This window comes from Muntiacus reevesi, chromosome 4, assembly GCF_963930625.1.
Source record: "Muntiacus reevesi chromosome 4, mMunRee1.1, whole genome shotgun sequence".
Taxonomy (NCBI): Eukaryota; Metazoa; Chordata; class Mammalia; order Artiodactyla; family Cervidae; genus Muntiacus; species Muntiacus reevesi.
Window position 1 is genome coordinate 163,244,586 of NC_089252.1, and position 144,179 is coordinate 163,388,764.

General features: G+C 40.3%; 1 protein-coding gene and 1 non-coding gene across 3 annotated transcripts; both read left to right on the forward strand.

Moving 5' to 3' along the window:
- The first annotated feature begins 14,840 nt into the window (after positions 1-14,840).
- WIF1 (WNT inhibitory factor 1) lies at positions 14,841-96,910 on the forward strand. Of its 2 annotated transcripts, XM_065934701.1 has the most exons (10): positions 14,841-15,294; positions 15,843-15,982; positions 67,245-67,353; positions 76,470-76,610; positions 77,496-77,591; positions 81,713-81,808; positions 86,322-86,417; positions 92,129-92,224; positions 92,741-92,836; positions 96,145-96,910. In XM_065934701.1, exons 1-10 carry the CDS (start codon positions 15,150-15,152, stop codon positions 96,264-96,266), a joined length of 1,137 nt encoding a protein of 378 aa, XP_065790773.1. In that variant the 5' UTR covers positions 14,841-15,149; the 3' UTR covers positions 96,267-96,910. The 2 variants fall into 2 exon arrangements, with proteins under 2 accessions (XP_065790773.1, XP_065790774.1); XM_065934702.1 differs by lacking the exon at positions 81,713-81,808.
- On the forward strand, positions 84,779-84,883 carry LOC136168050 (U6 spliceosomal RNA). Its single transcript, XR_010663213.1, has one exon. It is a non-coding gene; the product is annotated as a U6 spliceosomal RNA (small nuclear RNA).
- Positions 96,911-144,179: the final 47,269 nt, after the last annotated feature.

A 144,179-nucleotide genomic window follows, 5' to 3' on the forward strand; every position in this document is an offset into this window, starting at 1 on the left:
ACAGTCATCATTTGCAGAGGCACATGACATTTTGATTCAATCTGTTTGCTTGGGGCAAAAAAACCCATTAAATATTTTTCAAACCAGTGAAATAGTTTTACTGCTTTTTCTTCTTAACACCTTTATTGTAAAAGCCTTAGACAATAAAACTAAACAAGATAAAGAAGAAAGTGAAAATCTGTGATAAAATAATCATTTAATCACTGTTAACATAAGTAGTGTCCAGATATACACAAATATGTTAACGTGCGTAGACATATTTTAAACCATTCTGTAATTATACTGTTGAGAATACCATGATCACCCATGCTTTTTTCATTTAAAATAATAAGTACTTCTTTTTATGTCAACAAATTCCATTAGACCCCCCTTTTTTTCGGCCACACCACCCACGGCATGCAGATCTTTGTTCTCCTACCAGGGATGGAACCCATGCAGTGAAAGCATGGAGCCTTAACCACTGGACCTTCAGTGAAATCCCAGACCCCATTTTAACTAGCACCAAAGGATTTTACTGTGTGGTCATTTGTTCAGTTTTGATGAAAATTGCTTCTAGTCCTTTAATATAGTAAAGCTGGTCAAGAACATTCTTGTTCATGTATGTCTCATTCATATCTAATTATTTCATCAATTCTCAGAAGTAAAAATTTTTGTTAAAAGAATACGCCCATCTAAAATGTTAATGTGATCATCACATGCAGAGTCTAAAAAGACATATATGTGAAATCTTTTTAAAAAGACAATACAAAGGAACTTATTTACAAATCAGAGCAGACTCACAGACTTAGAAAACAAACGCATGGTTGTCAGGGCAGGGGAAGAATGGGGGGAAGAGATAGTGGAGTTTGGGAGGGACGTATACACTCTGCTATATTTAAATCGGGTAACCAACAAAAACCCATTGTACAGCACATGGAGCTCTGCTCAGTGTTATGTGCCAGCCTGGATGGGAAGGGGGTTTGGGGAGAATGGATACATGGAGAATGGATACATGGGGAGAATGGATACATGGATATATGGCTGTCCCTTCACTGCTCACCTGAAACTACCACAACATTGTTTTTTTCGCTGGAGGCTAATTACAATTTTGTCACCACAATCTGCCGTACATTGACGTGAATCAGCCACAGGTTTTTTGGCTATACCCTAGTACAAAATGTCTTTGGTGTTAAAAAAATAAAAATTAAAAAGTAAAGAAAAAAAGTTGATGTGATCATTATATGTGGAATCTAGAAAGACATATATTAAATCTAAAAAGACATGATGCAAATGAACTTATCTGCAAAAGAGAAACAGAGTCGCCGACTTAAGAGAAGAAACTTATGGCTGCCAAGGTAGGGTGGGGGAGGATGGGGGAGGGGGTAGTTAGGGAGCTTGGGATGGACATGTACACACTGCTGTATTTTAAATGCATGGCCAACAACAACTCACTGTATAGCACAGAGAACTCTGCTCAATGTTATGTGACAGCCTGGATGGTAGGGAGTTTGAGGGAGAATGGATCCATGCATGTGTATGGCCGAGTCCCTTTGCTATTCACGTGAAACTATCACAACGTTGTTAACTGACCTTCAGTTCAGTTCAGTTGCTCAGTTGCTCAGTCACTCAGTCGTGTCCGACTCTTTGCGACCCCATGAATCGCAGCACGCCAGGCCTCCCTGCCCATCACCAACTCCCAGAGTTTACTCAAACTCAAGTCCATCGAGTCGGCGATGCCATCCAGCCATCTCATCCTCTGTCGTCCCCTTCTCCTCCTGCCCCCAATCATACTCAAATACAAAATTAAAAGTTTAAATAAGTAAATAAACGTTAATATGAGATACCATATAACTCTCTGGAAGGACTGCACCAATTCCTAACCCTCACAACAGAGAATGCTATCAGTCATTTTCATCTTTCCTCTAATGAAAGGTTAAAGGGAATAGCTCATTGTTTTTATTTGCATTTCTGCAATTACCAGCAAAGTTGGATATCTTAAAATGCTAAACTACTATAGTTTAAAAAAAAATGTTATTGAAGTTTAGTTGACTTACAATGTTGTGTTAGTTTCTTTTGTACAACAAAGTGATTCATTACACATGTATATATTCTTTTTCATATTCTTTTCCATTGTGGATTATCACAGCATGTTGAATATAGTTCCCTGTGCTATACACTGGGACCTCATTGTTTATCCATTCTATATATAATAATTTGCATCAGCAAGTCCCAAATTCCCAATCCATCCCCCTCACCTCCCCTCCCCCCTGGCAACCATAAGACTATTCTCTATGTCTATGAGTCTGTTTCTGTTTTGTAGATATGTTCATTTGTGTCATATTTTAGAGTCCATATAGAAGTGATATCATATGATATTTGTCTTTCTCTGTCTTACTTACTTTGCTTACTGTGACAATCTCTAGGTCCATTCATGTTGCAAATAGCATTCTTTCTTTCTTTTTATGGCTGAGTAATACTCCATTGTGTGTGAATATTTCAGTTGGTTCCATGTCTTTAAATGGCCACAGTTTTTAATTTATTTGTATGTGTATGTCAGTTCTCTGGGGTTTTGCCCATATTTGGTATTATTCTATTGGAAAGTCATCTCTTTTTTAAAATTTTGGCAAGAATTGTCTTTTTTAAGGATTTATGTATATGAGAGTTGAACCATAAAGAAAGCTGAGTGCCAGAATTTGATACTTTTGAACTCTGGTGTTGGAGAAGACTCTTGAGAGTCCCTTGGACTGCAAGGAGATCCAACCAGTCCATCCTAAAGGAGATAAGTCCTGGGTGTTCATTGAAGGACTGATGCTGAAGCTGAAACTCCAATATTTTGGTCACCTGATGCAAAGAAATGACTCATTGGAAACGACCCTGATGCTGGGAAAGATTGAAGGCAGGAGAAGGGGATGACAGAGGATGAGATGGTTGGATGGCATCACCAACTCAATGGACATGAGTTTTAGCAAGCTCCAGGAGTTGGTGCTGGACAGGGAAGCCTGGCGTGCTACAGTCTATGGGGTCGCAAAGAGTCGGATATGAGTGAGTGACTGAACTGAACTGAAGAATTTTAACCAGAAATTCCCTCAGGATATCATTTACCTTTTAATATTATTTCTTATATCCCTGAGATGTAGATATAGATATGGTTATATGTATATATATATATATCTATATAGGTTAAGATACATATGTATATCTTATATATGTATCTTTCATACATATTTGTGATATCCATGCATATCTTTGGAGTGTTAGTTTAGAAAGATTGCTAAATGCTCATCTATATTTTTTCTAGAATGTTTACAAACTCTCAGACACAAGATTTTCTTTTCCCAAGTGGTGTGCAAACTAGATGTCTTCACCCAACCTGTAAGTTCTTTGCCATCCCCCAACCTTACTAAACAGAAAGACTCCAGGAAGGAAGGAGTGAGGATTATCTTGTGTTGGTAAATGTACCATTCTTAGTGGTGCCAAAACAACCCTCTCAAAAGGATGAGTCAAAGCGATGTGTCTGCTTCTGCTCCAGGCCAAATGTCTTCATCAAAGTTCTATGTCAAAAATTGCCCTGCTGCTTTTTCTTTTTTTTTCTTTTTTTTTTTTGAGGCTCCTTCTGAAAAGAGCTCCTTCATATAGTATTTGTTACCCATGGACTTTTCTGTTGCTTCAGGAGTCTGTTTTCTAGGATGCCTGTGTCTGTGATGACTTTCAGATGAGATTAGAATTTAATAAGATTAGCAAATAAACTGGAAAGAAGAATCAAGGGAGGAAGGTTCATAGTGCTCTGGAGACTTCAGAGATCAGTGATCACAAGAAAATCCTCCCACTCCTCTGTCCTGAGAACAGCCTCAGACGTACAGGTGAGGGCAGGCGTGCATCTTAGTTATTCAGGCCACTGCTGCTCATAAAATACTAGCTATGAGTGGGGCTTTGCAGATTATGAAGTGCTTTGACATGAACTATATAGTTATTGTTGAAACAACGTATTTGTGTTCTGTTGTCCTTTTCAGCTCTTCTGTCTCTTGCCTGAGAAAATTACATTCCTGGATGGGTCCGACCTCTCTGTCCATCTCAAACTCAACTCCCAGCTCCGACTTCATACCTCAGCGCCGTCCTTCCTGTCACGATTTCTCATACAGGATATGTCTTTACAGACTGGGTGGAGTTTCAATTAGGAGTTTCACTGGGACCTGATTCTTTAATAATTTAAAAGGCCATAGTCATGAGCTCTATGTGACAGGAACACAGACTCGGGAATTAAACTTTCCTGAGGTTGTTCGGCTCTGCGGAGTTTTTACTGCTTGACCATATGCAGGTTACCTAACCTCACTGAGCCTCTTCTATAAACATCCATAGTGGCTCCCTATGTGAGGAGTAAATTAATAAAACAAATGCTTCATACATAGAAGTGACTAATGTGACAGTGTCCTCCATTTCTTTCCCAAGAATCCATAGCTACTGTTTCAGCAATAATTTGCAATATTTAAGTAACTTTTTTTGCTATAGAAATGTTAGAACATAACAGTAAGCAAATAAAATTAAAACAAGCAAAAAGAAGAAAGGAAACATAAGTGGAGAAATTAAAAACTTGAGAGAGCTACTATCAACATTTTAAGATTACATTAGATATATTCACATTGAAAGTCAAAGTTGCTTAGTCGTATCTGACTCTTTGTGACTCCATGAACTGTCCATGGAATTCTCCAGGCCAGAATACTGGAGTGGGTAGCTGTTGCCTTCACCAGAGGATCTTCCCAACCCAGGGATTGAACCCAGGTCTCCTGCACTGCAAGCAGATTCTTTACCAGCTGAGCCATGAGGGAAACCCAAGAATACTGGAGCGGGTAGCCTATCCCTTCTCCAATGGATCTTCCCGACCCAGGAATCGAACCAGGGTCTCCTGCATTGCAGGTGGATTCTTTACCAGCTGAGCTACCATATTCACGTTATGAGCAATTATTATCACTATCCACCTCCAGAACTTTTTCATCATCCCAGACTGAAACTTTGTACCCGTTAAACTGGAATATACCCTGGAAAAGGGAATGGCAAGCCACTCCGGTATTCGTGCCTGGAAAATTCCATGGATAGAGGAGCCTGGTGGGTTGCAGTCCATAGGTTACAGTCACAAAGAGTCAGACACGACTGAAGGGACTTAGCACCCTGTATGTATTCTGCTAGACATTTTATAATTTTGTTTTTATATGATAATTTTTAGTAAATGCTTTATTGAAATATACACATAGAAAAGTGCACAAATCATAAGGATTCAATTTAACAAATTTTTACAAAATAAACGTTCCCATGTAGCTAACATCCAGATCAAGAAACAAAACATTAGCAACACCCTGAAGCACCATTTGTAGCCACTTCCAATCAATACCCCCTTCCAAAGTTAATCCCTTCACTATTTTGACTTCTAATATCATGGATAGTGTTTCCTATTTTGAGATTTTTAGTAAATGGAACCATGCAGTATGTACCCTTTGGGCTTATTTAGCTCAACCTGAGGTCTGCAGGAGTCATCTGTGTTGCATGTAATTGTTGTTCAGTTGCTCAATCGTGTCCAACTCTTTGCAACCCCAAGGACTGCAGCACGCCAGGCTTCCCTGTCATTCACTATCTCCTGGAGTTTGCTCAAACTCATGTCCATTGAATCAGTGATGCCATCCAACCATCTCATTCTCTGTCGTCCCCTTCTCCTGCCTTCAATCTTTCCCAGCATCAGCCCTTTTCCTACGAGTTGGTTCTTCGCATCAGATGGTCAAAGGATTGGAGCTTCGGCTTTAGCATCAGTCCTTCCAATGAATTCAGGACTGAAATCCTTTAGGATTGATTGGTTTGATCTCCTTGCAGACCAAGGGACTCTCAAGAGTCTTCTCCAACACCAGTTTGAAAGCATGAATTCTTCGGTGCTCAGCCTTCCTTATGGTCCACATCTCATATGATGTACATGTGAGATGTACATCACATCTCACATCTATACATGAGCTCTCATATCCATACACAATTACTGGAAAAACCATAGCTTTGACTATATGGACCTTTGTCAACAAAGTAATGTCTCTGCTTTTTATACGCTGTTTAGGTTTGTCATAGCTTTTTTCCCAAGGAGCAAGTGTCTTAATTTCATGACTGCAGACAGTCTGCAGTGATTTTGGAACCCAAGAAAATAAAATCTGTCATGGTTTCCATTTTTTATCCATCTATTTGCCATGAAGTGATGGGACCAGATGCCATGATCTTAGTTTGCATATTCTCATTGCTGTCTAAGTGGTCCATTGTACCAATAATAATAGCTTATTAATTCATTCCACTGTTGATATTTGAGTTGTTTTCACTTGGGGACCAAGATAAATAGAGCCTGTCTTTTTTTACTATTATTATTTGTTTATTTGGCCATACCGCACCTTGTGGCATGTAGGAGCTTGATCAGGGATGGAACCCATGCCCCTGTATTGGAAGCTCAGAGTCTTAACCACTGGGCCACCAGGGAAGCCCAGAATAGTGCATGTCTTTGGATGAATAGGTGCACTTTTTTTTGTTGGGCTTCTCCATAGAAGTGCAATCACTGAGCCTTACTGGTATTTCCAAACAGTTTTCCAAAATGATTGTACTAATTTATACTTTCACCAGCAATGTTTCACTTCTTCACCAGCTTCACGTAGCCTTTTTTTTTGTTCATCTTAACCATTCTGATGACATGAACTGGTTTCACTGTAGTTTTAATTCTGTGATTGCTGATGAAGTCCAGCAGTTTCTCTTGTGTTAATTGGCCATTTAGGTACGCCCTTTTATGAAGGGCTTATTCGAGCCTTCTGACCATTTTTCTGCTGGATTGTTTGACCTTTTTCTTACTAATTTATAGAACTTGTTTACATATTCTGAATAAGAGTCATATATGCCCAAGTACCTTCTCTCACTTTATAGCTTGTCTTTTCACTCCCAGTGCTACCCTTTGATTAAAAAATACTTCTTAACTTTAATATCACCCAATTTACCAATTTTTTTCTTTTATGATTAGTGTTCATGTCCTGATGAAACATCAATATTTTTTATTTCTTAAAAATGTTTAAACTTATTTAATTTAATGCAGTTGCCATATAATAAACTGCACATATTTAAAGCGTATATGATTTGTTCAACTTCTGGGAGTGATGGTTAATGGATATTATCTTGACTGATGATAATTCATGGTTGAATTCACAGGTCAGAACTTTTTAACAGTTCAGTAATAATTCATCTTGCTAATTCATCTTACTCAAATTTGTTTTCCATTTCTCTACTACTGGATAATGCAATTGTTTTCCTTTTATTCTCTATCATAAAAAATAGCACTTAGTACCATTTTTCTATATATAGAATCTAGAAAAATGGTACTGATGAACCTAGTAGAGAACAGACTTGTGAACACAGTGGGGAAAGGTAAGGGTGGGACGAATTGAGAAAGTAGCATCGAAGTATATCCACTATCATGTGTAAAACAGGGAGCTAGCGGGAAGCTGCTGCGTAACCCAGGGAGCCCCGCCTGGTGCTCTGCGATGACCTGGGGGGGGATGCGAGGAGGGGAGGGGGGCCCAGAGGGGGAGGATACGTGTGTGTGTGGATATATATGTGTGTGTGTGTGTGGATATATGTGTGTGTGTGTGGATACGTATGTGTGTGGATATGTGTGTGTGTGGATATATGTGTGTGTGTGTGTGGATATGTGTGTGTGTGTGGATATATATATAAGTGTGGATATATGTGTGTATACATATATGTGTGTGTGGATATGAGTGTGTGTATGGATATATATATGTGTGTGTAGATATCTATGTATGTATGTGTGTGGATAGATATATGTGTGTGTGTGAATATATATATATGTAATTATGACTGATTTGTGTTGCTGTATGGCAGAAACCAACACAACATTGTGAAGCAATTTCCCACCAACTAAAACATTTTTAAAAAGTAAAAAAAAAAAAACAATGTTAAATGTCATAGGGATGAGACAGCATGGATGAAGAGAAAATAATGGGTATGGTTCGTGGAAGACAAGATATGCTAGGTTGCTTGGCGTGCCATCATGGGAGGGCAGAAGAGCAAGAGTGTTTCATGCGATGGTGGGGAATCCTCAGGCTGTGCTGTGCTTCAGGAATGAGCTGTCCTGTGTTGTGATGTCCAGTTCTGAAGTGATAAAGTGTGCAAGCAATGTCGTAAGAGCTGCTGGCTCAGGGTGGTGACAGCTGCCTATTTCGAGAGAAACTGACTGAAGCAGGAGAGAAACAACCTTTCTTCTTCAATATTGCTTTTTAATTACAACAGCATCTGCCCATTTTTAAAACAAATCAGAAGATATGCATCAAATGAAAATCATTCCCTAGTCCAAGTCTCACTCCTCATAGGTAACCCCTGGAAATATTTTGGTATGTAATCTTTTAGATATTTTCTATGTTTGATTTTATATGCACATTAACTTGATAGATAGATACTGTGTTTGGTTTTTAAAACAAGACTGCATTAAAATAATGCTTGGTGCAACATGGATGGACTTGGAGATTGCCATATCGAGTGAAGTAAGACCAGGAGAATTATCATATGCTATCATATGTGGAATCTAAAAAAAGGGTGTGAACAGTCATGGCCGGTTGGCTAGCTGGTTAGAGCATGGTGTTAATTTAAAGAGACTGGGATTGGCATATACACCCCGCTGCTGCTGCTAAGTCACTTCAGTTGTGTCCGACTCTGTGCGACCCCATAGATGGCAGCCCATCAGGCTCCCCCGTCCCTGGGGTTCTCCAGGCAAGAATACTGGAGTGGGTTGCCATTTCCTTCTCCAATGCATGAAAGTGAAAGGTGAAAGTGAAGTCACTCAGCTGTGTCCGACTCTTCACGACCCCATGGACTGCAGCCCACCAGGCTCCTCCATTCATGGGATTTTCCAGACAAGAGTACTGGAGTGGGGTGCCATTGCCTTCTCTGATATACACACTACTATATATAAAACAGATAACTAATAAAGACCTACTGAATAGCACAAAGAACTCAATGCTTTATAATGGCCTGTATGGGAAAAGAATTTAGAAAACAGTGGCTGTATATGTATGTCCAGTGATTCACTTTGCTCTACACCTACAACTAACATACCATTGTAAACCAACTATATGTCAATAAACATTTTTTTGAGAATAATGCTTGGCAACTTGCTCTCTCCACTCACAATCTTCTGGCTCCCTTTCCAGACCAATGCACTGCAGGGGCGCCTGCTCCCCATTCTCCAAACGCAGCTCACGGTGCAGCTGACACGCCCTGTTCTCAGTCCTAATCCCTGTGGTCACCAAAACAGCTCTGGCTGAGACCACGAGGCAGAGTGGCCAGCAGGAGAGTCGTGTCCGACTCTTTGTGGCCCCACGGACTGTAGCCCACCATGCCCCTCTGTCCGTGGGATTCCCAGGGAAGAATACTTAAGTGGGCTGCCATGCCCTCCTCCAGGGGATCTTCCCGACACAGGGATCAAATCGGTGTCTCTAAGTCTCCTGCATTGGCGCGGAGATTCTTTACTGCTGAGCCATCGGGGAAGCCCTTGAGGACAGTGTGTCTCCATAAATTATTGAGAATTCTTCTCAGCACAGTTTCCATAACCAACTCCTATTTACCCTTTTGGCTTCATCTATCCCTCTCTCCCCAACTCCAGGCTCATCACACCACAGATCAGTACCTGCAGGGCCTGGATTGTACCATTCTTTCTCTCATCTCTTGGTTCTTGCTACTGCTGGACATCATTCATCCCAGTCTGCATTCAGTTCAGTCGCTCAGTCATGTCCGACTCTTTGCAACCCCATGAATCGCAGTGCGCCAGGCCTCCCTGTCCATCACCAACTCCCGGAGTTGACTCAAACTCATGCCCATCGAGTCGGTGATGCCATCCAGCCATCTCACCCTCTGTCATCCCCTTCTCCTCCTGCCCCCAATCCCTCCCAGCATCAGGGTCTTTTCCAATGAGTCAACTCTTCGCATCAGGTGGCCAAAGTATTGGAGTTTCAGCTTCAGCATCAGTCCTTCCAATGAACACCCAGGACTTATCTCCTTCAGGATGGACTGGTTGGATCTCCTTGAAGTCCAAGGGACTCTCAAGAGTCTTCTCCAACACTACAGTTCAAAAGCATCAATTTTTCAGCGCTCAGCTTTCTTCACAGTCCAACTCTCACATCCATACATGACCACTGGAAAAACCATAGCCTTGACCAGACGGACCTCTGTTGGCAAAGTAATGTCTCTGCTTTTTAATATGCTATCTAGGTTGGTCATAACTTTCCTTCCAAGGAGTAAGCATCTTTTAATTTCATGGATGCAATCACCATCTGCAGTGATTTTGGAGCCCCCCAAAATAAAGTCTGACACTGTTTCCACTGTCTCCCCATCTGTTTCCCGTGAGGTGATGGGACCAGATGCCATGATCTTAGTTTTCTGAATGTTGAGCTTTAAGCCAACTTTTTCACTCTCCTCTTTCACTTTCATCAAGAGGCTTTTTAGTTCCTCTTCACTTTCTGCCATAAGGGTGGTGTCATCTGCATATCTGATGTTATTGATATTTCTCCCGGCAATCTTGATTCCAGCTTGTGCTTCCTCCAGCCCAGCGTTTCTCATGATGTGTTCTGCATAGAAGTTAAATAAGCAGGGTGACCATATACAGCCTTGACGTAGTCCTTTTCCTATTTGGAACCAGTCTGTTGTTCCAGTCTGCATTAGGGAACCTTTATTGAAGTCCCAGACTACCCTGTGCACAAACCCATCACAGTGCTCATTCTTCCCTATTGTTCATTAACAACCTCCCCTATTAGACTGAGATCAAAAGCTGGGGCTCTTTTAACTTGCCTTTCTATCCTCTGTACCTGTACAGTGCATATGTCACACACAGTGTTTTCTGAATGAATGAACCAAAAATCTTTCAGAATCCCAGATATGAGATTTCTCTTTTGAATTTCTGATCCTGTCTCATCAATAATCACTATATTCTGCCTTGAATTATGGTTACTGGGTCCTTATCTTACTCGTTTTAATAGCCCCAATGATCTTTGAGGCCTGGGATTGTGTTTACTACATAAGAGTATGTAGTTTCATGATATTTTTTATTGCCTCTGTCTTTCCTGTTGCTTCTAAGACAATTTCTTACACAAAATAGATGTTAATAAATATATGTTGAATGCGTAAATGAGTGAACAAATATATGAAGCTCCCCACAAATGCAATTGATGACAGTGAGTTACACAAGGAAAGCAAGGATAATGGACTGGAAAATAAATGGTAGAGTTTTCAAACTCTTGTAATACCTCCTAGCACATCATTTCCAGAATTTTATCCTGTGCCAATAAATATTGTTACATTACATTTTTATTTGAGCAGAGAAATCTTAAAATATGACTTTTTTTCTGAGTGAAAAAGCCTCTGTGCTCTTTAACATCAGAAGAGAGTCCAGCCTGATTCAATCTTAGATGGACCTTCTTCCTCAAAAATACACCCCCTTACTCTTGAAAATAGCTGACTGGCATATAACATCTGTTCCTTCCTTCGCTTCAAAAACCAAATGAAAGCAAATCCAATATCTTTAAATAACACTTTGCTCTGTCATAAAATGTAATTTCTCTAAGTGTCCTCTGCTGGGGAGAAGTAAACAGAGAAAAAAATTCCTTACAGCTCGATTTATTACCAGTATCACCAGTACCAGATTCAACTGTTGCAGAAGAACCTCCCTCAGAAGAAGTTGAGGTAGGAGGGAATTCAGTGCCTCTTTTTCTCTACCAAAAAGTAAATATTATGAAGGATATTTCTCAATTACTATTTGATTAGAACAGCCTGTAGAGGGCGTCCTTACATCAAGAGCTGTAGGGGTGAGACCACTATTGAAGAAAAAAAATATTTTCAACTAAAACTGCACCTTTCTGGAGTAAAGAGAACGTCCACTGTGTTGTGAAATTATTATCTTTGACTGGGGGACAATTAAAAATTGGCATTACAATGCTAAACTGCTTTAAGTATTGCTAAATATATATGACTGCATTACATAAATGAATATTCACTGAAATAAAAAATAGTGAAATCTTTGAATAGATGTGAATTTTATTGTAAAGGTAGAATGGCTGTGAAGCTTTGGTTGCAAACAGACTTAATCATGATTTACTTGTCAGTGTGAGGTATAGTGGTTAAGAGAATAGGCTTTGAAATCAGAGTGACTGGGATTTGAACCCTGACTCTGCCACTGACCAGGTAAGTAACCATAGTTACCATTGGGTAACCACAATCAGCTAACACACTGGACCTTTTTGAACCTTGTTTCTCCATCAGTAATGTGGGAATAATAATAGCACCTACCTATTTAAAAGTGTTGTGAGAATTAAGTAAGCTCTTAAAGTACTTTTACAATTAAGAAGTTCAAATCCATTGGAGATTGCTTGTTGTTAGGGAAATTAAAATGGAGGAAGTCTTGTTCTGGCTTCAGAAGCAGGAGAGCAGGTTCTGACCTGCTTCTGACTGGCCTGGACACTGCCTGGATTCTGTGCCTGCCTGCAAACACAGGTCAGGCGGCACTACATAAAAAAAGGAGGTGGGCTGGAGTTCTTGAGCTCCCGAGGGTCTGGCCAGCATCCCCACATCCCAACCCCAGATCTAACAAAATCCTATGACTCACAAGATAAAACAAACAGCACTGTAGAAGTTTAAAAAAGAACCAGGGCTGCACTTTTGTGTGCAAATTGATGATGTGTTTGTAGCCCAGGATTATAAATGGGAGCCCTGGAAACTGTAATTTGAAGTCTCACCCATGGGGTGGGTGCATTGCCTGGGACCTTTTCCCAAATGGGACTCCAGAATGCTATTAATGAGGGACTTCCTAGGGCTGTTCAAGCCTGGATGTTGGTTGGCACAATTTGGTGATGTATGTGCTTTTACTTTTCTTTATTGTTTATTTTCTTTTCAGTTCAGTTGCTTAGTCATGTCCAAATCTTTGCTACCCTATGGACTGCAGCACACCAGGCTTCCCTGTCCAGAACCAACTCCTAGAGCTTGCTCAAACTCATGTCCATTGAGTCGGTGATACCATCCAACCATCTTATCCTCTGTCTCCCTTCTCCTGCCTTCAATTTTTCCCAGCATCAGGGTCTTTTCCAAAGAATCAGTTCTTTGCATCAGGTGGCCAAAGTATTGGAGTTTCAACTTCAGCATCAGTCCTTTCAGTGAATATTCAGGACTGATTTCCTTTAGGGTTGACTAGTTTGATCTCCTTGCAGTCCAAGGGACTCTCAAGAGTCTTCTCCAGCACCACAGTTCAAAAGTATCAATTCTTCAGCGCTCAGCTTTCTTTATGGTCCAACTCTCACATCCATACATGACTACTGGGGAAACCATAGCTTTGACTAGAAGGACCTTTGTCTTTTCTTTTAACGACTTTATAATTGAAATGAAGTCAATCCTCGATTAAATATTGAAATTGTTTATTGTGTGTGACCAGTGGTTTCTTCTGTTAACAAATCCTTCAAACCTAAAATCAAAGTAAAACTTTCAGTTCGTTGATGTTCTTTTCGAAGACCAACAGTCGTACAACTGAAAATATTTCATAATTAGAAATGCATATTCTTTAGGAACTCATGACCCAATACTTAATGCATGCACCTGTTCCACTTCAGGTTTGTTCTCCCACATTGTACGTGTGTGCTCAGTACTGTCCGACTCTTTGTGACCCCCTGGACTGTTGACCGCTAGGCTCCTCTGTCCATGGGATTTCTCAGGCAAGAATACTGGAGTGGGTTGCCATTTCCTTCTCCAGAGGGTCTTCCTGACCCAGGAATGGAACCCACCTCTCTTGCCTCTCCTGCATTGACAGGCGGATTCTTTACCATTGAGCCCTCCCCACAAGCGATTGAGTTAAACAACACGCCAAACCCCACAGGCTCAATCCTCGGGACTTCTGTCGCAGTATTTGCATGCCAAAAAACAGAAGTAAACAACCTTTTTCTTAGTCTGAAATCTAAGTTAAAACAAGAAACCCCCTTTTGCGTCTGTTTTCATCACATCCAAGGGATTTGGCAGGGGGCAAATCAAATCTCTCCTGGGGTTTAGTGGGTGCGGCTGGCCAGAGCCCGTTGCCAGCCAACTACTCTTCCCCTATGCAAGGCCAGAGCCTTGGCTTGCTCTAAAGCGCCTGCGATTTCAGTACCAGCGCGGCGCGCCTCCAAAGTTCTCGATATACCAACTATGAAGATGGTCATAACTTTTGGAAGCCCGACCCCAGCAGGTCAGAGCTCAGGTGCCGGTGAGCAGGGAGAAGAGCCTCCACAGCTGTAAGAAGCATTCCCCGCGGTGTCAGACCCGCGAGGAGTGAAAGCCCCATGCCCCGGCCAGCTCCAGCGCCAGCAACCAGGGCGCCTCTAGACAGTTGGACTCTCGGGTTTTAAATGGATGGGCATGCGCCAAGTGTTTGCAGATGTGAAGAATGACAGTGCGGAATATGGGAGAAGTGGGACAGTGGGAAAAGTGGAGGAATCTGAGCCTTTATTTAACACCGGGGTACCAATGGAACTTATCATCATCATCATCATCATCGTCTGGGTTCAGTCAAGCCGTAATAAGTCAGCTCACCGCATTTCCCTCCGTTTACGCCTCGTCTGGCCAGAGGCAGAGGCAAGGGACGTGCCTGGGGTCCCCTGGAGCGCCCTTTTCCGCGTCTGCTCCCACGCGGCGCACGGCCGGCGGACCCGGCCTCCGGGCTGCGCGCCGCCCCACCCCCGCGCGCCCCCCAGCGCCCCCCAGTGGCGGCCGGCTGCGCACCGTCACGCTTAGCTCGCACCTCGCTTGCGCCTGCCCTTCGCGCTCTAACTCTCCCGCTATATTTAACCCCCTGACCGCTGTGTCTCCTTCGGCGGGCTGGCATCTCCTGCTTTGCCAGCCTTGCGCCTCCGCTCCCTCCTCTCCCAGCTACGCCCCCTTCCCTTGCCCGGCTCTCGCCAGCTCTCCCTCCTGCTACTCCTCCGCCGGCTCGCCCAGGCTCACGCGTCCCAGAGCCAAGAGGCTCCGCGCCCAGCCGTCTACGCGGGGAGCTGCCCGGGCTGGGAGACAACTTGAGGGCGGCAGGTTGGGTAGGTACGGGAGGAGTGTCAGCTGCGAGAACCACGGTCCCGGAGGTCCGCAGGAGCATGGCCCGGAAAAGCGCCTTCCCTGCCGGCGCGCTCCGGCTCTGGAGCATCCTCCCGTGCCTGCTGCTTCTGCGAGCGGAGGTCGGGCAGCGGCCGGAGAGCCTCTACCTGTGGATCGACGCTCACCAGGCGAGAGTGCTCATAGGTATGGTTTCGCGGGAGCTTCTGCTTGTTCCCAGAGGCCTGGGTCTTCACTCCCTCCAGCGCTTCTCTTAAAGGAGAGATGCATGCATTTAGAATGTTTTTAAAACTTAATTTCCAAGGAAGATGGTCCCCTTTTTAGTTAGCTGCGTGCTTGCTAAGCCTCTCCGGTCGTGTCGGACTCTTTGCCATCCTGTGGACTATCGCTTTTCCATCTAAGAGTTTAAACTCTTTCCATAAATTTAAGCTGTTCGAATGTTCTGATCATGCTGCTGTTGCTTTCTACAATCCAGCGTTTTTCAGTGGGCCGAGCATTTGTTGGCATCGGTTTACTCCACAGTTCACTCCGTCTCACTGAAAGCACACGTCCTTGCCATCATTCTTAGCATCCACAGGAATATTAATTGGTATCTGAGGACAGGTGCTTTGTGAAAAGAAACGACCCATTACTAATTCTCCGGTGTTCTTTTGGCACGCAAGTTCTGATTTGGATTCTTCTAAGTTCAGCTAGTTTGATAGCTTTATTTTGTGTGTGTGTGTGTTTCAAACCAGGACTTGAAGAAGATATCTTGATTGTTTCAGAGGGGAAAATGGCCCCCTTTACACATGATTTCAGAAGAGCACAGCAGAGAATGCCAGCTATTCCTGTCAATATCCATTCCATGAATTTCACCTGGCAAGCTGCAGGGCAGGTGAGTCCCGTTAACTAGAAGGGCTGGAGAAAATCAGCCTTTAATATTTCCAGCACCGGATGGCAGGTAGAAATAAGGCGATATAGTGTGTACTCGGCTACATTTTTCTTTTTTACAATTTTCAAGAGTGATTTCTCATCTGATCTCCAAAGCATATAAAGAGTTAACTCCCACTTATTTAAATATGTCACATAAATTGAAGATTCCCAAAAGAAAAAGCTAGGCAAAGTGCCTCAGATCATTATTTTAATAAGTCTCAGTGTCTTCAGACTGCTGGAAATATAATGACCTCAAATAGCAGCATTACTTTTTTCTGTGCTCATTGACATTAAAATTTAACATAATACTCAAAAGACTCTTTTCCGCATAGTATTGATGTATAGCAACCACCTGTGACATTGTTTATACTTTAAAACAATTTTTAAGGTCTGTAAGTACTTTTGACATTGTGCCTTTGAAAAAAATGGCATATTGAGTGTTATTCACTAATGATAACACTATATTTTTCTGGTACAAGTTCACAGACTCAAAGTGTCATAAAAGAATGTTTGTAAAATATTGGAAGCTCTTGGTTTTTAAATACCTTCACATGGAAAAAGAAAACTACACTGTGTTTTTATGAAGAAGCAGTCCTTTTATTTCTTAGCATATTAGCATCTTTTTTTATGTTTCAGTATTACATAAATGACCTGTAATTTGGAAAAGAAAGGGAGGATAAAATGTCAGCTTAGTTTCTTTTCTTCAGTTGGAGAATTTACTCTAGAGGACAAATGGTAAGTTAATAAATTCTTCTGCTTGTTAGTGGGTAAAATGTGTCTACTTGTGAAAATCATTGTAATTAAAATCATATTTTAGGTCTTTTTATTCTAAAGCTGCTTAAATGGCTATTTTCATAAAGAATGTGATCCAGAAAGCACTTTATTAAAAAGTAGTTACTTTGAATTGAGACACCACTTCGGTTCTCTCTAATTCTCTGCTGGAGTATAGGCATGATTATTTAAGCTGCCTTTTCCACAGGTCTGTTCTCTCGTTTTTCCTTTCAACTCTAGATCCTTCAACACTTCCATTGTCATAAAGGAATAGAGGTTTTGGGTCCACCAGAGTTCCTAACAGGAGGGTCATCTATTCTAATACCCCCATTTTGCAGATAAGCTCACTGAGGCTCCTACTGCTCTCTGGGGAGGGTATTCCTTTCCTCCCCCGCTAGAGTTTTCTTTTCATAGATACTTTATGGACAGCTAATCTTGAATTATTGTGAAACCCAGTAATAAATCAGTGAATGGCCTTTAATTGTCACCTTTTATTTTTCACCTGAATCTATTGGGTTTGACCACTTGTCAGCTGGGATCAGTATTGATTCTGTGATTTTTAAAAAAAACATTTTCTTTACTTATACTTCTATAGATTTGTAAGAACCATTAGGGACTTCCCTGATGTCTCAGTGATAAGAAACCTACCTGTCAACGTGGGATACAAGGGTTCTATCCGTGGGCTGGGAAGATCCCCTGGAGGAGAAAATGGTAACCCATTCAAGTATTCTTGCCTAGGAAATCCCATGAACAGAGGAGCCTGGCAGGCTACAGTCTATGGAGGTCAAAAAAAGAGTCACAACTTAGTGATCAAACAACAACAAAGAACCATTAGTTAGTTTGACTTGCACCCCTCCCTAGCTGAAAGTGCTCAGTAACTTCAGGCAAAGTAGAAAATGTTAATAGCTCTGGTTAATTGATTTGATTGGTTTATCAGTCTATTTATTTTTCCTATAAGTTTGTCTTCTGAGGAATGGAACTTGAAGCAAAGGCTTAAATTCCATGCTCTCTCCCCTTTGCAAACATTGGCATGTTGTTGAGTACAAAATGAATTGCATATCAAACAATCTGAGGAATATTTTTTGTAGAGGATTAGAGAGGGTGGTGGAACTGGTATGTCGATGAAGCTTCGAGAGTCTTTTTCTCTCTGGTTTAGGTGTTGATTCCTCTTGTGGATTATGCTGGCCAGTGTTAGCACCTCAGTTCAGTTTGCTCCAGATAGTTACCATATGTAACCGTGTGAAATCTGTTATGTTTCTCTTTTGGGGGAGTCGGGGATACTGAGAAAGGGGAAAGGATCTACATGATGCCAAACAGCAATATGTTTTAAAATATTGTTTAGATGTGACTAATGCCAATATAAAGTTCTGTGCTTCCAGCACCATAATTTTTGAAATGCATGGAAATTTTGAATATGGAAAAAATATGACTTCAATACCAAAAAAATACTTTTAAGATTTTTGAAAGGCAATTTTGACTAAATCCAAACCACATCAAAACCTCTACATGGAAAAATAAAGAGTTCCTTCCATTATCTAGTTATTTCATTCAAAAACGCAAACCTTTAGGGATTTCAGCACAAGCAAGACACATAGCTGATTAATGAAAATTTAAAACTTAAATATTAAATGTTTTGATAACCCATGGAAAATTAAGAATTTTAGGATTGAAGATTCAGTAGGTGTTATCTACTTCCAGTAAAGTATTTGTTCACTAACCCAAGATATTCTTGGGGCCATCTAAAATGACTTTCATGTTCTACTCCAAACAAATGCAAATAAAAATTACAGTGAGATTCATTTCCTCATACTACGTTGGTCAAGTTTTTAGAAGTAGTTTTAGTTTGTGGAGAATTATCCATACTGATTTGTTTCTGATGCATGTTAGCCTTTCTGCAGGGCGATTTGACTCTGATGGCAAAAGAATTGACATAGATCATTTGACTAGGATATTTTACTCCCGGAGATTCATCCTAAGAAAATAATCATGGCTATGAATAAAGTTTTTGGTGCCAGCCTATTCGTTGTCATGCTATTAATAAAAGAAAAAAAAAATGGGCAGAACCTAGAAGTCTGTGATAATGGCAGGAAGCATTAATAAGAATATCTAGACATCTGCTCAATGCCATGGAAAGATGTTCATGATAAATTATGCAATAGCCTATAATAGTATATTCTGTTTAGTTTTATTACAAAATATGTAGACAGTTGTAGGAAAACATGTCTGATAAATGTCAAATCCTCCAAGCTGTTAACATTAGTTATATCTACCTTTATTATGTTTTGGTTTTTCCACAGTGAATGTGTGTTGATTTGTAATTTTAAAAATTGTTTTACATTAAATATGTGTAAAAAGTTATACTTCAGAATCTAAAACTGGATAATGTTCTGTATTATAAATAATTTACTTATATTTTTATCCAGTTTCATTTTTGAACTTCAGATCCCTCAACAAAATGGTGAAAGAGTTTGTTTCCATGGCTGATCTTAATCTGTGGAGCCCAAAGAATTTGCTTATGTGTATCTGATCCTCACTGACTAGTTTTTTGTGAAATCTTCAAAAGTCTGCTTTGCTAAACTTTCCTGCCTGAAATCAGATTCCTTGACCTCTTCCTCTCTCTTAAATTCATATTATCCGTGAAAAATCCTGTCTCTACTTGATTGCCCATTTAAAATAGTCATTCATTTTCTGACATGCACCTTCTCAAGGCTTTTAGATGAGAGAATTTCTACTAAAGAGGCTTAAGCCTAAAAGATTTGGGGTAATTAAAGGGAAAATAGTCTTTATTACTGTATATAACTTTTAATAGTTGATATTTTTTAATGAGGCATTCTTTATTCTAATTTTTCCCTAAATTTGAGTCAAGTAGAGGCCAAGAGCAACTACTTTGGTTTTCTACACTACACACTAATTAAACATTTTATTTGGAAAATAACCCTTTCTAAACCTAAAGGCTTTCAAATAAAACTTTAATGAGAAGTTTTGCTAGACAAATCTGAATTCTAATACTGAGACGCCACTGTTGATTTCCATATGAAGAAATTTGGTGTTAGGCAAAATATTTTATTTCTAGAAATCATATAAATCTTTGTTTATAAAGATTATATAGACTTGATCTTAATCACTTTACTATATTCTATCACCTGCATAAAGATGCTAAGGTACTATGACTCTGGTCCCTAGTTAATAGGGCATCCCTTTTTCTGTTGGCTTCTTTTAGCAGTGGTGATAAATTTATGCTGAGCCATCTATACTAGTTTTCCTATCTTCTTACAATCAAATGCCTCTACTTCATGATGTTTGGCAAGGGTTAGAATGAAATTGGTATCTATGGAAGAGAAATCACCTGGATGAAGATAATGGGCCAATATTAACGTAAAATCCACCACCTGGATTATTAAGCAAGTTCTGATGATGTGTAGAAACAGGTTCAGATCTTAGAGTAAGCTTTTTATCATGTATTGTTGTTGTTTAGTTGCTGAGTCGTGTCTGACTCTTAAAACCCCATGGGCTGTCCATGGGATTCCCAGGCAAGAACACAGGAGTTGGTTGCCATTTCCTTCTCCAGGGGATCTTCCCAATCCAGGAATTGAACCCAAGGTTCCTGCCGCATCTACTATATTGCAAGCAGGGTCTTTACTCCTGAGTCACCAGGGAAGCCCTGTATAGTAGTCATGAATAGAGGGCATAATTCTTGCAACCTCTAGAAGTCACTAATATATACATATATAAATATTCGTTTTTCTCAGTTTTAGGATGCTTAAAAATAGAAGTTTAGAATATTGCTGTGGGTACAGGAAAGGAAGAACATTTTACCTGCTGCCCTGGGGAAGTGGGTGGACATGTGTATGGTGTGGAAAATTTACTTTATTGGATTAAACTGCAGGAACATGCTTCTTTGTTCAATGTGTGATCACTGAAAATAGAAAATATTAGATATGCTGAAGATATAGTGTATAAAGTGAAATATCTTCCCAAATGTAAGGTTAAATATATAAATGTATCCATAACTTTTACTAGCTCTCTACAATTATCTTGAATTATTGAAAACTGCCAGAAGAAATAACAATAATACAAAGCCAAATATAAGGAAAGCCTGAGAACTTTGCCTAGATTGTTATGTCTTTGTAAATGATTCCAGTTAGCACCCAAATTTAGCCTTTTTGGGTTTTCAACTGAAGCGTTGTTGTTTTATTATAGAATGTTGTGCTATTTTATATGGACAGCAAGGTGGTTCAGTTATACGTACCTATATTATTTTTCAGATGGTTCAGTTATACATGTATATATATTTTTTGCAGATTCTTTTCTGTTATAGTTTACAAAATATTGAATATAGTTCCCTGTGCTATACAGTAGGTCCTTGTTTCTTATTTTATATATAATAGTGTGTAACGTAATGTGCATGCATGTATAATGTGTGTCTTTGTGATCACATGGACTATAGCCCACCAGGCTCCTCTGTCCATGGGATTTTCCAGGCAAGAATTCTGGAGTGGGTTGCCATTTCCTTCTCCAGGAGATCTTCCCGACCCAGGGATCAAACCTGTGCCTCCTTAGTTGGCAAGCAGATTCTTTACCACTGTGCCACCTGGAAAGCCTGTATATGTGTATTTATATCCAAATTCAGCTTTAAAATGAAGAAAGTACCATTGAGGGGAAAAAAAGTCAGAAACAGACCATTTTCCTGAGAACTGACTCACATTTTTGCTAGTTTTTTTCTTTTTTTTTTTTAATAGGATCACTCTACTGACAGGTATCTATAAGATCGACTGGATCATCCCCTAGAGAACTTGTTTTGCAATGTGGTATTTTTGATATGATGTAACACTGGGCCCCTTAAATTGGCTACAATTCCAAGTCTCAAATTTCCCCTTGGACTGGTTAAGAAGACCTGTATTAAAATGGTATTTTCCTTCCTTTCTCCCCTTGACAAAAATCAAAGAAAAACAATAGAGAGTGAATTTTCATTCAAATACTTCCTCTCCCTCTTCAAAGCAACTGCCAAATGCCCTTAAACACCTCCTCCCAACTCTGAAGTTATGGTAGTACTTATTGTTATTAGTTAAATCCCTTCATGTGTACCGTCCAAGCTTTTTGCCTGATGGAATTATGATTGTGTTGGTAGTTACAACCCAAGCAGTGGCATCCCTTTGCGCTCTTGGAGTTTGCTGGCATACCTTTGCAGTGGTTTTATGTCACCAGATGAAGGAAATGCCTTGTTTTTTGACCCCTGTTCCATGGTTTCCAAGTGAGAATGTGGAAATGTTTACATATTGTGGGCATGATTTTTTTTTTTTTAAAAGAAGATACTCGTATCAAAAGCACAACTTTAAACCTTTAGTGTTTAGATTCTGCTACACTGTGGTATTTTGCATTGTGGTGTTGTGGACATGCCACCAGGGATCAAAGAGTAATTCTGCAGAGGGCCCATTTCATTTAGCAAGCAGGCATGTGCCAGCCATCTGTTGTATCCGCTGATAGAAAACAGCAGTAAGTTTCTCAAACTTTTGCCAGGAAAAAAAAAAAAAGACTTTATATTTTAGAGGAGATGAGTTGCAAGGTACCTTGTAAGCCTCATCTGGTTCTAGAGCAATTTCCATGGCATAAAGGTAAACCCTGCTGTGTCTTCCTCACATGGTGGTGTCAAGGCACATAAACAAACCCTTTGCTGTTATCCTCCATGTTTATTCCTGACTTTTAAATGTTTGCACCAATAGAAATCTTTTAAATCGTTGTGGTTGGGTGGAAAGGAATGATGTTCGATAAAGCATTTTGTTTTGGATTAAACTCATTTAACTTAAATGTCCCTGATGAGTAGGATGAGTGTTGAAAGAATGGAGGATTGAGAGTGTTTCAGGAAGGCGGACACCTTCCATAGCCCGAGAGTGGACTTTCGTCTGACACTCTGAAATGAACTGTCCAAGGAGACACATGCTGTCAAAGCCACAGCTACTGGGAAGGGGCGCCCGGGTGGAGAGCAGTAGGATAGGGAACCCAGGAGGACTGCTCTGCCAGTGGCTTGCTGTCTTGGGTTTTATGGTGATGGGGCTAGTTTCTGGGTTGTCTCTAGCCAGTCATTCTGACTGAGGGTTCTTTCTCGTGGCACATGCATTGCTCAGCCAGGAGGGATTCCAGCGAGGAGGGCTCTGGGAGGTTGGTAGGACATGTGGCGTCTCCTTTTGACCTTTCCCAAATTCTTCCGGTTGGTGGTGGCTTGTTAGTTCCATGTTCCTTACCAGGACCTCCTGTTGTAAGATGATTCACGCAGATAATTACTACGGTGCCTAGCCAGGGTGGAATACAGTTTCAGTTAGCGTTTCCCCTTCATCCTTCAGCCAGATCTCTGGAAGAGGTATTATCAGATCAGGGCTTCTTTTGCTGCAGTTTTTTTAGCCAGCTTTCTCCATTTGCCAGCCTGGGATGAACTTGGTTACATTCCCCCGAACACTTCGTGGATGAGGAGTTATGTTCCCATGTAGTGTTTCTCTCTGCCTCTGGCACTCAGTCAACAGATACACTCAGTTAAGTCACTAGAGCACATGAAGAGGCATAAACACATCCCTGTCCTCAGGGAGCTCATAGTCTAGGACACAAATATCCATCACACCCGGGCAGATGAGGTTAGAAAGTTCAGGACTGGCTTAGAGCGCAAAGAAGGCCACACCTTTCTCTGTCTGGAGGAGGAAGGGAGCCAAGAGCTGAGCAGGTGACTTCCGAATTAATTCCTGCAGGATAAGTAAGCTTTCATCAGACCAGCAAGAGAGGAAAGTGCTTTTCAAGTGAACAGCTCAGGCTGTTCAAGGGCATGGAGGTCTTAAAGGGGAAGGCATCTTCTAGGTGATCATGGTGGACCTTGTATCTCATCTGAGAGGTCATGGAAATTCAGTCAAGGGGATGGCAAGGTCAAACAATGGACAAGGGTTTTGGGGGAGAAGAAGGTGGAAACAGTTTAAGGAGGTTTCTCTCTTTTCTGCCATGAAGAGAATGGACTAAACATTTTGCATCCCTTACATCCCAGGGATGTATTAAGTAAATCTGGTTTCTCTGTTAAGTAGACAGTGGCTTTCGTTTTTTAAAATTTGAGTATAGTTGATTTACAGCGTTGTGTTAATTTCTGCTGTACAGCGAAGTGACTCAGATATACAAATACCAGATACAGACACATTCACTTTCATTTTCTTTTCCATTATGGTTTATCACAGGATATTGAAATATAGTTCCCTGTGCTATGTAGTAGGACCTTTTTGTTTATCGATTCTATATGTAATAGTTTGCATTTGCTAATCCCAAGCTCCTAAAACATCCCTTCCCCAAACCCTCTCCCTCTTGGCAACCACAAGCCTGCTCTCTGTGTCTGCATGTTTCATAGATAAATCCATTTGTGTCATATTTTAGATGACATGACAGTGGCTTTTCTACAACTATAATTTAACTCTTGTTTTTCTTACTAAACTTTTGAAAGTTTGTGATGATTAGTCGCAGCTCCAGGTTAAATTTTTTTAGGTGATTAGAGCATAGAACTATTAAAGAAAATCACTTTATTTTAAAAAATCACTTTATGTAAGTGCATAGGAAAACAATTTTCTAATGGAATCTAGAACTTTGAACTTCCTGTAAAGGATGCTTGAGTAAAGAAAATAATGTTCAAAGAGGAATTGACTTAGCATTCTCAACTCCCATATTACATTTCTAATTATCAAGAAAAACCTTCCAAGTACCAAGAAAAAGTATGATAAAGGTAATAGAAATTATACTTGGCAGGTGATCTTGCAGTTGAAATAATGAGAAGTTGAACACTGTAAATGGATGAATGCAAACTATGCCTGCTTCTTCAAGTATTCAATTTTCTTTCAAAACCTATGAGTTAAAACTCTAGGATCAAGGAACAAATGTCTCTGCCTCTGAGAGATATATTTTATCTTCTTTTTAGATTTTATGGATGAATCTGATGAAAGACACTTGGAAAATATCAGGCATTTTTGAAACCTATTCACCTGAACAGACCTCCCAGGCAGCAGTGTGTTGTGGGCCAGGGACAAAGAGACATATTTAGGGAGTAAATTCTTAGCGGACAGTGGGATAAAGGACGTGAACCCAGTCCCTGCTTAGCTGCTCTTGGCCATAACTCAGATCATGCCTTGGGTACAAAATGTAATTAAGAACCCAGTCCCATAAGGCCAGTTCATGTTGATGTATTGCAGAAACCAACACAGTACTGTAAAGCAGTAATCCTTCAATTAAAAATAAATGTTTTTAAAAATAGAAAACCAAAAAAAACCCAACCAGAACGAAACAACAAAGACAAAAAGACAAAAGAACCCAGTCCCTGCCCTTGAGAAAATTAAAGCCAACTGGAGAGGCAGCTATCTAGAAACAGATCGTTTTAAGAATTCCTGGTGAGTGGTGTTGTAGAAGTACTGAAGCATTCCCAGGTTAGAATGAGATCACTTAGGGGAAAGAACTCTGGCCCTGAGTCTAAACTGGACAAGCACAAATGTGGACGCGGGGATGATTTTCAGGGAAGGGAGACAACATAAAGCAAGGCATAGAGACCAGACATGCATTCTCTGGGGAACTAGCCCTTTGGTGTGGCTGGAGTGTATGTGCCAGGCCGGCAGTGGAGAGGAAGGCAGGGGCTAGGTCTCCATGACTTCATCCTTCATGTCAAGGCACCTGAAACTTACTCTACAGGTAATGCTGAGTCAGTCCACGAAAAGGTATGAAAGAGTACAATAGAATCTGCCTGCAGTGCAGGAGACACCGGTTTGGTTCCTGGGTGGGGAAGATCCCCTGGAGAAGGAAATGTATTCTTGCCTGGAGAATCCCATGTACAGAGGAGCCTGGCAGGCGACAGTCCGTGGGGTCGCAAGAGTCAGCTACGACTTAGCGACTAACCCAGCGGAGTTCGACAGAGGCAGAGTTAGAGTTTAGATCATCCTGTGAGCAGAATGGAGGGTGCCTCTGAGCTGGGTCTTTCCATATAGTGTTATGGAAAACCCAAACAAACTTTTTGGTCAAACCACTGTTCATTTTTAATTATTTGACTCTCCCCATAAATGTTCGTGACGGCAAGGACTTTGACCTATTTGCCATACAATTCTAGGTCCTGGAACAGCTCCTGACACACAACAGGCAATCAATAACGAACTGTTGAATGAATGGATACATTATGGTTCCCATTTGAGAGATAAAACAACTGAGAAGAGTGACAGAGCTGCGATTTAAACCTAGACAGGTGGGATCCAGAGTCCTTGCACTCCAGTGTGTAGCCGTTCAGTCGTGTCTGACTCTCTTCAATCCCATGGACTGTAGCCCACCAGGCTCCTCTCTGTCCATGGGGTTCTCTGCGCAAGAATACTGGAGTGGGTTGCCATTTCTTTCTCTAGGGGATCTTCCCAACCCAGGGATCAAACCAGTGTCTCTTCCATCTGCTGCATTGGCAGATGAGTTCTTTACCCCTGAGTCACCTGGGAAGTTCTGGCCTTACTCTGATTCGTGCTAAATAGGTGTATGAACACACAGCGAGCTCTGGGAACACAGAGGAGGAAGCAGCTAGCTTTGGTTGAGGAAGTAGGCGAAGGCTTCCCTAGAGAAGATCTAACAATCAAAGTGGGACTTGAAGAATGTGCATGAGGGGTTAGATCCTCTGAGATGGGAGCAAGGCACAGGAAGGCAGGTATCACAGGCAGAGGCAAAAAAAGTTGTGGAAATGCCTTCTGGGCAAGGCTAATGGTACCTGAGACCGAGGCTAGATGAGTGGAAGGGAGAATACTGGGCGTTCTGGAAGAGGGGAGATGAAGAAGTGATGCTGGACACTTGGTAAGGGTCAGATGGAGAAACACTAGAACCCACAGAAAGGTCACTTGACCAGTTCTTATATCTATAAGAAAAGCTGTTTGGATTACCTCCAAACTCCTTCCAAATTCTGAACTATTAGTATTCTATACCTTAATATTAAAATATCATTAATCATTTAACTTTAATGGTAATATCTTTATATAAACTGCAATGTCTCTGTATTTTTTCAATCAAAGCAGAGAAATTCTTCCTCCAGAATTGTCTCATTGTCAATGTTAAAAAGATTCATCTCAGAATGTTTTCTTTTTTATCCTATGGTATACATAGTATATTATTATTAAGTAACAGTCAGTACTTAATAAATCATACTCTGGACTGGGTGCTTTTCTGAGCACTTTACGGATATTATCTCATCAGATCCTCACAACAATCCTAGGGTAGGTACTATTTTTATCTCCACTACGTAGATGAGGAAACCAGGGCATAAGAAAGTCAAATTCCTTGCCCAAGACTATAACTGAGAACACTTATGTACACATTTATATACTTAAGACAGCTTTGATAATTTTTGGAATATTTCCTCATGCCAAAAAATAGCAATTCAAAGAATACTTATCAATGTTTACATGGCCTAGGTTCTGAGAATACAAATTTTGATTGATCTATACCTGCCTTCTAGGAATTCATCAGCTGGTGGTCAAGACTGGCATCAGAAAGGTCATTATGTATTGGGGTAATCCAAGTGCTGGGTGCTAAAGAATTTCCACACATAGAGCATGTTAGAAGAAAGTGAGTTTATTAAGGACAAAAAGCAGAGATAAAGTGGTATTATGAGCACAGTGGGTGACCTCCTCACAGGCTAGGGAGAGTCAACAGTTTTCATGGATTAATAACCAATTTTTATAGCCTCAAGACAAAATTCCTGCTGGAAGGTTAGTGTTAGGTGATTGGATAGAGTGTTATAACGTGTTTACTGGAGTGGGCATCTTTGCCTAATTTGGAGTTGGGAAGCTTACTAGTGATGATCAGGGACTTTTGGCCATGGTTACAAAGGGGCTCGATTAGATTAAAAAATGTTTTTGGTTCTGGGCTGCATTTCTGTGACATTGGTACAAAACCTCTCACCTGATGCCTGGGGGGCAGGACTCAACATTCTGGGACTGCCCTGGGGTCCAGTGGCTAAGACTCCACGCTCCCAAGGAAGGGTGCTTGAGTTTGAGCCCTGGTCAGGGAACTAGATCCCCACGTGCCACAACTAACAGTTTTCATCCCACAACTAAAAGATCCCACATGCTGTAGCTAAGACCTGGTGCAGCCAAATAAATAAATATTTAAAAAAAAAAAAAAAAAAAAACCCAAAATGAAAAGGCAATCGGAATTGTTGTGGTAAGTTCTTGGGCTTCCACGTTCAGTTGGACAGGGTCTTTCACTGCTTGAGGGAATCTGACCAAAGCGGCAAGTTCAACCTGACTAAGCTGAAATCCAGCCCATGCTTCACTTGTCAAGTCTTACAGCCTGACACAGAGCTGCCTCTGCCCAGAGGGGACACTTCTACCTAATTTGCACAGAGCCTTCCTATGGGCTAGCTGTTGCCCCCATTAAATGCACTAAGGAAAGTGCTCGGGGGATATAAAACCAGAGGATCTTGCCGTTGATCAGGTAAATTTGCAATTGCTTGTCTTCTGGAGTTAACAGCACAGTGGAGGTAACATCTAAACTGGGTCACCAACTGTTCAGTAGGCAGACAGTGACCAAGGCAGGTGGGGTTAGGATGGGCATTCTAGGTCTGTTGAATGACCTGTGGGAAGGCACACAGTCTTGAGAATCATCGGAGGGGCTGGAGAAAGACAATTTGTTCAGAATTGTTAGGGTTTATGGAACAGAATATCTCAAAAAGTAAGTTTGAGAAGATTATGATGACTCCTGTATGCCACTGTAGACTTGTCTTATAAAAAGTGGCAAGCCATTGAGTTTAAAAGTAGATAATGATGTATCTGTATGGAGGGTAACTTTGGTGGCAGACGAAGGGTAGATGTGGCAGCTGGCTGAGGACAGGAGCAAATTAGGAAGTTATTTAAGATGACACAAGAGGTAGCAAGGATGTGAACCATGTCAGGTAATTGGGAGAAAGAGGGGGGAAGTAGGAAGATACCACTGATAGGTCTCTTTCAGTGTAATTGGCAGAACTTATTGAATGTGGGTATTCTGGAGATGGGGGGATAGAGGGTGACTTACATGGTTGGGAAGATAGTTACTGGTAAACTAATTACGGAACAGTTTGAGGCACAATGATAGTAGGGTTCATTTGGAAATTGCTGAAGATGAAATTTCTGCTAAACATCTCAGATGGCAGAGTCTGGCATGCATTTGAAAACTAGAGTCTAGAGCTAAGGCATGAGGTATAGAAGAGAAATACTGATTTTGAACACTTTGGATCCTTCTTGTCTTCTTCTCTTTCTTCCTTCTTTTGACCTCAACTCAATCAATATTTATTGAGGGACTATCTAATGACAAAGCATGTGTTGAATGCTAAAAAAATAAAATGTAAATTGTATATGATGCTTGCCTTCAAGGAGACTACAATTTAGTACAGGAGCAGATATGAACCAAAATAACAATAATACAGTAACAACCGTGTTTTAAATGCAGAATGAACAAGATGCTATGAAAGTACTGAAGAGGGCGCATTACGTCTGTTGGGAGAGGAGTGAATTATCAGCATAGGGGCCCTGTGTTCTTCAAGGCCTAGCCTATGACCTGTGAGACTAAGATATGTGCATTTGGAACAGCTTCTCTGCTTGACCTCATGACTTTTATGTGCCTGAGATAATTGGCCCTAATGTATTCTGCCTTCCACTTGCCATATATATTTATTTATTTATTATTTTTTAATGAATATAACAAATGTCACTATACTACTAGGGGATAGAGTAAGTCAGCTCTCCCAAAGGAAACTATCTTTGGGAGCTGAAGATTAGCCTGAATAAACTGCCAATGTAGGACTTGTCAGGATGCCTTGTTTCCAAGGGCTGTTTCAGTGCTGGTCATGGATGTGGCACTGGGAGAATTCACAAGTCAAATAGGGCATCTAATTAAGGCAATAACCAGGTGGGTCTCCAACAGACTTATAAAAGTGTTCTAGTATTTGTTTGGCATTTGTGTACTTAGTGAAGCCATTCCTATCATTTGTAAGTTCAAACAGTATTCTTATTTCCAGTTGGATATGATTAGGATATTTAAGATCATATTATATTGCACTTAGAGCAATAGCCAGCAGATGGCAATGTAAAGGTTACTTCTTGGTGGAGTTTTCCACCCCAGCATTTTTAAAGGCTGTAGGGGTGCTCTCTATCTCACAGAGACCTGTTTGTGGGTACTGTGATCTTTATGTCACTCATTTCATTAGACCATTCATATATTCAGCAAGTTAGAAAACAACTTTCCCATATTCAGTGTCCCTGTAAACATTAAAACTCATCAGATGTTTGAGAACTCATCCTAAGTAACTAAAAATGTGAATGATTTCATAATACACTGATTACCCGTTTCTTCCTTTTAAACAACTGCTCAGTTTCAGACAGGCGTCAAACCTTGAGTTATCTCTCCATGTTCATCCAGTTTTTTTTCCTTTGGTTTCTATTTAAAGGTCATAGACTAGCAGAGTTGAAAGAGATCTCAGAGCTCATCTACCCCATGAATCCCAACCTTTCTTTGAAGCATCCCTGATCATGGTCACACAACCTCTAGCTGAACATGCTCATGGCAGTGAACTTATTATGGCAGATTTTATTTAGTGATCTTGATCGTGTTAATCATAGACAGTTGCTCTTCTTAATGGTCCCAAACGTGTCTTCCTGTTTGTAACTTTAATATTCCAAGACGCCACCAGCCTGTCACTCACATTTGGTGAGCCCTACTTTGCATTTGTACCCTTAAATTTACTGACTTGTCCCCTGCATTGCTGATGGAGGGCCTCTGGTTCATTTCCTCCTACTTCTTCTCTAGCAGAGACCAACTATTTCTGTGAGTTCTTAGAAAGGCCGTACCTATACCGTCCTGGAGGGGACGGTCTTGACCTCTGCTGCTGCAGTGAGGCGCCGAGAGAAGCCGCCTCCTCAGGGCCAGGTTCAGCCTCTCCTTGCTTCCTAAGCTATACAAACTCAAGAGGCCAAGATGAGCTATATTCTTCACAAGCTTTACAGCCTCAAAGCAGCTTGGTGGTCTGTGCAAAAATAAGTCTGCCCCTGTCCAAAGTTTAGCACTGAACTCTGTCACTTGATACCTAATGCAGCACAGCTTAAGACCCTAACCCCAACTGAAGACATCAATATTGAGTTTCTGCAACCCATGTCATTTAGAGTCTTACTTTACAAGGCAAATAACAAATCGTCTAAGTCAAGACCTATTTCAAATGCCAAATAGAACTTGACTCCAGACTGACTGTCTTTGGTTCCCCAAGTTTGATTATTAAACTAATCTGATTTCTTGGATACCCACAGGCTTGAGTTTGGAGAATTATTATTGCATGTCCTATGGTGTCTAGAGTTCGAGGAAACATTTGCTTGTTAACGGAAGGATAGTGTATAAATTAGTACAGCTTTCGCGCTAGTGATAAAGAATCTGCCTGCCAATGCAGGAGACATAAGAGATGTGGGTTCAGTCCCTGGGTCAGAAAGATCCCCTGGAGAAGAAAATGGCAACCCACTCCAGTATTCTTGCCTGGGAAATCCCATGGTAGGCTACAGACTGTAGGGTCACAAAAAATCGGACACAACTGAAGTGATTTACCACGCACACGCTCCTAAATTGAGGTAAGAGATTGTTCTATCATCCCATTAATAGCAGTGATGCCTTTCTTTATTGCACTTAATAGTTTAAAACATATTTTCATTTATATGATCTCATTAGGTTCATTCAGTCCCTCCAATAACTGTGAAAAAAATCATGCATTAATATAATTGCAGATAACTAAATATGAGGGATAACGATAATTTACAGGGAGTGGCCTTAGCCAAAAGTAAAATAATTCAAGCATAATCTTGAATAGCTATGCACTTTTCTATAATGCACAGATTTGTGTGTTTGTGATTTTGTAGAAAGGCTTTAGGATCTGTGCAGCAGAATACTGTTTAAATTATAGGGAAATATTTTCCGTGGAAAATATAAGTGGGTTATCATTCCATTCCATAGTAAGCATAGAAATAATTATCTTTCATCTCTTTTCCTTTTTAAGATATTAATTTATTTGGCTGTGCTGGGCCTTAGTTGTGGCATGCAGGAACTTTAGTGGCAGATGTGGGTTTCGTCACCAAGAATCGAACCTGGGCCTCCTGCATTGGAAGCATGGAGTCTCAACCACTGGACAACCAGGGAATTCCCCCAGATCTGTTTTCTTTTGGTATTCCAGATATTTTTTGCTTTCAATTCCTTAAGAAATTCTGCCTACCCAAGACTTTTCTAGGATGGTGTTTACATGATTCTGGAAAGTTGTTTCATAATATAAAACACTTCAGTTTAAGAAAGGTAATTGAATCTGCCCTTTTGAGTGGAGCATAGAGCCAGGACTAGGGTGGGACAGGCAAGGCTTCCAGGTGCTTGTTGAACCTGGGAGTGAGCGCCTCTGTAAATCTGTGATCTGGGTGCCTTGCTTACCTCTCCCTAGTCCAGGTCCTCAACATACTGAAGAATACAGTGTATACTGGTTAATTTTATGTGTCAGCTTGACCAGGTCACAGGGTACCCAGACAGTTGATCAAACTTTATTCTTGCTTTATCTGTGAAGTCGTTTTGGATGAGATTGACATTTGAATTGGTAGACTAAGGACTAACGCGGGTGGGCCTCATCCAATCAGTTGAAGATCTGAATAGAATAAAAAGGTTGACCCACTTAGGAGTGAGAGGGGAGAACTCCTCCTACCGGCTGCCTTCATACAGAAGGAATGGCTCTTCTTGGGCCTTGAGCCTGCCTTCTTTCAGACTGGAATGTAGACCACTGATGCTCCTCATTCTCAGGCCTTTGGATTCTGATTAGAATAACACCACTATCTCTCCTCCATCTCCACCTTGCTAACTGTCAGCCTCCATGATTATAGGAACCAACTCCCTATAGCAAGTCAATCTATTTATCCTCTTGGTTTCTTTTCTCCGGAGAACTCTTAACACATCTAGGTTTCCATGTCAGCTGCCTAACAGTGGGAGAAGTTACCATCAAAAAGAGACAAATGACAACCTCGGCCAAATCCTGATTGACCTAAACCCTTGGGGCCTTGGTTTCTTCAAGTGCTAAAAGAAAAGAATTAATTTACTTTGTACCGTGGCAGCAAAATGCAGTTGCGTAATGTGTACAAAGTACTTGACACGTAGTGGACACTGAAAAAATAAGGCCTTTTCTTCCCTTTGTATTAATGAGCTGTTGGTGCTAAATGGGAGCCACGAAGCCAAAGGGAGGTAGTCGGCCAGATCCCGGGCAGGGAGCGTGCTGGCGGCGTGCCCAGATCCCACGCCAAGCCATGGCAGCTCCCTCTCTGAACTCAGAGCTGAGTTCAGCTGAACTCTGAACACTGAGCCGGCCTCCGGACACCTGGCTTCCGGCCTGGCCCCCACACGATTTATCTGGTTCCTCAGACAAGTATTTCATTTTCTTTCTCATCTGTAAAATAAGAGTTCCTTTCAGTTCTAAAATGTCTGTGATTTATTATTCATCATTACCATTTCCGCATTGTTCTTAGCTTTATGTCTGAATTCAAATCATAGGAAGAAAAAAGAGTTTGGACTGTTCAGTTAATTGTAACAACAACAACAAAAAAATAAATTTTGAGCAGCATTAACTTTTCAAAATCCTGTTTACCTTCAGAATGCGGATCGAATCTCCTAAAATCTATTTTAGACAACTTTTCTCTGGTTTTCTTATTAGCTTGGTTTTAGTCCATTCAGTTTGACTAATAAACTGACTTTGAGAGCTAAACTCAGAGGCAGGTAAGACAGGGCAGCTATCGTATTACTATTGATTATCCTTTAAGAGCTTCTCCAAATCATAACATTTATTCCTGGCTTGGCTCTTTACAAAGAATAGAGAATCAACTCAGATCTTGTCTCACTGTTACAAATTGAGATTTTTTTTTCCATTGCAAACTGTCTTTATAATAATTATAACTTGCAAAACCCAATACTCAGGAACATAAGCTAGACTTCATTAGAGTTTGTAGTACTTTATTTCCCGGGTGTAACTATTTCTTTTTACGAATGCTTATAGTTTTATTTTAACTTCGTTACTTTTTTCCATCATAAACTAGTACACTCTAAATTTTTTTGGAAAATATAGAAAAAGAGAAAGAAGAATAGGGAAGTCATGTATGGTTAACTTGTGTTAAGAAATGTTAATATTTTGGTGTTTTTTATAGAACAAAGTTGTGGATACTAAGTGGCGAAGGAGTGGGATGAATAGGGAGATTGGGAGTGATGTATATACACTGCTGTATATAAAATCGATAACTAATGAGAACCTGCTCTACGGCACAGGGAACTCTACTCTGCTCTCTGCTGACCTAAATGGGAAGGAAATCCAGGAAAGAGGGAATATATGTTCACGTTCAGCTGATTCACTTTGCTATACAGCAGAAACTAACGCACCATCGTAAAGCAACGATACACCAATAAAAACAAATAAAAACATTTTGGTTTTTTTCATCTAGTTGTTTGCACTGAAGTAACAATTTATGTCCTTTTTTGTTTGTTGTTGGGCTTCCCTAGTGGCTCAGCTGGTAAAGAATCCACCCACAGTGTGGGAGACCTGGGTTCTATGATCCCTGGGTTGGGAGGATCCCCTGGAGAAGGGAAAGGCTACCCACTCCAGTATTCTGGTCTGGAGAATTCCACGGACTGTAGAGGCCATGGGGTTGCAAAGAGTCAGGCAGGAGTGAGCGACTTTCACTTGTTTGTTGTCTGCTTACGGATAAGGGGGAGCAGTGTCGCATGTTATTACGTTTATTCTCTGGTTTATTTAAATATTCTCCTATTTTGATTATGTCTCTAGGCAGTTTTTCACTACAAAAATTACTCTGTGAAGGGCACCTTGATGTATAAAAGTTTTTCCATATTAGGATTAATAGCATGAATAGAATTGTCCCTTAGGACTGAGTTCCACGAGTAGAATTCTGTGTCAAAGCGCCTGGGGTGTCCTTGGACAGGCTCTTGGCACATATACCGTGGCTGTGGATGGAAGACAGAGCTTGTCATAGCTACACATTTCAAACACAATCAGGCAAGGGTGTCCTTTTCAGTATCCTTTGGTGGCTTATTTCGAAACCTCCAAATGAAGTTTTCTAAATGGTACTGATAGAGGTTGAATTTAGCCTGCATTTTGCTGAGTTGTAACCAGTTCTCAGTGGGAATTTCCTGCTGTAGGGGGCAGTGGGGGAGAAGTAAGCAACTCTCCTTTCCACACAGGGATGTGAAGCCCTCCAAGGTAAACACTGCTATTAACTGTGGAAATAGCTCTTCAGATAGATAGTAATTAAAATTATACTTCTAATCTAAAAATACAAAGCTAGTAGGTAATTTCTAAAGAATAAACGGTAATTCCTTTAACATAGCAACAGAACACATTTTCTATGAATTTTCAGTGACTATGAATAAATATTTATGACTTTCTCTGCCTGTTTCATATACATATTTAGACATATTTATCCAAAAATATTTTTAAATAGTGACTGGAACATTTATTTTTGCATGTATATTCATTAAACTCTTTCCTAAAAAGATATTAAGTAGTTTTTTCTCCCAACACTCTGCAGTAAAATTTTGTCACTCTTGATTGGGACAAGGCAGAGAGGAATTAGCAAATAGATCAGCTTCAAAGCTTAGAGAGTTACTGTCATTAGTAGCTAGAAGATAACATTTTCTAAGAGGAAGAATGTCATAGTTTGCTACATTTATCAAAATAAGGGAACCCCGGTTTGATTCCTGGGTTGGGAATATCCACTGGAGAAGGGATAGGTTACCCACTCCAGTATTCTTGGGCTTCCCTTGTGGCTCAGCTGGTAAAGAATCCACCTGCAATGTGGGAGACCTGGGTTCAACCCCTGGGTTGGGAAGATCCCCTGGAAAAGGGAAAGGCTATCCACCCCATTATTCTGGTCTGGAGAATTCCATGGACTATATCCATGGGCTCGCAAAGAGTTGGACACAACTGAGAGATTTTCACTTCACTTCACTATGGGTGTTTGGTAACAGAAAAGACAAATTAATTTGCTAATCAGAGCTGAACATCCAAGTGGGTAGAAGGGGAAAGAATAGAAGGGGGAATATTTAAGAGAAAGTGCTCAGGCAGCTAAAGAACTGGTTTCACTTGACTCAGCAGTCTTGATATCTGAGTAAATACTCTGCATGTTAGCCTTTGAAGCGTCTGTTAACTTCTGCTGAATGTGCTGTCTGTGGAATACAGTGTTCAGGGGGGGACTAAAACCTGGTGGGTAGATTCAAACGATTGTTTATAAACTGCTGGCCTCTCTGCTGTGAGCATCTTCTGCAGCCACTTGAAAGGCAGGAGCCCTTCCCATGTTCCTCTGAGATCTCCTGTGTGAACTTGTGATGAACAGAAGAGAAGTGGGCAGGTCCAAGGGAGCGTAGGCATTGTCCCGTTGGCTCCCTCGCTCTAAGTCATCTATTTGCTTGCTTATCAAAATGTATCTCTGCACTTTGAAGAACTCAGACATTGATAAAGACAAAAATGTGCAAACAAGGATGTCTGTGTGTCAAATATCCATGTTTCCATATGGTCTGCAAGGATGACTATAATCAATCATGAGTCTCCAATCACTAAGAGCACAGAGTTAATATGCCATGGCTTTAACATTGAGAACTTTTTTTTTTTAAACATATATATATATATATCATATTTTTTAACTTTCTATCATATATTGGAGCACAGCCAGTTAACAATGTTGTGATAGTTTCAGGTGGACAGCAACGGGAATCAGCCATACATAAACGTGTATCCACTCTCCCCCCAAACTCCCCTCCCATCCAGGCTGCCTATAACACTGAGCAACATTCCCTGTGCTACACAGTAGGACCTTGTTGGTTTATATTTTAAGCACAGCAGTGTGTACATGTTCATCACAATTTCCATAACTATCCCTTCCCCCCCATCCTTCCCCTGGTAACTGTAAGTTCAAGAGCTAACTCTTCACTGAGCCCAGTTCTCCATCTAGTCATCTATGCAGGATGAGCTACATTCTTCCCAAGTGTTCAGACTCTAGGTTAAACCTTGGAAGAATTTGTCAAGGGCTGCCTCCACCTAGAATGACAAACTCTTAAAGGAAAAGGAATCTTAAAGATCCCTCAGACACCTTATTTTTCTGATGAGAAAATTCAAGACCAGAGGTGAGGACTGATTTTCTGAGGATCACAGAGCAAGCTAGCCACAGCGCTGGCCAAAGAGCACACTTCTGCAGACACCCAGAGCAGAGCTTTCCACTTTGCTTTGGTCTGAATCTTCAAGCTGTGAAAAGGTCTAGCATCACCACATCACGGCTCAGTGGTGCCATAAAATGTGGAAGGAAAGAGTTCCCTACAATTTTTCTTCCGGGATGGAGTCAAGGAAGTCTGTTGATCTCTTCTTGTGTTATCCAGTCCAATAAACACACACACATACACACACGCACTTTAAAGTTCAATTTGGGGGCAGCAGTTGGATGGAATCCTTACAGACGCTGTAAGGATTGGTATGGTAAGGTAAGGCCATGGTATGTTTCAGGCACAGTGCCTAGGACACGGTGGATATTTAATGATAGCAGTCCCCCAAATCCCAGGCGAGTACCAGTGTGGGTTTTCCCATTTCATTTCAATGTTAGCATCATGGAAATGGCTGTTAGGGAGGCAGTGTGATATCATGGAAAGCATGCTGGTCCAGTTCTGCCAGTGCTGACCTTGGAAATATAACCTAACCTCTATGACCTTCAATTTCCCCACATGATCTCCTAGAATTCTTCCAGCCCAAAGCTACCATGTTTTACCATTTTACCTTAGAGGGGCTTTGTGAAGACTGACCTGTTTACAGAGCTCTCTGAGATCCTGAATTGTGGAGATTCCAACAACATCAAAAGAAACTATAGATAATAGGTTTTTCAATGAGAGCTGAAAAGTTTTTAATAGTCAGATAGTATATATCTTTAGACATAGCACTGTTTTTACTTGCCTTTGAAAAGCTGACCTAGGTTCTTAGATTGGCTTTGTCTTTTGTCCACTGCCTAAGAAGGAAGAAAGTCATTATGTCCGCACAACGTGTAGTGACCTTTATGTTCTGTTGTCCTTCTCTCATTTCATTTTAGAATGTTGGCTTTTCTTGGGGCTAAATTCTTTCCCCTAGAATCCACCAATCTTAGAATTACAGCTTCTCTCCTTTTCCTTCCTTCTTCCATTTAATAAACATGATTTTCCCCCATGGCACTAGAACTTCTGTTACTTTCATTTCCTCTAATAGTATGAAAAGTGATACAGCACAATCAAAGCAAATTGAGGGAAAACACTCAAGACAGAAATATAAGGGATAATGCCAAAATGACTCTAAAAAAAGCTGATGGAAAGAGTTCTGTGGGAGAGAGATAACTTAGAACTAAATGTATGGAAGGATTTTTTTTTTTTTTTCCAGAATAAAGCAGTTTTGGGGGGCTCAGGAAGAGTAGCATGAACAAATGACAAAGTTTGGGAGTGGAAAAAAGTCGAAACAAGAAGGAGCCAGTGCACCAGTCCAGACAGGAGTGGGGAGGAAATGTTGACAGAGAGGCTGCTTGTGAACAAAGACACTTTCAAGGTCAACCATAGGTTAGCAGAGCTGGAAGGGAGCTCAGCCTCTCACAGAAAGCATTGCAGGGTGGATCTTCAAGTGCGTTCTGTAAGAACTCCCCCATCATTTTGGCTATCCAGACTTTCCTCATGTTTATGGCCCACACTCCCTATCCATCCAGAATTTCACTTGCTACAATGAAATCTCACTTTTTTTTGTTGTACCCTTAAGGACTTGAGAACAGCCATTTAGCAAAAAGTCACTGACATCAGAGACTAGTTTCCCATACTGCTAGGTTAAAAAAAAAGAAAGAAAAAAAACCCACTAAGAATTAAAGACAAAAATCAAAATTAGAAAAGTAATACTTAATTGTCAAAAGCAACTTTCATAAACCATTTTAAATAGCTTTAATACGCTTTTTGTATGTTTCTTTGAAATTTTGGATTCATATCATTTAAATAAATAGTAGTAGTATATTTAATGCATGGCACGAAAGGATTTTTGCACACAGTAGGTTTCAGAATCAAGTTGACTTTTTGCATAGCATGAAATTGCTTACTCAAATTCAGGTTGTGATAAGCTATGATTTTCTAGATTGATTTGCCTAGTTTCAGTTGCCTCATTATGCTTTAGTGGTTGGCATATTTTATTCCAGTTTTAACAGTGTTTTATTTAATTTAACCAATAAAATAGGTTAAGATGTGGACACTTCTGTCCTGCAGTGTATTAAAATCTACTTGGTTTAAGAAAGTCTACAGCTGTTGTGAGCAACTTCACATTTTGTTTCTAAAAGCCACTAGTAAGAATATCTAAGTGGTTGGCTTTCCAAGATCAGTCTGAATGAAACACCAGTGTGCAGACCAGCCTTCCGTGGGTTTATGCTTTGGACATACCTCTTGGCTTGATTGTGTCACCATTCCATAGCATGGTAGAAAGGCTAGATGTCTCAGTTGTGGGAAGGACTCCATAGTGATTTTGAAATAGGGGTAGACTCTCTCCACTGTTTCCTATTCTCTCTCTTAAGGAAAACCATCAGTTAGGTCAGGCACTGTTTGTGTCTTGTAACTCTACATTGATGTCTAGGTTATCCCTTTAGCTATTAAAAGAGAGATATTGGTGCTGATGTGTTTGTGATTTCCAGAGCCATCCTTTTTTTCCTCTCCTGAAAGGGTCTTAGCTACAGCATGTGGGATCTTTTAGTTGTGGGGTGAAAACTGTTAGTTGTGGCACGTGGGGATCTAGCTCCCTGACTAGGGCTCAAACCCAAGCCCGCTGCCTTGGGAGCGTGGACTCTTAGCCACTGGACCCCAGGGCAGCCCCAGAATGTTGAGTCCTGCCCCCAGGCGACAGGTGAGAGGCCTTGTACCGATGCCACAGAAGTGGAGCCCAGAACCAAGGGCGTTTTTGAAGCTAATCGAGCCCCTCCTGAATATAGGAGACCCATTTTTTCAGTATTTTTGAATTTCCACACATTCACACAAATCCTGATTCAGATTGTATAAGCTCTGCTGATTTGCATACATACAGTTTTCCCATTGGTCTGTTTCTTTTCCTCTTTATGTGACCTGTTATCCTCTGTCACACCTGGGGACTGATTTCAGCAAGGCAGCAATGAGAGGGGGCGTGATGCGAGATCTTAATTCCCTGCCCAGGAATTGAACCTGGACCAAAATCAGCTCACTGATATTTTCTTAAAAAAAAAAAAAAAAAAAAAATCAAACTGAAGACGTTAAAAGCCTGATCCTTCTTCCATTTGATGTATGGTCTTCTTTGATCATCCCTTTGTGTGTGTGTGTGTGCGTGCATGCACAAGATATTTGAATTTACTTTTATAAAATGACATTAAACCATTTAAAAGAGATTGCTAAAAATTATGGTCTCAGCCTTTAGAAATGATAATCAAATAGAGGAGATATGAAGCCAGATATCACGTTTCTTTGTAGATCGGTACAGTGAATGCATTGTGAGTTCGTAATTCAAATTTTAATTTGAAAGCTAGTAACATATTTGCAAGTGGAGACATTCTATACAATAGCAGTAGAGTTACAAAGATTTAGCAGTGCTGTTTTGAACTAAAGCATCTAAAGGTATATATACATTTGCTAGGAAATAGATTTGGCAGCTTTAAAATATATTCCAAAAGGAAAACAATTGTGGTTACAGGTAAGGAAACTGAATCGGCGACCCTGGGCGGGGGTAGTAATAGTTTTGAGGGTGGGGCCAACGTGCAAAAATTACTCCTATGACATGTCCTTTCTTTACTATTGCTTTGACTTTATATTTTCATTTCTCTTTAAAGATCCGATGTTTAATCCAAAAACGTAGGACTGATCTTTGGATATTTTTTAATTTTGTCATTAAGTGTTCCTTCAATTTAGACTTCTTCTTTGTCCCCTTACATAGATCAGAAAACCCTGGATTTGTTTTGTTTTGTTTGTATTTAAATCCCATGGCTCTGGATTAGGTACTTTCCTTTCCAAATCTTCTCTCATTTGCTACTGCCCTTCCGCCCAAAATGAAGCTAGTGAATTTACACTGAACACCCACATTTTAAAATTTAGTAATAATGTAATTTAACGTAACGAGAGAGACAGCTAGAAGTAAATATAAATCTTAGATGCTATAGATAATGACATAATGGCTTCCTTGCCAGGTCCAGGTCATTTGAGAACTTCACATGAGAGCATGCCTTTTGCTGAATGACTATAGTTTCCATTTATGTTTTAACAGTAATTTGTTGGCGAAGTCTTTTATTCCCCTGATAATATTTTTTCAAAGCACACAAGCCATGCAATTAAGTAAAAAGTTACTGGCTTTGATTTAATTGCTTTACACAAATGAGTGTCTGTTGGATTTGGAGGAAGTAGCCTTTTAAGCTTTCCCCAAATTCCTACCCGTTAGGTACCCACACCCTTGTTTAAGGGCCCAGAGAGTTCAAGGCTGAACTCTTTTCGGTAGCTGTGAAAAGTTTCATAGTCTTTTAAAAAAGTTCAGCGGCTATGTTTGGGGAAGAGCTACATGTATTATGCAAGACTGCTAGCTGATGCCGAGATTGTAACATATGGAATTCATAAAGGTCCAATTACAGGATCGTCACTGTTTGCCATGGTTTTAACTTATGTAAGTTATTGATTAGACTTTCATGAGATCATAATCAAAAGGTTATTCTTTGGTAATGGTGTGTTAGAAGAGCTTTATCCTGGACTTCAAAGCCATCCTCTGAGCCCCAAGAACAAAGGCTTAGAAGTTTGAACCAGGGCCAGAATCAGTCTGTACGAGTTAACGATGTCCCAGACCATCAGGGAGCCCGATGGACTCATCCACGTGTGTGAACTTTCTCTCATCACATCAGATCAGCAGTCATCATGGAAAGATGACAGTTGATTCAGCTTTAATGTGCCTTTTTTTTTTTTTAATGAATCAGCTTGACTAACTGTGGTGTCTGCTTGCATCTGCCTCATAACTGTTTATTTTACCTGTAAAGCACGGTCACTCACTGTGCTTGGGAAGACAATGCTTATCCTTAACTGGGTTTACCTCTAAGAAGAGGAAATGCAGTCAGCCGTGGTGCCTTTCAAGTTCCAGCTAATGGCAGGGAGGAGTTTTAAGTATGAATACATGTTTAATACTACATAGAAGTGGGTATTTTGATTACTGAAATGAGAACAGTCTTAGCACTAATCAGAGGACATTTTATTATACTGTAGATTACTAAATAATCTACAGGAAATAACTTTCAGAACTGAAAAAGCAACTGTATAACATAACAATTAGATAGTAATAAAGGAGAGTTCAGAATGGTGCTAATCTTCTGACATGTTTTAAGTGGGCAAAATGAGAGGCTGTGAGGTTGGCTTACACTCAGACGGAGTCTTTGGCTCTTAAAAATCCTCCTGTAAGGATCTAAGGACTTAAAACTATTACAGAAAATAAGCAAAACGCCATAGAGCAGTCTTTCACAACAGCACCTCCAAATCTACTATATGGGCTTCTTTCTCCTAGACCTTTGGACAAATCCTCATGCAGATCCTGGAATTTCGCTTGTCAGCCAGAAATAATAAAATGTCTTCTGATTAGTGCTAAAACTATTCTCCTTTCAGTAATCAAAATATCCATTTCTGTGTAGTAGTAAAAATGTGCTCATAGTTGAAACTCCTCCCCGCCCTTCGCTGGGACCTGAAAGGCACCATGGCTGACTGTTCTCACTAGACCTCCCCCGGGGCTGGATGCCCAGCGTGCAGGTGGGAGGGCCACTAAAGTGCGAGGCGAGATGCGAGGCAGGGTGTTGGGGTCACCCACAGTCAAGCACGATTAACCCCCAGAGGACGGTCAGAGCTGGCCTTGTTATTAAGGGCAGCCTTCCCGAGACCCTCCACTGGGAGGATCTGGCACCTTCGCCTGTGCCAGGGCAATGCTTCCCCTCCCCGCTGGGCGCTCATAATCACAGCGCCCAGCCTGCTCTGCTCTTGCCACATCGTCTTCCACGCTGTTTCCTGACTGCCCCGGGTCCCATCCCGCCTGAGGGACTTGGCACTAACCGTTCCTTGTGCTGGCGTGCTCTTCTCCAGATACTTGTTCAATTATTTACAAGATTTCTCATCCTCATAGTCATCTACTTGTATTGATACAGACACTTTTCTGACAAAAACAACAGATATATATAGATAGTTATAGATAGATAGATAGATATAGACATAGATAGATATAGATATCTATCTATCTATGTATATATATATATAAAGTACTGGTTTAAGTCAGTAGTATTTATTGCCTATATTGTCTATATAACAGTGTTAGACAAGTTAAGAACGACGGAAGTCGTCTTTGCCTCTGTCTTCAAGAAACTACTACTTGACTGAATTTACCTAAGAGGTCTAAGTATCCACAGGGTGTCGGTTACATGTGCGAAGTCACTTCGGTCATGTCTGACTCTTTGTGACCCCATGGACTACTACCCACAAGGCTCCCCTGTCCATGGGATTTTCCAGGCAGGAATCCTAGAGTGGGTTGCCATGCCCTTCTCCAGGGGATCTTCCTGACCCAGGGATTGAACCCACATCTCTTGTGTCTCCTGCACTGGAAGGTGGGTTCTTTACCACTAGCTCCACTTGGGGAGTATCCAGGAGCCCCCATGAACCCCCAAATCTGATGATGTTCTGCCCCTTAGTATATATGATGGCACAGTGCAATGAACACAGTTGGTCTTCTATATCTGCAGCTTTATCCATTTTCCATCAGTGGTTGGTTGAATCCATGGATGCAAAACCAATGGATGCAGAGGGTCGATTGTCTCGCTTCTGCTTAAACTAAATGTAATGTTTTCTCCCATACGTCCAATTTCCTATATTTCCATTTGAACAGAAAGAAGTCACACAATAGGTAAAAATGACACTGTGGTTAACTTATACTGTGTGTATATTTCCAAAAGCATGTTTGATTTTCCTAGATCTTGCCTTATATCTTACAGCTCCATTTCAGCCAACAGCTCTGATGATGGCAAAGGTTTTAAAGTAAATTAATTCTGATTAATTAATAACAAAATCTTTTCCAAATTGAAACATAAACAGAAGAATAGGTCATTGTATGTAGCTGATCTTTATTCATTCCGTCTCTCCTTCATCCTATAAGTTGACTGAGCACTTGCAATGCGGCAGGCACTGCTCGAGGTGCTAGGGATGCAGCAGAGAAGACAGGTAAAGTGCTAGCCCTCGTGGGGCTGACTGTCCATGTGGTGAATAGGACATATAATTATAAAAAGGGTAAGTGGACATAGGTCAAGTAATGATAAGTGTCATGTGGGAAATTAAAGCAGAAGATAAGAATATGCATGGTGGGAGTTGTTATTTCAGAGAGGAGTTATGAGCAAGGTTGCTTGGATGAGATGGCATTTTACTTGAAGCCAGAATAAAATTCAGGGTGTAACTGTGTGCATATCTGGGGGGCGAGCACCCTAGCAGAAGGAATAGTTAGTGCCAAGCTCCCCAGGCGGGAAGGTACCTGGCATGTTAAGGCAACAGCAAGGAAGCTGGTGTGTCTGGACGAGAGTGGGTGGGGACCTTGGTTATGAACATCCAGCCAGAGGGTCAGCCCTGCTGTAGCACTTGGGGATGAAGTTTCATTTTGTGTGTGTATGTGTGTGTGTGTGTTGCCGCTCCATGTGTGGGATCTTATTTCCCCAACCAGGGATCGAACCTGTGCCCCTTGTATTGGAAGCACTGGACTGCCAGGGAAACTCTGCCGTGTCACTTGGGATGTGTTATTCTCTGTGAATTGAAGCTTATTCATTCCACACAGATGTCAATATGAGATGTTTTCTTTTTTAAAAAGCTTTTTATTATGGGAAATTTTAAACATATACAAATGTAGACAGAATAGTAAAATGAACACCTATGTATCCACCATCCAAATTCAAGAATTATTAACTTTGGCTGGTCTTATTTTATCTATACTCTGTACCTACTTCCCCTCCCCATAGTATTTTGAAACAATTTCAGGTGGTATATCATTTCATCCACAAATATTTTAGTATGTAGCTATAAAGATAACTATAACTCCCCTACAAAACTAGTAAAAATAATTCTCTAATATAGACAAACATCTGATTAGTGTTTACATTTCCTACTATCTCTCAGAAATATCATACATTTTTAAAGATTTGTTTATTTGAATAAGGATCCAGAATAAGGTCCACACATTGTGACTGGTTAATTTTTTCAGTTCAGTTCAGTTCAGTCCCTCAGTCATGTCCGACTCTTTGCGACCTCATGAATCGCAGCACGCCAGGCCTCCCTGTCCATCACCAACTCCCGGAGTTTACTCAAACTCATGTCCATTGAGTTGGTCATGCCATCCAGCCATCTCATCCTCTGTCATCCCCTTCTCCTCCTGCCCCCAATCCCTCCCAGGATCAGGGTCTTTTCCAATGAGTCAACTCTTCGCATGAGGTGGCCAAAGTACTGGAGTTTCAGCTTCAGCATCAGTCCTTCCAATGAACACCCAGGACTGATCTCCTTTAGGATGGACTGGTTGGATCTCCTTGCAGTCCAAGGGACTCTCAAGAGTCTTCTCCAACACCATAGTTCAAAAGCATCAAGTCTTCAGCGCTCAGCTTTCTTTATAGTCCAACTCTCAGAGCATATTAAAAAGCAGAGACATTACTTTGTCAACAAAGGTCTGTCTAGTCAAGGCTATGGTTTTTCCAGTGGTCATGTATGGATGTGAGAGTTGGACTAGGTCTTAGGTCTCTTGTAATCTGTGTTTGCCCTTTGTTGCTCTCCTTTTTAAAATTGCTTCAAATCTTTGTTGCGGAGGCTAGGTTTTTGGCCTATAGAGGTTCCCATAACCTAGATTTTGTAGATTACGTCTTTGTGGTGTAGTTTCACTTGCTCTTCTGTCTTCTAAATTAATATTTTTTTGTAGCCATACCTCAGTGTGTTTAATAGAAACATAATATTCCATTTTACAGATATAGTATAATTTGTAGGAAAAAAGTTTAAAAAATTTTTATTGTGGTAAACATCACATAAAATATAAATCATCCTATTTTAACCATCTCTACATTAATACTTTGATAAGGTATTTCTAACTTGTTTTTAAGCTAAAGAAATAAGGTAATTGCAATTTTGCCATGTATGATAACATGGACTATAAATACATGTCTGCAATAAGCGGAAAAAGGAAAAGTTTTTGAGACTATTTTCTCAGCTACCGGTTCCCTTTTGAACTCTTCTGTCACCTCAGCTCACGGCTGATGTCCTTCAGGATGGTTTGATTTCATTCCTCCAGCCCCAAACGTCCAGAAACCTCCAGACTGCTTCTTTCTACCTGTGGGTTCTCTCACTGTCTAGAAACTTTTGCTGCCACACCCCATCAATAAGAGACTTGCATAGATCTAATATTTGTTGAGTGCTTACTATGTGCCAACATTGGCTGCCTCCTTTACACGTGTTATTTATTTTAATCCTTGCAACAGTGCTGTGAAGTGGGGACTGGCCTCCCTCCAGTTCCTCATGCTTGCCAAGGTTCTGTTAGGGCTTCCTCACCTGACCTTTCCGCTGCCACGAGCGCCGTTCCCTCTGTCATCTGTTTAACTTCCCCTCACTCAGCAGAAGTCAGGCAAGCCTGTCCTGACCCACTGTCTGTCCATGCTGTCCTCAGTTGTGTCCCACCCTGTGAGACCCTCCGGGCTGTAGCCTGCCAGGCTCTTCTTCCATGCGATTCTCCAGGCAAGAATACTAGAGCGGGTTGCATGCCTTCTTTACCACTCATGTCACCTGGGAAGCCCCGCAAAGTCAGATTACATATTCTCAAAGCACTACGCACTTCTCCTCTGAAGTACTTTATCACAGTCTTAATTATGTGATCAACTCCCTTCTAGCCTGCAAACTCCAGAAGGACAAATACTGGTTTTGTTCTGACTTACCCTCGGCACTGTAGGCATACACAGTGCCCAGTGCCTGGCACACTCAGGAACATGGGTTGAAAGAATAAGAGGCTAAGACTTTGCCCAAGGCCAGCTAGTAAGCAGCGGGATGAGGATTCAAGCCAAGTTGGTCTGACTGTAGCCCCAGTGCACGCCCGCCTCTGGATGATGATATTTGAACTGCTAGCTATCTCCATGGAGGGCAGGCTCAGGACCAGCAGAGTTCCCTTGTGTGTGGCCTCACTGTCGCCCATTTCCTGCTAAGTTGTGGTTGGAATTCCAGTCTACCTCTCTATGAAAGCTTCACACGTATCCTGGGGCTTCTGTTTCCTTTAAAATCAGAAATGTCATGACTCGGACTAGACATGGTAAGACATGATTTACCTATTTTCTTTTTTAAGGATATAACTAATTGGACCTGAAGTTTTTTAGCCACAAAAATATATTAGTCACTGGAGATTCAAATAAGAATAGTTTTTGAGCCACAAACATATATATTGGGTTTGCCAAAAGGTTCATTTGGGTTTTTCTGTAAGATGTTCTGAAAAACTCCAAATGAACTTTTCGGCCAACCTAATATTAGTCACTGGGGATTCAAATAAAAATAGACAATAGACAAAGTTCTCTCCACAGAGGAGAGTGGGAAGACAAGTAAATGGATTGTTAGTATACATACAATAGTAAAGATAAGGGAAAGTACAGGAAAGATTCATCTGGAATGGAGAAGTTTGACTAAAGAGGTGACGTTTTACCTGAGTCTGGAAGGTTGAGTCAAAGTTTGCTGGTAGACAAAAGTGTGCATGCTCAGTCACTCAATCATGTCTACAAGGGCATGTGGTAAACATTTCAAACATAGAGAAGGGAGCAGGGTTTGTGTGAAAGCATGCAGCTTAATGGACTCAACACTTGCTGTCACTGGATCAAAGCCTTGTGAGGGAAGACATGAGAAATGAGGTTGTGGGCAGAGCCTGATGTAAAGCTGTAGCTGAACTCCTCCTTGTGATCAGAAATCGTTAAGAGTTTTAAGTGGGAATAGTGATGTGGTCCAGCTGGCATGAAAGAGGAAAAATTGGACGATAATGTGGATTGGAGGGGATAAATCTGGAAGTCATTAATTAATAGAGAGATAGGTCAGGAACAATTAAAGCAGCATGGGTGAGAAGTGTCTGAATTTTGGTAGTAACAGTGGGAAGGAAAAGAAATGGATAGATCTGAAAAATCAGTGAGGATTTGTGCAGGTGATTGGTGAAAGAATAGTCTATAAAGACTAACACATTTATAGGTTGGACAATCAGTTATGGACTGCTTGCTATCTTAAGAAATAAAAGTGAAGAGGTTCATTGGGAAGATAATGAGTTTGGATCAAACATGCTAAGTCCAAGGGGAACTGTCTTGTAGATAGTTGTTGATATGAATCTAGAACTCAGGAGAAGGGTAGAAACTGGAGATAAAAATTTGGAGATCACGGAAACATAGGTGTAAGTTGAAGACAGAGAAACAGATAAGATACCCCAAGAAGAAAGCCAAAGCAAGAAGAGGAGCCCAGAAGTTGTATCCTGGAAACACTAACCTTGAAGGCAGTGCTTCTTAACCCTTTTTTTGAGTTAGGGACTCCTTTAAGAATGTGATAAAAGCTAGGGTCTACTCTCCCCAAAGAAACAGTCATATTTATGGAAACACAAAAGCTATGGATTGTCTAATGGTGTCTGGGCCCATATCTGAACTCTTTGTAAGGTGCAGTTATAAAAGGAGAAGCACGTAAAAGAGAAAGACATCAGAGAAGACATAAAAAGAGAAAGACATCAGAGAAGGAGAGAGAGAAGAGAAATTGTTGCAATGTATAGGTCCAAAAAAAAAAAAAGAGAGAGAGAGAGAAAGAGAAATTGATTGTAATAAAAAACATTTAAGAGAATACTTTTGTTTGTTCAGTCACTAATTATTGTCGGACTCTTTGTGACCCCATAGACTGCAGCACGCCAGGCTTCCCTATTGTTCACTATCTCCCAGAGTTTGCTCAAACTTCTATCATTGATTTGGATGCCATCCAACCATGTTATCCTCCGTCACCCCCTTCTCCACTCAGTCTTTCCCAGCATCAGGTTCTTTTCTAGTAAGTCTGCTCTTCACATCAAGTAGCCAAAGTATTGAAGCTTCAGCATCAGTCCTTCCAGTGAATATTCAGGGTTGATTTCCTTTAGGTTTGACTGGTTGGATCTCCTTGCTATTCAAGGGACTGTCAAGAGCCTTCTCAGGACCACAGTTCAAATGTGTTGATTCTTCAGTGCTCGGCCTTCTTTATGGTCCAACTCTCACATCTTTACATGACTACTAGAAAAACCATAGCTCTGACTATACAGACCTTTATCAGCAAAGTGATGTCTCTGCTTTTTAATATGCTGCCTAGGTTTGTCATAGCTTTTCTTCCAAGGAGCAAGGTCCAGCTCTCAGTGGATTTAACAACTTGGAAGTCATCAGTGACCTTTCAGGAAAGCATGCTATGAGTAATGAGGGCAAAAGTCCTACTGTAGTGAGCAGAGAACTGATGGGCAAGAAAACCAAGCCCATGAGTATAGCCTCCTCTGGCAGCGTCATAATGACAGGAAGGAAGAAAGATAGCCTGGTAGAGACAGGGTTGGTTTTTTAACCTTTTCATTACGTTAATATAAATGAGAGAAGATGGCATTATCGATGCTGCCAGACTCAGAGGATGTGGGAAGGAAGCAAGATGGAAAGTGGATGTGCCTGTTTGTAGATGGATGGAGGAAAGTGGACAGTATTCCTGTCTAACAGTGTTGTGGATAAGAGATTGTCATCAGTTGAGTGAAGACAGTAGGAATGGGCAGAGGACTTCAAGGAGTCTATGAAATTGTTGTGTGTAGGAGAAGAGATGTTTAAAAGAATTGCTCAGGGGTTCTTGGAGACTACTGGAGTTGGCCACATAGGTTTAGCCAGTCCTCAGACTATGGATTTTCAGCACCAGTATTCTCCAGGAAATTCCTTTGGTTCTGTTTCTTAAAGAGGGATGATTGGTGTATGTATGAGTAACAATTTAAAATAGCAAATATCCAGAGGAGCCTAAAAAATTAAAAAGGCTAATTGTGTTACATGTTATAGGCAATGGTTTTTCCTGAAGTATAAAGAACATTTATAGCGGTGACTCTTACTCGACTGTATAGAGCTTCTCCATCTTTGCCTGAGAAGAATATAATCAATCTGATTTTGGTATTGACCATCTGGTGATGTCCATGTGTAGCGTGTTCTCTTGTGTTGTTGGAAGAGGGAGTTTGCTATGACCAGTGAACTCTCTTGGCAAAACTCTGTTAGCCTTTGCCCTGCTTCATTTTGTACTCCAAGGTCAAACTTGCCTGTTACTCCAGGTATTTCTTGACTTCCTACTTTTGCATTCCAGTCCCCATAATGAAAAGGACATCTTTTGGGGGTGTTAGTCCTAGAAGGTCTTGTAGGTCTTCATAGAACAGTTCAACTTCAGCATCTTCAGCATTACTGGTCAGAGCATCGACTTGGATTACTGTGACGTTGAATGGTTTGCCTTGGAGACGAACAGAGACCATTCTGTCATTTTTGAGAGTGTATCCAAGTACTGCATTTTGGATTCTCTTGAAGGCTACTCCATTTCTTCTAAGGGATTCTTGCCCACAGCAGTAGATATAATGGTCATCTGAGTTAAATTCACCCATTCCAGTCACCGATTCCTAAAATGTCTATGTTCACTCTTGCCATCTCCTGTTTGGTCACTTCCGGTTTATCTTGATTCATGGACCTAACATTCCAGGTTCCTATGCAATATTGCTCTTTACAGCATCAGGTTTTACTTCCATCACCAGTCACATCCGCAACTGGGTGTTGTTTTTGCTTTGGCTCCATCTCATCATTCTTTCTGGTGTTATTTCTCCACTCTTCTCCAGTAGCATATTTGGCACCTACCGACCTGGGGAGTTCATCTTTCATTGTCTTATCTTTCAGCAAAAATAAGACTGGGAGCTGACTCAGATCATGTGGCTCAGATCATGAACTCTGTATTGCCAAATTCAAACTTAAACTGAAGAAAGTAGGGAAAACCACTGGCCATTCAAGTATGACCTAAATCAAATGCCTTATGATTATACAGTGGAAGTGACAAACAGATTCAAGGGGTTAGATCTGATAGACAGAGTGCCTGAAGAACTATGGATGGAGGTTCATGACATTGTACAGGAGGCAGTGATCAAGACCATCCCCAAGAAAAAGAAATGCAAAAAAGCAAAATGATTGAGGAGGCCTTACAAATAGCTGAGAAAAGAAGAGAGGCAAAAGGCAAAGGCGAAAAGGAAAGATATACCCATCTGAATGCAGAGTTCCAAAGGATGGCAAAGAGAGATAAGAAAGCTTTCTTAAGTGAACAATGCAAATAAATGGAGGAAAACAAAAGAATGGGGAAGGCTAGAGATCTCTTCAAGAAAATTAGAGATACGAAGGGAACATTTCATGCAAAGATGGGCACAGTAAAGGACAGAAACAGTATGGACCTAATAGAAGCAGAGGATATTAAGAGGTGGCAATAATACACAAAAAACTATACAAAAAAGATCTTAATGACACAGATGACTATGATGGTGTGATCACTCACCTAGAGTCAGACATACTGGAATGTGAAGTCAAGTGGGCCTTAGGAAGCATCACTATGAACAAAGCTAGAGGGGGTGATGGAATTCCAGTTGAGCTATTTCAAATCCTAAAAGATGATGCTGTGAAAGTGCAAATTTGGAAAACTCAGCAGTGGCCACAGGACTTGAAAAGGTCCGTTTTCATTTCAATCCCAAAGAAAGGCAATGCCAAAAAATGTTCAAACTACCACACAATTGCACTCATCTCACACATAGCAAAGTAATGCTCAAAATTCTCCAAGCCAGGATTCAATAGTACATGAACCGTGAACTTCCAGATGTTCAAGCTGGATTTATAAAAGGCAGAGGAACCAAAGATCAAATTGCCAACATCCATTGGATCATCGAAAAAGCAAGAGAGTTCCAGAAAAACATCTACTTTTGCTTTATTGACTATGCCAAAGCCTTTGACTGTGTGGATCACAATAAACTGTGGAAAATTCTGAAAGAGATGGGAATACCAGACCACCTGACCTGCCTCTTGAGAAACCTGTATGCAGGTCAGGAAGCAACAGTTAGAACTGGACGTGGAGCAACAGACAGGTTCCAAATAGGAAAAGAAGTACGTCAAGGCTGTATATTGTCACCCTGCTGATTTAACTTATATGCAGAGTACATCATGAGAAATGCTGAACTGGATGAAGCACAAGCTGGAATCAAGATTGCCAGGAGAAATATCAATAACCTCAGATATGCAGATGACACCACCCTTATGGCAGAAAGCAAAGAACTAAAGAACCTCTTGATGAAAGTGAAAGAGGAGAGTGAAAAAGTTGGCTTAAAACTCAACATTGAGAAAACTAAAATCATGGCATCTGGTCCCATCATTTCATGGCAAATAGATGGGGAAACAATGGAAACAGTGACAAACTTTATTTTTTTGGGCTCCAAAATCACTGGAGATGGTGATTGCAGCCATGAAATTAAAAGATGCTTACTCCTTGGAAGAAAAGTTATGACCAGTCTAGACAGCATATTAAAAAGCAGAGACATTACTTTGCCAACAAAGGTCTGTATGGTCAAAGCTATGGTTTTTCCAGTAGTCATGTATAGATGAAAGTTGGACTATAAAGAAAGCTGAGTGTGGAAGAATTGATACTTTTGAACTGTGGTGTTGGAGAAGACTCCTGAGAGTCCCTTGGACTGCAAGGAGATCCAACCAGTCCATCCTAAAGGCAATCAGTCCTGAATATTCATTGGAAGGATTGATGCTGATGCTGAAACTCCAATACTTTGGTCACCTGATGTGAAGAACTAACTTATTGGAAAAGACCCTCATACTGGGAAAGATTGAAGGCAGGAGAAGAAGGGCATGACAGAGGATAAGATGGTTGGATGGCATCACCAACTTGATGAACCTGAGTTTAAGCAAGCTCCGGGATTTGGTGATGGACAGGGTGGCCTGGCATGCTGCAGTCCATGGGGTAACAAAAAGTCAGACACCACTGAGTGACTAAACTGAACTGAACTGATTACTCGACTAGTTCTTTAAATTTTGGCCTCTGAAAATCTAGTTATGAGATTACAGATTTTCTTTTTTTTTCTGTTTGACTCTTAGGTAGGAACCATTGGAGGATATCTTATCACACAGTATTCTAGGATATGAAATTGAAATTATGTGAACAAAGAAGTGAAATTAAGGCATATCTCACAGCCATCACCAAGGTAGTTTAATGCATCATTTTTTAAAACATAAAGTTAAGGGGGAATGTCTGATTTTTATGATTTTTATCAAAGAAGTTAATACTGTCCATGTGGATTCAAGAAAAATATATGAAATAATTGAAGAAAATTACCTGAAGTTGAAACTACAACCTAAAATTAAATATGGTACAAGCCATAATTGAAAATATCTCCCAATATTTCTAAGCCCATTAAAAATGTTAGCACTTTTTATCAATAGAATGAAATATGCATACCTCTAGAGATAACTGTATATTATAAAGAAGTCTGAAAGAAATGCAATATTAACTTTGCTATGTATATGTACTACCCAAATTTATTGGTACATTTTCTAAGTGTCATTATGTCCCCCCAAAATGTGATGTGCTGAAATCCACTACCATGTGAATTGTGTGACGGAGAGAACAAGGAGATGAGATGCTGATGAAGAATAAATGAGGTAAAAGGGTGATTGCTCAGTTTTTAAATAATTATTGAAGAAATAACTCTTAGTACATTCTCCCCCGACCCTATCCAAAGCGTGAATACCCAATGATGCTTCTGAAGCTTTAAGAAAAATATATTGAACTATAAATCCTGAGATGTGAAGGAAAAAAGAGAAAAAGTATTCCTTTTTCTTTGTTAGAACTGAACCCTCCCTCTCCCATCTCCTCTAGGACGCCTGCATTCAGACTGCCTTCTTAGCCCTTCCATGGTCTCCAATAACTTTTCTGTCTTAGTACTTGGGAGAAATTGTAGCTGTGCTCCTGAGTTCCTCCACACTGTTTCCCCCCATAGTTACAGACGGTCCCAAGCCTCCAAAGTGCCATCTGCACCTCTTGGAATGATGTTTTCTTTCCTCAATCCCTTACCCTACCCCACTCAATATTGCCCAAAACAGTCCTCCTTCCTAGGGCCCAATTTTTAGCTTGGCAGTGACCCATAACTTTGCAAATGTTTGAATCAGGGCAAGATTATTCTAAGAAGGAGGTACTTGTCCCAGAAGCCTCAAGGTCAGAGGCCCCACTGCCGCCTGTGATCTCAGAAAGACAGCAGTGAACAGTCCTAAAGTGGGATCTTAGTTCCCTGCCCAGGAGTTGAACTGGGTAACCTAGATAAAAACCAGGAATCCTAGCTGCTAGACCACCAGGGGCTAGAGGCAAAGTTTCCCTGGCTCTTACCTCCTTTGAAAGCCAGAATGTTTCATAGAGGCAAAAACTGCAAAAACAGGCCCAAAGTTTGTCATCAGAAACAGCGTAACATGTGAGAGCACAGAGGCAGTTTGTTTAAGACAGAAGCAAGGCAGAAATACACACCCAGAGAGGAGTGTGGGCATCCTGAAGGAGAAGCACAGTTAGGTCAGAAGCTAGGCAGAGAGGCACACCCAGAGAGAAAGAATATGGGCCTCCTCTCTAAGAAGGGGCACGGTAAAGAAGAGATTCAAATCACTTACATAGGATAGTACTTCTGGGCCTTTGTTTCCTTCTGGCCAATTATTTTTTTTCTCACACCTGACTGATTCATAGACCCTGCCCAATACACGTGTGCAACCTTTTGCTAAGATGGGTCCCACTGCAGAGGCCTGTTGGAATATGCCCACACTTATTATGGGGTGGTGACCCCTCCTTTTTTAACCCCCAAGGAGCCTTCCTGTACATGTGCTAGACAGAGAAGTTTCCCTTGACCTCAGGAGAGGTCATCTTATCTCTTTAGCAGAGCTCAGCTTTCTGCCATTAGCTTTGTCCTTCGAGTGTCTGAATGAGAACAAATCTTCAATTTTATTCTACTTGACAAAGACCAGCTGTCCAGCCTGGGGACCCATCTATTTCTTACTTCAACTCCATTGCTCTTTCCAAGGAAAATGTTGGGAGTCTGATGAACGTGTGCTGAACGGGATTTTGTTTAGCGCCTACACGGTCTTTATGGTGGTAGTGGTGGAAGTTTAATCACTAAGTTGTGTCTGACTCTTGCAACACCATGGACCATAGCCTGGGAGGCTCCTCTGTCCATGGGATTTCCCAGGCAAGAATTCTGAAGTGGGTTGCTATTTTCTTCTCCAGGGAATATTCCTGACCCAAGGATCGAACCCAGGTCTCTTACATTGCAGGCATATTCTTTCTACTGATTGAGCCACCAGGGAAGCAGACATGGTCTTTACACTGATACCCATTTTTTCAGTCTTCAAAAGCACTTAAGAAGACCTTTTTCATTGTCTAATGCTTTGCTTTTCTACCTCCTTGTTAACACTCCCACAAAAAATAAATAAAAAAATAAACAATCCTAATTTTTGGTTTTATCTAATAAAAAATAGCAATTTAAGTCTCTATTGCATTGCTTTCCTATCTTTAGGACTCTTACAAGAGAGTGACTAGCCAGGGATTTGTTGGATAACCAGGTCTGTTTTTGGTTTGCATGAGCAAGGATAGTTCCAAACCCTAGGAGGAAAAAATGGAAAATGTCTTAGATATTTCAGATTCATGTGAAGCCAAACCGTGTGATCTCCTGCCAGTTTTAGTTTACAAAACTCTTGTGGTGCCGGGTGTGTTTACTTGGACTTTTAAGTTTTAGCATTACCATTATATTCCAATAACTTCACTCCCTCAACCGGTCCACTGACTGTGGTCTAGTCTAGGGTGTATAAAAAGTGATTACTAGAATAGAAAAACTAGGCAGATTGAAATTCTCTCTTTAAGCCTTGTTAATCTCAGTGTCAATTTAATCCAAGTCAGCGACAAGATGAAATAACTACCCTGCATGAGAAGGTGCTTTTTCTTTTTGTTTTTGAAGCAAATTCCTCTTAGGGCCAGTTTCAAAAGAAAGCAGGAAAAAAGTCATTGTTGATATTTTAGTGACATTGCTATTGCATATTGTAATTTACAGAACACAAAGTTTATGTAAATTTATACAACTTTACAAATTTGGTAGCTCAGTTGTTAAAGAATCCACCTGCAATGGAGGAGACCCTGGTTCAATTCCTGGGTGAGGAAGATTCGCTGGCGAAGGGATAGGCTACCCACTCCAGGATTCTGGCCTGGAGAACTCCATGGCCTGTATAGTCCTTGGGGTCACAAAGAGTTGGACACAACTGAGTGCCTTTCACAAATTTAATTAACTTTTAAAATTATACAAATTACTTGTCTTTATAATTATACATACGTCACTTATAGGAGAGACGCAAGTGGAAAATATGAACCAGAAGAGCACTGAGCAAAGTCATGTTTTAGAACTGGACCTTGTTTACATTATTTGCTTGTATTCTTTCTAGGAGTCTGATTGCCAAGGTTTTGTCCCTAAACAAGCATGAAACAGTTACAAACTATGCCCAGATTGGCTGGATATCAAATGTCAATGTTTGTTTGATCTTTTCTTCCAAAACTTTCTCTATTCTCTATGTATGCTGGGGTGACTGGCCAGACAGCAAAATAAAAGAGACTCTTTCAACCCGTAAAAGTAATTTACCAATTGCCAAAGCAGAGAAGCTGCTGCATGTGAGTAGAATCAGAGGCTAATGCCACTTCACCACAACAGAGTGTTCTGGATGCACTGGGCTTACAAATCTGAATGCTTTCTGGTAGGTCATTCATTCATTCAGCAAATATTTATTCAACCCCTTGTGCTGTGTACAAAGCTGAGTGAATCTCCAGTAGGGTGCTGGAAAAAAAATATAATCCCATTCTTAACACAAAGAATCCAAGATGTACGTGAGAATACATGATATACCCATGTGAAAAGTTTCTTAATAATACATGGTGATACATGTTTAAAGGCCAAATTGGTTTAAGTCCTATCACAAGTCAGAATGGGCTTCCCAGTAGCTCAGCAGTAAAGAATCCGCCTGCAATGCAGGAGCTGCAGGAAACGCAGGTTTGATCCCTGGGTCAGGAAGATCCTCTGGAGAAGAGCAGGGCAACCCACTCCAGTATTCTTGCCTGGGATGTCCTACAGTCAGAAGAGCCTGGTGGGCTGCAGTCCATGGGGTCGCGAAAGGTCGGACACAACTGAGCGACCTCACTTTCACTTTTCACTTCCATGCATTGGAGAAGGAAATGGCAACCCACTCCAGTGTTCTTGCCTGGAGAATCCCAGGGATGGGGGAGCCTGGTGGGCTGCTGTCTATGGGGTCGCACAGGGTCAGACACGACTGAAGCGACTTAGCAGCAGCAGCAGCAGCATGTCCGTTGACTCGGTGATGCCATCCCACCATCTCGCCCTCTGTCACCCCCTTCTCCTCCTGCCCTCAATCTTTCCCACCATCAAGGTCCTTTCCAGTGAATCTGCTTTTCTCATAAGGAGGCCAAAGTACTAGAACTTTAGCTTTAGCATCAGTCCTTCCAATGAATGTTCAGGATTGATTTCCTTTAGTATTGACTGGTTTGATCTCCTTGCTGTCCAAGGGGCTCTCAAGAGTCTTCTCCAGCACCACGGTTTGAAAGCATCACTTTTTTAGTGCTCAGCCTTCCTTATGGTCCAACCCTCACATCTGTATAAGACTACTGGTAAAACTGTAGCTTTGACTATACAGACCGTTGTTGGCAAAATGATGTCTCTGCTTTTTAATATACTGTCTAGGTTTGTCATAGCTTTTCTTCCAAGGAGGAAGCATCTTTTAATTTCCTGGCTGCAGTCTCCATCTGCAGTGATTTTGGAGCCCAAGAAAATAAAGTCTGTCACTGTTTCCATTTTCCCCCATCTATTTACCGTGAAGTATGGGACCAGATTCCATAATCTTCATTTTTTGAATGCTGAGTTTCAAGCCAGGTTTTCACTTTCCTGTTTCACCTTCAACAAGAGGCTCTTTAGTTCCTTTTCACTTTCTGCCATTAGAGTGGTATCATCTGCATATCTGAGGTTGTTGATATTTCTTCTGGCAATTTTGATGCTAACTTGTGATTTATCCAGCCTGGCATTTCACATGATGTACTCTGTATAGCAGTTAAATAAGCAGGATGACACTATACAGCCTTGATGTACTCCTTTCCCACTTTTGAACCAGTTCACTGTTCCATGTCCAGTTCTAACTGTTGCTTCTTGACTTGGATCAGGTTTCACAGGAGACAGGTAAGGTGGTCTGGTATTCCCATCTCTTAAAGAATATTCCACAGTTTGTTGTGATTCACACAGTCAAAGGCTTTAGTGTAGTCAACGAAGCAGAAGTTGATGTTTTTCTGGAATTCCCTTGCTTTTTCTAAGATCCAACAGATATTGGCAACTTGATCTCTGGTTCCTCTGCCTCTTCTAAATCCAGGACTTCTTTGGTGGCTCAGATGGTAAAAGAATTTGCCTGCAATGCAGGAGACCCAGGTTTGATCCCTGGGTTGAGAAGATTCCCTGAAGAAGGGAATGGCTAACCCACTTCAGTATTCTTGCCTAGAGAATTCCATAGACAGAGGAGCCTGGCAGGCTACAGTTCATGGGGGTCACAGAGTCAGACACAACTGAGCAACTAACACAATGGAATATTACTCCACCATAAAAAAGAAAGAAATACTGCCATCTGCAGCAACATGGATGGATCTAGAGACTATTACGTTTAGTGAAGTGAGAAGAAAAGAAAAATGCTGTATGATACCACTTATATCTGGAATCTGAAAAAATAATACAAACAAGTGCTGTTAGTCACTCAGTCATATCTAACTCTTTGTGACCCCACGGACTGTAGCCCTCAAGACTCCTCTGTCCATGGAATTCTCCAGGCAAGAATACTGGAGTGGGTTGCCATTCCCTTCTCCAGGGGATCTTCCCAACCTAGGGATCAAACTCGGGTTTACTGCATTGTAGGCAGATTCTTTACTGTCTGAGCCATTAGGGAAAATTTATATTCAAAACCGAAACAGACTCACAGATAGAGAAAACAAACTTGTGATTATTAAAAGGCAGAGGGAATTAGGGAAAGGCAGATTAGGAGTTATCAGTTCAGTTCAGTTGCTCAGTCGTATCCGACTCCCTGCGACCCCGTGAACCACAACACGTCAGGCCTCCCTGTCCATCACCAACTCCCGGAGTTTACTCAAACTCATGTCCACTGAGTTGGTGATGCCATCCAACCATCTCATCCTCTCTTGTCCCCTTCTCTTCCTGCCTTCAATCTTTCCCAGTATCAGGGTCTTTTCCAATGAGTCAGTTCTTCACATCAGGTGGCCAAAATATTGGAGTTTCAGCTTCAGCATTAGTCCTTCCAATGAATACCCAGGACTGATTTCCTTTAGGATGGACTGGTTGGATCTCCTTGCAGTCCAAGGGACTCTCAAGAGTCTTTTCCAACACAACAGTCCAAAAGCATCAATTCTTTGATGCTCAGCTTTCTTTATAGTCCAACTCTCACATCCATACATGACTACTGGAAAAACCGTAGCCTTGACTAGACAGACCTTTATTGGCAAAGTAATGTCTCTGCTTTTTAATATGCTGTCTAGACTGGTCATAACTTTCCTTCCAAGGAGAAAGTGTCTTTTAATTTCATGGCTGCAATCACCATCTCCAGTGATTTTGGAGCCCCCCCCCCCAAATAAAGTCAGCCACTCTCTCCACTGTTTCCCCATCTATTTGCCATGAAGTAATGGGACCAGATGCCAAGATCTTAGTTTTCTGAATGTTGAGCTTTAAGCCAACCTTTTCACTCTCCTCTTTCACTTTCATCAAGAGGCTCTTTAGTTCTTTGCTTTCTGCCATAAGGGTGGTGTCGTCTGCATATCTGAGGTTATTGATATTTCTCCTGGCAATCTTGATTCCAGCTTGTGCTTCATCCAGCCCAGCGTTTCTCATGATGAACTCTGCATATAAGTTAAATAAGCAGGGTGACAATATACAGCCCTGACGTACACCTTTCCCTATTTCAAACCAGTCTGTTGTTCCGTGTCCAGTTCTAACTGTTGCTTCCTGATCTGCATACAGATTTCTCAAGAGGCAGGTCAGATGGTCTGGTATTCCCAACTCTTTCAGAATTTTCCACAGTTTATTGTGATCCACACAGTCAAAGGCCTTGGTATAGTCAGATCATGAACTCCTTATTGCCAAATTCAGACTTAAATTGAAGAAAGTGGGGAAAACCACTAGACCATTCAGGTATGACCGAAATCAAATCCCTTATGATTATACAGTGGAAGTAAGAAATAGATTTAAGGGACTAGGTCTGATAGACAGAGTGCCTGATGAACCATGGACGGAGGTTCATGACATTGTACAGGAGACAGGGATCAAGACCATCCCCAAGAAAAAATTAGGAGTATAGGATTAAGAAATATAAATTACTATATATAAAATAGATGCACAACAAAGATATACTGGATAGCACTGATAATTATACCCACTATCTTGTAATAATCTGTTATGGAATATAATCTGCAAAAATACTGAATCACTGTATGGTACACCTGAAAACAACACAATATTGTAAATTATACTTCAGTAAAAAAGTGATGTTTAAAAAAGTGATGTTTCAGTTAGATATATTAGCTTATGTTATGGCATTAAAGAGGCAGGGAGGAAGGATATTTCAGAAATTTTACAGTAATGCCACCTTGAGAAAATAAAGTCTGAGTTAAGATGGAAGCAATGGGAATGGAAGAGACAGACTCAGAAGATATTATGGAGAGACAAAGGATAAGATTTTGGTGTCTGGCTATCGGGAGAGGCAAGAAATGACAACTTTGAAGTTCAGTGCCTTTGTCATGAAAAAATGATAATACTGACAACAGAAACTAAGAAGTCAGGTGGGGAAGCTGTTTGGGGAAGGTGATGAATGAGGCCCTGTGTGCACAAGCAGAGCCATGACGTGGTGTGAGCTATTCACACCGAGCATCTCGTTGCTCAGGGGAAAAAGTTCCGTCTGTGAAAGTGCAGGAGTTTTATGACAGACTCTAAAGACTGAAGAGCTGAGGCTTGGGTCCTAGTGGTTTTTCTGAGATTGTGAGCTGATCGGAGCCTTAATAAGGAAATGCAGGAAAAGCAAGATGTCGGAGAAGAATCAGCAGACTGTCACAGAATCCAAGGATAACAAGTTGCAAATTTGAAGGATGAAATTTTGCAGAGAGGTGACAAGAAGAATGCTGAGAAAGAATGTGAGATCTGGCAATTTTGGGTCTAGACATTCAGGCGTCAGATTATTTTAAACATCAGGCATGCTTATTCGTTTTGTTTGGAACTTCAACATTGAACTATTTTCCTTTCTTATTTTAGTAGATTTCTTCTTGCCTTTCACATACTGTATAGGAGCTATTTTATATTCCTTTAGTAATTCTCACACTCAGGGCCTAATCGGAACATACTTGTATGCTATAATAGTAGTAGGTTGTTGTGAGAATTAAATGAACGGTGACTGGAGTACAGTAAACACTTAGCAAAAATTATTTGTAAAATTTCAAACTTTACAGCACTATATTCTGTGTTTTTTAATTACTTGAAATTTTAGGGGAGACAGATATGATGCCTTTACTGTTTTAGTGTTTTCCCATGAATGCTTAGGCCAACATCACAATACGTGAAGTTGAAAGGGGTTTGAGAGCCATGGTTTTATAAAGAACCTTTGATTCTTAAGTCAGAGGTTCCTGCAATTATTGTACTTATTAGATTAAATGTACACAATAAACTCAGAACTTCAAAAGTGAAAAAGAAATACTGGATTCTCTCCATTCCCTCCAATGGTTAATGCAATTCTCTGCTTCCTTTCTCGATGTCTACCCAAAAAAGAGTGCCAGAGTGAAGGCCTTCTGAGTTGTCCCATTTGTTGTTTAAGTGATGTCTTCATCTCTTCTGGAAGGAACAACTTGAATATTCAGCCAAGTTGCTTGGAAGCAAGTTAAGTGGGCTCCAGCACTCCTTTCTTGATAATATTTGGGTGTCTTTTATACTTCTCTATGAAAAGAAAATTTACTGCCTGGCAAACCAGGCCAGCAAGATTTCTCAGCAACTTAATTTAGAAGTGAATTATTCTTCTGAATAGACCCATTCTTTGTTTGAGTACAAGGCAATCTTTTCATGTGTTTCCCAAATAAGCACCCTCGTTACTTCTACCTGAGTTTCCACTAGTGTCACTTAGTATAACAAAATGTACTTTTTCCTAATAGAGGTTTTATGCTCTCCAGCATGCCCCCTCCCTATTACAGTTCGTACTCTGGGCTCCTTTTATCTTAGTAATAAATGTGAAGTTTGTAAGACCTGTTCCCAAACTTTAAAGCTAGCTGTCTATTCCCTTTGGCATAGAACTTAGGTTTTATTTGCCCCCAGATAAGTTTTTCCAGGAGAGAGTTTGGGACTAAGAATATTTATTTTATTATAAATAAAGTAAAAGCAGAACGTCCTATCTGGGAGTTATAACATTAATAAATATATCACTTATTTCATCAACCATTTTCTATGACTTTGAGGGAAGTATTTAAGCTCTTAATTTAAATGAGGAATATATTTCATCTCGACCTCATGGTGATGATAATTTATTTGTAAAAACCTCTATATGGTATTGGTGGTTTGGGTAGATTGCTTTATAATGACAGTGAAACTTTGAAAGAAGTCTGTTCCACTATCAGACAAAGAATTGGTCAATTTCTAAGTGATTTTCAACTTAGAGTTTTTAAGAAGGCAGTGGACATAAACAAACTTCTTTTAGAAACAAATATACCATGTATGAAGAAAATTGTTTATTTTAGAGATTAGAGCATCAATATCTCTAAAAAGAAAGCCAAACAAATAAAAATGGTTTTCTCTGGGAACTGTCTTTTGCTGATAAAATCCAAAGAAGAAACTGTTAACTGTTTTGACCAGTTCCTGCTTTGTGATACAGTCTTAGAATTGTAGCAGAAAAGACATGTTTACTGATTCTCAAAGAAATCAAAGGGCCACCCTACTGTGAAATTTGTGATTGATCAGATCAGAGTATTGGTGGGCCAGATGAGTTCATTAAACCCAGCTACATCCTGCAGTGAGGTCATGCCAGCGCTAATTATAAACTCGCTGGGACTGAACATAGCGCATTTATGCTTCCCAGCCCACCTTACGTGATCACACTGAAAAACACCAACAGGAGGGGCTTCCCTGGTGGCCCAGGGGTTAACAGTCTGCCTTGCAATGCAGGGGGCTCGGGTTCAATCCCCGGTCAGGGATCTAAAATCCCGCATGCCACAGGGCAGCTCAGCCTGCGTGCCCCAACTACAGAGCCTGTGTGTTCTAGATCCCACGAGCTGCAACTGCTGAGCCTGCCTGTCACAAGAGAGGCCGCACGCCGCAAGGAAAGATCCTGCAGCATGCAACGAAGACCCCACATGCCAGGACTAAGACTTGAAGCATGCCAGGTGATAACTAAAAAAGAATTAAAGGGAACTGGCAAAGGCCGTGTGTGTTTGTTATGAAACGATAATAACAGAACACCTAAAGGTTCTGTGAAGTTACGTTTTTGGAGTGGGTGAAATTCTTTCTGTCCTATGTTGGGTGAACATCATCGAAAGCTTCTGAAAGAGACATTTAGAAGCTGCTTAAATACTGAGTATTGTTCTCTTGAAGCACACTTTCAGGAAGAAGAACAAGAGATTTGAATACACTGTTACCTGAGCGCAGCCATGCTAAATAAAAGCCTAAGAAGACTATTCCCTCTATGATCAGAGATTTATACAAGCAGAGCTGGTGATTATCATCAGTCACACAGAACTGAAAGCAGGGTATATGATTTATGTCTGTTGTTAAATAAGTGTATTTATTTCACTATGAAAGGCGTGGAACCACATGCAGGAAATTTGGGAGAGAGAGAAAAGGCAAAAAATCAGTTACCATCAATCCTATGCAGTCATTGTTTTAATCTTCATCTCTTGTCTTTCATCCTTTTTCTTATTAACCCAAAAAATCATTTTTAAAACTTCCTGAAATTATATTTGTTTTTATATTTGTTTTATATTTGTTTTAAAACAAAAGACCTGTACATAGAAAACTATAAAACACTGATGAAAGAAATCAAAGAGGACACAAACAGATGGAGAAACATACCGTGTTCATGGATTGGAAGAATCAATATTGTCAAAATGGCTATTCTACCCAAAGCAATCTATAGATTCAATGCAATCCCTATCAAGCTACCAACGGTATTTTTCACAGAACTAGAACAAATAATTTCACAATTTGTATGGAAATACAGAAAACCACGAATAGCCAAAGTAATCTTGAGAAAGAAGAATGGAACTGGAGGAATCACCCTCCCTGACTTCAGACTCTACTACAAAGCCACAGTCATCAAGACAGTATGGTACTGGCACAAAGACAGAAATATAGATCAATGGAACAGAATAGAAAGCCCAGAGATAAATCCACGAACCTATGGACACCTTATCTTTGACAAAGGAGGCAAGGATATACAATGGAAAAAAGACAACCTCTTTAACAAGTGGCGCTGGGAAAACTGGTCAACCACTTGTAAAAGAATGAAACTAGAACACTTTCTAACACCATACACAAAAATAAACTCAAAATGGATTAAAGATCTAAATGTAAGACCAGAAACTATAAAACTCCTAGAGGAGAACATAGGCAAAACACTCTCTGACATAAATCTCAGCAGGATCCTCTATGACCCACCTCCCAGAATATTGGAAATAAAAGCAAAACTAAACAAATGGGACCGAATGAAACTTAAAAGCTTTTGCACTACAAAGGAAACTATAAGTAAGGTGAAAAGACAGCCCTCAGATTGGGAGAAAATAATAGCAAATGAAGAAACAGACAAAGGATTAATCTCAAAAATATACAAGCAACTCCTGAAGCTCAATTCCAGAAAAATAAATGACCCAATCAAAAAATGGGCCAAAGAACTAAACAGACATTTCTCCAAAGAAGACATACAGATGGCTAACAAACACATGAAAAGATGCTCAACATCACTCATTATTAGAGAAATGCAAATCAAAACCACAATGAGATACCATTACACGCCAGTCAGGATGGCTGCTATCCAAAAGTCTACAAGCAATAAATGCTGGAGAGGGTGTGGAGAAAAGGGAACCCTCTTACACTGTTGGTGGGAATGCAAACTAGTACAGCCACTATGGAAAACAGTGTGGAGATTTCTTAAAGAACTGGAAATAAAACTGCCATATAAATGCAATTTTAAAACATTTAAAACTTAAATCCACATATGTGGATTTAAAATCCACATAAACATAGATTTAATGTATAATGTGATAAAGCTCAAAGGTATAATTACAGAGCAGCAAATGATAACATGTAGTATTTGAAGCAATATAGCTTCAAACTGTTTTATTTTCAATAAAACTGAATTGTTTTATTTTCAACATATTTGCACTCTGTTCACCCAGCCCTTTTCCAATGTTAAATGTACTACAAATGCAAATATTTCGAGTAAGTCTTGGCTTGTGGTATGCAGTTCATGAGTGATTGTTGTCTTATTGTTGCTAGTTATTATTACTGTACTTGGTAATATAAATAACCAAAAGTTATTAATTATAAAGGCATACAGCACCAAATCCTTTATAATGCCAACCAAGATATGTTTTAGAACAAAATGTGAAATGATAGATATTATCTAATCAAGTGTAGAGGGAAGTACAGCTGGTAGAAGTCATTTAAAATACTTGAATTCATGAAATGCCATCTAAGAAGTAGCCCATTTTTAATAATCATTGATTTTCTTGAAGGGACATAATTAATGTTCTTGGTTTCAATGGAATTCATTCAATTGAATGACCTTTCCTGATGATACTCCTTTCATCAGACTTCTTGCAATCTTCTGCCTTCCCTTAAACAAGGTAGGAATTAACTCTTTGATGACCCTTTATCCTCAAGGCCCTCCTAATGAATGAATTTAGTAAAATTAATTTACACAACATTTTTACCCACCCAGGGAACCCTTCACAGTGGTCTGCTGGAACCACTGACCCAAGTCAAAGAAACAGTTGCAGTGGAATTTTGGTTAATGAAGGTGCTCCTTTTGACCTGGTAAAACCTTGAAGTGCTTTTCAACTTGATGCAGGTGTAGACAGTATCCCTACAGATTACCTTCTAAGGTTAACCTTTTACCTTATCTTACTCCTGAAGTTCTTAATGCCTAATTCATTGATACTGTGACTTACGGCAGGAAGCTGTGCCAGTGTCTGCCATGTATCTCTCCTATCTTCCATGTTGGAAAATAAATTTCATAATGCATGTAAATTTTTTATACTGCATGTAAGAAAGGCTGTATTTTTTTTAAAACCTCTTCCTAGCCCATGTTTATGTAATCAGCTTAATTAACCGATCAAAATTCTGGATATCTCTGCAGATAACTGCAGAACCACTTAGTCTGCCTAACTCTCATTTTGATATCTGTATGATTTATTGATTGTTCTTTATTCCTAAGCAAGAGCATATTGTTTCCATTAGAAGTCCTTTTAATAACCCAGATGAGAATCAGTTAAGCATCAAAGCTCTACAGTGAGATTATACATTACTACTTTCAGTAGTTTGTGGCCATTCAAGTAACAAGCATCATCTTCTCAACTAGACTCAGTGGGAAAGTGAAAAATGTTTACAATGTAAAGTTTTATGGCTCATTGTCATTTTGCAGAGGTGGTTTTTACATTTTTAGACTTTTCTCTCCATAATTAAATTGAGATGTTACATAAACCTTCCAAAGGGAATGATACTGAAAAATAAATGTTAACACCAAGATCATTAAATTTTGGACTTTCATATCTTCTTTTGCACATAGGTTTCTGCTTTCACTATCACTTATTTATTATGTCTTTCCAAATTCTGATTAAAAAAACCTCACTTCACATTTGAAAAGAATTAAAGAATGACCCAAGAAAAACATGGATTTTATAAGGGCTAATTGAAGATTGTTTTGACATCACCTATTTCCTTCAGAGCATTTTTCTCAATCCTTTTAAGCTAAAAGACTACCTTGTAAATATCTTGGATATGTGTTATTAATGTTTTGAAAGAATCACTTCTCTCCAAGTCTTATTTCTAGAGTTCTAAAACCCAGAAGAGAGAGTTATGCCTACACAATATTTTAGGTGTCGTGTGTTCCAGAATTCCTATGGTGAAAAATGTCAGTATTCCATCAGAGGGATGATGAATTGAGAAGTGCCTTCCCACTCTCTGTGGTTTCCATGGTACTGATTGTCAATGCCTTTTGTTGTAGGCAGAATACTTCTATGAATTCCTGTCCTTGCGCTCCTTGGATAAAGGCATCATGGCAGACCCAACCGTCAATGTCCCTCTTCTGGGAACAGTGCCTCACAAGGCGTCAGGTGGGTGGTCTTTGCCTCAGAGAAAAGTTTATGCTTAAAATATAACAGTGGTGGGAATACTATTTTAGATCCAGATGTCATCCATCAGAGAGAGTACAGGATGTTTTCTTGAAGAGAGCTGTTGATTTTAGGGCAAATCAGTTGTTATGTCCCAATTTCCTTTGGACAAAAGATTAGGATAGGCGTGAAGAAATGGAAGTTTTAGAATTTCTTAAAAATTCAGTTCATAAATGATTCCAGATTAAAAAAAGAAAGTCACCGTATGAAATATACTTGGCAACAAGTGCTAATTAATGTAATGCATATAAATGTGGCAAAGACACAAACTAAGTGATTGAGAGGGAATGGGATAAATCAAGAAAAACTTCCCCTAAATGAACATTGTATTTAATAGGAATTTGAAGTAGAGAAGAGACATGCAAAGTGGTAGAAAAGGGTTCAGTCTTTCAGATCTAATCATCCTTCTCTGGTTAGAAAGTACAGTATGCAGTTAGGTATTTAGAACTTTTCAGCTTACAAAGCACCAATTCATGCATTATCTAATTCACGTTCTGGGAGAGAGTCAAGGCTTGAATTACATCTCCATTTTACAAATTAGAAAATCTAGGCTTGTGAGGTTTAACTGACTTTCCCAAAGTCATATATTAGTAGTGAGTGGTGGAGCTGAAACTGGAGCCCAGGTTTTATGACTTTTAGAAAAATACAGAGATCTCTTATGTTAACATGTTGCAATATTTCCTTCTGCCTTGAGTCTATTTTTCTTACATAATTGTAGTAATACTATATATTGTTTTTACATAATGTTTTTCTGGCTTTTAATATTTTAACATAAGCATTTTCCCATGTCATTGCAGATTTTTCCAAAAGTTGTTCTTAATGCCCTTATAATATTCTATTTTATGAACATACCATAATTTATGTTTCCTTATTGTATGTTACTTAGATTGTTTTTAGGTTTTGTATACTAAAAACATCACAGTAACCATCCTTTTTTAAGGTAATAGATGGACAATACATCACGACTGTCAATACAAGGCCTTGCACAGAATGGGCATTCAGAAAACACTTGTTGGATTAATGTGTGTAGCAGAATCTTAAAGTGCATCTCATTATTTTGTTAAAACAGTTTCTTAGAGGTAAAATTATTGTGTCAAAAGATATGAACTTGAACTTTTTTAAAGGCTCTTAGAACAAATTGCCAAAATCCCAAATCACTTTCTGCAAAGGTTGCACGCATTGGTACCTTGGCTAGCAGTGTGGCAGAGAGCCTGACTTATTGCAGTCTCATCAACGTGGGTTATTAATCATGTTAGCTGTTTAGCTGGCTTAAAAAGTGGAAAGTGGTTTCTCAATGTTCTTTTGATTTGATTTTTTAAATGTCTATTGAGGTAGGAGTCTATTTTCTTGTATCTGTTAGACAATGTAAAATGTCTGTGTGTTGTATTCATTTTCTGTGGTTCTTTTCATTAATTTGCAAAGCTCACTGTAAAGTATTTGTTGATTGTAGTTTTTTTCAACTTATCATTTACGTTTTATTTTTTTTTTGAGAAGGGTTTAAAATCCTGTGTGGTCAAAACTATCTTTCATTTGTGATGGACAGCATTCATTATTTGTAGCCTTTTTAACGATGGCCATTCTGACCAATGTGAGGTGGTATGTCATTTTAGTTTTGATTTGAGTTTCTCTAATAATTAGTGATACTGAGCATCTTTTCATGTGCCTGTTGGTTGTCTGCATCTCTTCTTTGGAGAAATATCTGTTTGGATCTTCTGACCATTTTCTGATTGGGTGGTTCGTTTTTTTGATATTGAGCTGTATGAACCGTTTGCATATTTTGGAGATTAGCCCCTTGTCAGTCACATCATTTGTGAATATTGTCTCCTAGTCCATAGGTTGCCCTTTCATTTTGTCTATGGTTTCCTCCCTACAGAGCTCATTTAAATTGATGAAACAGGAAATCAGGCACCCTTACAGAGTCCGTTTCCAGGTTGTGATTATCTACTACTCCCAAATGTATCTGTATTGACACATCCCAGCACTGTAAGAGTTGGGGACTAAATAAGCACAGAGTTTTTCTAATCTTCTGGCATAGGTGCCCATGTGAGTATAGATAGGAAGAGTGAATCTGAGTTTCTCGTGGGTCATCCCAATGCGACTGCTATGACTCACAGCCCTCTCAGAAGATTTGCTTCTGATCGAGATGGAAGCTCCCATGAAGGAAAAGGCCTTGGGTTCCGGAGATACACTTAACTGAGGTTTATAGCCCCAAGGATGTGAATATCCATTTCCAAATACAGGGACACCGCAATTCTGCTCAGATGATCGTGCTTGTACTATTGCGTACTGCTGCATCATGGAGACAAGAAAGTTCTTAGAATATGACCACCAAATTCTTAGAATAGGACATTACTCAGTCTTGTGTCTTGTCAGTTGATGTTCTTTTTTGGTCAAAGATAATTTTCTATAAAATTTTTCTTGATATTTTTTGCTCTTTTAAGAAGTGGTCAGGAATAAGAAGTATACAGCGTGTCTCTCAATATTCATTTTATATTTTTGAATTTCTCTTTCATCTTTTTCTGTTATTAAAAAACTGCAAACTCATTTAACCCTTTGAAAATGCATTAATTAAATTAATTGCACAGTGACACCTGTTCAACTTAAAATTAATCTTGTATCTTTGGATTTCTAGTCAAATGCTTGTCTTCGAAATCTTCCCAGCTTTATTAATTTTTTGTGTCTAGTGGGGGAAGAAAAGCTTACTGAAAATCTACTTCTTGGGATGTTGAAACTGTAAGGTTTTGAATATACAATATATTTCAATTGGTTACATTTAGAGAAAACATCATTTACTAATAATTTAGAATCTTTATAAATCAAATGTCGAGGGGAAAGTGGATGATGAATTAGACAAGGTAAGACTAAAAAGAACAAACCTTCTGGGATGAGGTGACTCATGCATGTGTGTGCATACGCACACACATACACTTTACACAGATAACCTCCTCTCCTACCACATAGGTTTTTGGAAGCAGATGTAGGATTTGTTTGCAGAAATGCAGGTGCAGGAAGTTTATGGGAATTTTGGTCCATCGCAGGGCAGTTATTCATTGCCTCATTAAGCTCAGTACCCCCAGCCTGAGCCATGAGGGTAACTTGAATTATTAAAAAGTAATCAAATCAGTGTGTCTCGCTCCTAAGCATCCAGGTAGCATTTGTTATTCCGCTGGCCTATTTAATATCCTCAAGCTGCTAAGGTGTTCTTTTATCCTACAGACTCCTATGTGCCTAAGTATTGCATGAAATAGAAAACTCTTGATCTTTAACAGTTAGGAAGTGCCTGGCTTCTGGCATCAGAAGGGAACAAAAACAGGAAATACAAACTGCAGGGTGGTTCAATAAAATGCCTGAGCCGGATAACAAAAAACATTTTCCATCAAGCCAAGGCTTGGCCTCTTGGAACACTCTGTCTCTGTCATCCCATGAAACCAAGGCAGCAGGAATGTTTCTCAACCAAGGCCATCAGAAATCCAATGTGTAGGAACTGTCAAATAGGTGTTCATGCTGGGCGGACCATCTTCTTCTTGGTGACCCCCACTCTGAGCAGAAGGTGGGCCCAGAGTAGATGCTCAGTAAGTATAGCGGGGAGAATGAATGGTTGTCAGCACAGCGTGGAGCATGGATGACTACTTGTGTTGAATGCCTTATATTCATGGAGCAGCATATAATCATGTGATATTGAGGATGAGCTCTGGCCTAGCCTGCCTTTCTCATTTCTTCCTTTGTTGGGAGGCAGTGGCTTGCGTGACCAAGGCTGAGATTGTGTGAGCACTGCCGGTCTCAGTGTAGAAGAGCAATTTAATCAGAATGAGTTTCTTGTTTATGTCTATAGAAGAGTTAGTTTATGTGCAGTTGGTGGCACATCAGAATGTCCTTGAATGCCATGTGAGTTATGTTCAATCTACTTGAGCTTTTCTGAGTTGCTGTAATTTACCCTGGTCTCGATTATACAACCTCGATGGCACGGAATTCACAACATCTGGCCTCATTTGCCTCTAGCTTTAGGTAAAAGTGGCTGTCTACGCATAGGCTTATTGCTGCAAAAGTACATGGTGACTTTCACGTTTCTGTTATTCCTTGGAAATAGAGAACCTGTGCTTGTTTGCCCCTTTGAGGTCTTTTTCTTTATGCCTGTGTGTTTTCTGAGTGCACATTGTTCATATTTTACTCTGTCTCCCACTGCCTAAGGGGTATTTCTGTCTCTTTCTGTGCAGGTGTGCACATGTATATGTGCAGGTGTGTCTGTGTGTATAAAGGCATATGGATGTGTCTCCCATAAGGTACATCTTCGTTACTGTCGGTGCCTAGTTTGTGACAATGTAGTAGGTGCTGAGGTTATAGAAACACACACCATAGGGTCCTTCCCTTTGAGAATCACATTCTTAGCAAAAGATTTGTTGTCTGCTGTTGTTTAGTGGCTCAGTCGTGTCTGACTCTTTTGTGACCCCATGGACTGTAGCCCACCAGGCTTCTCTGTCCATGGGATTTCCCAGGCAAGAATTCTGGAGTGGGTTGCCATTTCCTTCTCCAGGGGATCTTCCTGACCCAGGGATCGAACCCGTGTCTCCTGCTTGGCAGGTGGATTCTTTACCACTGAGCCACCTGGGAAGCCTAGCAAAGGATGCAGAATCATAATCATCTCATTAGATTATAATGCAACTGTGTACAGAGATATATGTGAAATGATGCCATTGGGGGGTGTTAGGGAAACCTACAGAGAACGAGTGCTGTTTAATTTGGGTCTTGAGAGGTGAGTGGGAGAACTCTGAACAGAAAAGAGGAGAAAGAACATTCCAGGCAGCAGAAGGGGTGTGCAGAGTCAGGCGCTGTGGACATACACCACGTGTTTGGGAACTGACAGAAATCTATTTTGAGCTGAGCACAGGTTATATACACGTTGCTGAAAATGAGGCTAACTAAAGTCAGGTTTTGTTTTTCTAAGCAAAAGTCTTTGAAATATGTTTAAAAAGGTGTTCAATTATAATTCGTATTACCTGAACAGTCTTACAGATAAAATTTATAAGCAGAAAACAGGACAAGTAGAATTTGCAGAAAAGGAATAAAATTTCTATTTCACATTTCAAAACTGAAAAGTGGGCAAGTGTAATTAGTGCAATTTATACATCTTTCATTAATTTCTACTTTTACTTTAAAAGTGAATTTATTGAAACTCATAAACTATGTACCTCCTAACTTCTGAACTTTATTTCTTAGTTCCTTTCAAATCATTCTGTACTGAGGTTAACATAACAGTTATGTTTACATGCCTCCTATATCAAAAGAGGTGAATATACATGGGAAAATATTTTTACCTAGGGTGAGAGGATTTTTCATCTGTTCATCTTTCACTGGAAGTTGAATTTGTCAGGTTGAAACTACAATATATAAGTAAAATAAGCACAATTTTAAACCTAGAGTTTATTAGACCTTTACATGATGAAGATAGAAAATAATTCCTGTTATATTAATGTTCATTGAGTATAATCTTAGATTGGTTTAAAAAAATTATTTTCTATTTATTTACTCAGAAGATGAAGATGTCACATCTTTAGTTTTCTGCCAAGATTGCCTCAAGTTTTCCTATTCAAAAAGATAAAAGACTTTATTTTCCTCTGTTTGCATTTGGCATAATTTTGCAGAACTATGCTATATGTGTGAGTTTTTTAATAACTTTTTTAAATGAAAGACATGTTTGATGGTGAACAGTAACATTGCAGTTTTAACCTTTCAAATGACAGGTCTTTCCACACCAAAAAAAAAATTTTTTTTAACTACTTGAGTAGTATTATTATTGATCTTATGGCAAAAGGAGGAGACTGAGGCCTGAGAAGTTTAACTAGACCATGTGATCCATCCAAATCAATGGATCACAGCAAGTGCAATTCTCCACCTGATCCTGTTTTAAGCATTAGACAAATGCTCCTAAGACATTTATGCATCTGTTGTGAAGTTACAACACAGGCAAATTGAACTTAGGTTATAAAAATTGAGACCCAAAGACTCCAATAGTTGCAGACTCAAACATTAAGCTACTTTGAATTCTAACTGGTCTGTAGCTTTAAACATGTGTCAATGTTTGCTTTATTTTTCTAGATGTTTTAAATGATTAAAATATTGAACTGTCGCAAAATATATCCAAAATAAATCATTGAGACCTCAGCACCACAAAAGCCTGGGGTTTTTAATCTTGTTTGCTAAAGCACCCCCCTGCTTAGAACGGCATCACATGGTAACATCAGGAAGTGTTTACTGAATGGATGAACCCTTTGTGTGTGCTCAGTTATGTCCAGCTCTGCCGTTTCCTACTCCAGGGGATCTTCCTGACCCAGGGATCGAACCTGAGTCTCTTGCTTCTTCTGCATTGGCAGGCAGAGTCTTCACCACTAGTGCTTCCTGTTTTTATTTTGACCCAAATTTGTATTTATCCATTTAAAGGGAAAAATTCATCTTGAAAACTCTAAAGAAGTTACTTATGGCATGTTTTCTTTCTGTTGGACTTTATATCCTCATTTTTCTTCCCTGGGATTGCTCAGAGCCATATTGTTTAGGTGGGACTATTTGTGGCTCAGATGGTAAAGAATCTGCCTGCAATGCAGGAGACCGGGATTCTATCCCTGGGTCAGGAAGGTCCCCTGCAGAAGAGAATGGCTACCCACTCCAGTATTTTTGCCTGGAGAATTCCATGGACAGAGGTGCCTGGTGGGCTATAGTCCATGGGATGGCAAAGAGTTAGATACAACTAAGTGACTGACACTCACTCATATTGTTTAGGGCCAGGGAACTCTGTGCATCTTGGTACCTACATTGAACTTAGAGGCTATGTTAACTAATCACATGTTTACATGAGAACATTCCAAATTGTCTAGAAGACCCCCTGATGACCTGAGCATGTGGACATGTAGTCATAACTTAGATTTGTAAATGGTTTGCTTTTAGCACATCTGGAAATATGGACAAACTAGTAATTATTCTTAACTGAATTTCCCATACATATTATAAGACATGTTCTGATATTTGATATCTAAGATATGTTTTGCAACTTAACAATGCTGATAAACAGAAATGAAGATGAGTTTGCATACAAGGATCTTCTCTTCCATACCAAGATTTTGAAAGCTAAAAAAACTCTGAAGTGCCTTGAAGATAATTAGGTGGGCTACAAAGTAGAGGCTCAGTAAGGTCCAAGAAAAAGATAAATCTGAACGGTGTGGTAAAGCAGATTCTGAAAGTTCTGTCTTTTAGGTTCTTCCATGTTTTTATGCTCAGGGCAGTTACTGGCCTACCCATCTGTTCAAGAGTCATGAGAAAAACACTTTATATCTGAACAAAGTGAAAATGCATTGTAGAGTTAACAATTGAAAGAAATTACCTGTCAGCTCCTTCACCTTCTTTTGAAATGGAAATCCCTACAATGGATTTTAGTGTTTTGTAAACTTACATTTTCATATATAAGATTTCATTCAACCAAGGTTTTCCATGGGGACATTTTTACTTTGGAACTTCAGAAACAATTTTGGTTTTTCCTCTCTTTTTAGTTCTGTTAAACTGGTTTTTTTTTCCCCCCACCATTTAATTGATTATTTGCAATGGTCAGATCTCAAGATTCAAGAAAGAAATTCATGTTATTTGGAGAAGGGCACAGTAATGAACACTGACAATGCCAAAGCCTTGAGAGTAGGATTTCAGTTGCCAAGCATGTTAAGAAGATTTTATGACCAGCTGGTGTGCAGTGCCTTATGGAAGAGAGAAGATCAGTTTCTAGCTCATTTCTTCTTATAAACCTAGGGAGAAGGTTTATAAAAACGCTTAAGGGAAAGAATTTTTCTTGGTGTGGTATGATTTTCCCATTGGCAATAACCATAACCTGCCATACAGAAACAAAATGAAGCAGAATTTCATATGTATGTCCCTTAGTAATATTTCTCCTATTCATAAGGAAGAACTGGAATCTAGTGGATCAGCTAGATCAGTTTTCCCCAGTGGATGTGTGATGGTAATCCCGTGGATTTCAGAAATGTTATGTGGTCAGCCTCTCCGCCAATGGCTTGAGCCAGTTTCTGCCCAATGACTTGGGGGTACTTCACAGTTGGTGGCCCCCTCACCCCCTTGTGCACCAGCATTAGTTCCCACTCTCTGCTGAGTCACACCCAGATCCCCAAGTGACCGTTCGTCTCGCTCAAAAGAAGTAGCTCCTATTCAGGAACCTAAACCAAGATATAAGTCTATTGCGAGATTATTTCACCACAGCGAACTCTCTTCTAAATCCCTGAGATGTGAACACTTCTTCCTACTGACCAATAGCCTGAGGAAATACTAACTTCATTAATTCGGTCCAATGACTAGGGTCTAGTCTGAGTTGTAGTGTATTTCCAAAGGAGATACTTCGTCACTTTCAACCATAGAGAGTAAAAGTAAACCAGTGGGGTGTTGCTTATAGAGCTTTGTTTAATGGCTTCTGGAATGTTGATTTTTAGCTCTTTTTGAATTATATGGAGGCCGGTAAAGATGCTCACAAAGTTTCTTTTCCTAATTAATTAACTAATTAATCTAAGCTACCTATTTGCACCTTTACTTTTCAGAGAAAATTTTACCATCTTTTTTTCAAGATGGTACAAGTTCAGACTATGAACAGATTATCCTCAGTTTTATATTAACCTTGGTGTCTCAGAGAGTAAAGCATCTGCCTGCAGTGTGGGAGACCCAGGTTCAATCCCTGGGTGGGGAAGATCCCCTGGAGAAGGAAATGCAACCCACTCCAGTATTCTTGCCTGGAAAATCCCATGGACGGAGAAGCCTGGTAGACTGCAGTCCATACAGTTTTATATTAGTAGGGTACAAATTAATGAGGGTCATTAATTCTTTCTCTACCCAGCACGATGTACATGTTCTGGGGAGAATGCCCAGATAGTCAAAATATAGCCCTTACTTTAGTGGAGAAATAAGAATATCAAATAATGGAATGGGAACATTTTTGTTTTGTTCTTTGCTTTCTTACTGAGGTGTCTGTAAAACTGGAATCAACTAGATAAGCTGTTTCTCCATACTTCCTTTTTCTTTAGTTGTTCAAGTTGGTTTCCCATGTCTCGGCAAACAAGATGGAGTGGCGGCATTTGAAGTGAATGTGATTGTCATGAATTCTGAAGGCAACACCATCCTGCAGACACCTCAGAATGCCATCTTCTTTAAAACATGTCAACAAGGTAATCAGTGACGGTGATTCTAGAGAAGACATAAAACTTCCAGGTGTGATTTGGACAAAAAATTGTAGCTAGCTAGCTAATTATTTTGTATAATTGTAACCACACCAGTGGGGGTGGGGGGACTGCTAAGTGCAGGGTCCAGGAATAGTACTAAGATAGACTTGCTCTACTTTGACCCTGCTCACAATTTGAGGGACGCCAGTACCCTTCAAAATGCTCTGTCTCCCACCTCTTTATCTCCCTCTTCCAGTATAGTCTTTGGGAGTCCTCAGCCTCATAGCAAGGTCACCAGTCATCACCAGCAACTACCACTGCCCATACCCGCTGCCAAACGCTTGATCCTTCTGACTTTCATGGAAAAGAGGTCGCTGCCATCTCACCAGCGATCTCTGCCAGACAAAGTCACCTCCCACCACAGCCCGGGGAACCAGGGAAAGGAAGGCCTGTCCCCTTCCCTGTTCTGATATAAGCTCTTCCAGCACAGAATTTTAGCTCTGGAGGCTTTCAGTGCCCTAGAGATGTACCAAAAGGTCATTACCCCCTCTGAAAATGAATGTGGAGGGCAATATCCATCGTTCTGTCTCAGTGGGAATTGAAGGTCCAGTGCAGTAAATTGAGAGGTGAGATGAAGGAAGAACATAAAGCTCGCTTTGCCTTCTTCCATGAGCCCCTTACTGCCAAAAGTAGGATTGAGAGAAGCAAAGTCTTACTTTCCTGAAAACTTAAGAAAGTACAAGTGATGTAGAGAGAATGAAGTGGAAATATTGGTATTCAATAAATTGCAGTCGGTGTGCTGGGGGAAATGTGACCCTCCTCATGCTCCCCGTAATTCACTCCATATGTTTTGGAAAGTGTCTACATAAAGCTTGTTTCTCGTTGGTGAAGCTGAGTGCCCCGGAGGGTGCCGAAATGGAGGCTTTTGTAACGAAAGGCGGGTCTGCGAATGCCCCGATGGATTCTACGGCCCTCACTGTGAGAAAGGTAAAGAGCACGGAAAGCCGGCCCCCCGGCTTGCTCCTTAGTGAAACGGGTGTCACGCAGGAGCCCGCATGTATTTTTAGCACATCCCCTGAAATTATCTTTCTGGTCACATTATATGGATTCTTGCAGTCTTAAAAAGCCACAGGAAAGCTATTGGAAAGTGTTTCTCCTAGGAGTGGTTTTCTGTTAAATCAATATGTGGTGGCAGGCGCAGAAAGCTGGCACAGTGTCTTCATTCTCTGTGGCTGCTTTTACTCTCCTCCACCCCCCCACCCGGGTTCACTGTTATATACACTCTGCTTTGGCATAATCTTACAGAAGTTTTGAGTTTTTCTCCCTCTACTAAAATTGGTTTTTAAAAGAGTATTGTGACCGATTTGAAAGTATCTACTCCAATTAAAAGTAGCTCGAGTCACAGTTAAGTCTACACCTGAGTTATGAAGGTGCTCTGGGCCAAAAAGGGAGGATGAAGATCATTTGTGTAGTAAATATATCTGTTCCGGTGAAACTACTACTAAGAAAGCTATACGAAAAAAAGAGATGAACATGAAAATGTTTATTAGTCACATGACTGGATGCATGTTTAGTCTTTCAGTTGTGTCCAACTCTCAACCACGAAGGTATATAAACCACAAGCTCACATATACTGAGCTTATTTAGCAAGAATAAGCAAAGGATTTTTCATCTTCAAAAAAATAAGAATTTTTCTTGTTTGTATTGATTTTTTTCTTTATTTTTTGGATTGAAGTATTTGATTTACAAGTATACAGCAAGTATACAGTATACAGCAAGATGATTCTGTTATTCATACATATATATCTATTTTTTCAGGTTCTTTTCCCTTATGTGCTATTACAAAATACTGAGTATAGTTTCCTAGGCTATAGTAGGTCCTTGTTGATTATCTGTTCTATATATCATGGTATAAATATATAAATTCCAAACTCCAAATTTATCCCTCTCTGGGCCTCCTTTCCCCTTTGGTAACCGTAAGTTTGCTCTCTATGTCTATAGGTCTGTTTCTTCTTTGCATATAAGTTCATTTGTATCATGTTTTCAGATTCCACATGATAAGCCATGCCATATGTTATTTGTCTTTCCCTTCCTTACTTCACTTAGGATGATAATCTCTAAGTCCATCCATTTTGCTGCAAATGGCATTATTTTATTCTTTTATGCCTGAGTATTATTCCATTGTGTGTGTATGCATACCATGTCTTTATCCATGCATCTGTCAATGTACATTTAAGTTACTTCCATGTCTTGCCTATTATATATAGTGCTGCAATGAACACTGGGGTGCATGTATATTTTCAAATTCTGGTTTTCTCTGGATATATGCCTAGGAGTGGGATTTCAGGATCATATGGTAACTCTATTTTCGGTTTTTTGGGAACCTCCATACTGTTCTCCATAGCGACTGCACCAATTTATATTCCCACCAATAGCGCAGGAGGGTTCCTCTTCCTCCACACCCTCTCCAACATTTATTATTTGTAGAATTTTTGATGATGGCCAGTTTGATCAGTGGGAGGTGATATCTCATTGTAGCTTTGATTTGCATTTCTCTAGTAATTAGTGATACTGAGCATCTTTTCATGTGCCTGGTAGCCCTCTATCTCTTCTTTGGAAAAATGTCTATTTAGAACTTCTGCCCATTTTTTGATTAGGTTGTTTGTTCTTTTGATATTGAACTGTATGAGCTGTTTGTGCACTTCAAAAATTAATCCCTTGGTGGTGACATCATTTGCAAATATTTTCTGCCTTTCTGCAGCTTGTCTTCTCGTTTTGTTTATGGTTACCTTTACTATACAGAAGCTTTTAAGTTTAATTAAGTCATATTTGGTTTTGTTTTTATTTCCATTACTCTAGGGGATGAATCCCAAAAGATATTGCTGCAAATGTCAAAGAGTGTTCTGCCTATGTTTTCCTTTAAGAGTATTATCGTATCTGGTCTCATCTTTAGGTCTTTAATCCATTTTGATTTTTATGTTTGTGTGTGTGTATGGTGTTACGCAATGTTCTAATTTCATCTTCTACATGGAGCTGTCCATGTTTCTCAGCAGCACTTATTGAAGAGATCGTCTTCTCTCCATTGCATGGACTTGCCGCCTTTGTCACAGATGAATTGTCCATAGGTGTGCATAGGTTTGTTTCTGGACTTTCTATCATGTTCCATTGATCTCTGTGCCTGGTTTTATGCAAGTGCCATACTATTTTGATGATTGTAGCCTTGTAGTATAATCTGAAGTCAGGGAGTCTGATTCCTCCAGCTCTGTTTTTCTTTCTCAAGGTTACTTTGGCCGTTCCAGGGGTCTTTTGTGTTTCCATACAAATTTAAAAATTTTTGTCCTAGTTCTATGAAAAATGCCATTTGTAATTTGATAGGGATTACAGTGAATTTGTAGGCTGCCTTGGGTAGTGTGGTCATTTTAACAATATTGTTTCTTCCAATCTGAGAAGATGGTACATCTTTCCATCTGATTGTATCATCTTCAATTTTTTTTTATCAGTGTCTTACAGTTTTTTTGAGTATAGATCTTTTGTCTTCTCAGATAGGTTTCTTCTTAGGTATTTTATTCTTTTTGATGTGATGGTAAGTGGGACTGTTTCCATGGTGTCCCAAAGCTTGTGTTGGCCTGCTAGTTGCAGGTCTGGGGCCCAGTTGGTCCCAGGGTAGGGTCTGGCCTGTTGTGGGTGGGCTAGGTCCTCAGACTGAGGGGTTGTGATTTTCCTGCATCTGGTATCTGCCTCTCAATGGGTGTGGCTGGTCTAGAGGCTTGTGTAGGCTTTCTGTGGGGAGGGGCCTTGTGAGTGAAGCTGAGTCTTGGCCTTCTGGTGGGGAGGGCCATGTCAAGGGGTGTCTCTAGTGGTGGTTGATGCTGGGAAAGATTGAAGGCAAGAGGAGAAGGGGACAACAGAGGATGAGATGGTTGGATGGCATCATTGACATGTGGACATGAGTTTAAACAATTGTGAAGAACAGGGAAGCCTGCTGTGCTGCAGTCCATGGAGTCGCAAAGAGTCAGACATGACTTAGCAACTGAACAAGAAGAGGTGACTGTGGACTCACGAAGTCTTTAAGTAGCCTGTCTGCTGATGAGTGGGCTGTGTTCCTACCCTGTTTATTGTTTGGCCTGAGGTGTACAAGCAATGGAGCCTATAGACTGCTGGGTGGGTTCAGGTCTTGGTGGCAAAATGTTGACCTGGCCTCCAAGAGAGCTCATGCCAGTGAAAATTCCCTGAATCTTCTGACCAGCATCCTTGTCCCCAGAGTGAGCGACAGCTTCCCCGCCCCCCGCCCCGCCTCTCCTGGAGACCCTCCAAGACTAGGTAGGTCTAGCCCAGGCTCCTATAAAGTCACTACTTTTGCCCTGGGTCTTGGTAACACAAGACCTTGGTATGCCCTCCAGGAGTGGAGTCTCTGCTTCCCGCAGTCCAGTGGAGCTCCTGCACTCAAGTCCTGCACGCAATGCCAGACCCCCAGCCTGGGGAGCCTGACGTGGGACTCAGAACTCTCACTCCTGTGGGAGAACTTCTGCAATCTTCTCAGCCTGCATGTCACCCACCCAGCGGATATGGGGTTTGATTGTATAGAGGGTGTCCCCTCCTACTCTCTTGTTGTGGTTCCTTCTTTATGTCTTGAATGTAGAATATCTTTTTTGGTAGGTTCCAGTGTTTTTTTTTTTCATCAATGATAGTTTAGCAATTGTGATTTTGGTGTTCTCATGAGAGGAGGTGAGTTCAAGGTTCTTCTATTCCACCATCTTGTTCTGATCTCCATCTGGACTGATTTTGAAATTGAAAGATTGAGGAAATAAGGCAGAAAAAGAAGACCACATCTTACTTAAAAAAAATGACTCTGGGCAAATTTTAATCAGCCATTCAAATGGAACAATTCCAAAATTCTCTTCTATGAAATTGGTTTAAAAAATAACCTTATTTGCTGCACAAAAATAATTTTAATATAGCAAACTTCTGTCTTTACAGAGCAACCACTTTAGAGTCAACTCCAAAGCTCGAAAATGTAGACCTGTTATATTATCATATTATCGACATTTCCAAAGTGGTCCTGTTTGTGAAACCCTCTTGGCCTTAATTAGAATTCTCTCTCCATTTAGTCCTTTGTGCACCACGATGCATGAATGGCGGGCTCTGTGTTACTCCCGGTTTCTGCATCTGTCCGCCTGGGTTCTATGGAGTCAGTTGTGATAAAGGTAACTTCTTAAGAACAAGGTTCTTTTTACTTTGTTTTTTTTTAACTGGAGGATAATTGCTTTATAATATTGTGTTGGTTTCTGCCGTACAACCAGGTAAATCAGCTATAAGGACACATTTGTCCCCTCCCCATGAACCTCCTTCCCACCGCTCTAGGTCATCACAGAGCACTTGTTTGAGCTCCCTATGTTATACAACAACTTCCCACTAGCTATCTGTTTTACATATGGTAATATATATGTTTCAGTTAAAAGAAGTATATTTACTATATCATCACTCTTCATAACAGCTTTATAAATAGGGTGTATCACGTTGCTGGTTGCTTTAACATTAACCGTAAATTTTAGTGTAGCTTAACACAGTACAGGTTTCCATTCACTCACAGAATGCTCCAGTGTAGGAACCTGATCAGTGGGCAGGGCAGTTCTCCATACAATGATTCCGGGGCCCAGGCACCTTCCATCTATGATCCTGCTGAGAGCTTTGGAGCTCTCTGGTTCCAGCCAATAAACAGAAAAAGATTGGAATAGGCGCTGCTTAAAAAAACAACAACAAAAAAAGCCCAAAAGTGATGCACAAAACTTTCAACCACATTCCATGGATAGGAATTAGTTGATGACCTACCTGGATGCAAGCAGGAGAAATGTCATTCCTGGTTGGACAGCTGTCTCCCTTTGGATGAGGGGAGCGTGACGTTTCATGAACAGTTAGCTACTCTTGACCCATTGCTGTTTCTGTATGTCCCAAATCAGTTTTATGGGTGAGCTTCAAAGACTGAAATAAAACAATCTTTTCCAAATTGCCTGACCTAGAAGTTCACTGATCACCCATTTAATTCTCTGCTCACAAATCACATCCCTGAGAGCTCGGGTCCCTCCTTCCAATGAAGCAGCAGCATAGCCAGATTTTACTCTCAGAAAGTAGATTCAAACATGGCTCTAGAGTAGAATGGTGTGATTCCATACTCTTGCAAGACACCTGTGTACTTTGCCTGGTTCACATCTTTTATGGGAAAAAAATTAACATCCATAAAGTGTATGATGAAAAAAAATTAACATCCTTAAAGTGTATGTATTTAGTGAAATTATCCTTTTATCAAAAATGCTAATTGTGTCAGTTGTTGTTATTGTTTAGTTGCTCAGTTGTGTCCGATTCTTTTGCAACCCCATGGACTGTAGCCCGCCAGGCTCCTCTGTCCATGAGATTCTCCAGGCAAGAATATTGGAGTGGATTGCCATTTCCTCCTCCAGGGGATCTTCCCGACCCAGGGACTGACTCACATCTCCTGTGTTGGCAGCCGGGTTCTTTACCACTGAGTCACCAGAAAAGCCAATTGCATGAGTAGGGCACTATTTTCTAAAATAAATATTGGATTGACCAAAATAAAATGGTGTGCTTAATTTTGAGAAGTGTCTCTTTAGTGATAATACAGATAGCACCAGTTAAGGTGGAAATGAGCAGCTTTTTTAAAATGAAAGAAAAGCTAAAGGAAAGAGCCCTTAGCATGAGTCAGAATAATCATTTATGGTTGTCTGTTATTTTGTGATACGCAAAGTACCTTCATACAATTATGTGACTTTAGTTCTAACAATCTTTTGAGATATGTAAATAAGTATTCATCATAGTACCAGATAAGCAAAATAAAGTTTATAGACCTTGAGTAGCTTGACCCAAATTCACACCCTCCACTGTACCATGTTGTAACTCAGGCTACCTGTTTCAGAACCGAGCTCCTCTACAAGGGACTCTGAGTAGAGAAACCAATCTCTGTGAGCCATGCTTTTCCCAACTGTAAATGGAAATTAAGCCGTGACCCCTGGTCCCCCATCTCTAAGCTAACTGAGAGCACATGTTCACATCTCTACCTTTTATTTGCAGGGGGTCTTTGAAAACTATAGCATTGGAATGAAAACAATTTTAAAATTTTATATTCATAAAGATTAATCACTAATGGCACTGATAATAATAGCCAGTGAGTAAAATTCTTTCTTGTGCAGCTTCTTTTCATTTGTCTAAATTTAGCATTCAGCCCTTCAGAATTGAGCAGAATTTAATTCTAGAAGCAGAATTAAATTCATATTATCTCAAATTTATTAGGCAATAGAGCCAGTCCTTCAGAAATTTGGATGAAGAACGAATGTACTATCAGATTTTAGAAGACCATTTGGGAGGTTTATTATTGGTGTAGTGTGCATAGACTGACTTTCAACTGTAATGTCTTTCTTATGCCAGGGTGTCTCAACACTGCATGGTCCTATGAAGGAAAATATCTCTGTGTATTCCAGTTCCTTTTACATTTGTAATATTTTATCTTTCAGATGAAAGATTTTTCCTTCTTGTTAGACTCCCGTAACTTTTTCTTATTCTTTTGGAAAGTCTGTTGAAATCCCACTTGGTCTCACTGGAGATCTGAGAACATTAAAAGAAATAATGTTTTTTTATTATCTCAACCAAAAGATGCATTTATTATCCAGGGGGGAGTATAGAGCTTCTGAAAAATGGCTTAATTACTGGCATGGAACTAGACCTTAGCACTACATATTCAAAGAAACACTGAAGATTAACTCTCATTGGCTCTTGGGCCATCTGTTGTAACCGTTAACAGTTGAGTGGTTAAACACTGGCCCAGCACACCTTCAGCCCCAGTGAAAGTCTTTTGGCGTCTCTGGCTCATCTTCTTAGTCAAGAATCATCGCACAACAGAGATGAGAGAAGCTCCAGTATTATGCAAATATGAAGAGCATGGCCAGATTCAACAATCAGTTTTGATACATTTATGGTGTCTGTCACATTCTGTAACTTTTAATTAAACTCCTAGGTTCACTGCATTCTACATGTTAGTAGGGATAGTGTCCAGGGAGATCCAGCCAAGTGGACACAGATCTGATGTTTTCTCATCTCCTATTGTCCCCAGGAGAAACAGGGACAAGTGGGTAGATAGGACATGCTCACAAAGACAACTGTCCTATGCTCGCTTTGGCAATACACGTGATAAAACTGGAACAGTGCAGAGAAGATCAGCATGGCCCCTGTGTAAGGATGACAGGCAAATTCATGAAACATTCCATTAAAAAAAAAAAGAGGTCCAGCCCTAATGCTAGCTTCAGTGGCTCAGATGGTAGTTGCCTGCAGTGAGGAGACCTGGGTTCGATCCCTGGGTGGGGAAGATACGCTGGAGAAGGGTGGGAATGACTACCCACTCCAGTATTCTTGCCTGGAGAATTCCGTGACAGAGGCGGCTGGTGAGCTACAGCCTATGCGGTTGCGAAGTTAGACAGGACTGAGCAACACTTCACTTTCAACAATATTAGCAGCAAGTAACAAAGAGGAAGCTCAAAAATCTGATTCTCCTAAATCCTGTCCTCCAGTGCTGTTTTTACCCTCTGTGACAGGAAGACCTTGATTTTGCCAAGGCAAGTACAGCATGGCCTTAAGCTAAGAGATGCTTATGATTTTTAACAAAAGCTTTATCATTTAGGAAGCATGATATTCATAGAATATTTTAGTTGGATTTCATTTCCACAAAGAAAGCACACACTTAGAACTTTTGGAAATCCTTTCTGATTTTCTTCCTGGACGCTTATTCCAGCTTTCATTCACCTACAGCCAATTTTGGCCTGTTTTATACTGGCCGAGAACAAATAGGCCGTAAAACTGGAATAGCTGAGTTCTTATTTTCATCTCCTTTATAGAATGAGCCAACTTGTCTATTTTTAGATACTTGCTCTCCCCCGTTCTCATTTCTGTCCTCCCTCTATTTTAGGTGCCAGTGAGCAGTGAAACTCCAGAAGCTGACTCTAATAAGGAGGGTTTAGGATGAATTACCAGCAGTATGATTATCACCTGGAAAATCTAGTTTATTGGACTCCACAATCACATACCCACTTTCTTCATCCTCTAGCTCATGCTGCTGCCATTTCCCTGCCTATGGGATCTCATAAAGGGGAATAGGCTGCCCTTGCCTGAAATATAATTACTCTCTCTTGCAAACGTCATAAAAACTTATTTTTTCAAAAATTTCTGTTATAGAAGATGCATCTCTGTTCTTCTTAATCAGGAAAAAAGTTGCTTTCTCCTTTGTCCACTCCTAATATTTATGACTTCTCTTCCTTTTATCTGTTCCAAAGAAGGTTTTCTCCTTTTACTCTTCATTCATCTTAAATATTTTCTTGGGTTTATAGCATTCTTCTCCTTTTAAGAGCATAGATATTTACAATAAAATTAAAAAGATATTTGTTTTTACCCACTGTTGCCATTTCCCAACCAGACAGAGCCTAGAGGCAAACCCCTAGAGGTGGGTCTGGTGTCATGTGTGTGGTATCCTGTTATGTTGCCTGAATCTGCAAATGGTCAAGCAATTGATTACCACTGCTGTCTGGGTAATATGGCTTATTTTATTAAATAAGTAAAAGGGCAAGTAGCAGATGCCTAAGAAGTATCACTTAGCCTTGATGAAATGTTGTTAGATTTAAGTGACTATCTAATGCAATACCCTGTTATTCATTCTAACAGCAAATTGCTCAGCCACCTGCTTTAACGGAGGGACCTGTTTCTACCCTGGAAAGTGTATTTGCCCTCCAGGACTAGAGGGAGAACAGTGTGAAACAAGTGAGTACTGATCTGCAATGTCTTTGTTTGGGGTAGGGAACATTAGAAGCACCATCTAACCCCTTCATTTTATTGATGAGGAATCTGAAGCCCCGAGACAATGAATAGCTTGCCTAAGGTCTCAGGCCAGTGGTTTCTTTTTACTAGATTCAGCCACCATCCTTGTTGGCTAACAGTGGGGTAGAGGAGGGACATAGATCAGCTCAGGAGGCCAGTGGTTTCTTTTTCTTAGATTCAGCCGCCATCCCTGTTGGCTGACGGTGGGGTAGAGGAGGGACGTAGATCAGCTCAGTTGATTCATTAAACACTCTGACTCGGGTATGTCTGGTTTTGCGCTGTTCTCCAGGTTGCACTGTTTCTTGTGGAGAGTCCATAGTTTCAGACTAGAAATGTAGACCGGAGCTTTAGGACAGCTGGAATTTGTTCACTCACCTGCAGGCATAGAGAGTTTTTCTTTCCCCCCTCTGGCACTCACTGCCACATTTCCCAACCAGACAGAGACTAGTAATCCATCTCAGAGAAAAGGATAGACTCAAGAAAAAGGAGGGAAGTAAGGCAAAGAGCAATAAAAAACAAAAACATCTAATAGCACACACAACAGCATGAATGAATTGCACAGATGTTATGCTAATTTAGACACACGAAAATGCATGCTGCATGATTCCATTTTTATGAAGTTCAAGAACAGGCAAAAGTAATAGATGATCATAGAAACCAGAATAGTGATTGGGGCACAAGAGAACTTTATTGTGTGCCTAAAATGCTCTGTATCCAGATTGAGGAAGTGTCTCTTAAGTGTTTATTTATGGTAAAACAAAAAATAGTTAATTGATAAAATCAATGCACATTATGCCTTCTCTAGATGCTTGTCATGCTGTGATAAAAAAAAAAAAACAAATTTAAGGGTGGAATGTGGTGGATAATCATTGTTTTGGGAATCAGGATACCAAACTCTTTGCCCTGGCCCTGTTACCTTCCCGTCACTGAAGCTCTCTGCTCAACTCAGAAATGAGCCAACCTCACCCTAGATTGTTCTGTGACCCAGAAAACAGATAATACCAAAGCCTGGCTCAGGAAGAAACAAAAGGAATGTGAGTGAGCATGTCCCTACTTTTCTGGAAGTTCTGGAATATGGCATTTTCACCTCCAGCTGTATTATATCCATAAAACACCACTGTGTTTGCTCTAGCCATAGTTTCTGAAATTGTACTGGGTTCAGAATTAAATAATACTGACTTATTATTTTAACTTTCAACCTCTAATTTATTTGTGGGGATTTTTTCACTTTAATGAGTAATAGCTGAAATGACGATTTTTTTTTATAGAGTTCAAATGAAATACTTCTGAAGTTTTCATAGAACATGTAATTAATTGTCAGGATGTGGTTTCTGTTCTTATTAATTACCCTGCCCTGATAAAGATATCTCTGAACTAGCTCCCCTCAATTTTCTCCACACACTTACACTCAGACTTCACATACTTAATTGGTTCATGTTTATGAATCTTTGTTCATGGGTTCCTTTCTCTTCATGGACATATGCTCTTTCATGCCCTTAGGTTTATGACCTTTCCATTGGCAGAGATAATGTTTTCTATTCTTTTTTTTCCCCCTAATTGCACCAAAAATGTGGGCCTTTGAAAGCTCTTGATTATTGCCATCACAAGTTATACTCAAATCCTTTTAGGAAATTTTTTTTTTCTATCACCAGAACCATATTACCAGGAAAAATTAAAATGGGCCTTTGTACTGAAAAGTGCCTATAGTGTAATAGATACAAAAAGTTGAATTACATATCTTATTTTTAACTTGAGATATAATTCACATATGTAAAACTATTTTAAAGCATACAATTGATATTGATTATATTCACAAAGTTGGCAGCATCTACTTCTAGAACATGTTCCCATCCCCCAAAGAAACCCTATTCCCAGCAGTAGTCCCTCCTCATGATCCTCACCCCAAACCCCTGGAATCCACTAATGTACTTTGTGTCTTTTTAGATTTGCCTGTATTAGATATTTCATATAAACAGAATTATACAATATATGACCTTTTATGTCTGACTTCTTTCACTTAGCATATTTTCAAGGCTCACCTCTATTGTTACATATATCATTACTTCCTTTTACTTGCTAAAGAATATTCCATTGTGTGGATATACCAACTACATTATGTTTATCCATCCATCAGCTGATGGGCACCTGGGCTGTTCCCACTTTAGGGCTACTACAAATAGTAGTGCTACTATGAATATTTGTGTACGAGTTTTTGTGTGAACATGTTTTCAGTTCTCCTGAGTGTACCTAGGAGTGGAATTGCTAGACCATATGTTAATTCTTTAATTTTTTGAGGAACTGCCAAACTATTTTCCAAAGTGGCTGTACTATTTTACATTCCCACCAGCAATGTACAAGGGTTCCAATTTCTCCATATCCTTACCAATATTTGTTATTGTCTTTTTTTAATACGTATTCTGACGCTATTATCATTTCTCCTGGCCTCTATCAAAGTTGATGGCTTCTCAGACTTCATTCTGACTTGATTGTGAGATATACTTGCAGGTTAATGAATAAGACGATGGTTAGAAGTATCTGGATATATGTACATATGTTTTTCTTGCTCTTTAAGGTTCATAAACTTTATAAGATTCCTTAACAAACCTTCAGTTTAAAAAACCAAATTATTTATACTGTACTATAAGTGGGTTTTTAATACCTTAGTGGGTTTTATTATTGTAAAGGTAATCTATATAAAGTGTTTGCCATAAAAAATTAGAATATTGGATAAAACAGTTAAAAATTACTTGTAAAATTCTAAGACCCAGAGATGGTGGTTGTTGGCACTTATGGTAAACGACTTTCATCTTTTTTCTATGTGTGATCTCTCACGTTGACTCAGGTTTCCACTGTCCAATGATAAGACTTGGTTGCAATACAGTTTTAGGAAAAGGAAGTCTATACTAAAGATATTTATAGAATTCTGAACTTTAAAACAGTCATCCCTTCTTGATATTTTGGCTCTATGAGGTTTGATCTAGGAATGGCCTTCTAACAGTTACCTGCAAAGAGATTTCTGTTCTGTGATAACCGGGAGAGAACGTCTTCTTTGCTGGCTGCAGTGAGTCTCAGGGTCCTCACTCTCCTCTTGCCAAGGAAACAAAAACATCCTTGGAGGCAATGGAAAGATTCTATCAGCCATTCTCTCCATTCTCTCTGGATACTAAGTTCACATCTCATAGAATATGGGGAACCTTGGGCCCCCCAAGTAGTTCACAATACATCCCCTATCTTTTCTGCCATATAATTATTGTCCCACATCTTGCTTAGTTGCAAAACCCCAGTGCATTGCAGAGTACTGTGATACAATCCAATTTTGAGCATATGATGGGATCAGATGTTCCTTTGATACAAATGGAAATTCAGAGTTAGATATTCCTTTCCTTAAATTGAAGTTGGATCTTGACCACAGAGTAAATGCTATTCTTTGTGTCCAAACCTAGCAAGAAGTGTTCTTTTGGATTTTAATGGTTGCTAGAAAGGTGGCATTCAAGTATTAAGGTTGTTTTAATACCTTTCTGGGAAACATCCCTATGTCAGAAAAGCCTATAGCTCTAATGGCATTTCAATTTTCTGAGAGACACGAATATCTCAATTGTCTCTCTAATCTCCACAGTGAGTACATGTTGGTTTATTTATATGTGAGGAAAGTCATTTTGGATAAATAAAAGAAAGTGTTTTTAGCAAAATGATTTTCATATGGGATTCACTTCATGTCTGTCAAGCATAATGCTTACCCGGAAAAAACTTCAGCCTTAGGATGGCAAATTCTAGATTGCAAACGGAGAATAAATGGCTTCAGAAGTAAGAAAGAAGAAAAATATGATTTTTACATCTACATCCAGTTCTAAAATCCTGGGATGCAGAGATCTGTGAAAATATCAGCACTCCTCATTTGGCACAGAGATAAAAGCATGAAGTATCATTAGGATCTGAGACGTTCCAGAAAAATGCCCAGGTGTGGAATCAAGGACTTTGCGTGCCCCACCTCATGTCCGTCTCAGCCAGCCTTTCCCTCCATCACTGCTATGACCTGTTCTGTACAAACATAGGCTGATTGCGCCTGAGCTGAGCCACACGTCTCTTGCTTCCCACCAGAGACTCCTGAGTACTGAATACATATATGTGTGTGTGTGTGTGTGTGTGTATAACACAACAAACTGGAAAATTCTTCAAGAGATGGGAATACCAGAACACTTTACCTGCCTCCTGAGAAACCTATATGTAGGTCAAGAAACAACAGTTAGATCTGGATATGGAACAATAGACTAGTTCCAAATTGGGAAAGGAGTATGTCAAGGCTGTATATTGTCATCATGCTTATTTAAGTTATATGCAGAGTACATCATGCAAAATACGGGGCTGGGTGAAGCACAAGCTGGAATCAGGATTGTGGAGAGAAATATGAATAACCTCAGATATGCAGATGACACCATCCTTATGGAAGAAAGTGAAGAGGAACTAAAGAGCCTCTTGATGAAAGTAAAAGGGGAGAGTGAAAAAGTTGGCTTTTAAAACTCAGCATTCAAAAAATGAATATCATGGCATCCTGTCCCATCACTTCATGGCAAATAGATGGGGAAACAATGGAAATAGTGAGAGACTTTATTTTCTTGGGCTCCAAAATCACGGCAGATGGTCACCGCAGCCATGAAATTAAAAGGCGCTTGTTCCTTGGAAGAAAAGCCATGACAAACCTAGAGAGCATATTAAAAAGCAGAGGCATTACTTTGCCGACAAAGGTCTGTATAGTCAGAGCTATAGTTTTCCAGTAGTCGTGTATGAATGTGAGAACTGGACCATAAAGAAAGCTGAGTGCTGAAGAATTGATGAACTATGGTGTTGGAGAAGACTCTTGACAGTCAGACATGACTGAGCAACTACACATGTATACAGATTATACGTATATCATCTGTACTCACAGACTAGAAGTTCAAGAAATTCATTCCATGGGGTGACCTTCGGTCAGTGGACACAGGTGCGGATGAATAAACGCTCCCCTCTCCCTTCCTTCAGGCAACTTGAAGGAGCAGTCCATCTACCTCACTCCTCAGAAAGATGCTGCAGAATAGAGCCCAGTTGCCTGTAGTGATGAACAACCTACAAACATACTCTTGTGTTGGCTTTTTCTCTTCTGCTGTTTACTCTTCCTGCCCCCTATTCCTCATTCCAAGGATCACTTCCCCAGATAACCTCTGCAGGCAGGTCCTGATTTCTGGAGAATCCTAGGCTAAGGCAGAAGTCATCGTGTCCAGGCATAAGTCTGCTTTCAGAAATAGTGACAGACAAAAATCAGAACTCAGAGGAAAGATCACTTAGGGGGCCATCCATATCCTCACTTTTAATATATCTTAAATTACAAGTTTTTATGAATCAGTTAAAACACTGTTTGTCAAAAAAGTGATGTAAATACAGCATTTGAACAATATTCATTGTGGAAGATTCATATGCAAAATCATAAGTAAAAATATGAGCCTATTTGTCCCCAAAACGAAGCTCAAACAGTAACAAAGCCAGGGTTGATCTGAAATAAGTGGAAATAACTGCCACTTAAAAGCATTGAACCTTTCAAAGCCTTGCAATTCCTTTGAAAAAACTAATTGCCTCTGAAAGGAAAACAGAGTTCCTTGCTTATTTGCATTTTTCTATTTCAGGCAAATGCCCACAGCCCTGTCGAAATGGAGGTAAATGCATTGGTAAAAACAAATGCAAGTGCTCCAAAGGTTACCAAGGAGACCTCTGTTCAAAGCGTAAGTACCCTGTACATGCAGCCGACCTGTGTTATGCGATAGTTAAACTAGCAGGGATCACTTCTTCCTTACTTCCTAACTTCTGTACCTACTGCGTGTTGCTGAGGCATCACAATTAACCTTTCTTCAGTGACATTTATGTTTCTTGAAGTAGACCAAAGACATGAAATCCATGCATGTAAAAAAAAAAAAAAAAAAACTTAGACACATTTGCACACACCACCAAACTTTTTAACTATTAGGAATTTTCTTAAGGAAGATAAACTTCCATTGCTTAGCAGTTTCAATGTCCTCCTGAGTGTCTTTTGTCAATGAGAAACATCAAGTCCAGATCACTTTCAGGACTGACTCAAGAGAGTCCAAAACTGACTTCTAGCTGGAGATTGACTTAGAAAAACACATGAAGGGATGAAGCCAAAACTAACACATTCAAAAGAACTGCAGGAAAGTCGGCTGCGTAATTCTGTTAACCAGTGACAGCTCAGGAAACATTCTCTTTATCTCCTTTGACTCTAGCTGTCTGCAAGCCTGGCTGTGGTACACGCGGAACCTGCCATGAACCCAACAAATGCCAGTGTCAGGAAGGCTGGCATGGGAGGCACTGCAATAAAAGTGAGTGTGAACTGTCTGGGGAGCCAGACCCTTGCACGTCTATTTCCTGGCTCCAACGGCCAGGACAGACAAGCCATAACTCAGCCCTGCTTTCCGCTGCATAAAGCCAACTTCTCCTCCTCTTCCTGTTCTCTCTAGTGGGCCCCCCCCACCACCAGAACTCTCTAGCTTCCGCGTGTAGAGGAAAGAAAGCATCACTGTAAAATACCACTACATCTGTAAAACATCACCACAAATATTTTCCAGGTTAAATTAGTACTACAGGTTGGTTTGGTAATATGGTATATTAACTATGATAGAAAGGAGTAAGATTTCTAAATCACATGTAGATCAGTAGCTACACGGTTCTCATTTTATCATTCAGGATTGATCAAGGAGCATTAGAACATGAGTTTTGCTGTGTAAAATCTTTACACTGTGTTGGTTGTGGGAAGCTTTAAATGGGTTCTTTCAAGGGAGAGAAAAGGTCTGTGAAGTACAGGAGAAATGTTAACGTGGAGTTGTACTTTTTCCACATTTACTGACCACCCAACATGGACTGGCTATAGGATAATAAACCACTGGTCTGTTTTATACACAAAATGAAAGTTAAAGTTGCTAAATTCAATCATTCTGTTTTGATTGATATCGTCTCTGTGCTAAGCATGGATCCAGGCACTGGAAACTTACCAGTGAACAGACAGAAAAGATCCTGCCTGGTGGGGCCCAGATTCAAGACGGAGGGGCAGTTGATCAGCAAGTGGAGGAAATAAATAATGCATCTCTGCAGGTTCACCCTGCAGCTTGAGCTCTCTCTCCTGAGGATGGATCCACTGCCTACTTTCTGTGGGCAAAGGAAGGCTTCATTCAGTCATGCAGCTCCCTTGATTAATAGAAGTTCAGATTGTGCCTATCAAATTGTTTCCAAACTAGTGCACGCAAAGTGAGCAGATCACTTTCCTATCAGGTGTTTTTTCTAAATCAGTGGTCTCCAAAGGGTGATGCGTATAGCCCAGTGAGTGTGGAATGGTCATCTGGGGTGCTGAGGGAAAATATTAGTTTGAAGACATTTTAAAAAATATTTTATGTTCTTTTATTACATTTAGGTAGAAATTTTATATGTATAGTTATATATCTCAATCTCTAATTCTTACTTTTTGTACATATTTTATAACTCACATTGTACTATTCTGATATGTATAAAACCAGTTATGTGTAGCTTTACATGTTTGTTTGTCTTAAAGTATATTGGTGTCTGGCCTAGGCTACACTGAGCCATTGATTTGAGTCTTTTTTTTCCACTGTTGCTTCACTGGATGGTAGATTGAATTGGCTTCAGGTGGACATAGCTTAACAAGTGGAGTTCCTCTGGAAAATGGCTCCTTTACCCAGGTGGGAATGATGGAATGGTACCAAATGGGGCAGAAAGGGACCTTCCTTCAGGAAAAAGACCTATAGAAAATTAACCATTCCAAGAAGGCAAGTGAGAGGCCCTCATGCATGCAGTTTAGATGAGCAGTTCTGACAGGTCTGCCAGCCCCAGGAGCACGCTCACTTGTAGACTTGGCTGCTGAAAGCTTTTATCATCTCGGCCGCCTTCAGATTCAGGCATGCATGTCAAGAAGATGCCTTGGCACTTGATTAAAATGCAAGCATGTTTTACAGGAGAGGCCCCCCAGCCATTTTGTACAGTGGCTGAGAGAATCAGGCTGAAAGAATGAGGTTAATTTTGCTTAAAAGGAGATGACAAGGAAGCTGTGAGGCACAGTTCTGCTAAGAACAGATTCCCAGTGGGGCGACACATTGGGAGGTCCCAGGCACCCAGACATCCTAGTTGGGAGGGAGAATACTGGAGACAGAGTTCCTGGCTTGGGCTCTGCTTCATGGGTGGCAGGGTGAGCAGCGGGGTAGGGATTGTTGGCTCATTGTCTTGGCGGGTCCATGAGCTACTAGCCTACATACTGACAATTCAAAGAAAAGCATTCAGGAACAAAGTATTCTGTTCTCAGCAGTGACTTAATGGCATTCTTGCATTTAAAAACCACAGGGAACAAATGAAATGCCAAACTTGACTTGAACGCACAGGAAGATGGAGGCAGATTTTTAACTGCTGTCTTAGATCAGCTTTAGGAAATCAGCAGAAGTGAGTCAGTGATCCAGGCATCTTCAGAAGTTCGTATGTAATAAGAAAAGAAGCCTTGAGTTCTGTAACTCACCAATGACATTGTATAATTGTGTTACACTCCTCTTACGATGAACTTGAAATGCTATCAGTAGACACCCATCTTGACCAAAGCTCACAAATGCCCACTGAGAAGGAGTCAGTTCAAATCCTATCCCTTCACTAATCTGTGTACTGGAAGTACTTTTTTTTTTTTTTTTTTAACACTTCTCTTTTCCTAAGTTCTTTTAGATTGATTCATTTAAAAAAATTTTTATTTTGTATTGGGGTGTAGCCAGTTAATAATGTAATAGTTTCAGGTGAATAGGGAAGGGACCCTGCTACACATGTAAATGTAGCCATTCTCCCCCAAACTCACCTTCCATCCAGGCTGCCACATAACACTGAGAGCCCTTCTTATGCAGTCCTTGTTGGCTGTCCATTTCAAATATAGCAGTGTGCACATGTTCATCCCAAACTCCCTAGCTATCCCTTCTACCCTCCTTCTCCTTCACCCCCTGCAACCATAAGTTCATTCTCTAGTCTGAGTCTCTTTCTTTTTTGTAAGTAAATTTGTTTGTATCATTTCTTTTTAGATTCCACATATGAGGGATGTCATACAATAATTCTCCTTCTCTGTCTGACTTAATGGAAGTCCTTAATTTTTATAAAATTCCTATTCTGGATAAATGCAATAGCCATGCCTAATCATGTGATCTGTATGAAGAATGGGGGTTGTTCTTATTGAAGCAGATCAATAATAATGGAAGTTGGTTTTGCAAGGCAACGAAAGGATCAATGACAACATTCTCTGCAGAAGCACTCCTGCAATGGGGCCTCAGCGCTCAATCCTTACTAGCCCTTGGTTGGAGAATCCTTTCATTCAATAACATTCATCCCAAGTTTGCTTCAAGCGTGGCATGTCCAAAATGTATAGTGAATCAGAGATTCAATGGAAGCCAGATTTGATGGAGTTAGTAAAATGAATTCCTTTTAAAAGAGATCTTGAACCGGTAACATCTCATCACTCAGGTAGCTTTTTGTGGTCGCTGTGGTCTTTCACTCTGGGTTGGAAAGAGAAAATGGATTTTATTTGAATGGTGAATAATGAATCTGAAGAGCGTGTTTTTGTAGTTTCTTTTCTTTTAAGCTGTGAATAATTTTGCAGGGTATGGAGCCAGCCTCCTGCATGCCCTGAGGCCAGCAGGCGCCCGGCTCAGGCAGCACACGCCTTCAGTTAAAAAGGCCGAGGAGCGGCAGGACCCACCTGAATCCAATTACATCTGGTGAACTCCGACATCTGAAACATTTTAAGTTACACCAAGTTCATAGCCTTTGTTAACCTTTCATGTGTTGAATGTTCAAATAATGTTTATTACAGTTAAGAATACTGGCCTGAATTTTATTAGCTTCATTATAAATCACTGAGCTGATATTTACCCTTCCTTTTAAGTTTTCTAAGTACATCTGTAGCATGATGGTATAGATTTTCTTGTTTCGGTGCTTTGGGACCAACTTTATGTCATGTCAGTTGTTCAGGTTAAATTTTTGTCTTTTCAATGTGTACTTGGCAGATAATTTCCAAAAGTACAATGTATTCACGGTATTGAGGGGCTGGGCAACATTAGAGAAGATAACTGGAACAAAAATGCATAAATCACAAGGGTTTGGATGAAGCAGTTGAAAGTGCTGAAGTTTTTGCATTTCAAGTTATTTTGTAATGTGTTTAGACATTTGTCACATTTTAAAAATTCCCGTTAAACTCACAATACATTTTGACCTTACCATGATTCCAGAGAATTCAGTATTAAAAAAGAAAGAGAAAAGAAATAACACTGTGGTAGTGACATTTAACGATATAATATATTGTAAACACAATAAAATAGGGAATATATGTATGAACTTTTGGCATTGGCTTGAAGCAATATAATATATTGTAAACAAAACACGGCTCTTACATATACATTTTATACTGTTTGTATGTATAAAATAAAGATGCTGCTTTAGTTTTCTGAGTGTGGTATGGAGTGGTCTTTGCGTGTGCTAGTTTGTGGAAATAAAGTTGGTTGCAATTGAATAGAAGTTAAAACTTTGCAATAGCATGAAAAAGAGAAGTTATTCTTTCCCTGACTCTGGACTAGCTCTGCAGCCTCATCTGGCCCTCCCAGTTCTGTCTCTGCTTCAGCCATGCCACACTATATTCTGTTCTCAGAGCCTGCAACACTCCTGTTTATGTCAGCTCCCAGCTTGCTGTCATTTCTTTCAAGAAATCTTCCCTAACTAGAATATGCTAAATATCCCATTAGTGAAGACTTTCTCATGGTGGGGAAATATTACAAATGAAAGTGTTACCAACTGGGAATGTAAGTTGATGCAGCCACTATGGAAAACCATATGGAGATTCTTTAAAAAACTAAAAATGGAGTTACCATATGACCCAGCAATCCCACTCCTAGGCACATATCTGGAGAAAACTATAATTCAAAAAGATAAATGCATTTTAACATTCATAGCAGCCCTATGTATAGTACCTAAGGCATGGAACCAACCTAAATGTGCATCAACAGATGAAAGGAGAAAGAAGATGTAGGATATACAGTGGAATATTACTCAGCCACAAAAAGAATGAGGTAATGCTATTTGCAGCTACATGGATAGACCGAGAGATCATTATACTGAGTGAAGTAAATCAGACAAAGATAAACAATGGTATTTCGTATATGGAGAACCTAAAAAAAAATGGTACAAATGAACTTATTTACAAAATAGAAATATGGTCACAGATATAGAAAATTAAAGGGAAAATATGGGGAAGGATACACTGGGAGATTGGGATCGACATATACACACTATTATATATAAGACAGATAACTAATAGAAACCTACTGTACAGAACAGGGAAGTCGACTCAGGACTCTGTAATGATCTGTCTGGGGAAAGAACTGGGAAGAAAGTGGATGCATGTGTATCGCTGGGTTGCTCTGATGCACAGTGGAAACTGGCCCAATGTTGAAAATCAACTGTACCCCCATAAATGTTAATTTTAAAAAGTGACCCACAAGGACCTGCCGTATAGCACAGGAACACCGCTCAACAGTTTGTGATAACCCGAACGGGAGAACAACTTGAAAAAGAATAGATACGTGTATGTGCATAGCTGAATCACTGTAGGGGTGCGCCTGAAACAAGTACCACGTCATTAATCAACTATGCCCCAATATAGAATTAATTTAAACAACATGTGGAATGGAATATTACTCACCCATAAAAAGAATGAAACTGCCACTTGCAGCAACATGGATGGACCTAGAGAGGATCACACTATATGAAGCCAGAGAAGACAAATACCATGTTCTATCACTCATGGAACAGTGGGATCTAAAGTATGATACAAATGAACTTATTTACAAAACAGAAACAGACTCATAGACATAACAAACAAATCTGGTTGTCAAAGGGGAAAGGGAGTGGAGGAGCGATAAATTTGGAGTTTGAGATTAGCAGATACACACTACCATACATTAAACAGATAAACAATGGCCCTACTATATAACACAGGGAACTGAAGTCAATGTCCTGTAATAAACCATACTCAAAAATAGTCTGAAAAAGAATATATATATATATATATATATATATATATATATATATATAAACTGAATCATTTTGCTATATATCAGAAACTACCATACATTGTAATTCAACCATACTTCAACTTTTTTTTAATGTGCTACCATTTATTAAGAACCTATTGGTTCCCAAGAATATGAAATGCATTATCTTATAATCCTATAAGGCAGGTATCATTATGCAATTTTGCATAGAAGAAAACCAAGTTAGGGAGACAGGAAGAGATTTACCCAAGACCACGCATAATAGGGATGGGCTTGAATTCATGCCACTTGCCTCTGAAGCCTTAACACTGTGCTCTTCTTCCTTTTCTCACCAAATAGAGCAGAACACAAAACTCTACAAATCCTAGGTAGCAACTTCTCAACCAATTATTCGCCTCATTCTCCCAATGGAATGTGGACCTTATTTTATAGATAGTTAAAGTTCACAAGCTTTTTTACCCTGGACAATCACATAATCAGTTGTGTGATTTAGGGAAGTGACACGTGTCAGAGGAGGAGATCAAGGAACAGGCTGGAAGCAGAGTGATCACATCTTGCTGAGGTGGTTGACCACAGCAGTCTTTCTCCTCTAACTAGCCAGAGCCCAGAGTGTCAGCCTGTGCTCACACAGACTTGGCAAAGCAGACCAGAAGCCAGGAAATCCTAATATGAGAACTGGCTTACTTATTAAAGACTTCTAAATAAAAGTCCAGATGCATGATTATGAGGATCTGACAGGTAGCAGAAAGTTAATTTTCAGAATAGGATAATAATAATAGTTGACACATATAGTGCTTAGTTTATTCTGAACACTTTACTTGTGTTAACTCATAATGAAGAATAGAATTGTAAGGAAGCTGGACTGAAGGCATGGTGACAAACTGCAATAGTCTAGGTGAGTCATCTCCAAACCATTTTGACTGCACCCTCCAGCAGAAATTTTTGAGTTCATAGTCCTTTGTGTGCGTGCGTTCTAAGTCGCTTCATATGTATCCGACTCTGCGACCCTGTGGACCATAGCCCACCAGGCTCTTCTGTTCATGGAATTCTCCAGGCAAGAATACTGCAATGGGTTGCCATGTTCTCCTCCAAACCCACATCTCTTAAGTCTCCTGCATTGGCAGGGGGTTCTTTGCCACTCGTGCCATCTGGGAAGCCCCTCATAGTCCTATATATGACTGTTATTTATTCACAGGTATTACTGTACCACTATGTACATTATAAAAGCCAGAAATGTTAAAAGGAAGAGGTAAACCCTACATTGTTGGTGGAAATGTAAGCTGGTGCAGCCACTATGAAAAACAGTATGGAGGTTTCTCGGAAAACTAAAATTAGAATTTCCACATGATCCAGAAATCCCATTCCTGGGCATATATCTGGAAAAAACTATAATTCAAAAAGATTCACACACCCTTCAAGAGAAATCTATTGTTTAAGAAGGTGTTTTCTAAACAAACAGAAGAACTCTATTTGACAATTTTAAAACCTTGGGAGAAATAGCTCTTAGAAGAATTAAATATTTAAGACTTGTTCTGAAGCACTTTTACTTTTCTCTCCCAGAGTCTAACATATGAAAGGATCATTTGTTTTGGTCAGAAATATATTTTATGTTCATAGCAGTACTATTCACAATAGCCAAGACATGGAAAAAACCTAAATGTCCATCAACAGATGAATAGATAAAGAAGATATGGTACATATATACAGTGGGATGCTATTCAGCCATAAAAAAGAACAAAATGATGCCATTTACAGCAAGATGGATGAAACCAGAGATTATCATACTAAATGAAGTAGGTCAGAAAGAGAAAGACAAATATCATATGATATCACTTATATATGGAATCTAAAATATGACACAAATAAACCCAACTACGGGGGCTCAGACGGTAAAGAACCTGCCTGCAAGGCAGGAGACCTGGATTTGGTCCCTGGGTTGGGAAGATCGCCGGGAGGAGGGCATGGCAGCCCACTCCAGTATTCATGCCTGGAGAATCCCCATGGACAGAGGAGCCTGGCGGGCTAAGTCCATGGGTTCACAAAGAGTCAGAGGCTACATACAGTCCATGGAGTCGCAAAGAGTCAGACAGAAGTGAGTAACTAAACACGGTACAAACCTAACTATGAAACAGAAACAGACTCACGGACACAGAGAACAAACTTGTGGTTTCCAGGGAGAAGGGAGTTGGAGGAGAGATGGAGTGGGAGATTAGGATTAGCAGATGTAAGCTTTTATACATAGAACGAATAAACAAGGTCCTACTGTGTAGCACAGGAAACTATATTCAATATCCTGTGATAAACCATAATGGGGAAGAATATTTTTAAAAAGAATGTATGTATGTGTGTGTGTATGTATACACACACACATATGTATGTGTGTGAAGAACTGAATCACTTTGTAATACAGCAGGAATTAACACAACACTATAGTCACTGTACTTCCCCAGTGGCTGAGCTTCTCCAGTGGCTCAGATGGTAAAGAATCTGCCCGTTAATGCAGGAGACCCGGGTTCGATCCCTGGGTCAGGAAGATTCCCCTGGAAAAGGGCATTCAACCCACTCCAGTATTCTTGCCTGGAGAATCCCATGGACAGAGGGGCCTGGTGGGCTACAGTCCATGGGGTCACAGAGTCGGATACAACTGAGTGACTAGCACATACACAGTCAAACATATTTCAATAAAAATAAATTTTAAAAAAGGAAGAGGTAAAAATATATGTAGCATCTCTAACATATTATTTCCTTCATTTACCCTTAAAGGTAACTTTACATACACCTGGAGTATACACATGCCCCCATAGGAGACTTCAGGTAAAGGGAAGAGATAGTAGGATCTGAAATGGCTTTAGCATCAGAGAGGAGAGCCTAGACTCAAAAGAAACATCAAATCTAAACAGGGGACTAGATGACTGATGGGATGTAAGGGTGAGGAAAAGAAAGGAACCTGGACAGGGATGCTAATGAGTAAGGAGGAACAAGAGTGAGCAGGGATGTGCCTTTCCAGAGATGCTGAGTTTGGTTTCAAAGATGTTAAGTTTAATGTGCCTCTAGGACATCTTGGTGGAATTGTCTGCTAAGGCATTTGGAAATACAGCTAGGAGGTTAGGCCCAAAAATTTGTTGACTAGTAGTCATATTATAAATGACGGATACTCATTATATATTGAATTACTTTTAATAACAATATACATATTAGCTTTACTTGGTGAGGGGCAGTATGACTAACTTGTGTTTTATTGTGTTTTTAGATTCTGTATACAGTTAACTTACTTTGCTGCCTACCTATGTATGTTTATTTATATAACAATGTGGCCTTTACTATTGGGTAAATTGATTGAGCCATTCCGCCCTTTTGCCCTCCACCATATGCATTATGAATTTTCATCTGAATTACATTCCCTTTGGTCACTGTCAGTGGAGGTCAGCTTTTTTGTTGTTACTCTTATGATGTTACCACAGAAGAGGAGGAGGAGGAGGAGGAAAAAGACAATGAAAGAGGAAGAGGAAGGGGTAAAGAACCTGCCTACCAGTGCAGGAGACCTGAGATGTGGGTTCAATCCCTGGGTTGGGAAGATCCGCTGGAGGAGGGCACAGCAACCCACTCCAGTAGTTTTGCCTGGAGAATCCCACGGACCAAGGATACGGATCATAGGGCTCTCAAAGAATTGGACCCAACTGAAGTGTCTTAGCAAGCACGCAAATAATAATTTATTTTTATTTTTTTATTTTTATTTTTTTGCAAATAATAATTTAAAAGCTGAAGTAGGAGCGAGTGAGGGCAGTCTGAGAAGGTAAATAATAAAATAATCAGGAGAAGTGAGGCAAGAGGAAATAAAAAAGTTAGACAATAAAATGGACCCGGGGATGAGCTGAGGACAGAGGTAAACAGGGACTTTTCACACTTGAGAAAAGTGGACCATGTACATGCTCTAAGCTCTGCTCCAGCACCACAAAGAAGAAACCATTATTGTAATGAGGCCCGGAGATCATAAACACAAAAATGAGCTAGTTGCTCAGGGGAAGTTAAACTATGTAAGGAATTCACATTAGCACTAGATCAAGATGTGGAGGTGTGTGGGAAAGCTCCTTTTTGGCACACCTTCAAGCTGATAATCTTTAAAATTTCCACATTTATTTACAGAGGAGCCACATGTATGACAGGTTTTTAAATAAGCGTTGCTGACAGGCTTCAGCTTCTCATCCAATATCCCAGGCAATTTGTCTCTGATTGTTGAATTCTGTGCCCCACCCTGAAGACAAAAGCTCTCTAGTTAAGTCCAGCCTTGCTACTCAGAGGGGAGTTTATTGAGCATACTGTTACTTGATCACACCCCTTGAAATTCTTAACACCTCTGCAAGTGGCTTCACAAAGTATCTCCTCTGACCATACACAGTACTCCTCCTAAAAAGTTTTATCAGATTTTTTTCTATTTTGAAAAAAATAGTTGTTGCCAATCTGCTATAACAGCAAAGTGACTCAGTTAAAAACATATAGCAATACATTCTTTTTACAGATTCTTTTCCATTAGGGTTTTTACAAATTCTTTTCCACTTATCACAGGATATTCAATATAGTTCCCTGAGCTATACATTAGGGCCTCGTTGTTTATCCATTCTAAATGCAATAGTTTGCAACTACCAACCCCAAGGGCTTCCCTGGTGGCTCAAATGGTGAAGAATCTGCCTGCAATGAGGGAGACCCGGGTTCCATCCCTGGGTTGGGAAGATCCCTGGGTGGGGGGCAAGGCAACCCACCCCAGTACTCTTGCCTGGAGAATCCTCATGGACAGAGGACCCTGGTGGGCTACAGTCCATGCGGTCTCCAAGAGTCGGACACGACTGAGCGACTAAGCAGCAACCCCAAACTCCCAGACCACCCCTCTCCCTCCCCCTCCCCTCCGCCCGCCCCAACCCCCAGCAACCACAAGTGTGTGCCCTAGGTCTGTGAGTCTGTTTATGTTTGTAGATATGTGGCACCTATATTTGATGAATTACTACTCCGCCATAAAAAAAGAATGAAACAGTGCCATTTGTAGCAACATGTATGCAAGTAGAGATTATCTTACTAAGTGAAGTAAGTTAGCAAGAGGAACACAAGTATCATATGAAGTCACTTATATGTGGAATGTAAAACAAGACACATACGAACCAGGTTTTTTTCTCTCATTGCATGTCCAGTGTGCCTAATGACACACTCTGAGACCGATGTCCTCGCATAGCCCTCGATGGGCCTGCACTTACACCAGCTCCAACTCGGAGCAGAGAGCAATGTCTCCCGCGGGTTCTCCTAAGAGATCAGAATGTGATGTAATACACAACGCTCTCAGTCATATCGACAGAGTAACAATAGATAGGATTGCTTCTTTCCATATTCTTCAAGAAGGGACAAGCCATCACCACAAAGTACACTTTAATGGAAACTTTCCTACCAAAGTAGTAAGGAGGAAAGGGCTATCGCCAGGTGAGCAATGTTTAAGTTGGGTAAATGAGAAACATGGCCGTTTCAGAATTTCCCGAGGCAATGAAAAAGAAAAGAAAGGAAAACAAATGACTATCCAAAGACAGGAGTTTCATCATCATAATTTTAGGCAGTTTATGCAAGTGGTACAAATATAAAAGTTTAATAAGCATATTGAATAAATGTCCTCCATATGGCTCAAGATAAAAAAATAGAAACCATATACAGGAAATGACATCATAAAGTATTCAAGGTATTCAGCAAGATTTTTAAAAATTCTAATGTAAACTTAAAATGTAAATTGATTTAGCACCTGCTTACTGGTTTATCTTGAGAATATCAAAATCACAAATGGAATATATTCTATATTAAGCATCAGCATTACAGGATTGTTCCCTGGTAACACATTTCTCTTCCTAATGGTGTTTGGCTTGAATGACTATTGAAATTATCTGGCATGTATCAAAAATCCAAACCGAGAAGAGCTACCCTGAAATGACAAATAATCTGTAAAATCCACAGGAGGATCATTGAAAGTTGATTCACCGCAGGGTGAATACTCAGCTTCCTGCTTCAATGGACATGACACTGGACAGTCCAGCCTTGAGCATGGTCTTGAGGCTGAATCTGGCATCATGGACTGCTTCCTTGGCAGTTCGGTCAGTGAAGAATCTGCATGCAATGTGAGAGATCCAGGGTTCAATCCTGGGTCAGGAAGGTCTCTGGACAAGGGAATGGCAGCAGCCGACTGCAGTATTCTTGCCTGGAGAATCCCATGGACAGAGGAATCTGCGGGCTACAGTCCATGGGGTTGCAAATGATTGAGCAACTAACACCTACACTTTCTGTTCACTGGAGTCGTGGTGGCAGGGGAAGGGAGAGAAAAGAGCAGAGCAGAGCAGAGCGCCTTAATCAACCATAATCCAGGGGAAGGACCAGCTATGAAATTTGAGGTGCTAAGAGCAAAGTGAAAATGTGGGGCCCCTTGTTCAAAAAAAGTGTTAGCACTATGAAGATGGTGACAAGGCACTGAAGGGAGCCTGGGACCCTTCTTTGTGTGGGTCCTCAGGCAATCGCACAATTCACACACCCAGGAGGCCGGCCCTGACCTGGAGCGAGGCCGCAGGTCCAAGGACAAGGCGGTTTCACTAAAATGTAGAGCATCACCTCTCATTAGACACTGACCAAATGAGCTCTTCCTTCGTCTTTCCTTCTCTCGACTCGAGAACCCGGGCCTTGAGAATGAACGACTTGGTAGCTATCAAACCAAAGTCAGTGACCATTTACTAAATTTCTCTTGTATTAATATCACACACACAAAAACAGGAAGGAAAGTAGAGGACAAATTAAGGGACAAATACTTATTGCTTTATGCTTCAATCCAGGCAAGTTCCTCAGTTGCTGCTTGAGAAGGAATTCATAGCTTTAAGTTTACAGCTCACAAGGAAAAGCTGAATTTCAGAATTCTGTGAATCATCCATTTTAACCAAAAAGATAATCTTGGGGTTTTCTAACTTCTAACTGGTGTTCTTTATTAGGAGACAGGAAGGCAGAAACCTGGCTGGAGTTGAGATCTTAAGCCTTGCGATAAAAATTAAGTTCATCTCCACCCATGGAAGCTTGAGTCAATGAAAAGCCTTATGACACTCTCCGGAAACTCCAAAGACAAATGTCCTCAAAGTCCACATTAGTCTTTGCTCACTCCGAGGGAACGCCCCAAAACTAAAAAGCAAATCTGGGATCTTTTTCTTACTTTGTAAAGATGAATATTTACTCAGAGTTTGCATTTAAACCTAAAATATAACACACTCTGGGAAGTAACAAACACTGGCCCTGTGGAAGCAAAGCAACCGTGGGCGCCTGGTCCCCGGGGCACCTTGGTGAATAATGAAGCCTTGGCTTGGGTCACAAGCACTGAATCCCAAGGATCCAAGTGGAGTTTTAAAGCTGTTTTGCTTTTCAGCCATTTGGATCTTCTGCCCTGGCTTGTTTATTTGGATTACGTACTACCTCGTTTCTAAACCAAAACCAGACTGAGAAAGCAGCTTCAGAGTAACCAGCCGAGGTGAGCCTTAAGGCTACAGCCATCCTGGCTCCACATTTAAGCCGCCCTTGAAAGGAGGATGTGAACACAGGTTATTCCATGACAACTCGTCTCGATGTAAGTGGCTAAAAATGCTCAAAAGGAAATGACCGCCGCGGTTGCGCCTTTAGAAGAAAAAAGGATGACCTTTGAAATGGACCATCAGGTTGAAATTTAAGCAAGTTGTAGCCTTCCTGCCTTTGCTGTGTGTCCATGCTTTTTATGTGGGTGCCAACTCGAGATGGACATTCCACAGAGGGGCATTACTGGGAGTCCTGGCAGAATGGGGTAACAGGAGAACTAACAGGGTGGCTTTGCGGTAAGTGAACTTAGTCCAGCACAGAAACCGCATGCCAAAGTTTTTAGGGCACCTTTCTGTGGAGCTTTTGGTTCCCGGCATGTCTGTGACAGGGTTATTAGTTCAATGGAGAAACTGAGGCTGGGGGTTGCTGAAGATCATAAAATAATTCAGAAACAATAATAATCATCCTAGTGGTGGGGATTCTGAAACTGTGTCCTGGAGAACACTGATTGCTCAAGATGTTAATAAGAGTTACATGAAAACAGGATTCTGGGGTCAAATAAGTCTAAGAGATGGAGTGTGTGTGTGTGTGTGTGTGTGTGTGTGTGTGCACGCACGCATGCACACACACATTCTCAGTTGTTTCTGACTCTCTGTGACCCCAGGGACTGTAGCCTGCCAGGCTCCTCTGTCCATGAAATTTTCCAGAAAAAAATACTGGAGTCGGTTGTCATTTCATACACAGGGGATCTTCCTGACCCAGGGATCAAACCTGCGTCTCCTGCATCTCCTGCATTGGCAGCTGGGTTTTTTTTCTTACCACTAGCACCATCTGGGAAGCCCAAGAGATGGAGAGTTACAGAAAATTAGGGAGTTGTCTTTATGATAGCACTGCTCAGAGATTGTACTAATGAGCCTTGTATACTTTCAGGAGGGGACTAATCTGTGGCAGTTCCCAAACTTATTTATTCAGAGATCTTTCTGCTCTAAAGCATTTCCCAGGAATAAAATTCCACACAGCACACTTAGGGGAGCAAAACCCTAGAACAGATTGAAGTCTCCAGAGGGGGGCCTTTTTTCCTTCAGAATTTTTAATGTTATCCTATCTGTTTGAAGGTAATCCAAGGAAAACTGAAACTTAAAGCTCACAACACAAAGAACTTGCAATTTAAATTGTAAATCAGTTGGTTTTAGGTAATTTGCTTATTTTCCCACTATGTATTCCAGAATGAATTGAGCATTCTGGCTTTACTCATTTAAAGGATTATTAAAAGACACTTCCATTACTATAAGTACTTTTAAACTTTAGATTTAAGTTTGTAGTTCACAGAACTAGTTTTATCAACAGAAGGATAAATGGATCCCTATCGTGAGTTAATTTTCTAGGTATTTAAGTAACATCCAACATTCAGGAAGCCCGTGTGAATTACCTAGCTAAAGCACATGTCTCTAAGTCAGTTGCCTTGCTACTTTGTTTATGGTGATTCATCAATTTTTAATCGCCACACTGCTTCTTAAAAATTAGTCAACTTTAAATCTGAGGTAGAGGGGGTGGACAGAGAACAAAAGTCTATCTAAAGATTAATAGACTGGGAACAAAAAACTCCAGTTCTGTCACTCTCTAGGTAGTCATTCTTCCCCAAGATCCCCACCATGGCACCTTTTAAGCTAGATGTTGCCCTACTTATGCCCCTCTCTGGGCCCTTCCTTTATTCCTAAGAGTTGGCTCTCAAGCCCAAAGTGCTCTGAATGCATCAAGCACTCTAATAAAGATGTGGAGCAGCTCGCATTCCCTTCACTTTGCTTCTAAATCCCTGCTGTTCTTGGGTGCTCATGCCCTTAAATATGGGTCTCTTCTAACAGTAGTTAATCATTCCTGGGAACAAGACAGGATCCGAGGTTAGTGATAGGGCTTTTCCAGAATAATAAAGAAAAAATTTTAATTTCAGCCTTTATCGTTCTTTATATGTGAAAGTGTTAGTCACTCAGTCATGTTTGACTCTTTGCGACCCCATGGACTGTAGCCTGTCCATGTGGCCACGCAGCAGAGCAGTCCTCCTGGGTTCCCTTCCTCTGCGGTTCTCCTCCTGGGCGCCCCTTCCCAATAAAGCCTCTTGCTGTCTGCACATGTGTCTCCTTGGACAATTCATTTCCAAGTTTTAGACAAAAGCCCACTCTCAGGTCCTGGAAGGGATCCCCCTTCCTGCAACAATATAAGGCAATATTCATAGATTCCAAGAATCACAATGTGAATATATCTTTGGAGCCACCATTCAACCCACTACAGTGATCATCATTAAGGACCACAGACTACTCTATGCTGAGAATTATGGTTGCCCAGAGCTACAGGCAGGAAGTGCTGTCCCCAAGAAACTACGGCCTATAAACGGAAACAGAGCTCATAAGAAGTCAATCACGGGGAACATAAAATGGTGCGGCTGATGTGAAAATAGGTTGGCAGTTTCTTAAAAAGTTAGACACAGACTTATCATATGATGTAGCAACTCCACGCTTACGTATATACCCAAGGGAAATGGAAACTGTGCTTATACAAAGACTTACACATGACTGTTCACAGCAGCCTCATTCCTAACAGCCCCCAATGGAAGCAGCCCAAATGTCCATCAACTGGCAAGTGACTGAACACAGCGAACACCAGCCGCTCAGCAATAAAAAAGGATGAAAAACTGATACGTGCTACAACATGGAAGAACGTCATGCTCACTGAAAAGAAGTCAAACACAAAAGACCACACTTTGCATGATCCCATTCATATGAAGTGTCCAGAAAAGGTAAATCTACAAGAAGGCATATTACTAGTTGGTTCTGGGCCTGGAGGGTGGGAAACAAGGATTGACTGCCAGTGGACATGAAGGATCTTATTGAGGTAACAGAGCTACTGAAAAACTGGATTTTGGTGATGGTTGCAAAATCCAGTAAACTTACCGCCCCTCCCCAAAATCATTGAATTATACAGTTAAGATGGGTAACTTTCATGGTATGCAAGTTACACTTCAATGAAGTTATCTTTTGAAGTGAATATAGCACAAGGCCACATATGCTAAAGGTAAAGTGAGTGATGTAAAGATTGAAAAGAATATGAGTGTGGAATACGTGTGTGTCAATGCTGTGTGTGTAATCTGGGTTGGCAGACAGCCAAAGGGAAGACCCACCCAGAGGTGCAATGGGAAAGGTCAGGTTCAGATTTGGCCCCATGGTCCATGGGGTCATTCTTTCCTCTGCTCCTTTCTTGATTTCCTGCGTATCCACCCTTGGCCATTTGCCTGGAGACCAGGAGTCTTGTGGCCCAATGGACTTACTGACCTTAGCTTGGCCCAAAGGTGAGTGTCAGCAAAGCAAGTCACCCATTTCCACTTCACAATATATAACTCTCTGTCAGGCCAGCTGGAGCCTCCTCCATCAGGTAGAGGGGTTCTGGGGGGTCAAGACCTGTTTAGCCTGCAGTGGTCTAGCCCAAGCATTCCATAGCTGAATGATAATACTTTCCCATGTCCCCTTGGATCAATTCCATGTTATTTCCTATGGGTTTTCTCACAAGAAGATGGACGGAAAGCTCTGGGCTGGTTGTTTAATTAACTCTGACATAGTATTATTGAAAACATTTCTTAAAATGATGACTTTCTATGTATTTAGGGACCAACCAGGCCACCTAACCTAACCTTGGCTTAATGATTACACACCAGAGGTAGACATCAGTGACAAAAAATCTGTTTGTAATAAATAAAAGTGAATGAATCCTATTTTTGAGAGTTTGAAATCTTCTAACTTAAAAGGAAACAGAGTGGAAATAGGAGTAATATTCTCTTTTTTCTCAAACATCTCAGGTCTTAGGGTCTTTTATAAAGCAGACTAAAAATAGATGCTTATTAGATTGATTCATTCAAAAGAAACAATAATGACATTCCCTTTTTCTAAAATTCCAGACCTGTATAACCATCAGCCAACTCCCCTTTAGATATCCAACAGGAAAAAATATTCATTAAAAAGATAGGTTCCTTCAGGAGACAATCCCTCTGAGAGAGGGCAGTACCTTGCTCCAGCCGGTACTCTGACGTGTAAGTGATTTCTTAAATCATTCTAGATATAGTGACAAAAATGCCATTGACCTTTTCCTTTCTGCTAACATAACAAGAAAATGGCACTGGAGATTAACTCTAGAAATTTTTCTTTCATACAATTATTAGCGATTTTTTTTTAATCTCTGAAAGACCTAGGATCAACTTTAGAAATTAGCTATGAACTGTCAAATTACCCACTGCCTAACAAGATTACACATTAGCCTTGGGTCTCAAGTCACATGTTATAAAGATGTGAAGAAATACAGTTTGTCATCATTTGGAAGAAATACAATCTGTAATATATTGAAGGCAGGAGGAGAAGGGGACGACAGAGGATGAGATGGTTGGAAGGCATCACCGACTGAATGGACTTAAGTTTGGGTAAACTCTGGGAGTTGGTGATGGACAGGGAGGTTTGGAGTGCTGCAGTCCATGGGGTCACAAAGAGTCAGACACAACTGAGCAACTGAACTGAACTGAACTGAATATATTGTTGTTGCTGTTCAATTGCTCAGTTGTTTCCAACTCTTTGCAACCCCATGGACTGCAGCATGCCAGGCCTCCCTGTCCATCACCAACTCCCAGAGTTTACCCAAACTCATGTCCATTCAGTCGGTGATGCCATCCAACAGTGACCATCACTCTTTAAATAAAAAGAAGAAAGGTAAATAGCCAACAATCATCTGAAAAGTTAATGCAGGTTTAAACCAAAATGAGATACCGTGTTTCAGCCACTCCAGTTCAGTCCCAAGCATTAGAAAAATTGTGACGCAATGAAGAAGCCCATCACTGCTAATGCTGCATGCACAGTCGCTCAGCCCTGTCCGCCTCTGTGTGACCCCACAGACTGTGGCCCGCCAGGCTCCCCTGTCCATGGGATTCTCCAGGCAAGAATACTGGAGTGGGCTGCCGATTCCTACTCCAGGGGATCTTTCTGACCCAGGGATGAAACCTGTGTCTCCTGCATTGGCAGGCGGATTCTTTACTACTGGGCACCCTGGGAAGCCCTCTACTGCTATTAGAAACATAAATTAATACAACCAAACTGGAAAAGTTTCACATTATCTTGAAAAGTTGAACCTCCACATCCTCGATGACCCAGAAACTCGTCTCCTAAGTATATACCCTACAGAGAGTTTGCATATAATGGCTCAGAAATCATAAACAGAATGTTTATAGCAGTGTCATTTATCATACCAAAGAGTTAGAAACAACCCTACTTCCCATTGATAAGACACTGAATTAATAAATGGTGGTATATATACATAAGAGAATAGGATAAAGCAGTAAAAATAAATGAATTGTAGTTGTAGAAATCAAACATTTTAGAAACACAATGTTGAAGTGTAATATGACTCCATCTTCAAAATAGGCAAAACTAAACAATATACCATTTGGGACACATAAAAAAAGCAATGTTTCTCTGTAAAGATGTTGAGAAATGGGACTGGGAGGCACTCACGGGAATTTCAAAAGAGTTGATGATGTCCTACTTCTTAAACTGGGTGGTGGGTTTAAGAGTATTTTTTTCCCTAAATATATTTGCTTGGTGTGCACATATTATCCCTAACAAAAATGAAAATAAATCTTAATATTTGCTACAAGCTATCAATAAGGAATGTGATCAATAACTAATAAGCTAAATTTTAAATCTTCAAATTTACTAGTAGTCTGATAGTTGTGAAAGTTTTCAATGTAAAATTTTAAAATGAGTAGTATTCTTCAGCATTCAGGTTAACAAAGGTTAACTTTTGCAAGTATTAAGGTGATGAGATGAACAATTATGCTGCTAAAAACATAAATCAGAACGTTTCTAAAAAGCTATTCAATGATATATATCATAAAGCCATAAAATTTGTTCCTTTGACTCAGTAACCCCATGAAATCTCAGAATCACAAGAGATTCAGTTAAAGATTTAGGCCCTATATAGCATCGTTCACAAGTAACTAAAAATGCAAAAACATTTATACATTCATGCAACAAATATTTATTGAGCAACTAACTATTTGCAAAGTAGTGCTTGGAGCACCTGCAATGTATTGGTGAACAAAACTGACAAATACTCTACCCTCATAGAATTTACATTACTGTGGGAGGATAAGACAACAAATGGTAAACTGAATAAATAAAGTATAATCCTTTGTGAGAAAATAATAGATACTGAAGAAAAATTAAAAAGACAAAAGAGAGCAAGAGTGATCAGGAGTGGCTTAGAGGCAAGACAAAAAGGAACAGTTTGCTTCCTAAGAAGAGAATGCCTGAGCAAAAATTCTAAGGAGGTGAGAAATCTGGGTAGTGGGGCCTTGGGCATTCCAGGCAGAGAGAACAGCTAGTGCAAAGGCCCAGGAGCACAGCCTGTCTGGCAATTAGAAAGACAGCAGGGAGTCCAGTGCGTTTGGTGTGGCCGGGCAATGAGAGGGGTAGAAGCCAGAGAGGGAAGGATTGGGGGCAGTGGTGAAGGGCCTCAAAGAAACAGAAAGCAACAAGCTTTTATATGAAATTCCCTCTTTGGAATATATAGGCAATTCTCTGCCTATGGAGCTGAGAGGTGAGTTTTTATGATCGTATTACCAATGGAGATCCAGGAATTTCAAATCCTTCCCTAACCACCACCTTCTTCATAGCAGAATTTTCATACTAACGGAATAATAGTAAAAAATTAATAACTGGAACAAAATCTATGCAAGTCCCAATACTCCAATATAGGGTTTGTTTGGATGTGAAAATTTATATAGGACTTCTTGTTTACTTTCTCCACTTCCTCCAAAATCTAAATAATGTTGAAGTGAGATTTCCACAGGAAAGTAACTGAGACAAAGATAAAGACAAAGAGAATGAATGGAAGAGAGAAACAAAGATAGAAATAATAAATTTTGCAAAGCAACTATTGTTGAGTTTACCCACCCCATTGTTTGTACAAAAAAGATGTATTAATTAATAAACTAGCTGCTGTAACAAGTAAACTGACAAATTTAGAGACCTGTATAAGTTAATTGGTGGTGGGTACCCACCTCTTGGATGGCAACTTTCCTCCACACAGTGACTCATGGACCCAGGCTCCCTCCATCTTCTAGCTTAGACTCTAGACTTTGATTATTTTTTTATTATTGTCCATAAATGGTATGTTAATTTATATTAATTTTGATTAGTCTTTTAGATAATAAGGGAGAGGAGGTTTAGCCCATGGGCTAGTCTCTTCACTAAGGAGAGAAGGCAACATGTTAGAGCAGAAAAGACACAGAATAAGAAGCAAAATAATATTAATCTCTAATGTTTCCTGACTGTTGATTCTATGCCAAGCTCTGTTCTACATGCTTTGCCTTCATTAATTTATCCAGTCCTCATAACAGCCTGTAAAATTCCTGAATACAGGCAGTGGCTACAGAACCCATGCTCTTAACCACTACAAGTTATCCTTTTTCTAAGTGGGTTTGAATTCAGAGTCAATTCTTTAAAATCTACACATACTTGCATAAGTTCCTTAATTTCTCAGAGCCTGTCTACCAATCTATAAAATTGGGTGTTGTTGGGATTAAATAATGTGAAGTCAGTAATATTGAAGAGGAAAAGTTAAAATTTTACATAACTTCCTTCTGCCTCTGTAACTCAGCTTGCCCCTTGCAAAGTCTAGATCATGTAGGTCACATAGTCTCAGAAAGTGGGGACTTGCAATACTAGGAACTGGAGTTTAACTCACTCACCCTTGTCCTGCTCTTTGCAATCACCTGGCCCCTGCAAACGTGCTTAATCATGCCTGTCAGTGTAAAGGTCAGGCATCCCCCCTCCATCTTGATTGCTATTCCCGCACACGTGAAACCCCTTAGTGTAAACCAGCCTATTAACAGCTAGTGTTGCCCACTATAATCTGTCTATAAAAACTCTGTAATCCCTTTGTTCGAGGCTCAGAGCTTGGAATGGTAACTCCTCTGGGCCCGCCAGCATAGTAAACCTGAGTCCTCCAACTCTCTGAGTGTGGTGCTTGATTTCTTGAGTACTGGTTCCTGCAACAATATCATAGCTCAGAAAACATAACTTGTTCATTCAACAAATATTTGTTCCAAGTTCTATGGGCAAAGTGCTGTGATAAGCACTGGGGTTGTAAGTGGTAAATAAGCCTAATAAAATTCATGCCCTCAAGAAGGCTAAAGTCTAGTAGAAAATGTAGCCATTAAATAAACAATTGTATGACTAATTGACTATAATTAGGTAAGCTCTTATAACAAGTTTAGGGTGATGGACCCAGTGTAACCTTATTCAGGGGAGAGATGATGCATAGCAATGGTTATAAGTCCAAAAAAATGGTTAAGAATTCAATTTTTAGTTATGTGTAGGCTTAAAGGAAAAGGAACTAATAAGCATTAACAAGGTCACTACTTATCATCCTACCTGCATTTTTTCCATGCAGGTATTATTTCCATGAGGTTATTATTCATTGTGAGATTTCTTACTACACCATTTCTGCATCTTTTAAAACCAGTACTGATATTACTGATTATTACAAATGTAGGGAGGGTTACAGCCATCCCAGATGGCTCAGTGGTAATCAGCCTGCCAAGCAGGAGACATGGGTTTGACCCCTTCCTGATCAAGGGGAAGATTCCCTGGAGAAGGACATGGCAACCCACTCCAGTACTCTTGCCTGGGAAATCCCATGGACAGAGGAGCCTGGCAGGCTATAAGTCCCTGAGGTCACAAAAGGGTCAGACACAACTTATCGCATAAACAACAACAGGGAGAGTTAGAGAAGACAGAGTGATCCTCTGGCTTACTAGCCCAAGTCTCCAGGAGAACTTTGGCATAAAAGATCTCTGGAAGAAATGTTGATAATGGCGTTGCTACTGATATTTTTTCTTAGGACTCCAGATTAAGCATCTCAAATGGGAAGAAAGACCCAAAAGCTGGCTCCAAACTCCTGGGAGTGCCTTCAGGTGGGAAGGGTTTTTCTGAGATAGAACAAGATCAAGAAGCAGGGAAAAGTAAGGTGCGTGGGAAGGCAGTGCCACTGGAATGCCCCCGAGGCCAGTCCCTGGGTACAGGGGAACAGAACCCCGCCCCATTCTCACCCCACCCGCTTCCTACCCAGACAATGCCTACAGACTCTGTGGTGTGACCAGGATCTCTCTGGGAGAAGGAAGGATGGCCAACTGGGTTCTGGTGACTCTGTTGATTAATAGCCACACATTAAAGGCAACATCTTCCTCTGCTCTTACTGAAATTGTTACTCACTTCTTCAATCTTTCTCCGCCTGGGTGGATTGATCAGGATTAATTGAAATCATAGTAAGATTTACATGGTAAACACTTTTCTGAAAAGTATGATAAAAAGAATCAGATAATTCTCCTTACTAGTGGTAAAAGATACCTCTTTGTCAGCTATAAGTCAAAATTTATGAGTGAAGTATTGTTGTAGCCACGTGTTCCGGGAAACACACTCACTCAGAAGGACAATGCAGATAGTGGAGCGCAGTTTATTACACCGGCGGGCCCAAGGCAGAGTCTCCTCTTAGCCAAGGACCCTGACCTGTTTTTGTGAAAACCTTACATACCCTAAGTGTACATGCTCAAACCCACCTCCCCAAATTCTCTGAAACTAGTCTGAACAAAGGAAAAGAAAGATACAATCAAAGTTAACCTGTGATTCATATGCCTTAAGCTTAGGTAGTTAACAGTGGACAATTATCAATAGGCCTGTGGTCATACCCCAAAAAAGCATAATAGAATGTATGATTTTATTCGGTTACACAGATAATTAGGGTATTCTTTTAGGCACCGGGAGAGTCTAGGTATGAGCCCTGGGGCTCTTCCATCCAGGGGGCCCAGTTTTCCAGTTGGTATGTCGTTTCCATAGATACTGAGCATACAGCTCAAAGTCCACAGTCTGGCCCAAGATGGAGTCCTGCTTTCAAGATGGAGCCCGTTCTGTTTCCTCCTTCAGTATCTAAATAGAATATAATATGCTGTTAAAACAATTATGCTGAACACATTTTTAAAGTTTTTTTTGAGGGGGGGGTCAAAATTTAGGAGAAAGCTCTCCTTCTCCCCAATTCCCCTTCCCCTTCATTTCTGTTTCCTTCCTTTCCTGAAGAATTCGATCCTAAAGCCATTAAGTGGGGCGGACCGAGGCGGGCTTCTGATCTCAAGTGGTCTCAGCTGCAACGGCTTGGAGCGGGGCTTGGGTTCCCAGCTGGAGACTGGGTCTGGTTTGCAGTGGACAAAGCACCAAACCCTAGCCACTGGACCAGTGGTCAGTGACAGGGCCCTGGCCCTTCGACTTTGCAGAAAAGAATTTCCACAAAAATGGAAAGTAGTGAAGCAAGCAAAGTATTTATCGGGAGGAAAAAGAGCACAGTGTGTGTGGACAGACGGGCAAGCGGACTCAGAGGGAGAGTCCCTGAGTTACTGAGTCACGTCCTCGCGGCAGTTTGAATTACTTTTACGGGGCATTTCTTCCGGATTTCCTTTGGTCAATCATTTTGATTTGTCTGGTTCACAGCCCATATTTGGTATATCTCTGGATCCTCCCATGTGTGTCCAAGCCTCTCATAGCCAAGACGGATCCAACCAAAAAGGCATCTGGGTAGAACATCCCTTGACATGGCTCCTCTTTGGCCTCCAGGGAGCCTTTTCTGTGCATGTGTGGTCGGGTGGTCTACTGACTCTGAGAAAAGAAATATGTAGTCCCCGCAGGGCCCAGCCTCCTCTCTTAATTGCCCTGCTATTCTTGTCTTGGAGTTTTGGTCAACAGAGAATGAATCTCCGATTGCTCCCCTGGAGGGCCCGCCTGTCTCCCGCTTCACTTCCACACTGGCAGTGGGAGAGAGGTGGGAGCTGCAGAGCCCAGAGCAGAGGGTCAGGGTCCAGGTGGGATGAGACTGCGCCATATGTGGATGCAGCTACGGTCAGGGTGTCATTCGCTCAGATGGGGTAAGGAGGGTCCCCACATGCAGGGCAGCCAGCAGAGAATGTGAAATGGGGGGCAGCAGAGGTAGCCAGAGATGGAGTAGCACAGGAGGGCATCCCATGTGAGGGGGTTTAGTGTGGATGTCAGAGCCCAAGAAGGGTGAGGAAGGGCCAGATGGAGAGGTGACCCAGCAAAGGATGTGGGGTTCCTGGCAGGGTGTGAGGGTTTGGAGGGGTCCCCTATAGAGGAGGAGATGGAATGGAAGGGAGATCAGTTATCTTCAAGAAGATAGATCAAACAAGCAAATATGTTAAAGCTCATGAGTCAAGTCTCTCACTGTTGGAGAGGGAAACTACAGATATGAACCATGTGATGTTGGTGCTGGGCTAGAATTAGGGGCATGAACATGATGCATGGAGTATTTCCTGCCTTGTCCATCAACAAAGGATGTCACAGTCATCTGCGATTTCAGCCACCACCGAAGGTGAGCTGGTGAGCTCATAAGCCCTGAGGGAAAGCAGGAAGAAAATAAAGAATATGTGCCATCCAGCAGCCATCAGATTGCAGCCACACCCTAAGGTGAGCCCTGAGGAAACCCAGGATGTGAAAACACCGGATACTGGCCCCAGAAAGCTGAGGGGATATCAAAGGAATCATTTCAGTGAGCCCAAACTCTTGCATCTTCCCATATATAGAAAAGCACTCAATTCCTTAACTTGAGATATCTGGTTTTATTTAGTTCAGACTAATGTGCCCTTTGTTGCAAAACTCCTTTATATCCTAGCTTCCCCCTCCCTGCCCCACCTCTTCAGACCAGTTCTCTCGGGGAGACTTGAGATGCTGTCTCCTGGGCTTGAAGTCCTAAAAGTTCCTGCCGAATAAAACATAACTCTCAACTTTTAGGTTTTGAATATATTTTTTAGTTGACAGATGTGACCTTGTAGTTTTCCAAAGACAAAGTCATAGAAGGGTCTTCCCAGGTGGCGCTAGTGGTAAACAACCTGCTTGCCAATGTAGGAGACGCAAGAGACACGGGTTCGATCCCTGGGTCAGGAATATCCCCTGGAGGAGGGAATGGCAATCCATTCCAGTATCCTTGCCTGGAAAACCCCATGGAGAGAAGAGCCTGGCAGGCTATAGTCCATAGGGTGGCAAAGAGGTGGACATGACTAAAGCAACTTAGCACCAGCACAAAGTCATAGAAACAAAGATGTGTGTGTGTGTGTGTGTGTGTGTGTGTGTTGTTCTTGTTCCTGGGAGAAAAGGCATATTCCCCACTGGAGCAGGGGAAACACAAGATGTGCCTAAAAGAAATGAAAGTTACACCAAAATACGAAAGTACTCAAAGAATGATGAACACACGTCAAACGGACACCAAAGTCAGCTTGGAGGCCCACTGATCAAATTGAGGGTCCTCAAAACTAGAGCTTTTAAAGAAACAATGATAGCAATGCCCACTAAGTAAAGAGGACAGAAAGGATGAGTCCACATAGATGTAATTCATAAATGAATAAATTGAAAGTTTGATGATGAATGGGATAGTTTCAATGGAGTAGTTTCACACAGTCTCAAATTATCTCCCCCCAAAATACTTATAAGCAACCATATGGTGGAGAAACCAGGCATACAGCATGCTAATCCAGTGATCAAAGTGAATATTAGCGATCATGGGACAAATTCAAGTCTTTATGCCTCTGATAGGCTGCAACGAGAGGAACACAACCTCACTTCTGCAATTTCACTGCCCAAAATGGTAACCCAAATCTAATGATGAGAAAATAGCAGAGACACCAAAATAGACGGACAGTTTACTAAATCACTGGCCTGTTTCTTTTAAGGTGTGAAGGTCAAGAGAGTCAAGGTAAGACTGAAGAACTGCAGCTAAATGAAGGAAACCAAAGAGGTATAATAACTAAATGCAATGCATGGTTCTGAATTGGATCTTTTCTCAATGTATCTGCTAACACCCTGACCTAATACCAATCTAATAGTTGTACTATGGCTAGATAGGAAAATGTCCTTGTTTGCGTGCAATACCCACTAAAGTATTCAGGGATGAGGAGCATCCGATCCACATCTTATTCTCAGATAGTTCAGAAAAAAATGCTTTTATACCATAGTTTCAACTTTCTTTTTCTTTTTGCAATTTTTAAAAATTTTGTTAAGTTAAAATTTACATACAATAAAACATACCAATTTAAGATATATGTCAAGAACTTCTGACAAATATATACACCAATAGTATCACCATGACAATCAAGATAGGAAACATCTTGTTCGTCATAGAAAGGTCCTTGTGCCCATCCCCTTTGATCCCTAATCCCACCTTTGACCCAAGGCAACCACTATTTCGCTTGTCTCATCATGCAGATTTGTCTTTTCTAGAATTCTTATCTAAATGAAAACACACAACATGTACTTTTAGGGGTCTGACTTCTTTCCGTTGGCATGATCCTTTTGGGATTCACTCCTCTTATCTCCTTCCTTTTTTATTCCCAAGTCTTCTTCATTGGATGAATATGCCACCATTTACTTATTTATTAGCCTTTTGATAGATGTTTGGTTTATTTTCATTTTTTAATGTTTTTCATACCATAGTTTCAACTTTTCTGTAAGTTTGTGGTTGTTCCAACGAGATTCTAAGTAACTGGGTGTGTGTGCGCCAGGACAAATGTGTCCCATGGTGACAACGTAATACCAAACAGCAAGGCTGACCTGGGAATATCAGGTGTCTGGCTGCTCTACCCACTGTGGGTAACACAGAACTTCCCAGGGCAGTTCTCTTGGCTTTTCCAAGAACAGCTGGGTCTTCATACTTGAAGTTTGGTTTTTTCTCCACCATGGAGCCCTTGTCCTGAAAGACTTACATGTATTATCAGCATAGTTTCTCCAGGCTTGAAAATCCATCCTTAAAATCCATCCATCCTGCTTAAGAGAACTTAGAACATGAAAAGGCCAGGCACCTGTCTATTGAGTTTCCTTATCAAAGTAGTGCTATGAGATTATCACCCTCTGACTTCTATAAACTGTATGGATGTAGCAGTTCTCTGTGTCAGAAGCCAGTGCTTCGAAGGATGGCAAATGGTTGCTGCTGGTATACCAGAGGAAAGACATTCTCTCCTTTTGGTTTCATTGAAAAAGTACTTATTTAAGTATTTATTATATTATACTTTATATTATACTATATATATATAGTATAATATATATATTATACTATATTATATTATACTGGCTTATATATAAGCCAGACATTGTGCTTAAAGCAGGGGATAGAGTGTGAATAGCATCATGGTCCCTCGCCTCAAGAAGAGTGCAACTTGGGCACTTCTTAAAGAAAACCTTTTAAATTAAACTTAACGTATACACATGAAAGCACACGAATCATGGTTGTACTGAACCAAACACATGTGTGCAACCAGAACCCAAATCAACAAAGAGAACATCACCAGCACTCAGGAGCTTCACTGCTCTTTCCAATCATGGCCACGCCTTCCCCGGCCCCCAGCCAAGGTTAACCACTCTCCTGACCTTTAACATAGCCAAGTTTTACAGAAAGAAGTTCACTTTTGAAGGAGATTTAAGAGAGGAAAACTAAGTACTGTTTTTTCCAAACAGAGCTTCTCCTCCAGGGAAATAACACTGACATTATACTCCCTGTGCCTTACCAGATTCTAATTCTCTGAAGCACTATGAGTCCCTGATTAGTGGGTGGCGATTTGAGCTTTGCCTCCCGTGCACTTGGACAAGAATTCCCATATGGAAGAGCTTGAGCAGGGCTGGTGAACACAGCTGCCAACAGGGGGCCCCTGCTGAGTTCCAACCTGGCCCCTGTGGTCAGCCCAGATCATGGCGGGATGCTGTGTCCACCTCACACAAAGGTCTAGTGGCAACCCTGAGTGTGTGAGTTGTTTGGGTTGGGAAAGTGAATGGAGAGGCAGAGCGAGCTTTATCCATGGGTCCAATGGTAATTCGGGGGCTTGCATGAGTCTTAGGAGCCCCCCCCAAAGAGCCAACTCATTGAAAAAGTCCCTGATGTTGGGAAGGATTGAGGGCAGGCGGAGAAGGGGATGACAGAGGATGAGATGGTTGGCTGGCATCTTCTCTCAATGGACGTGAGTTTGAACAAACTCTGGGAGATGGTGAAGGACAGGGAAGTCTGGCCTGCTGTAATCTATGGGGTTGCCAAGAGTCAGACATGACTTAGTGACTGAACAACAACAAGACTAGTTAAAGCATCTCTAGTTCTTTGTAGAAATTTTGACCCATTGGAGAGCTGCTGGACTCAGCACTGTGGAGCTCCCCTCATCCTGAGGGGTCCCCAGGGACCACGTCCATTCCCTAGGGCGGGGTGGGAGCTCCTTGCCTCACCAAACCCTCCCTCGTATCCTCCTCCTTTTCCTCTCATTTTAACCAGGCTTTCCTTTTCACTTTTCTCTTCCTTTCCTTCCTTCCTCTTTCTTTCACTCTATATTATTTTTAAGGGTTCTACTTGGACCTCACCATTTGCAATTGCTAAGAACAGAAAGGAAGGAAGACTGGCCCCCAGAAGAAAGACACGGAAGAGAACCACACGCCTATGGATGGCAATGTATGTCACGTGTCTTTAGCAAATAAAAACTAGAGACATACACTGCCCATTGAAGGGAAAGAAAGATTTCCCCTCTGCCCTCTTTGGGTCTCCAGTTGGGTCTAATAGTTAGAATTACAAAAGATTAATAGAGAAAAAGCACACAAGTTGCGTTTTTTTAAACTTGTACATTGGAGCCCTCACAAGAGAAATGAAGATCCAAAGAAACAGCCAAAGCCGAAAGCTTATATGTTAAGTTGGACAGTTAAATTGGAGTATATGGTGAAAATATGACAAGGCAAAGCGGCTTGGACTAAATAGTTAATTGTGGAGAAGTGACTAGGAGTTTAAGGATGACATTAGCAGGGTTTGTTTGAACAAATTTCTCTCCATCCCTGGTGACAAAAATGTTTCTTTCCTCCTGGTATATGGAGGACATCTTTCATATGCAAGTTTTATCTCCTTTTTTCAGGAAGGAAAAGGAAGGTCAGAATGCTTTTCTTCCATCAGCTGTTTTTCAAATGCCATTAACTCAGAATAACCAATATGCAAGATCAGCATATTTGGAGGTGGCGTGTTCTGAACTCTTTCACTATATTTGTTATTCGTTGTTCTGTCGCTGTGTCTGACTCTTCGTGACCCATGGACTGCAGCACACCAGGCTGCCCTGTCCTTTACTATATCTTGGAGTTTGCTCAAACTCATATCCATTGAGTGGTGATGCCATCACTATATGAGAAATATTTGAGACAAAATTTTCCTTTTCAAGAGAATTTTGAGGAAACTGCCAGAGGGATGACTAAGGTATAAGATAAAGCCATAGAATGTTACATCTGGGGGCAATAGGAACTTAGAGGGTGCTGAAGGTCATCCAACACAAAGCCTTCATTTTACAGATTAGAAAGCAGGTTCAGAGATGCTGACTAGCCTAAGGTCGCACAAGTCACGGCAGAAACCCAGATCTGCTGTCTCCTAGCCTAGTGCTCTTCCCTTCTTGAGTGCTCTTGTAAACTGGAAAAATATACAAAGCAGCTTCATCCTAGGTGTGCTGCTTGGTGGCAAGCACCAGCAAGTTGAGAAAGAAAGAATTACAGCATTATTTGCGAAAGTATCCACCAGAATCATTCCAGCCTTCAGAAAGCACAGCACAAAAGAACCCATTTGTTTACTACCTTAAATTATGGGCAGCACATTTCATGAGGTTTCCCTAACTTACTTTTCTTGGAAGTGTTGAAACTTTTCTGGGGAGTCCAATCTTTTGTCCTTCTGCGGTTTGTTTGAAATTCATTTCCCTCTTTCATCCCCCATGATCCCTGTCTCTCCCTCCTCTTCTCTGCCCTTCCATTCTACCCCAGTCTCGTGTCAAATCTGAATGATCTTAAAGGGAAATATCAGTCACCAAGGACTTATCATCATCACCAAGATTGATCCCACATGGTGTCTACAAAGATGACGGGTGAGGCTCCAGCTCTCGTGTACTCCATAGGGACGATGTGGGAACACAATTCCTTTTGCTCTTCACTCCCCATCCCTGAAATGAGCTCAGCCTGCTAGATCCAAGAATTTCTACTCTCCTGGCTTCAACTGAACTTCTAGCTATGCTTTTTCCATTTTGTCAACTGTGTTTCAAAAGCAACAGAGGTTTGAAAAGCTTTGGAAAAAAATACGTTTCATCTGATCCTGTGCCTACAGAATGCATGCTCTGATTTACCTTTGAGCTCTTGCCTACTCTTCCTAATTCAATTGTTCCTTTTGTGTCTATAAATTACATCTGGATTTTTTTCCCCTTTCCTCTAGTTGGTTTTGTTTCCAGGATGGAATAAACCTCAGGCTCTCAGAACAGCGCCAGCACTCATCTGGCATTTGTTTCTAAAATGTGTGAAGAGGTGTCTCACAGAGTTTTTCCCTTTCAAGCTGGCTTCTCGTATGTCTGTGGAGATTTCCAGAAGCTTCTCCCACTAGCCATAGGTTGATGTGAAATCTTGAATGCTTTTTCCAAGCCGATGTGCTACAGTGGAGGCAGGGCGGCACCAAGGAGTCAGCATAGGAAAGTCTGGGCTAGGATGGCATCCAGCCATCCCCTCCAGCATTACCCTCATGGCTTTGGTTGCTGAAGCAGCTCGTCCGTCCTCAACTACAAAATGGCAACTATGAATGATGTTTTGAGTTTGTTTCTCTTAAAGAAACAAGTGACTTACTGTTTGGTTGCTTCCCAGGGTCTTTGTTTCTCTGGCTGTGTTTGGAGAAGCCAGGAGAGCCTGGCTAAAAAAAGGAAGATCTGTCTGACTCGACTAAATGCTTGCCCAGTTACCCGAGCATTATGGCTCATGCCAACGGCCACACTATTGAAGAGCCAGCCAGCAAGGGACATGAAAGAGAAAGAACACATAAAAGCAATTCTGCTCTAGTAAACTGTTTCATGGCATTCGAGGGCAGGAAAGGCAAACAAATCAAAATACAACCTTAAAATGTACTCAGCGAAGAACAAACTGCTCACTGGGGGCCTTTGGAAATTTGCTTTGCTGCAAAGCTCAATTTTACGTTGAAGTACTGGGTTTTGAGGTTTTTGAAAGCCAGGTAGCAGAAGAGTAGAAGAGGCATTCTCACCCTACAGAGTAGAGCACTGAAAAAGATTTATCATGTAGCTGATGGACTTACCACGTACTGAGGACTTAATGTTACTTTTATGAATTCTTTCCCTTTTTTTTCCATACACACACACACAAATGGTCATACAGAAATGTATAGTGATACAGAAATGTCTCTAATAATTTTAACACATGTAAGATTACCCAAGAGGTGTATCATATTTAGACGGTTTCAGAATTTCATTAATCCATCTTTGAGGAATGTGATATTTTACAGATTGTACTTGTATACAGGACAAAGACAGCTAATTTTCAACAAACACTGAAGAGCAATCCTGTTTTTCCAACATGCTCATTACATTTCTCTAATTATATATGAAAAGTAAACTTATACATATATATATATAACTTTTATATATATATACTTTTCATATAGAAAAGTAACTTTTTAGATGCTCAGTTCCTGGCTTCTTATTTAGATTCCCTTCAGAAAACAAGTAATATCTACTCAAATAAAGTTTTACGTAAGATGGGATTTGGGGCCAGACATTGTATTAATCAACCGGACAGGACTAGCACCTGTGACTTTTTGTTAGATTTGCTATACAGACGTCAATTCCAAAGATATAAAATATATATCAATGACTTGAAGTGTCTCTGTGGGACAGGTCAGGAATGACCTGCAATAAATTTATCAGAAGGACCATTAACAGCTGTCTTCTTTACCTAAATGTAAAATAAGAATGGTGCTCTTATTTAGGCAAAAACATTTTACCCATGAGCCTTTGTGCCTTTGAGCTGAGTGCCATGTTAACTGGATGACTTCTTTATCTCCTGGAATGTGATCCCTGAGTGTCTTATGGAATAAAGGCACAATGTTGAATGAGTATCTTCTTGCTCCAACCTGATTCATTGAGGCTCTGCCAACAGAACACATGTATCTGAATGGAAACTGAAGATGTTTCAGCATAATTCAAGACAAAATGCAACCCTTGTCCAGAATTTAAAGATAGGTAGAACTGCAAAAGAAAGCTTAACTGGTCACTTTGTCACTCTAGACCCATGCTCAAATAAAACCCCCAAGTTTATTTTTTTTAACAACAGCAAAATAGATGAACATAGAGATTATCATACTAAGTGAAGCCAGAAAAAGAAAAAAAAATCATAGATATTGTTTATATGTGGAATCTAAAAAAACTATACATATGAACTTATTTACAAAACAGAAATAGACCCACAGACATAGAAAACAAACTTCAGCTTACCAAAAGGGGAAAGGTGGGTAGGAGAGGGAAAAATTATGAAATTGGGATTAACAGACACACGCTACTATATACAAAATAGATAAACAAAGACCTACTGTACTGCACAGGGAACTAGACTCAATATCTTGTAATAATAACCTACAAGGGAAAAGAATCTGAAAGGGAATATGTGTGTGTGTGTACATAACTGAGTCACCATACTCTGTACCTGGAACCAACACAACTGAAACTAACAAAATATGGTAAATAAACTGCCGGCGTCCAGCCTCGGCAGGATCCAGTGGGTACCCTCAGCATGAACGGCATCAGCGAGAGAGAGAGAGAGAAGGCACGGGAGACCAGCCTTGATAGGGCCAAGTCTCAGGATGACGAGAGAGTACATTTCTAAGGGGAAGATAGTTTAACATTACATCAGCGTGTCCTTCACAAAACCAGGGTGTTTTCTGCATGCCTCTTTGTTTATGAGGGTCTTGTACATTATCTTCTGATCTTGGGGCCTATTAACATTTTATGGAGGTCAGGTGAATGTAAACCTATTTTCCGTTTCTATGGTGACCTTAACTGAAAGGTAGCAGTCTCATAGGGCAACAGTACAGAGTAGAAGTATAACCTTGTTAACACAAAAATTAATCCTTCTGCAGAAGTTGTCAGTTGCATTTATCTAAGACGTTTACCCCGCACTGGCTCTGTGACTTTAGTGAGGCAGCCGCTGCCTAGCATTCCTGGCTGACAATTGACAACCATCTCATAGTTACCACACTAGGGCTAAGCTCTTATTTCTCTAGATCTTTAACTATATTAACAATGGTTTCTATAACACAACCTTAGCACATTAAAAGCAAAAACACAGCAAGCAAACATCAACCCAATAACCACCTTTAGAATAATTTTTCTTATGTTTTCTAATAGGACTTCCTCACTCCCCGAAGGGCTCTATGTCTACTAGGGCCTTTATATGATCAGGTTCTTTATGCTGTTTTATGATTAGGGTATTATGAGCAATCATGCATATTAGTACCAAGGGCATAAACGCATTTGCCAAACAAACTAAAACTAAAATACCAGCAAAGGAGTTTAAATTAAAACACTCCTTTCACCCTGGATAATCTCATAAAATACAACCACCCAGGAAACTTATTGATTAAAGTTCTAAATTGATTCTTATTTGGGAAGAGATCGGGGAAGGCCTTCTCCCTGTGTCACAGAAATTAGGGAGTAGTCTATTGAAGCAAACATCAGAAAGACAGATACCATCTTTAATGTGAGCACGGGGGTGGGGGGTGAGGAGGGGGACAGTTTTTTGGAATCCCTGAAAACCTGATCTGCCTTGCCTGTCAGGTTTTCTCCCTCATGACCTTGTCATGGGTGGGATCTCATGTGCCGGCTCCCGGCAAAAAACTGTACTTCAATAACATGTTTTTACTTTAAAAAATCAGTAATTACTGAATGCGTCCGGTGCCAGTAAAAAAAAAAGAAGTATTAAACATACTTTGGCTAAAAGAGCTAAAATTTGATGGTAAAATGAGCTCTATAAAATGGTTACAGATGATTACGTGACCCTGCCCCATTTGCACAAGCGCTCTGACTGTAGTCACTGCTGTTCCTTGCCCTGGAAAGCTGATTTCCTGGCTGTCTGCCCATCACACAACCACCAGCAACCTGTCTCCCAGCCCTACACTCCCCACCCCACTTCCCCTTCCCTTCCTTTTCAGTACCATTTATGAACTTTTTGTATACTATATAATTTACTTATGTTTTATGTCTATTAGTTCGCCCCTCATTAGGAACGTTAACTTCATAAAGATGAGCATCTTTGTTTTGGGCTCCGATGAAGATGTGCATGAGTGACACTGTTTCCTGCCTACTAACACAGTATCCATTCTGCAGTCCATGGATTCAGTTGGATAATTTCAACTTTAAAACCTTATTACTTAGAAAAAATACATTTCATAAGGCTACAGATGCCATAGATAATGATTCCTCTGATGGATCTGGATAAAGTAAACTGAAAAACTTCTGGAAAGGATTCACCATTCTAGATGCTATTAAGAACATTTATGGGACTTCCCTTGATTCATGGGCAGAGGTCAAATATCAACATGAACAGGAGTTTGGAAAAAGTTGATTCCAACCCTCCTGAATAACTTTGAGGGGTTCAAGACTTCAGTGGCAGAAGTCACTGCAGATGTGGTGAAAACAGCATGAGAACTAGGATTAGAACTGGAGCCTGAATTGCTGCAATATCATAGTAAAACTTTCACAGTTGAGGAGACACTTCTTGTGGATGAGAAAAGAAAGCGGCTTCTGGAGATAGAATCTACTCCTGGTGAAGATGCTTGTGAAGACTGTTGAAATGACAACAAAGGATTTGGAATACTACATAGACTTAGTTGATAAAGCAGCATCAGGGTTTGAGAGGACTGACTCCAATTTTGAAACAAGCCCTACTGTTGGTAGAATGCTATAGAGAAACTATTCGTAACAGGAAGAGTTAATCAGTGTGACAAACTTCACTGCTGTCTTACTTTAAGAAACAGCCACAAGTTCCCCAACCTTCAGCACTCATCACCCTGATCGGTCAACAGCAAGGCAAGCTGTCAACATCAAGGCAAGACCTTCAACCAGCAAAAAGAGTCAAAAAGATTATGACTCACTGAAGACTCAGATGATGTTTAGCATTTTGTTTAGCAATAAAGTATTTTTAATTAAAGCAGTAAGGTATTTTTATAGATTATTTTTAAGAAATGCTATAGCACACTTAATCGACTATAGTAATTTATAAATATAACTTTCATATGCATTGGAAACCAAAAAATTCATGTGACTCACTTTATTGTCTTATTTTCTTTATTGTGGTGGTTTGAAACCAAATCTACAATATCTCCAAAGTATACCTGCACCAGCAATGAACAAGTGGAATTTAAAATTAAAAATATAATACCATTTACATTAGTACCCACAAAATTAAATACTTAGGTATAAACATAAAAAGTATGCACAAAATCTACATGTGGAAAACCCACAAAACTCTGATGAATGAAATCAAAGAATCAAATAAATGGAGAGATCCTTGTTTATGGATATTCTTGTTTATGGATATCATAACATAATCTTTGTTTATGGATATCCATACAAGGATTTATATCCTTGTTTATGGATAAGAAAGGTCAATATTGTCAAAATGTCAGTTCCTCCCAACTTGATCTACAGATTCAATGCAACCCCAACCAAAAGCCCAATAAGTTCTTTGTAGATATTGACAAACTGATTTTAAAGTTTATACAGAAAGGGAAAAGATCCAGAATATACAACATAATTATAGAAAGAGATCAAAGTTGAAGGACTGACACTATCTGACCTCAAGAATTACCATAAAGCTACAGTAATCAAGACAGCATGGAATTAATGGAAGAATAGGCAAATAGATAAATAGAGCTGAATAGAGAACCCAGAAATAGATCCATATAATTGATCAAGACTTTGACAAAGGAATAAAAGCAATACAGTAGGCAAAGACAGTCTTTTCAACAAATGGTACATAACATCCACATGCAAAAAAATAATAATAATAATCTAGACACAGACTTACACTCTTCAAAAAAATTACCTCAGAATGGATCATAGACCTAAATGTAAACCGTAAAACTATAAACTATCACTGATGCAATGGACATGAACTTGGGCAAGCTGCAGGAGACGGTGCAGGACAGGGAGGCCTGGCGTGCTGCAGTACATGAGGTTGCAAAGAGTCAGACACGACTTGGCAACTGAACAACAAGAAAACTATAAAACTCCTAGAAGATAGCATAGGAGAAAACCTGGATGACCTCGAGTATGTTAAACACTTTTTAGATATAATGCCAAAGGCATAATTCATGAAAGAAATAATTGTTAAGCTGGACTGCATTAAACTTAAAAACTTCTCTGTGAAACACAATGTTAACAGAATGAGAAGACAAACCACAGAATAGAAGAAAATGCTTGCAAAAGACACATCTGATAAAGGACAGTATCCAAAATACACAAAGAACTCTTAAAACTCAACAGTAAGAAAGCAAACAATCTAATCAAAAATTGGGCCAAAGATTTTAACAGACAGTTCACTAAAGAAGAAAAACAGATGGCAAATAAACACTTGAGAAAGACTGTCCACATCACACATCATCAGAGAAATGCAAATTACAACCACAGTGAGATACCCATACATATCTTTTAGAATGCCCCAAATCAGGAACATTGATAGCGCCAAAGGCTGTCAGGGATGTGGAGCAACAGGAACTCTCACTGTTGGTGGGAATGCAAAGTAGAACAGCCACTTTGGAAGATAGTTTGGTGGTTTCTAGCACAAATAACTTACCACATGATTCAGCAATCACACTCCTTGGTATTTACCCAAAGGAATTTAAAACTGATATCCACACAAACACCTACACACAGAAGTTTATAGTAGTTTTACTCATAATTACTAAAACATGGTAGCAACAAAAATGCCTTTCAGTAGGTGAATGGATATATAAACTGTAGTATACCAAGAATGGGCTTCCTTGGTGGCTCAGATGGTAAAGAACCTGTCTGCAATGCAGGGGACCTGGATTCAGTACCTGGTTCAGAAAGATCCCCTGAGAAGGGAATGGCAACCCACTCCAGTATTCTTACCTGGAGAATTCCATGCACAGAGGAGCCTGGAAGGCTACAGTCCATCGGGTTGCAAAGAGTTGGACATGACTGAGCAACTAACACATACGCACACACACACACACACACACACACACACACACACAGGATACATAACATAATATTATTTGGTACCAAACAGAAATAAGCTGTCAATCTAGAGGGGTAGGATGGGGTGGGAGGTGGGAGGGAGGTTCAAGAGGGAAGAGACATGCATAAATCTATGGGCTGATTCATGTTGATGTATGGCAGAAACCAATACAATATTTTAAAACAATTATCCTCCAAATACAAATAAGTAAGATTTTCAAAAATCCCTTCTTATACTTTTTTTCTTTACATTTTTCTCACTATATATGCGTTTGCATATGAAACCCCACCAAATATGAAAACAAGCCCTTCACCTGTATAAGTGACATAAAAGTAACAATTTCCATTTGGGGTTTTCTTTTCTTTCTTTCTTTCTTTTCTTATTCATCATTCATAAAGCCCTCATATTTAATTAACAGAATACTTCAGTTTCAGAATACTGAACACAGTTATACCTTGTAGATGTGTATGTAACAGGGCATTTGAAATAGGTTGCCCTCCTCCTCTAAATGCATCTATTTGCTTCCTCTTGTACACTTATAAACCTTTATCCTGAAACTTGTACAGGAACAGGACATCATCAGTAGACTGCCCCAAAGATGAGAGCTTCCAAAAGAAGAAATCAACAATAGAAAGTGTGGTTTGGTGACTGCTTTCCATCCAGTCCCTTGAGTGTGAGGCCTAGTGGTTAGAGAAACAAGAGGGCCAGAAAGTCATGGGTGCAGTTCAGGAAAAGCCTTGTATGACTACACATGGCAGAGTCTTCGGGGGTCCCAAGGGCAGACGGCAGATCCTGGGACTTTAGGGACTGAGAGGACTGGAAGCATGGAGCAATTGGAGTCAGCCCCTGTCCCCTCGTGATGGCAAGTGACCACAAAGCTTCTTCAGCCAGCTTTCTGAGCAGCATATAAGCATCCCTTTGGAAAATTTTTAAAGTAAATGGTGTAGGGGAAATGTGAGTGGAAGTCATTGAGCCAGCAGTCATTTGTATTAGACACATCATCATGTATATGTGATAAATAAGCAGCGTTTTATATACAGCAGAAATAATGAGGAGCTATTTTGATGACAAGGAAAGCATGAATAAGTCCATTTCAAGGGAAGGAATGAAGTCATGGAGGTTTTCCCAACACACAGCAAACACAGCACACGGCTCAGGACCCACTTCAGATCTTCTCTCACTCTGCTCCCCGTGCGAAGCACTATCCCACACTGGCTCTTTTGTTGGACGCATTTTTCACTGCTCCTGAAATCTATAATGGGCTTTCTTAGTACAAACCACCGAAGAGCATTTCTGGGGATATTGTGAAAAAGGAATAAAAAACATGAGAAGGTACATCCAAGGACACTTGTTGCAGCTTTTTTTAATGGCAGAACACTAGCAAACTCGCATATTTATTTTAAAAAAGGAAAAATTTAATACATTGGGATATACACTTCAATCTAAAGCCATTAATCTGGGGAAAATGTCCATGATACATTATACCATCACACATGCAAGTTGCAGAGTAATGTTATAGTTTTAGTAAAACATAAACCAATAAGAAAAAGTTCTCCATATGGCTCCATATCTTTGTCTAAAGATAGAGAAAATCATAAAGAATACCCACCAGACTATTAACTCATCTCCAAAGGATGGGCATAGGAAAGGTGGACATTTTACACTTATTATTTATATATTTTTGCATTGTTTACTCATTGCAATGTTCTATGCTTAGCCGCTCAATCATGTCTGACTCTTTGCCACCCCATGGACTGTGGACCACCAGTCTCCTCTGTCCATGGGATTTCCCAGTCAAGAATACTGGAGTGGGTTGCCATTTCCTTCTCCGCTGGTTGCAATGGGTAATGGGTAAACATGATTTTAGAGATTAAAAAAAAATTTTTTTTTAAGTGAGTGCACTTTTCAGAGGTTAATTGCCATACGAGGCATCCCCAAACTTCATGTATCTTTTTAGAACGTTGACTGTAATTCACACTGCAAATATATTGCAGTACTACTCGCTTGATATGAGAACTGAACATGATGAAACTTTCTCTTGAAAATGTCCTTTTGGAAAGTTGCCACTACTGATGAAAGTTGCTCATTATTTCTTTTTTTTTACGGCTGGGTAATATTCCATAGTGTATATGTACCACACCTTCTTTATCTCTTCCTCTGTTGATGAACATTTAGGTTGCTTCCCTGTCCTGGCTATTGTAAACAGTGCTGCGATAAAATTGGGTTGCACATATCTTTTCAAATTATGGTTTTCTCTGGAGTGGGACTGCTAGATCATATGGAAGCTCTATTTTTAAAGTGTTTTAGTGTTTGTGTTTTAAGTAGCATTGGTATTATAGAGCAAGTATTCTTGCTCTATAAATGTTTGGAGAAGACGAAAGTAAAGAACAGAGGAAGGAAAAGAGGGAGGTAGGAAGGAAGTTGAAGGAAAGAAAGAAGGAAGGAAGGGAGGGAAGAGAGAAAGGAGGGGAAAAGGTTCCATCTAAACTACTGAGATTTGGTGGACAAATGTTGTCACTTATTAGTCAAAACTACATCTCACAAATTTGAATTAAGAGATTCATCAGTATGCACAATTAACTTATATTATCTTAAAAGACAGGTAAGAGTAAAGAAAAATGAATGAAAAACAGCCTGTCTGTCTCTATTTCTGCCTTGCAAATAGATCCATCTGTATCATTTTTCTAGATTCCATATACATGTGCTAACATATGATATTTGTTTGTTTTCTTTCTGACTCACTTCACTCTGCATGACAGACTCTAGGTCCAGAGAATGGACACGTGGACACTGGGGTGGGGGCGAGGACTGTGGGATGAATTGGGAGATTGGGGTTGACACGTGTACTCTGCTGTGTGTAAAGTAAATAGCTGATGGGAACCTGCTGTGTTGCACAGGGAGATTGGTTCAGCGCCCTGTGGTGATGAACACAGGTGGGATGGGGGCGACTGGGGGTGGGAAGGAGGTCCAAGAAGGAGAGATATATGTATACATATGGCTGATTCAGTTTGTTGTATAGCAGAAACTAACACAGCATTGTAAAGCAACTACCCTCCAATTAAAAATAAATAAACAAAAATTTTAAAGTAGCCTATTCGTTCGCTTCTCAACAAGAAGTTGAGAAAAGAATATGCCGCGTTTGGCAGTATGGAAATCTATAATGGTCTTGATGAGAGCACTGTGGCAGGATGGTGGAAATGGAAGCCAGATTGAAATAAACAGAAAGAAGGATGCTTAGGAGGGACAGTGTGTCTTAAAAAGCTCAAAAACTAAAGTGAGTGGTACGTTCAGGAGCAAGGAAAATAGGCTGGCCCTGTTGGTGATGTCTTTTGTTTGGTTGGCTTTTGGTGAGTGAGTGTGTGTGTGTGTGTGTGATTTTTTTGTGGGGTTTTTAGTTTTTTTGGATGCCTTCAAGTCACAATCTGGTCTAACAATAACAGGGAGTTATGTTCAGGTTTATATATTGAGTACAGCCTCTTATGTAACCTATATCCTATCTCTCTTTCCTGGAAAATTATCTGGAAAAAACCCAGCGTCATGGAAATTAGTTTTGGCTCAAACATGGGAACCAATGCGGAACTGGTAAAGCAACTATTCTCTGCATCTGTGAACCCACTAACAAAAGTCTCTTTATTTCTACGGAGAAAGGGGCACTCCAATTTTCTCATCTGGACAGACCATCAATATTGGCCCTTTCAGGTCTGCCTTTTATTAAATTTACAGAGTTAAAAGTTTCTGGTTGGGTGATTTCCCAGAGACCAGATACCAGCGGGTAAGCTACAAGCTTCAAGTCTAATCAGTTTCTTTTTTCCAGTCAGTTTCACTGGTAAAGCTACCAAGGAAATGAAATACTTGGAAATGCAGGGAATGTCTTCCCTTCCCCCGTGTCACCTTTTCATTTTGCCTGACCTAGTCTTCTTGTTCTAAACTAGGAGCTCTATCTTTCATATGAACCAATAAGAAGTCCATAAACCTGATAAGCAGTCCAAACTATGTAGTTTATAGAGAAATATAAAAATAGACAAGCACTGAAACCGCAATGGTGAAAGCAAGCAAGCTCAGTATCACAGAGCTTTTTTGTAAGCAATACTGGATTTCTCTGGGATTTTGATTTATAGAACAAAGCAGAATGTACCCAGACAAGTCAGGATTTTAGCCAATGATAATTTGTTTAATCCTGTTGGGAAATAAAAGTAAATTGTAACTGCCAATTCCCATACCTATTGTTGATACAGTGGGAACCCATTACCAGATAGATTGAGACAAAGATGATTGAATTTAAGAAAAAGTCACAAACAACTGTTCTCATATCCTGGTATTATAAATTGAAACAATCTTTCTGTCTGGCAACACGTATCAAAAGCCTTTAACATGTTTATATATTTTAATCTGGTAATTTCATTCTGTAATTTTATCCCAAGGAAATAATCATGGCACAAATCAAAATTTAGCTTCAAAGGCATTCACTGCAAGAACTGCCGATAATTGCAAAAATCGAAAACAGTTTTAATATTAAGCCATAAAAATGCTGAGTAAATAAATTTTGATCTTATGGAATGCTATTTTAAGCCTCCTGGATTTCTGTTCTAAACACCCCTTTTCCCCTCATGACCTCATCTCTTTGTCTTTTTGTTCTGCTTTTGGGAATACTTCCTCAACTTTACCTTCCAACTCCCCTATTAAATTTTTTATTTCTTCTGTCAGTATTTTATTTCTAAAAGCTTGTTCTTATTATCTGATTATTTCTTTTTAAGTACTGTCTGTCTTGTTTTGAGGGTACAGTATCTTCTCATCTCTCTTAAACATTAATTTTTTTTTTTTTAAGTTTTATTCTGCTTCCTTCAGTGTCTCCATCTTGTCCATATTCACTTTTTCTGCTTATTTGTTTTGGACTCTGGCTTTTGCACAAAAGACTTTCCTCACATAACCAATGATTCTTGACTAAAACTTCATATTTAAGTACTGATTAGAAAGCCTCTAGGTAGAGAGCCAGAGCTTGTCGACTGGTAGATTTTGTTGAAGGGTCATTGGGTGGCACCTGGTCACGTGTATAAATTCTTTTCCATGGACAGATCAAATTTCCCTCCAGGATCCCGTGTAGAGGTTTAAACTTGTCTGCTATTGTCCTGGGAAACAAATCGGGAGCTCAGGTTTGTACCATGACCCCTGATGACTTTTAATTGTTTCTTATTTTTAGAATGATTCCTTCACTACCTCTGGTGCCCAACATGCCTGGTATGTCTGAGTCCAAAGACATCTGCAGAAAGTAAACTTCTCAACATATGCCAAAATGCAAAAGGAATATTTGTTTGGATGCACAGGTTGGGGAAAAGATCTAGGGTTCTAACTTGGAAACTTACATTACCATATGTAAAATAGCTAGCCAACGGGAATTTGCTGTCTGGCTCAGGAAACTCAAACAGGGGCTCTGTGTCAATCTAGAGGGGTGGGATGGGGAGGGAGATGGGAGGGAGGTTCAGAAGGGAGGGGACATATGTATACCTATGGCTGAGTCATGTTGAGGTTTGACAGAAAACAACAAAATTCTGTAAAGCTATTTTTCTTCAATAAAAAATAAATTTTTAAAATAAAAAATAAAATAGATAAAGACTTTGAACCATCTTCTCTTCATTGAAATGGAACGTGATAGCTCTGATTCTACAGGGAAATCTGGCAAGAGGAACCAGTTGACTTCCTCACTGTGGGCTTAGTTTTCAGCCTTTTCTGGTTTGCTAAATGAGTTATTGTATCTGTTAGCTATTGTTAAGTTAAAAACTACTCCCCAAAATTCACTGCTTAACCCAAGAATCATTTATGATTACTTGTGAGTCTATGAACCAAATGCCATATTTTTGTTTTCAGCTGGACTTTCTAAGGCATCTGCAGTCAGGTGCAAGTCTGGAAGGCAGGTTTGCCAGTCTTGGCTAAATTCACTGACACACTCTTCATCTTGATGAAGATGACTGGGTTGACTCAGTTCTAGGCTACGTACTCCATCAGATTAGCCCAAAATTGTTCATGGCAGAAGCAGGGATTCCTAGATTCCAAGCAGAAATAGACAGGCCTTTTGAAGTCTGGGCTTCCCTTTGGCTCAGCTGGTAAAGAATCTGCCTGCAATGCAGGAGACCTGGGTTCGATCCCTGGGTTGGGGAGATCCCCTGGAGAAGGGAAAGGCTACCCACTCCAGTATTCTGGCCTGGAGAATTCCATAGACTGTATAGTCCATGGGGTCGCAAAGAGTCGGACACGACTGAGCGACTTTCACTTTCACCTTTGAAGTCTAGGTTGAGACTGGTAAAATTCCACTCTGTCCCTTTCTGTTGGTCAAAGCAAATGACAAAGCCAGTTCACATTTAGGAAACAGGGAAATAGACTTCATTTTTTCGTGGAATGACCTGTAAAGTCACACTTCAATGAGCACAGATAAAGGGAGTAAAGAAGAACTAGTTATTTTTGCAATCAATGTATCAGTGTCTCTGATGGATTAGTTTTTCAGCATCTAAGATGTTGACTTTATGGCCATCAGTTGTTTCTGCTCTCATTCTCATCATTGTAACTTACGCTTTTTTAATTCCCTTTTTCATCCATTTATACAACCAACGTTTATGGGCCTACCAGGATATCAGGCACTATCCAATGTGCTGAGAATACATATATGAATCAGACAGTCGAAATCTCTGCCCTCCCCTTATGGGGTTTATAGTCTAGTGGAAGGAGATAGATAATAAATAAAATATATAGTAATTTTATAGTTTGTTCAAAGGTTATATATAAACCCTTTGTAGAAAGACAAAGCAGAGAAGTGGAATAGGAAGACTGGGTATAGGCCTTCTTAAATAGGACCGTAACTGTCATTTAGTGGGACTTGGAGAAGTAGAAGTAAATGTATGTATCTAGTCTGCAAAGCTTAATCTGCAATTGCCCCAGTGAAATATCATATATTCATTAAAAATTGTTATGGGAGACGATATGACTCCTAATCAAGATGTATTAGAAGTCTATGCTTCAAAGTACTGTCCCTAGTTTAATCACACGGCATTGATAGACAATATATTTTGTAAAAAAAGAAAAGAGAAACAGCCTAACCACTTTCAAATAGAGTATTATCATTTTGTGAACCACAGACAGAATAGAAATACAAACCAGAAAGTGTGGTAAAGCTGTAGATAGTCTGGGACCCGAGCCAAATCACTGTTTAAATCCAGGGACTGGAGTATGGTTTTCTGCCCTTAAAAAGGCTGAAAATACTTCAGTTAACCACATCCTGAAGCTGTGCCTTAATTATGCCCATTTATGTACTATTGTAGAAGAATGCAGCTATAATCCCCAATCCAGGACCAAGCAGTCCACATGCTTAGTGAGAGGATTTACTCTCTCTTTATTATCACCATAGGTCTGGAGTCCAAAGAACAACCTGGTTCTCTATTAAATCCCTTGAGTATTGAATGGAATCAACCACAAGATGACTACCTACTTAGGGTAAGGTGAGCCCTGAGAGAGAAAGAGAGCAAAACCAAAGAATAAAAAGAAAATTCCAATTCAAGATGAGCCTATATACCACAATTAGAAAACAAATGAGGAAAACTAAGAAAAATAGTCAATAAAATCTATTACTTTATTTTATTTATAAAATAAAATCTACTATTTTATTTTATTTACATAGGAGCACATGTAAATCCATGGCTGATTCATGTCAATGTATGGCAAAAACTACTACAATATTGTAAAGTAATTAGCCTCCAACTAATAAAAACAAATGGGAAAAAAAGAGAGAGAAAAAATATCAACCCAAGTAAAATAATATTGAACTAAAAACAACTTTAATGTAAGTATGTCTATGGGCCTAAGAAAGAAGAAAGAAGCCATAGTAGCTATAGAGAGAACAAAGAATTGTGAAGCAAAAACAGCCAGAAATGAAATCAGGACAGATGGATTAGAAAATAAACCATTAAAAATAAAATTAAATATACAGTCATTTAAAGAAAGGATTCATTAGATGACGTAAATTCTGGACAGGACAAGAAGAAGAGAGAAATATAAATCAGGAAATAGTACTGAGATATTTATACAGAGAACAAAAAGAGAAATAAATATTAAAAAGTGATTGAGAGATATAGAGAATGGATTAAGAGGTATCAATTTATATCTGATAAGAACTCTAGGACCAGTCTATCAAGCAAACAACAAATATGTATTGAGCACCATTATATGCCAGACACTGTTCCAGGCACTTAGATGCAAAACTAGGGGGACAAGCCCCTGACCTCACGGAGTGTACTTTCTAGCAGGGGTAGAAGGACAAGCAAAGAAACAGTGTATTAGGATCCTTCAGAAAATAGACTATCCACTCAAATGGAGTGAATGTGCACAGCTCAATGACTCTTTCCTAATAAAGCACCTTGAGGTTAGCAACAGGAGGAAGCTATTACTGGAGACTTGAAAAGCAAGCACAGCATGGAGAAGTGAAAATCCAGAACCTGCCACTCAGTTAGAGAAAGTAATAGCCATGGTAATAAGTAATCATCAGAACCACTTTTAAACTAGTTCAAACAGTCAACAGAAACACACTTCAGCACACATGGTTTTGCAAGCCAACTATTGTCAAGCCCTCATTCTGAAAGTCAGTTGAACAAGCTCAGACTCACTCGGTAAACACGCCTCTGAGAGTGAACTAATTAATGACACTTGTGACTAACAGGCTCCACAGATGAAGTCAGCCCACCAGAGCCCCTGAAAGTCTGCCAATCCCTCAACTCCTTGCTTCCCCAACAGCAAGGGGACGCTGCTGACCAGTCTAGTCTCCTTTGACAGAGGAACTGGGGGAAATACAGAGCCTGAACTCTCTCTTTTCCCCACATCCAATTTTTTGACTGAGCCTCTCATGGCTGAACTCAACTAGAAGCCAGAGAGCAAGGAAGACTGTTGATACCACCCACAGATGTTACCTTCTCAGGGCACAGAACAGGATGGAGAATGGTAATGAGTGGATATGGAGGAGCAATAGACACTTCTGGCACAATATCAAACATAACAAGCAAGTAAATTATACCATGTTAGAAGGTAACAGAACAGAGAACATGGATTGTGAATACCGGGGAAGAAAGAGGGGAAATATTGAAGTTTTAAGTAGAGTCTTCAGGGTAGGTTTCATTAAGAAAGTCACAATTGAGCAAAGACTAGAGAGAGGAGAGTATATGAGCCCATTATACTTGGAGGAACAGTAGTCCAGGCAGGAACAGTTTTGAGCAAAAGTCCTGAAGCAAGAGTTTACCTGGCTTGCTCAAAACCAGTGTGGCTGGAGTAGCATGGGAGATGGCGAGAGGAGGAAACAAGTAGATGGAACTGGGAAACAAATCATGCAGGTCCTCGTGGGCCATTGAAAGGATCTGAACTTCGCATTAGTTTTCAAGGGCTGCCATACCAAAGTACCACAGCGGCTGGCTTAAACAACAGAAACTGTCCCACAGTTCTAGAGGTTGACAATCTGACATCGAGGCGTTGATAGGGTTAGTTTCTTCTGAGGCTTTTCTTCTTGAGTTGCAGATGCTGTCTTATCGCTGTGCGTTCATGTGATTATCCTTTGGCCTATGTGTTACTAATGTCCTCATCCCCTCTTCTTATAAGGGCACTGATCATATTGGGTCAGGGCCCACTCTCACCATCTTATTTGACTTTAATTACCTTTTTAAAGATTCCATCTCCAAATACAGACACACTCCGAGGTGCTGGGGGGTTGGAACTTCAACATATGAATTTGGGGGGTATGATTCAGCCCATACCAGGCTTTTACTCTAAATATGGGGAGTCCTGGATAGTTTTGAACAGACAAGTGGCATAAATTGATTTATGTTTTAAAGTCCACTTTGATAGCTGTTTGGAACAGGCTAAAGTGGAACGAGGATAAGACTAGAAACAAGGAGACTGATTAGGAGGATATTTCAATAATTCAAGTGGAAATTGGGGGTGACTGAGTTGAGTGATAGCAGTGGAGGTGAGAAGAATAGTCAGATTCAGGATACATTTCTAAGGTAGTCAGTTGGATTTCCTGGTGACTAGGATGTGGAATGTGAGAGAAAGGGTGGCATCAGGGATGACGCCAAGGTTTTTGGCCTGAGAAACTGAAACTGGGAGAATGGAACTGCTAAACTGACGTTGGAAGGCTCTAAGAGCAGCAGTCTTGTGGGGAGAGACATTAGAGTTGAAGTTGAGGCATATAACGTTTGAGATGCTTACTAGGCATTTAGGAAGATGTGCCAATACATCAATGAATATATAAGTCTGGAGTTCAAGAAAGAAGCTGAGTTGAAGATATAAACATGAGAGTCACCAGAACAGAAGAGGTATTTAAAGCCATGAGACTGGATGAGATCAGCAATGGAGTGACTGTAGAAGGGAGGAGAGACCAAGGATGAGTCCTATATGATGACTCCAACTTTATGGGTTAGAAGAAAAGTAGGGACCTCTAAAGGAAATTGAGAAGCAGCAGCCAGTGAAGAACAAAGGAAATAAAGAGAGTGTGTGGCCCTTGAAACCAAGTGAAGAAAGTTCATCATGGGAAAGAAGTAGCCACTGTGTCAAATATTACTGCAAGTCAACATTCAGATCATTGTTAATCTAAGTAAGACCATTTGAAATTGTCCCATTGCTCCAAGTACTCTGATAGGTTCAAGAAAATTCTGAATTTGCATAGTGGCAGTTTTTTTGTGATTGTTAGACTGAGCAGCAACAGCAGTGGAAGAGCGAGAACGATTTTCTTTCCAGCTTCCTAGAGCCTACACAGAATCCAAAAGTCCTACTTCGTTCATCTTTAACTGTGTGACTTCAGACAAGTCACACAGACCCCTCCAGACCTCAATCTTAGGACTAGTAGGCTAAAAAGTCTCTAATGTGCCTTCCATCAACATGTTCCAATAAACAAAACAGTTCTCAAGAAGCCACAGTTTTATGCTTACCTCCTTGTTCCCTGTTCCCTATCACAGTAGCAGCAGCTAACTTTATGGAGAGAAATAGGATATTTCTATTTCTATTACGGAGAGAAATAGGATATAATACAATTCAAACTTAAATTGTATAATAATAATTTCTGTAGGCAGTAGATCTAAAATCACAAAATGGCCTGACTTTCTAGATCACCCTCTATTCATGAGCTTAAAGACAGCAGACCAGTTTCAATTCAATGAGTTGTACAGGGATTCTGGAATTCATTTTCTCCTTCATTGGCATCTCTAATATTTATTTCCTTTCATGCTGAATTTTATGACTCTTTCAAAATATGCTTGGATAGTTCCACTACTCTCTTATGTTCCCTTCTTCCCATGATCTTTGGCAACTTTGAAAAAGCCTAGAAGTTGTTCCTGCCAGAGAAAGTTTGTATCTCCCTGGTTCTCTTGCTCAGATTTCAGAGTGTTTTATCTTGAATGTAGCTGTCGGAGAAGTAAAAAAGGTAAAAGTCATATCCACCAAATCCACCAACCTCATAGCTTCTCTGAGTCCATCATCACACGGGGAAATAAAAAAGATGGACCTGGAAATGGCAACCCACTCTAGTATTCTTGCCTGGAGAATCCCATGGACGGAGGAGCCTGGTTGGCTACAGCCCATAGGGTCGCAAAGAGTCGGACACGACTGAGCGACTTAACTTTAACTAACTTCCCCCTTGAATATTCCCGCTTGAACAAAAAGCATTTTAAAATCCATAAATCAGTCCAGCCAGAAAACAGCCTCACACAGTTCCTAAACGTTGACTGTTGCGTGGCAATATACACATGGCATTGATGAATCCTTGGCCTGGCATTTCCTTCAAGTCTCATACAATTGATTACTGGATTTTACAGACCAGAGTTGGCTACTACATAGAAGCAAGCATCCTGAGCTCTGGAGAGCTTTGCCTCATGCCTGTCCAGCTGCTCCTTTTCTATTTATTTTTATGTCTTACTCAAGCCCCTTCTCATTTGTGACTGATGATTTTCCAGGCTTAATGTTTAGCCAGATAGGGATTTAACAGGTAACCCAAGGCAAAGATTTCATTGCTATGGACTCAAAACACTGTCATGACACTGGAGAATATAGTTTCTCCCACCTAGTGTAAAATTTAACAGTTGTTTGATGGCAAGAAGTCATCTGATGGTGTGAGTCACCCCATATCCTTTCAGTCTTTTTTCCTCTTTTTTAGGTTAACAAGAATTGGCTTCTATTAGTTAAATGATCAAACATCTTAACCAATAAATCCTAATCAACTCAAAAAGTGTTCCGATCTCTCCTTGCTTTACAGAAATGATATGAAAATTTATGGTTGTTGTTTAGTTGCTAAGTCATGTCTTTTGTGACCCCATGGACTGTAGCCAGCCAGGCTCCTCTGTCCATGGGATTTCCCAGGCAAGAATACAGGTAGAGAAATGAAGTCTTCCAAGGTTTTTAAAAGAATGCTAAGCTTTATCTGAAGAAAAAACAGAAGCACTCTAGTTTCAAAGATTTCTTTTGATGTAGACCATTTTTTAATAAGTCTTTATTGAATTTGTTACAATATTGTTTCTGTTTTATGGTCTTTTTGGGGAGGTTGGACATGAGGCATGTGGAATCTTAGCTCCCAGATCAGGGATGGAAGGTGAAATCTACTCCCCTGGCACTGGAAGGTGAAGTCTTAACCACTGGACCACCAGGAAAATCCATATAAAAGCATTGGTTTTACAAAGCATCCTAGTCAGGCTTCTCCAGAGAAACAGAACCAGTAGGGGATATATATAGACAGGGAGACATAGAGAGAGAACTATTTATTGTAAGGAATCAGCTTACACAATGAAGGAAGCTGAGAAGTCCCCAAATCTGCCAAACTGTCATCTGCAAGCTGAAGACCCAAGAAGCCAGTGTGTGGCTCTGGTCTGAGTCTAAAGGCCTGAGAACCAGGAGCTCCAACAGGAGAAGTCCTAGTCTGAGGGCAGAAGACTGCTACCCCAGGTCAGCAGTCAAGCAAAGAGGGCAAAGTATCTCCTATTCAGCCTTTCGGTTTTATTTAGGCCCTCACTGCATCCATCCCAGGAGGCCCACTCTCATCAGGGAGGGCGGTCTGCTTTTAATCTACTCAGTCTACAGATTCAAATGCTAATCTCATCTGAAACACCCAGAAATAATGTTTAACTATCTATCTGGGCAGGCTTTCCTGGTGTCTCAGTGGTAAAGAATCCACCCGTCAATGCAGGAGATGCAGGTTTGATCCCCGGGTCAGAAGATCCACTGGAGAAAGAAATGGCAACCCACTCCAGTATTCTTGCTAGGAAATCCCGTGGACAGAGGAGCCTGGTGGGCTACAGTCTGTGGAGTTGCAAAAGAGTCAGGCATGACTTAGCAACTAAACAACAACTTTACCTGGGCACCCTGTGGCTCCGTCAAGTTGACATATAAAATTAGCCATCACAAAGAGGAAGACACAAATGATAGTTCAGAATTTCTCTTCGGAAGTATTGGGTTGACCAAAATGTTCTTACAGGTTTTTCCATAAGCTATTACAGAAAAACCCCAGTGAACTTTCTGGGCAACCCAATACTTAGTGGTGACAATATAATTTTGAAAAGGCCTAGCTCAATTTGCAGAACAAACATTGTTTATTAAGATTGTTTCTTTGATAGAGCTGTGAGGATGGTATTAGGAAGGAGCGAGAGGTCTTCATAACACACTCATGGTGGCTGCCTCTGGTGGCCCCCAAGTTCTGTGCTCTGAATCTATTACCATGTTCACACTGAGGCTACACTTACCACAATTGTTGTCAGCCAATGACAGAATACAGCACATGTACTCAGAAATCAAGTCCCTATTTCACAGTAAGCAACTCTTCAAAAGATAACACTCCTAAAAAAAAAAAAAAA

Coding starts and splice junctions, on each gene's coding strand:
- WIF1 (XM_065934701.1), top strand. CDS start 15,150: ATGGCCCGGAAAAGCGCCTTCCCTGCCGGCGCGCTCCGGCTCTGGAGC. Junction 76,611..77,495: donor CTTTAAAACATGTCAACAAG/GTAATCAGTGAC, acceptor TCGTTGGTGAAG/CTGAGTGCCCCGGAGGGTGC. Junction 86,418..92,128: donor GGGAGAACAGTGTGAAACAA/GTGAGTACTGAT, acceptor TTTCTATTTCAG/GCAAATGCCCACAGCCCTGT.